The sequence below is a fragment of the Pipistrellus kuhlii genome, unplaced genomic scaffold (genome assembly GCF_014108245.1).
Source record: "Pipistrellus kuhlii isolate mPipKuh1 unplaced genomic scaffold, mPipKuh1.p scaffold_m20_p_5, whole genome shotgun sequence".
Classification (NCBI taxonomy): Eukaryota; Metazoa; Chordata; class Mammalia; order Chiroptera; family Vespertilionidae; genus Pipistrellus; species Pipistrellus kuhlii.
In genome coordinates, this window is record NW_023425551.1 from 18,032,080 (window position 1) to 18,176,258 (window position 144,179).

The 144,179-nt window shown below is 37.5% G+C and overlaps 2 protein-coding genes across 5 annotated transcripts; both read right to left on the minus strand.

The window, feature by feature from the left end:
* Nucleotides 1-19,462: 19,462 nt before the first annotated feature.
* On the minus strand, nt 19,463-38,714 carry ALDH8A1 (aldehyde dehydrogenase 8 family member A1). Its single transcript, XM_036414978.2, has 7 exons — nt 38,383-38,714; nt 33,220-33,367; nt 31,764-31,919; nt 30,110-30,259; nt 28,281-28,537; nt 27,063-27,224; nt 19,463-20,597 (listed from the first exon to the last, which is right to left on the minus strand). Exons 1-7 carry the CDS (start codon nt 38,518-38,520, stop codon nt 20,145-20,147), a joined length of 1,464 nt encoding a protein of 487 aa, XP_036270871.1. The 5' UTR covers nt 38,521-38,714; the 3' UTR covers nt 19,463-20,144.
* A 4,372-nt stretch (nt 38,715-43,086) lies between these two features.
* HBS1L (HBS1 like translational GTPase) lies at nt 43,087-113,852 on the minus strand. Of its 4 annotated transcripts, XM_036413594.2 has the most exons (18): nt 113,621-113,835; nt 109,637-109,702; nt 104,904-105,023; nt 103,398-103,592; nt 71,605-71,713; nt 69,296-69,558; nt 68,667-68,832; nt 65,488-65,605; nt 63,550-63,696; nt 62,569-62,643; nt 61,925-62,042; nt 61,449-61,517; nt 57,441-57,545; nt 54,280-54,370; nt 52,827-52,935; nt 47,260-47,360; nt 44,360-44,504; nt 43,087-43,209 (listed from the first exon to the last, which is right to left on the minus strand). In XM_036413594.2, the coding sequence occupies exons 1-18, from the start codon at nt 113,661-113,663 to the stop codon at nt 43,198-43,200; spliced, it is 2,052 nt and encodes a 683-aa protein (XP_036269487.1). In that variant the 5' UTR covers nt 113,664-113,835; the 3' UTR covers nt 43,087-43,197. The 4 variants fall into 4 exon arrangements, with proteins under 4 accessions (XP_036269487.1, XP_036269489.1, XP_036269492.1 ...); XM_036413596.2 differs by lacking the exon at nt 103,398-103,592 and having other exon boundaries at nt 113,621-113,832; XM_036413599.2 differs by lacking the exons at nt 43,087-43,209; nt 54,280-54,370 and having other exon boundaries at nt 113,621-113,833.
* Between the last annotated feature and the right edge of the window lie 30,327 nt (nt 113,853-144,179).

The following is a 144,179-nucleotide window of genomic DNA, read 5'->3' on the forward strand; positions in this document are numbered from 1 at the left end:
AAAATCAAGCATGTCCTCTAAGAATCAGTACATCTGATCAATGTATTTGATCAATTAGCAGGGTTCTGAGTGGGATATGGGACAGGTAAGTTGTGATTACCTAATTGGCTATCAGTGGCATAAAACATTGCTCCATGGATGGACAGGGTTTGAAGGAAAAATCACAGAAATAATACTCAGGACATTTAGGCTTTGCCTCTAAAATTAGATATATCATGAGAGAGAAAAACAGATAATTCGTGTTTGAGTCAGAGGTGGGAGAGGCTGTACTTCCTGGCTCAGGCATAGCCTCCATGCTCTGCTTCAATTTAGAGGAATAATTCTCATTTTTGACATGAATCTAATAAAACCATGTGTCTGAATTCCCTGGAATTTTCCTAACTCTGAATATGGACTTGTTCTCAAAACCTTCCACATTCCATCTGCCCTCGTGAGTGGGCAGCTTCCATGATGTCAGCAGAGGGAAGAGAGAAGCCTACTCAGCTCTGCCAAATTGTATCTCCACCCTTTCATCTGGGTCAAAATAAGATGAAATGAAAGCTAATAAAATAATTAATTTAGCCAGACAGTGTTCTATATCCTATTTCTAAGAATGCTCTAAGGAACTACCAGATGTCACTGCTAATTAGAGTTGCTGTAAGTTCATTGGGCTTTCTCCCTCCTCCTCCTGCTCCTCCCTACTTCTCCTCCTCTTTTTCTATTCCCTTTCCTTCCTTCCCTTCTGTTTCTTCTTTCCTTTCTTCCTTCTTTTATTCCTTCATCTTCTTCTATCCTTTATTCATTAAAAAAATACTGGTTGAGGACTTAACCACAGGTCAGATGCTGCACAGAAGAATGAGACAAAGATAATTGTACAAGATCCCTTTTCTACACACATACTCTTATTTTGGGACGCAGCAGTTTCTCAGATTGAGCTCAGTTTTAGTTTTCATCACATTACAGTTAATGGCACAGCATTCCTGTTGTTAAGTGGCATGCTAAAGGCCAAGATAGGATGGGACAGTGAAGTGATAGATCTGTGTTTCACTCCTGGCTCTGCCTTTGACTTTGTGAATGACCTTGACTTGGGAGGCATAAGATTCTCACCTGAAGAAAAAAAGGGTGGGCCTAGATGCCTGCTCAGTTCTCAGTCTTAACTGCTGATAAGATCTGAAAGGTCCTCTCAATGTGTGTAAAATATTCAAGTAAAACATTCAACTTGGTTTTCTGGGTCAGCCTTTGCAGGATCAATACCAGTGAGATTTGAGGAAATGGAGTAGATAAGGGAAATTTTCTGTAGTAGGGCAGCGCCACCTGCTGGATCACAGTGGTTTCGCAGGTGGTAAATATAAATCATGACAAATTGTCAGTCTAGGCAGGGCTTCACTGAAGCTGAGCTTTTAAATGTTGGCATGACCATCATTTTGTGGAAAGACTTCTCCACGGGTTGATTTTAGCTATGTTTTAGGTTTAGTTTTGCATCAATCTTCTCATCCAGGCTATCCATCTTTCTTTATAAATCATCCTCAGTAATATCTATCTAAAAGCCTAATATGCAAGTGTTTCTTTGGCATCCAACCAGGAGACCGGGAGTTTGATCACTTGCTCTTACATGTGCTGGCTATTGGGGAGCAGTGCAAAACAAAAAAAGGCTCTGGCTGGCAGCAGGAAGGAAGGCCTTGTCCAATAGCCAGAAGGACCAAATCAGCCCTGATTGCCCACCAGGTCTAAGGACCCTACCCGTGCATAAATTTTGTGTACCAGGCCTCTAGTATACTAATAAAAGCCACTTAATCAAAACTGCTTTGAGTACATAACTAAGTTCAAAGTTCTAAGGTATCCTTAAATCCAGACTCTATTAGAAAACAACAACCCTTTAAATCTCCCATTCCCACTCCAGCTCTAAAATTCAGCCACATGGAGAAAATCATGTGTTTGTTGAGTTCTTCTAAACACAGGCATCTAATATTCTGAGGGATAGAGAGAGAAATGTAAGACACATTCCTGATCATTCATTGTGGAGAATTGGCATGACAACATACAAATGTAAGTAGCAATTATAAAAGCTAAATAATTATGCCAATCAACAAGTAAAATATGTTCCAGGGTGAGTGGACCAGTTTTGATAACTATGGCTTCAGGCAGGGAACACAGAAGATCCTGTGTGTTTGTTTAGGGCAGTGGTCGGCAAACTCATTAGTCCACAGAGCCAAATATCAACAGTACAACAATTGAAATTTCTTTTGAGAGCCAAATTTTTTAAACTTAAACTTCTTCTAACACCACTTTTTCAGAATAGACTTGCCCAGGCCGTGGTATTTTGTGGAAGAGCCACACTCAAGGGGCCAAACTGCCTCATGCGGCTTGAGAGCCCTAGTTTGCCGACCACAGGTTTAGGGCAATGATTATAGCATATGCATGCCCATTTCACCAAAACCTAACAAAGCTAATGAACTTATTTTTAAAAATCTGGAACCCAAGTGGCAGCCAGGTTGTGCTCAGATCAGAAGCCAGGCAGCTCTGGATCACTCTTCACCTCTCTCAAGTTCTTGCCAACTCTTGAAGCACAATCAACTTTCCTGGATGCAGAGAGCCCTTGACACCTCATTTAATTGAAAGACTCCAAAGAGTTCTCAGTGCCTGAGGAGATAGACAAGCCAGAGTTTTGGAGGCATTACTCAGGTGACTTAGTTCTCCATTGAACTAAGAATCAGGTGGCAATAGAATCTTTGTAAGATAAATTTAAATTACAATGAACTCTTTTGTGTAGAGTTAAAGAGGATTCTTGAGAATGTGACAGCCCAGCTTCCTCTGTGCTCAGGATTTCATTGTCATTTATTAGTTAATTTTCTTTCTTCCTACCATCCTTCTCCCCCCCCCTCCCATTTTTTTTTTTTTTTTTTTTTTTTGTCTTTCTGCCTATAACATCCCTATTTGGGGATACCTAAACAGGGTATTGTGGGATTTCAAAAAAGAAACTAAGATAACAGACTCTGTTCCAAAGGTATGCATTTGACATCTATTTATTTTGAAAATAATTTAAAAATTATTTTCTTTCATTTTGAAAGAAAAATCTTTCAATGTTTTGATACCTTTACTTTCTACAACTAATGAAAAGGAGATTCTAAAAGATGAATTATTAAATGGTTAAATTTTTATATAGACAAAAGTAGCAAATGTTATTCTTAAAAATCAATGAATATAAAACTGTATAAAGCAGAATAGAAGAGACATATAAATCACAGAGTAAGAGCATGAGTGTGTCTTCGACATGTTTGTCCATGCGTATACACATTTGCAACATTTATATAACAAAATGCTGCAAGACTCTTCTTGAAATCTTGGCTAAACTCCAAAGCTGAGGCCAATAAAGTCACACTTTGTTAATATAGTGTGGAATTGGTGCCCTGCCTGCCTTCTGCCTTATACAGAATTGGCCAAACTTGTCCTTTATTCTCACCCCACCGCTCCATCCACCCTCCAGAAGTAGGTCAGACTCAGACAAGGACAAAAGGAGTCATCCAGGTCATGAGGTCCAAGCCCAGAGGATGCTTCCTCCAATGTCCCAACCCAATCCATGCAGGGTGGGCACCAAGAGCACCAATCACAGAGCGGGGGGTGTCAACCGGCACCTTACTCAGCCAGGAGATTTCCTAAGGGAGCTTGCTGTGTATCCCTGAGTGCATAGAGACTGGAACCGACTTTTCAGAAGGCAGCCAGGCTGCCTGTGATGGCAGAGCAAGGGGAGGGGGCAGCAGCACAGTGGGGCACACCCACCATTCAGCAGAGCAATGAAGTGTGACCTGAATACCTGGTGACTAGGAAAATATAAATGTAAATATTGAAACACCCTTATCTCATGGGTGGGTCAAAATTTAAAGGACTGATCAAATCATGTGTTGGCAAGATTATGTGGAAAAGGGCATTCTCAGACTTCACATATAGGAATATACATTTGAATATATTTTTTAGAGGAAAACTGGCAGTATCGATCAAAATTTTAGAAACATATGCCTTTATCCCCAAAAATTCTACTTCTAGCAATCTATCTTTAAAAACAAACAACAAAATTATAACCTCCACAGGTAGTTGGGAAACATGGATAGAGCTTTTGGGAGGTTTGAACACATCCAGATATAAACTTAAACTAAGAGAATGGCAGTGAGGAAGAGGAGGAGATGGACTTGAGAGATAACTAATAGGTAGAATTAACAAAACTAGATGCTGTCATGGATTGAATTTTATCCCTCAAAAGATATATTGAAGCTCTATTTCCCAGTACCTATGAACATGACTTTATTTGGAAATAGGTTTTCCGCAGATGTAATCAAGTTAAGACAAGGACGCATTCAGTAAAGGTAAGTCCTAAGTCCAATATGGCTTGTGTCCTAATAAATAAAGAAGAGACACAGAGACACAGTGGAAAATGGCATGTGATGACAGAGACAGAGATTGGAACGTTGCACCTACAAGCCAACAAATGCCAAGTTTACAAGAAACTAAGAAAATGTATGGAACAGATTCTCCCCTCACACCTTCAGAGAGAGCGTGACACTACCGACATTGGACTTGGGATTTCTAGCTTCCAGAACTGTAAGAGAATAAATTTCTTTTAGACTAAGCCACACAGTTTGTGGTACCTTAAAGCAGTGTAGGGAGCTAATACAGAGACCAGCTGCTGTGATTGGTCAGGAAGAGGGAGGAGTCAAAAATGTTTCTGGAGAGAATGGCAGCGTAGGTAAATGCCAGTGCTCACTGCCTCCCACAACCACCTGATTCTTCTGTATTTTAGTTGTAATTCTGATGTGGTTGTAGGGGACTAGAGTGGATATGCCTGAAGGTTCAGCCACATGCCAGCTGCCACCTCCAGAAGCAATCACAGAACAAGGCTCAGCTGCTGCTGGAAGCTGCCAGCTACAGGGCAGGAAGCTTATTCGCCAGAACAGTGGTTCTCAGCCTTTCTAATGCCATGACCCTTTGAGACAGTTCCTCATGTTGTGGTGACTCAGGTTGAAAACCTCTAGCAGGGTTGCCTAAGATTCTGTTGCTAAAAACCAAAGAACTCTTAACATTCATTAAGAGCAAATGAAGGGTACCCCACTTCTACATCCTCCATTCTGGCTATGGACTTGATTTCTTTTCCCCTTAAAGAATGTATGCAATGTTTATTTTTACATTATTTACCTACATAGATTTGCAAGAACAGGATACAGAAAGTAGGGAGTAAGAAGAAGGAAAAACAGAAGTTTGTTGCCAACTATCTGCCCTATAGATGAACTTGAATTTCCATTAAAAACCTGTGGTTTTTTTTTATTCATTCTTATATGTCAATTATGGGCCTATTATATAAGAAATTAATTGTCAGTATCAAGAGGCTTTATAACTCTCTCCAATCTAGTCTTCCCAAATTCCTTGGGGGTCTTTGAGATGGATCTACAGGATGACCCATTTTTTTTAAGTGCTCTTTAATACCAAATCCTAACTGGTATGCTTTTATTTTCACCTACAAAACAAGGTCTTATTTTTCTCCAAATATTCACTTATTCAACAAATAATTATTGCATACCTGAAATACACCAGCCACTGGGCTAGGTTCTGGGGACTCAGCAGCAAACAAGATAGATATGTTCTTAGCCCTTGTAAAGCTTACCTTCTAGTGGGGGAGACCAAAGGTAATTAAATGATCAGGCAAAACTGTGAAACTCTAACTCAGCAAAGTGTTCTGAGCAGCTTTGAGGAAGGCTGTCACCTGGTCAGGGATGCAGAAAAGGTGATTAAAATGAGCCTAGCCAGCAAGATTCAGTGCTTGAGCATCAACCTATGAATCAGGAGGCCATGGTTCAATTCCTAGTCAGGGCATATGACCAGCAGCTCTATCCCAGTATGGGGCATGTAGAAGGCGGTTGATCCATGATTTTCTCTCATCGTTGATGTTGCTGTGTCTCTCTCCCTCTCCCTTCTTCTCTGAAATCAATAAAAGAAAAAAAATTTTAAGTTAAATAGAATAAGTAGGAGTTACCTATGAGGAATTAGTGGGGTCTGAGGAAAGAAGTATTTGGGCAAAAGAATAAGCAAAAGTTTGAACGTGACCTGGCATTTCTGTCTCATAAAATTTCAGAATTTCATTCTTATTTTGCCTAATAATTATTATATGGATTTTTCTTTTGGAAAATGCTTTAATATCTAATGTTGAACTCACAACAGCTCCGTTAGACCAATTATATCAGGTTTTGTCTGGGTCCCAGCATCTGCAACCCATCTCCTTCTTCCCTTCTTCCACACACACAGCATCCACTTGAACTTTACAGGCAAGTTGGGCCCCACATGGCCTGAGAAAGAAGGGACTAAAGGAGTTCTGGGCTCAAGTCAATGTAATGACTAGTTTAACCCTGACCTTGTGTCTCAGTTCTCATAACCATGTCGCTAAAATAAGACTATTTTACCCCACACTTAGTGACTACTCCCTTTCTGGGTAACCTTGGCCCTCCCATTTCTGTGTACCCCTGGGGTGCAGCCTTGCTTTTTACAATCTCTCTGCTGGGAATCAGAGACCCCCCTGAATTTCAGCCAAGTCCTTTGATCTACAACAGCATTCCGTGAGGCCAAGATCTGCTTGCCAGCGATTGGGGACTCTCTTTCTCAGTACATCCCATTGTAAAGTCTGCCCTGGTAGGACAGTCACCCTTCTGCTTCTAGAAGTGTGCAGTGACCGCCCCCTGGTGGTCATTGTTACAATCATGCTCTCACTTCCTAGCTCAGCTCTGCAAGGCATTAGCCCTTTCAGGGTCCTGTGTATTACTAGTCTTCTACAATTAACCAGGTCATACCCCACTCAGACCAGACCCTTGGCTGCACTACAGCTGAGCCTCGTCTTCTGACTTCCTGGTCCAGGGCTCATCATACTCAAAACTAGCTGTTAACTGGGTTTGTGCACTCTGATTTAGATGTAATAAATAATTTGTGATTAGAGAGGGATATCATTACTTAAGGAGCACTGTCATCTTCAGTATGTATTTCTTCGGCTGCTCAAGAAACATTTGTGATGAAGTGATTTTCTGTCAATGAAACTCATACTGTCAACAGACTGACCGAAAGCATGAGCCATATACCAAGCGGCCAGGATCCATGATGATTAGATCAGGACATACAAATAGATCTGACCACTTCCCCTCCCTGAAGTCGGCCAGGATTCCTGTGTGGAGAGTTTACAGTTGCTGCAGTTTCTCTGCTCAGCTCTCAAGGCCCCGCTGTGGCACCCCAGGGCCCTACCTCCCCGGGGCACTCAAGGCACCAGCGCTCCAGTCCTGAGCAGCCCTATGCAAGGAAACACCCAGCTCAAACAGAGCCCGGTTTCCCAGCCCTCTCAGTCATCATACCAGGAGGGTATTTTAGTGCATGTGAGCTCAGGGGCTGAGTCAATGTGAAGGATGACTAGCCAGGCTGGACTTTTTCTTTCCTCTGTTCCTGCTCTTTGACACAATTTGAAGAGCCGATAAGATGTCTCCTCATATGTCCTCATTCCCGGCACCGACCAGAACAAAACCTCTCAGCCATTTCCTTGAAAACTGCGCATTTTGCAGAAAGGCCTAGCTCAAAAAATGAGCCAGGGAATGGGAGTTCTCAGACCACCTCCCAGGAAGGCTCAGAATCTGAACTTAATACCAATCGCACCATCTTAACACTTCATCATACTTAGCTCTACTTGGGTGACAGCAATGGGAGGGCAGGGAGCCCCTGGCACAGCGCTGAGCACAGGCTGTTCTGACAGCATCTGAGAAATACCTAAGAATGGGGAGGGGGAGGAGGGAAAGGAATGTTTGATAGTGCAAACAGAGAATTTTAAAATCTAGACAACAGCACCCTAATAAAATTACTGTGTAAAACATACCTAAAAACAAAAAAGTAATAAGTAAGATGAGAAGAACAAAGAGGAAGAGGAAGGAAAGAAATGCAAAATGGTAGAAAGCAAGAGGCCCCGCTGCTGAATGAGTCGCCCATACAGGCCTCACACACATGGCCACAGTTACTACTGCAAATCCTCTGTCCTGGAGAGAACGTGTACCCATGTTTTCTAAATGATCCACCCTCACCTCCTCAACTTTGGGAAGCAGATGTCCCCAGGATAGGGGGAAAAGACAATGACAAACATGGGAGCTGAGGTCCTGAGCCCCGTGCAGTTGCTGGAAGCAGTTCATTGATGTTATTCCCACTGAGGAGGGTTTGGGGCAGGGATAAGTAGTCCAACTCCAGATTCTCTTTTCCCATTAGCTTAAAGCTGCTTGCCAGGCGTTTGAGCATGGCCCAAACCTCTGTAACCAAACACCCTCAGAGCAAGCCCAGGGCACTCCCAGGCAGCCTGCTGGAATTTTCCATCCACGGTAAGGCAGAGAGAGAGAGCTGAGAGCCAAGTGGCTGTACAATGCCTGGATGAGATCAGAGAGGATTTAGCAGGCATGGAGTGCCCCTACAGCTGGCCAGTTCAGGTGGGTGGAGCATTTCGAAGCTCCAAGAGTGGGTGGTAGGTATGGAAATAGTCGCATTCTAAAATCCTGTGCTGACCACTTGAAGAAAAACCCTGCTAGAGAAATAAATGTAACCATTTGCAAACTTAATCTAGAAAGGTCTTGAGAAATTGTTAAAAGAAAGGAAGCTTTTTCTTACAAAATACATTCACCATGTTTTATATTTTATTTACTTATAGGAGTTGGTGTTACTAATTTTGCTTCTATGCTTCAGCCATCTCTCTTTCTTTTTTCTTTTTTCTTTTTTCTTTTTTTAATATATTTTATTGATATTTTACAGAGAGGAAGAGAGAGGGATAGAGAATTAGAAACGAAACATCGATGAGAGAGAATCATTGATCAGCTGCCTCTTATACACCCCTTACTGGGGATGTGCCCGCAACCAAGGTACATGCCTTTGACCGGAATCAAACCTGGGACCTTTCAGTCTGCAGGCTGAAGCTCTATCCACTGAGCCAAACTGGTTTCGGCAGCCATCTCTCTTTCTCCCTCACTGAAAATGCTGTGATTTGGTAGCCTCAGAATCTGTTTCTTTTGTGCTTCATTGTTATTTCCTATGAAGACAAGGGGTATTCAAAATATGTATCGTTATTGAACGTTGAAAACATAACAGTAAAAATTGTTACATAAAAAGATTTCTTTCAGATACAAAAGTCTTGAAAAAGTGTGAAAAACATCCACTTCCGTTCTGCACTCACGATATGAACTTCCTGTCCACTTTCTCGAGGTTGACTCCTAAAATTTAGTCATGGTATAGTCATTGTGGGTCAGTTCAACTCCTTTTGCATAGACTTTAACATGATGACTACCCACTGGAACTTACTCTCTTCATTTCCATTCTTAGAATAAGCCTGGAATCCTGAAGTGCAGAATTTGTTCTCAGACTTGCATGTTATCCTTGTTCATGCACTGCTCTCTGAGTACACAGGGTCTCAAGGCCCCTCCCAGGGTTTAGAAACCCCAATATTCCCACAGCATCCACATCACAAGCCCTCCAACCTGCCATGCACTTCTTCCAGAATATTCACCCAAGCATAACATCCAAATATGTCTTCACTTAAACTATTGTGGATTGTTTTTTCTTTAAGAAGTGGGAAACATGAAATGAAGGGGACTAGACTATGCCACCACAAAAATATACCACTTTGGCATAAAGATTATTTTGAACTGAAAACAATTGAGAAAAAACAGACACCAGAGAGCTCTTCCCTCCGTTTTTTTTTTTTTTTTAATCTAAAAGTAGGGCATAAATTCCCCTGTGAAGGAATCCCTGCCCTCTCCCATATCAGGAAGAGGATCACCAAACATGGAGACAGCACTTAAATAAGTCTGCATAAACAACCCTTAATACATAACCCCTTAGTCTTAGCTAGTTTGGCTCAGTGGATAGAGCGACAGCCTGTGGACTGAAGGATCCTGGGTTCAATTCTGGTCAAGGACACATGCCCAGGTTATGGGCTCAGTTCCCAGTAGGGGGTGTGCAGGAGACAGTCAATCAATGATTCTCTCTCAACATTGATCTCTCTCTCTCTCTCTCTCTCTCTCTCTCTCTCTCTCTCTCTCTGTCTCTCTCTTCCTTCCTCTCTGAAATAAATAAAAATAAGTAAATAGCCAAAACCGGTTTGGCTCAGCGGAAGAGCATCGGTCTGTGGACTGAAAGGTCCTGGGTTTGATTCCGGTCAAGGGCATTTACATTGGTTGCGAGCACATCCCCGGTGGGGGGTGTGCAAGAGGCAGCTCATTGATGTTTCTCTCTCATCTATGTTTCTAGCTCTCTATCTCTCTCCCTTCCTCTCTGTAAAAAATCAATAAAATATTTTTTTAAAAATAAGTAAATAACCCTTAGCTACCATTAAATTTTTCCATATATTTACCTTAACATAATTTTGTCTAGTCGCTTCTCCAGAATTTATTGCTTTTGTTAAAATGGTATCTAAGTCCTCTGAGCCTAACTGATTCTTTGTTTTCATTTCTTTTCTGTGGAACTCCTGTATAAATAAAATAAAAAATAAAAATTTTGTGTCTTTTCTCTTGTTAATCTGTTTTGTTTTATTTTTTAGTTAAATTTACATGCCCCAGGTCCAGATCCTTTTTCTCCCCTGCAGAAATAAGAAGAAAAATACATTCATCTAATTTTTGTTTCTCAGGCATGGATCAAATTCAGAACTTTTCATTTGCCATGATAACAGAGCTAACACAGGAATAAAGGAAATGAAAGAAGAAACAATGGCTTTGAGGTTTTCAAGAGCTAAAAGTAGAAGCTGTGGAAGACATGTTCATGTTCTGGCTTCAGGGACTTTTCTGATTCAGGATGTCCCTTCCTCATTAAATGGCCGTATCAGAAACTAGAAAGCTTCATTTTATAACATATAAATCCATTGCTTTAGTAAGTTTAATATAAAACATTTGAATCAGTACTTTCCTAATTCTAAAGTCCTACAAAAATGTCAGTTCATGCTCCTAATTTGACTTTTTTCTTATTAGATTGATTTATTGGTACTTTATCTTTCTGAGGTTTTCAACTACAAAGCATCCTTTTCTGCCTTGGAGCCCAGGCGCACAAGTTGAAGAGCATTACAGAAATTCTAATATCCATTCTAAAGCTACAAGGCAGTGGTGATGAAGCCACTGCCTTTCAGTCACATAAGGAAGCCTAGGCCCCTGGAGTCCCATTTCATGGATTCTGAACACAGTATTCTTGACTAACAGCTAAGTCAGGTCACTCCTGCTTGAGTGGTGGTCTGAGGGCCTGGCTTCATTCCCCACCACTTGGGCCATAGCTCCTGACCAAGAAACAAGCACCTGGCATCAGGTTTTCCCTTGTCTGGTAAGCCAGGATACCTGGCTTCTGTATTCTTGCTTCTGGGATAAATGTGCTTACTTAGAAATCAGTAAAAACTGACATCATTATTACCACTTGGTTTTACATGTGTCATTTCTCCAGGTAACAAGACAGTGTATACAGTCATAGAGTGATTTCTGTTTTTATGAAATTCAGTACAGCAAACCTTTGTTCATTCTCTACTCTGTCAATGGCATGGGTCTAGAATCTGTAGGGATAAAGAAAATGCTGACAAGCATCTAACATGGAAAACATTCCCTGACTTTAAGGAGCTTGCACTCTACGGAAAATTCTCAGAGCACTGCATCTGAAGGACAAAGGTGACTCTTACATATGTTTCAAAACAATCATTGAAAAAGAAAAAACAGGACTAGACCACTTTAAGATCCTTCAGAGCTTAAAATTAAATGTTGCTTTCTGTATGGTTGACCTCTAAAGCAATCAGAATAAGACATAGAAAGCTACCGATTGCTGCTAAATTTAAATCATTTTTCCAAAATGGGTTTGCCAAGATAAAAGGAAGTGTTTTCTGCGGTGAAGGGAAGGTGATTGGGAGGGAGCATTGAACTCCCAAGGAATCACATGTGTCTAAGTTTCTGCTTTTATCCGGCCCTCTGCTTCTGAGAGCAAAGCAGCCAAAAGGCAGAAACTGCAGTGCTCACCTCATCTTGCCACGGGATGTTACATTCTTTCAATGAACAATAAGGTGCAAAGGTTCAGGGAGAGTGAGAAGTCTGACCTGAAGCTATTTTTCCACTACTTATCATTTTTGACAGTTACCAGAAATCAGGAGAAGGGATTTTCTTGTCTTATTAATTTCTAATCTTAAAGTTCAGGGGGTTAGTCTTTCTCAAGATTAGGATGCACTAAATACATCCGGAGGAAAGGGTGCAGTGCATTTTCTGAGAACACTGTCCAAATATGAACTCTCTCCTTTTTATTCAGGATATCAGAGGAAGGGGCAGGAGAGGGGAGGAGAGTTCAGTCACCTCAGCTCAGAGCGGATGCTTCAGTAAGCGCTTTATATCGCTTCCACCCGCAACAGGGCAGTAGCCATACTGGTGATGGAACTCAGTCCCAGCGCAGAGCCCACGTCCCAGCCAGCGGCCATGGGACCCCACGCAGCTATAGACAGCCCCCCAGAACTGCCTTGGGTGACTTGTTACTATCAAGTGGGAGCGTGCACTCCTGGAAGATCCCTAAAGTGAATGCAAAAAGGGCTCTAGATGCACGCTTCTGGCTGAACTTTAAATATCAGAGAAATAGTTGCAATGTCTCAGAAGGGATAGATAATCTGATCTTCCCCTTTTAACCTGTCTCATGCTGTGATTTCTCAAGGCGGTTGCATGGAAATCATATTTCTCCTCTTTAGAAATTGGTGGTCTCCTGCTGCTTCTTTTCTCATGGCAGACCTTATGACCTGATATATGGACACCTTGATGAGCCACTGTGGCTAGAGCATTTGATGCCGGCACAGAAATCTGCTCCTCCACAGGCAATAGGCACTGGGGGCAGGGAGGGGCCCCACAGCTCCTGCTGCCACGGAAATCACTCAAGTCAGAGACTGTTCCCACCACCCCACCCCAGCAGCCCAATCACCCCAAACAGGAGCACCTCCAAGTTTATAGTCCTCCAGAAAAGGGGTTTCCACCATTCACTCTCTCTGACCTTGAGACATGAAAATAAAGCACTTCTGTGAGTATGTACTATGTCCAAAAAAGAGGCTTTTGGAAGGAGGGTGACTTATACAAGAAATAGTGCTACTGCAATCCTATATAATAAACAGGTAATATGCAAATTGACCCTCAAGCCCTCACACAATATGGCCGCCCCCATTTGGTCAAAGATAGCCTCCACAAGATGGCCAGCAGGGGAGGGTAGTTGTGGGGATCAGACCAGTGGGAGAAGGCAGTTGGGGGAGACCAGGCTTGGAGGAAAGGGCAATTAGGGGCAACCAGGCAACAGGGGAGGGCAGTTGGGAGCAATCAGGGCCATCAGGGAACAGTTAGACTTTGATTAGACTGGTAGAAGAGTGGTTAGGAGGTGATCAGGCTGGCTGGCAGTCAGGCGAGCAGTTGGGAGCCAACAGTCCCAGATTGTGAGGGGGATGTCCCAGATTAGAGAGGGTGCAGGCTGGGCTGAGGGACACCCCCCCCCCCAGTGCATGAATTTTATGCACCAAGCCTCTAGTAAGAAATAAATAAATAAAGTACTTCTAGGTTTTCATATAAATTCAAACTGTATTTAAGAACCTGTTTCCCCACCCCTCCATCCCCCCAATATCTTGTCCACAGTGGAGACAGAGGCCATAGGCCAGCCACTGGCTATCTGTGGGAGGAAACTCCAGAATTTGCAGTTATTGTTTCTTGTCCTCATATTACCTCTACCTCTTGCTAGATATGCACATTCCCGTATCTCCAAACCCCACCAGAAGCACTATTTGCTGTAAGATCTATGATAAGTCAGTTGACCTCTCTGTGCCTCGTTGGGGAGAGCACTACAGAGGGTGATCTCAAGATCCCTGGCACCTGTGTCTGGTCAGGGTTTAATGATTCTGGCAGTCCTTAATATTTCAAGAAGTGGTTTTTAATGCTTTGTGGAAATGGTTGAGTCACACTGGGATGATAATTTTAAGATGAGGTTGGAGTATACTCATATCTCTTTAATAAGATTGGATTGAGGAATGAGGATCAGGAATGCAATGTGGTGTGGGTGGGAAAGCGAAATCAGAGTGCATATCCTCTGCCCACAGACAAGATTAGGCAAATTCCCAACACTTGATGAATGATCCGCTGCCATAGGAAACATGACTCTTCCCTGAAAAGCTGCCTATCCTCTGTTTGGCAGGAGCCTCAGAGTAGCGACGCCGGTGGTTTGCTCAGTCCCTGGGTGAGTCAACACCGACTGGAGGGTTGACAAGCGTGGGAACAGAGACTGGTGAAGGCCGGGTCTGTTAGGCTGATGATCACCTGGACACATTCCAGAAGGCTTGCTGTAGACACCCATGAACAAAATGTCCTAAAACTAACCTTGAACCCTCACTTGCAAAGCCTGCAGTGAAGGGCCTTGGGACATCCTAGGGGTGGATCCGCCCACCATGGATGGGGTGACAGGCAGCTGCAGGCACCGCCAAAAAAGGGCACAGGAAATTCCCAGGAGATAAACAAGTGCGAAGCAAAGAAGAGCCCAGTCTTTGGAATTTTCTTTCAAAAGTCAGGGCTCAGGGTTTGGGGAGTATCTGATCTGATGAGAACTATCCCAGACAGGCCTCACCCTCCCTGCTCAGTGGGAGAGGGTCCCTGGGTTGCCTCTGAGAAGCTCCGCTGAGCAGGGTGGCAGCTTCCCCAGGTTCTCTCCTATTGGCTGGGTCTCCCAGGCACCAGGTAATCTCAGACCTTATAAAGCAACAGGGTTGGAGGAGCACTCTAGACCTCGAGTCCCCTTCCCAGTTCCCACGCATGTGGAAAACTTCACTGGGAGTTTGTAAGTACAAATACTATTACTTATAAAAGGTTGTTCTAACATATTTAAAACATAAACTCCCCCATCCTTAGTTCTATTTCCCTGAAGATCCATTTTTAAATAGTTCTGATGTAGATCTTCTACATCATAGACCTAATCCATATGTGTGCGCCTGTGTTTCTGGCCTTATCAGCTTCAAATGATAGTTTCCAAGCGTAAAAGTTGTGGGGATTCAGTGCACTGCCCTACCTCTCAGCTATCAGCATGTCACCTTCCTGTCCTTATGAGTTACTGTGACATAGTAAGATTTCTAATTTTAAGATCTCTCATGGTTCCATGTATAATTTTAATATGCACAAATTCTTATCTTCAGCTTCCAACATTATCAACCCGCTTCCCATCCTATAAGATGAGGAAAGCAGCTCACGGCCTATAACCTTGCGCCCCCCACCCCCCACCCCACCCTTTCCTCTTCCCTGCTTGTCTCCTGACTAACATCATCCAGGCTTGTAACCTTTCACACTCTGTTCTGTAATTTTAAATTCGTTTTCTGTATTTTGTCTATAGCTTCACTTTAAACATTGAAAACCAATAAGACACGTTCATAATATATAAATAGTAATTGCAGAATCAAGACCCATAAACATGGAAATGTGATTTTGTTACCATAATATGCATTCAAAAAATGCTTGAAAATGGGTTTCCTTTACTTACACTCCTATTTTTCTAAGTCATGTCACATTTCAATTTGCTTCATCTTATCATGACTTCAGAATAATTTTTTCTTTCCTTTATTGTGATTGATAGAATAGACATGCATGTACCTTTTTACATATCTAAGATGATTCAGATTATTAAACATATTTTTTCAATCAATGTTTTTTTTAATCACCACCTTCTGTCTTCCCTGTTCTAATTTGGGCCAATTGTTTCCTAGCCCTGTTTTACAGCTAACAACTTGAAAACTTTCATCTTATTCCTGAGGCAGTTTTTTCTGTTTATTAGATTACATTTCCTGCATCCCTAAGTCATTCCAAGGAGAGTAAATAGGAGCAGTTTTCTGGGTCATTATATACCTTACTCTGCATTCATTCTTAAGTAATAGGTTGCTGGCTATAAATTTAGATTCAAAATAATTTTTCTGAGAATTTTAAAGTTTTATTCCATTGTATTCTAACACCAATATTATTAATGCAAAGAATGATGACAGCCGAAACCGGTTTGGCTCAGTGGATAGAGCATCAGCCTGTGAACTGAAGGGTCCTGGGTTCAATTCCGGTCAAGGGCGTGTTCCTTGGTTGCAGGCACATCCCCAGTAGGGGGTGTGCAAGAGGCAGCTGATCGATGATTCTCTCTCATCGATGTTTCTATCCCTCTCTCTTCCTCTCTGTAAAAAATCAATAAAAAAATATTTTAAAAAAGTGATGACACTTTTTTTCAGGTATTCTATTAATTCTCTCCACAGGCTTTATACTAGAAAAATTTTCCCCCCAACAGAATAGTTCTTGGCACATGGTGAATATTTTTTTCCTGAAAATATTTTTTTTTTAGTTCAGGTAAATTATCTTTTCTTATTTATTTGATTCTTCATCTCTGTTCTGTCAACTTGGATTAGTTACATAGTAATAGCTTTCTAGATCTATCCTCCATCTCAACTTCTTTCTGATAGCTTTCCTTTCTGTCATTCTCTATGTTCTGAGCTATTTTTTCAATTTTATCTTCTCTATTACTTATTTAGTTTTTAGCCGTATCAATGATTCAAGTCTATTAATTTTTAAAAATCATTTGAGGAACCAATGTTCAATATTTCAAGGGCTCTTTCATGTTCCTCCTTGCTTCCTTTCTTAGTAGCTATTCTTCTGTATAGACACACCATCCCCTCAAATCTCTCTGTGGAGTAATTCAGTGTTTAGTGCCTTCCCTCTTTCTTTTACCTTTTTGTCCCATGGATAGTTGCTTGTTCACACATTTTGGTACTTCTCATTTACCAAATATTTGATGATCCTTCATTAATCATCATTTTAAAATATATTTTATTGATTTCGGAGAGGAAGGAAGAGGCAAAGAGAAGATAGAAGCATCAGTGATGAGAGAGAATTGTTGGTTTGCTGCCTCCTGCACACCCACATTAAGGATCGAGCCCACACCTGGGCATATGCAACCCAGGAATCCAACCGTGACCTCCTGGTTCATAGATCGAGGCTCAACCACTGAGCCCTGCTGGCTGGATGATCACTAATTTTTTAACAAAACAAAAAAACACAAACATATTATGTAAATATTTCCTACTAAAAAAAAAAAATAGTATAGTAAACACCCAAATATCCACCATCCAGCTTAGAAATAAAACTTTATAAATATAATTAAATCTCAGGGGCATAGAAAGGGAGTGGACTGATAATTCTCAGGGGGGAAAAAAGTATGCGGGGGAGGGGTGCAGGAAGAGACTGGACAAAAATCGTACACCTATGGATGAGGACAGTGGCGGGGAGGTAAGGGCAGAGGGTGAGGTGGGAACCGGGTGGAGGGGAGTTATGGGGGGAGGGAGGAGAAACTATTGTAATAATATGAACAATAAAGATTTATTAAATTTAAAAATCTAAAAATAAAACTTGTGATTACCATCACCACCCAAATTTTCTTCATTCAGTTCTGAGCACAGCATTGCAGGGGCCTTGGCAGCCCCACAGCTGGGAGGCACTTCTTTGGGATACTTTGTCCTAGGGTGGGCACAGACCTAAATGGCACCTGGCCATCAAAACAGGACTGATGTGGGGCTTGAAACAGTGGGATGGCCTTGGACAGGTAGTGTCTTGGCATGATACTCACCCAGTTGGATGGTCTCAAAAAAAGGAGGAAAGGCCAAATGGGATGCTAAGACATAATAGCCACTGCTTTTAATGACTGAGAACTGGGATAATGTTGGCATGGGGAGGACAGCATTTAGTCAAATGCGTGTTAATCAGACTGCCTTGTGAACCCAGGAGTAGCTTCTGAATGTCCAAAGAGACACAGAAGCAAGGAACGGTATCCAGAGTGTCTGTCAGGAGAAGCAAGCCCCTTCATAAGGCAGGATCCAGAGCCCAGAGAGAAGTGACAACAGCTGGGCTGGCTCCAAGTCCTCGAGCACATGTGTCAAACACAAGGCCCGCGGGCCAAATCCGTCCCGCCAGGCCTTACAATGTGGCCCGCACCGCGCTGTCATCACTGCACTCCGCTGCGTTTCCATCACAATGACAGTTTATGACTGTTCAGTAAACCATTCGGCCCGCGATTTAGGCTGGATTTTAGATTTTGGCCCCTTCTCTGATTGAGTTCGACACCCCTACGACTAGAGAGAAATACTTGTAGGCAGAAAACAAGTGTGGGAGATGGGCTTCCAGGCATAGGGAGCAAATAGGCTGCTAGAATTTGGAATCAAGATATGCTTAGGTATGAGAAGTAAGGATAAGCTTGGCCAGACCAATGACAAGAATAAAGATGAGCCCTAGCCAGTTTGGCTCAGTGGATAGAGCGTCAGCCTGCTGACCAAAGAGTCCTGGGTTTGATTCCTGGTCAAGGGCACAGACCTTAGTTGCAAGCACCTCCCTGGTCCAGGCCCTGGTTAGGGATCATTCAGGAGGCAACCAGTCAATGTGTTACTCTCACATTGATATTTCTCTCTGTCTTTCCCTCTCTCTTCTGCTCTCCCTAAAAAATAATGAAAAAATATCCTCGAATGAGGATTAACAAGCAAGCAAACAAAAAAATAGAATGAAGATTCTTAGAGTCTAGAGTTGCTAAAATTCCTTGGATACTCAGGATTGGTCTTAGATTTAATTAACCTAAGTCAAGAATTCTCAGCCAGGGAAGGCTGGAGGTGGGGAAAAGAGGGGGAAAGGAAGATAGACCTTAGGAATCAGGTATGATCTGATACCATCACTTGGCTTCAAGGGGATTTATATTTTTTAGCATTTGTGAATGAGCCAACATATCCAAAACACTATGCAAAATTATAAAAACAAAACTATGCAAAATTATAAATATCAATGTGTCTCCATTTCCAACTCCCCTAAATACCATCCAATCAATATCCCAGAGCTCCAAGAAGACCTGGTTCCATTTCCAAAACTTGTTTTGAGCACCTTCTATGTGCCAAGCACTGTGCTGTGAAAGGAGACTTCAGAGGAGATGAACACCTGCTTGGCCATCAGTGATTCCAGTCCTGTCAGGAAGTCGGACTGTTTCAGGCAGTATGGAAAGGGCTGTGCTGGAGGTGAAGAGGGAAGAGGCAAAGCAGGAGGACATAAGGAAGGGAGACACACAGTGATGTCCTATGTACTATAGTACTTGGCTGCTTCTGGAACACAGTTCAAGGCAAGTATTAAGTGGTCAGAGAGCATGGCATTGGAGTCAGAGCCCTGGTGTTCGAGTCAGACCTACCTCTGCCCATACCTTTTGTGTAATCTTGGGTGTGCTATTTTAAGGTCTATAAACCTCAGAGCATAGTGCCTGGCACATAGAAGATGCTCAAAACAAGCTTCTCCTCTGATCACCAGAGGATCTAGAAAAGAAAGCACTAGAAATACTTTATTACTTAGTATAAGTCCATACTCCTAGAGGATGGGGATAAGGAGGAATAAAGGACAATTCAAAAAGTAGATATATGCCATACTGGTTACTAAAATTGCTTAACATTTATTGCTTCCTTTAGGATTAATAAATTGTTACATCTCATTAGGTACACACACTAAGAATTGGAATTGATTAGACAACATAGTAGAAATTGATCAATTTCTTCTTGTCCTAAGTTTCCTCCAAAAGTAATAGTTATGTTATTTTTCTTTGTGCATATGCAGATACATAAATTGGGAGATTCCATATGTTCCTTCTCTGACAAATCCCATGCTGTGTTTATCGTTGACATTCACGGTCCTCTTGAATAATGAAGTACAGTCAATTAATAATTAGCCATGCTACTAACTGATGGATAGGAGACCATCTTGACAATCTCCTTAAAGGTAGGAAATTATGGTGATTTGTATTTCTTTGGCTTTGTAGGTTTCTTTTAACTACTCACTTGCAAATGGGGAAAAAAATTTGATTATCTGTGAATTTCCAAGAAACCAATCAAAATGACTTTTTTAAATCCTATGAACACACAACATAGGAGAACAATTGTTTGGCTTCCTTTTTGTGTCTTCCCAAGCAGAAGTATTACATTGTTTTTCTTCACCTAGATAACCTTCAGCTGAGTCAAGCCCTGGCTGGAATTTCTGTCACTATTTCCATTCACCACACTATACCACTGATTGTCTGTAGCCAGGCATTGACCGTAACAATTTCTCCACTGGCCAAGGTCAGTGTTTAATGGTGATGGTTTTGACTTCAGTGAAGAATTCATAAGAGTCCTTGGCTCCTTCTCTACCTACTCCAGAACTCTTCATCCCCCCAAAAGGAAGGTTCAGCTCCCTGATGAGCCAGCAATTGGTCCAGACCAAGCCTGATTGCAACTTCTTAGCCACCCGATGGACACGCCCCACGTTGCTAGACCACACGGTCGCTGCCAGCCCATATTTGACACTATTGGCTCTTTTAATCACTTCCTCTTCGCTATCAAAGGGGACAACACACGTCACAGGACCAAATATCTCTTCCCTCATGCAGCTGGACTCGTCCTTAATGTCTGTTATCACGGTGGGAAGCATAAAATAGCCTCCCTGATTCCTGAGAGGAAGACTCAACTTGTCCACTCCCTCACCGCACAGAATCTGGGCCCCTTCAGCACGAGCTTTCTTGATGTAACTTCTGACCTGGGGGGGTGAAAACCATAATTAGTAACATCTTACCTTCACACAAAGCAACACAAAATCCGGTATTTTGAAATCATCTAGGAAAGACATATGAGGTCATTGCCAAGAAATCTAAGGTTGATTATCTTATCACTCGGCTGCTGAGCCTGAGGAGCACAAGTGCTCATCACTTGGGCATTCAGTCCTCATATGAAAAGGGAAAGAGTAATTTACTTAATGTTCAAGTAAATGTATGTCTTACATATACTCTCAAAAGTCTGTTGGCAATGTATTGTTATCTTCTACTTGCTGAAGATGTCACTGAGCCTCAGAAAGGGTACATGTTTCATAAAACTAGTAAACTGGAACACTAGAATTCACATTCAGCCATATTCAGTAATTAAATACACAAAAAGAATATTTTATCACTTTTTGAGGGACTATGTAGAAAGTGTGAAGTGGAATGGTGTACAAGACTTTAATTAAAGTCCAGGATATCCTTCAAATATCTGAACTTCCAGAACAAATAATTTCTAGTCTCATTACTGATTATATTCAGAAATATATTTAGGTAACTATAATAGAAAAATAAGTTATGTAATAAGCTAACCCAGTGACTTAGAGATAATGACAGGTATTTATTACTAATGGTTGTAGACTTACAATAATTATATATGTATTTATATATGGAAATGTTTAAGTCATAATGATATATGAGTCTGCCTCTGAGCAGCATTATCAGCATAAGAGAAATATGAAATTAATCTCCAAAATTTAAAGTACAGAACAAGAGTCAAGTAGTACATCAAAGGCAGGGTCAATTTTGAAGGGACATTTTGGATTCCTACTTATCATTTATTATCTGAGGTTTCTGTCCCAGTATTGAAATTAGAACTCCACTGTAGAACTATATTCAAAATAGAGTTATATATTTGCCATATATATAAAAAGGTAGTGTTATCTTATTATTTGTTGCTTCAATTTGGAGCACACTTAGTATGCCATAAGTCAAATACTTTTTAAAAACAGAACATTCGGTTCAATTTATCCTCCCCTCTGCCACACCTCCTCTCCCAGCTGGCATGATGATCTCAAAGCCTTCCCAGAAAACCCCTAGGCCAGTTTGTGGGTAGAAACTAAAATAGGTTTGGACTTCTCCCTCCTCTCTCACTCCTTTTAAAACAACCCACCCACATTAATGAAAAGATGACAAAGGTTGCCTCTGGGGTGAATGAAGGAAGTCCAGGCCAGGGTCTCCAGTGGCACATTCTGGAGGCAGTGCCAGGAAATATGTAACAATACCATGTACGAGGAGTGCTCTGGCTTCACATTGTCATGTCTAAACAGAATTACAGGATTAGATTATCTCTTAGAAATAATTTGGGATAATCAAATATGAAGAGAAGTGTTAGTTTCAAATTGTAGATTTATCAAAATATTTAATGCATAAGGTGACTCATACTAAACTGAATTTATTTTTTAGAGGGATGATAGAATGTTATCTATACTAGCAGCTCAGTAAAATCTGAGGGGGAAACAACCTCGGGACTGGTAATATGCTTTGAAATATAATGAATTATTATTACAAAACTTTTCTTGAGTGGAGAATTGTTAGTACTTACTAGTTTTGCATATAAAATCAGAGCATAGAGAAGAGTGGACTTGGGAGCCCAACTGTGCTCAAATTACTCACTAGCTCAGGAATTTTAAATGCTCTGTGTCTCAGTTTCATGACCTAAAAATAAGATTAACACTGCCATCTATCCATAGGATTAAATAAAATATGTAAAATAGTTAGCATAATGTCTGGGGCACAGTAAGTCTCTTGAATGCCAGCAGCGGCCATTGCTGTTGATGCAGATGACAATGAATGCATGATCTGACACTTACTAGCTAAGAGACTTCAGAGGTGTCCCCCCTCTGTGCGTCAGTTTGCTTAGGTGACAAAGGAGATAGGAAACTTTAAGAGTGGACCTCATAGCCTGGTCCAACTGGGAGGTGCATCTGTGAACATCCTCTGGGCTTCCCCAGCCTCCTTGTAAACACTCGAGAATTCTATCTCACTAGTTACGTGCATATATGGAAAGGCAGGCATACAGCCAGACTCTCCAGACAGACAAGTAGGGGAGAATTATGGAGGGTAAAAATAGAAAGAAAAAGTGGAAATAGGCAAGGGAGACTTTTCTTCATTCCTTGAGGACAGAATCATTGCTATTTACTTTGCATCCCCTGCAGCTACTAGGAACCTGGGATGTGACATTTCTACTTAGGAACTTGTGAGAAACTCTGTCTCTGGGGGTTTCTGAGACATTTGCCATTAAAATACAACCTTTACACATTCTACTTGGATTATTCTGTCACTGCATCACCATTCTATTATGACAATTGCACAGAGGTAGGATGGACACAAAGACCCCAGACTCTGCAGGGCTATTTCTATTTTGAGAGGATATAGACATAATGCAGAAGAGGAGATGAGGTATGCAATGATCACAAATAGACCTTCCTTAGCCCAGCCCCCAGAGCTTTCTAGCAAAAGGCAAGGAAAGTTGTCCCCTTTCTCCTGATCACACATGGTTTGGCAGACTGAACTGAAAAGTCACAATCTGAAAAGGCCACGAGGAAGAAAGGGGGGGAAACCAGGCTTCCCCTTCATATCTTAGCCTGGACTCAGATGAGTACTAGCTCACTTGGTGAAACTCACAGAGATGGACCTGGGGTTGGGTTTACCCAGAGCCTGCAGATGGTGCACTCCTCTCTGTGCACAGGTGCTAAGTGGACACACACATGCTAAAGGAGGCCTCAGCTTCCACCTGCCCTTGATACATTCTCAGTCTGCAGCAGGTAAGTCCTCAGGATCCACCAGGACACCCCATGCGTGGGGATCCCTCTCATTGGACCCCGACCACCAACATACTGAAAAGAAGGCGATTTAAGGTCTTCTCTGTGGAGTCACTCAAATACACAAAGTTTAAGGTGTGTATTTAACTCTAGAAATTTTTTTGAAAATTGTATACTAAAATATTTTGATACTACAACTTGCTAAATTATCTATGTTCATGTTAAAGGTAATTAAAGTTGCTGGGAATCACCAAAAACAAAATGAAACAAAAGTTTGATAATTTGGAGGAATATGTTGTTTTCAACTAAAATATATTATAATTGAAAAGTTGTGGTACCTCTTTATAAGTTGGTTCTTGAGAAAGCAAGAACATTGGGGAAGGGGTTTTGTGGACCTACAGTAAACGGTCCACTTGCCTATTTGTAGTAATTCTTAAAAAAATCCTCTAATGAATTTAGAAAATAAGCTGATCATATTTTTTGAAATTCTTAGTTGGCATGTAAGAAGTTGGATTTGTATAATAATGAGAATTGAACACCAATATTTTTCAAAGATTTTTAAGAAACTAAAATTCAGTTCTAAAGTTGCCTGTGACATAAGCTGAAAAACCAACGGAACGATGAAGAGTTAGAGGGTGAAGCAAAACCTCAAAGCCTTGTATGTGTTTATATGGATTTTTTTATTGTTATTGAGATTTAATGATCAGAGATATGAGATGCTAGTGTTCAAGTGTTCAAGGAAAATGGAATCCTCAAATTTGGGGGTATAACTAGAACACAAGATGCAGTGTTAATTCAAACATTTGTCCAACAATAATATGCACCTATTATGTTCCAGGAATTTTGGGGGGATGTAAGGATCTAGCAGTGAATGAAAGTGATCGTGGAGCTTTCATTCTAGTCAAGTAAAAATAGTCAATAAAGGAATAAATAATGCATATTATATGTCAGGTGGTAGTAAGAGTCACAGAGAAAAATAAAGCTGCAAAGAGACAGAGGAAGTTCTGGTAGGTGTGACTTTATATAGGGTGAGCAGGCAAGCTCTAATTCAGAGGGTAATATTTGATCTAAGGAGAAAGCCAAGTAAATCTCTGAAGGAAGAACATTCATGGGGCAGGGCAGCAAGAGTAAAAGGCAAGAAGGAGTGGCCTGATATTTTCAAGGAAGAATAGGGAGGTTAGCATGCAGCAGCAGAATGAGGGAGGGGAAGGGTGACAGGTAATAGGGACAGTGGTAATGGGTAACAGACTCCCGGGCCACTTTAAAGACTCAGGCTTGACTGTGAACAGGTGAGGTGTGACCATACATAACAAGATACATCATAGCCAGGTATATCAAATATCTATGATAATAAAGCAAGGTTTAAAAGTAACTTGGCTAGCCGAGACTGGTTTGGCTCAATGGATAGAGCGTCAGCTTGGGGACTGAAGGGTCCCAGGTTCGATTCCAGTCAAGAGCATGTACCTTGGTTGCAGGCATATCCCCAGTAGGGGGTGTGCAAGAGGCAGCTGATCGATGACTCTCATCGATGTTTCTAACTCTCTATCTCTCTCCCTTCCTCTCTGTACAAAATCAATAAAATATATTTTAAAAAATAAAAATAAATAAATAAATAAAAGTAACTTGGCTAATGTGAAATATCAGCATGGACACAGGATCCTCTTAAAAGGACAGCGTGTGAGCTCAGCACAACCAGGTTTTAAGTTGCCTCCTCTTGATTCCTATTAGCATCCTGGGACATCTAATGAGCACCCACAGGGTCTGAGGCTGGCTTTGAAGAGGGCCTATTGCCCATGTGGGGACAAGTAACTCACATGGCTGAAGCTATTTGCTATCAGAGAGCCGAGATGCCTACAAGGAGGCCTTGGGTGGAGCTCAGAAGAACCATGAGGCAGCCATAAGAAAAGGCCACTGTGTGCAAGTAGGGTCATGCTGAGCATCAAAAATATCATATTATAACCAGCTAGCGTGATTTAGTGGTTGAGCGTCAACCAATAAACCAGGAGGTCATAGTTTAATTCCCAGTCAAATCATGTGCCTGTGTTTTGGGCTTGATCCCCAGTGGGAGAATGCAGGAGGCAGCTAATCAATGTTTCTCTCTCATCATTGATGTTTCTATCTTCTCCCTTTTCTTTCCCCTCTGAAATAAATAAAAAATATATTTTAAAAATATTATGTTAAAGCCCACAGGTAAATCAAATAATGTTATTTCCTTCACTGATATATATCCCTTTATTGGGTGAATAATGGCCTAAGATAGAAAGAAAAAAAAATAGTCTCCCTATTGATGTCCTAGAGAGCACTTTAAACTTCAGGTGAGTGGTGAATTTCAAAGGGGACTTCAGCCTGCACCAAGCCCCTAGCCTACTGCAAAAATGCTTCTGGAAGTTAACCTTTGCTCCATAGGAAGCATTCAGAACATGCTTCACTTGCTTTGCAACAGTTATTTGCATGGGTGGGCAGGCCTGGAGGCCTGGTGTCCAGAACAGCCGGACAAGAGAGAACAAAGAAGCCTCCTGCACCTGGTGATTCCTCATTCCACAAGGAGGCAACATCCACAACTATGAGTCCCAGGGATGCTCTGAGGACTGCTGCCTAAGCACCTGTAATCTAGCAGGTGAGTTGGATTGGAAGAAAAGAGCCATGCTGGTCAGCCTCACTTTAGTAACGAACTATAGAAATGATCCCTGAAAGTATAGTCTTGGTCAGCCTCACTTTAAATAAGTGACCACAAGTCTCAATGAGCCCTTGGAGTTGCCTGCTGATAACACAATCATTTCAAAGTCCATTCTCTCTCCTGATCTGCAAGACTATTCCATACTTTCTTCTCTCTCCTGAAAACCCCAACACCTTCTCTCCCCATCACCTGCTTCCTATTTCACTGAGAAAAAAAAAGAAGAGACCATCAAGCGACATCACCCTCCCACCTGTGACCTCTGTGCTTCACAATATTGTGAAGGTCAATGTTAAACTGAGTGCTAAGTCTGCCAAATCAGTGCGGTGCCACAGATTTCTACAAACTTAAGTAACGGCTTTGCCCCTTAGTGACTGATGACGGAGGCACATTTTCCGTGGTGGGTCTTAGTTATTGCAGCTGAAGACAAGAGCCTTCTAGTACCAGAATCTATGACTGATTTTGGGAAGAGTCACATCAGGTAATAAATTAAAATGACTTTTAGAAATTGAAATTTCATAAGCCACCCATACACCATCAATGGCTTCTCCCACAGAGGCCACTGCTAGTCACTCCACTAACTAAAGACCACATAATTTGGACTGTGTGTTCTGGAAATTACAAAATGCTATCTGATATAAGCCAGAGGCAGCACCCTCTCCACTGGGAACAGTTACTTATGGAGATTTTGACCTTTAGACTTTGAAAATTGCCTTTCTCAGTCTTCTCGTGGTATCTTCATGCTGACTTCTCAAGCACATTCATCTCACACGGATGCTGTTGTAAATCTGCACTACATTTGTTTATTCACATCCAACATTTTTAGACTCTGTATCCAGAGATAATTTCCCACAGGTCATAACTGCTCAAATATAAGATAGTAATTAATAATATTCCAAAGCATGCCTTGCACTGAGTTTCTCTCCAAACAAGAACTCTTCCTGTGATGTACATGGCAGAGATTTACTTACTTTCTCCAAATGAGCTTTACTTATCAGAGCTCCCATGCTGGCCGATGGGTCGGAGGGAATGCCTACTTTCCACAGTTTGGTAGCTTCTAGAAACCTCTTTAAAAATTCACTATAGATGCTCTTTTGGACAAAGATCCTGCTGGTACAGAGGCAGATTTCACCCTGCCAAGAATGACACATGGGGAAAATGACAAGACTGCAGGACACACTCCTTCATGGACAGATATGCTGCACTTTTTCTAGGAATTTCTGAGAGATAATTAATTACAATTATAGTGATCATGAAAATAATCATTATACAGAATGTTTTTCACAAAAACCCTATTGGAAGGCATAATTATTACAATTGCCATAATTTACTGGAAAAAAAGTGAAGGTTCAAAAGATTATGCAAATTATTCAAGTTAGGTTGAATAAAGATATATCTCATTCCACTCATCTTTCCTTCTATGGAAGTTCTAACTCTTTGGCTTAAGTCTAGGTTTTTTATATTAAAAATGTAGAACACAGCTTTGGAGAAAATCATTCAATATGTATGCTCCATCCTAGGGACTGTCTTGGGTGTTGAGGCTCATATGTTGCACAGAAGCAGGCACTATTACCCTCTCCACGAAGCCTACAGTGTAGGGTATCTGACCTCGTGTTCCTCACCCTCTCGGATGCTATGGCCTTGAAGACCTTGGTGAGAACTATGGATCCCAGGAAAAGACCTGTTTCAGTTTCAGGAGATGCAAAGATGCCCTGAAACTCATCGGTGACTTTAAGGTAAGAAACCAGCTTTAGACGGGTTCTAGTATTTATTTCTAAGGATAAGAATGCATTTGAGAGGCTTCTGGAAGGATAAAAAGGTTTACTGGAAGTAGGGCATCTAGAGAGCAAGAAGTGTCTGGGGAAATCGATGAATACCAATGTGGATAAGCTTGGAGTAGCAAAAATCAATAATTTTGCCCATGACTACCCCCTGATAAAAGTTGTGTAATTCAAGAAAATGAACGTGCTGAACAGAAGCTGTGACTCTACAAGGCTATGGATTGACACTGAAATTGAACAGATGGTCAATGGAATAACACAAAGTAATGATTCTCCTTTCACTGATACAGCACCGGGTTGATCTACTCACTCCTGGCTGTGCATTAAGATGAAACAGATCCTACTTGACGGGGCAGCAGAGTTCAAAACCAACCAACAAAAAAGCAAACCAAAACCCAGAGGACATGCCTGGTTGGCAAAGCTGGACCTGACAGTGGTTGGAATACACTCCTCCAGGTTGGCATCCTCAAAGATGATGGCAGGGTTCTTGCCTCCCAGCTCCAAGGAGAGCCTCTTGCAGTGGGGAGCACTCAGCAGTGTGATCCGCTCGGCTGTGGGCTGGCTCCCAGTGAAGGAGATGAGGGGCACCTCTGGATGGGACACCAGGGCCTCGCCTACCCTGGGCCCTGTGCCAAACACAATATTTACCACACCTGGTGGGACACCTGGATGGGAAACAGTATCCGTTACAGTAAGTATCCTCGGCATGTTGAGAACTTTAGGTTACATAGAGATGCTCCTTGAAAGCCCAGTAGGTGGGATTGAACTCATGGCCACCTCTAGTTTAGTAGTAAAGCAAAAACTACAGTATTACCTCTGCCTAGCATACACTCTAGGCTGAATTTCTCCAGATGTTTTGGCTCAGAAAATGCAGGGTACAGCTGCTCATTGCCTTCACGTGCAGAAAGGGGTGGACAAAGAGTCCAGAAGGCTGGTCAACATGGAGGCTCTGGCAAGGACAGAGAGCCATACACCCATTGTCCGGAGCTGAAGCAACTTCCACTTGTTAGTCTCATGTAAATCCTTGCTGATGGGCTATCATTGAGCTATTTATTGGAATTGCCTGCCAAAGGGCTATGGATGTATCCCAAAACCTGAATAAAAGGGATCAAAGAGCAAAGGGAGTCCTCTCTTGGGCTTCCTCCTAGTTCCCAAATTAGTATTTTCTTGTTTTGTCTCTTTCGATTGTGTACGGTCTCCTCTAGAACCTGAACTCTGAACCACGGACACTGGCAATCCTCCTTGAAGTAAATACACACAACAGAGATCAAGAGAGCCAGAAATTGCCGAAACCAGTTTGGCTCAATGGATAGAGCGTCGGCTTGGGGACTGAAGGATCCCAGGTTCGATTCCGGTCAAGGGCATGTACCTTGGTTGCAGGCATATCCCCAGTAGGGGGTGTGCAAGAGGCAGCTGATCGATGACTCTCTCTCTCATCGATGTTTCTAACTATCTCTCTCCCTTCCTCTCTGTAAAAAATCAATAAAATATATTTTAAAAAAGAGAGAGAGAGAGCCAGAAAGACAGCCCCCTCCCCGCCACCCCCTCATCATTCCTCCCCAGGACATGGAAATATGAACTGAGTGACCTGACAGCGAGCAGCCTTCTTGTGGGGTGCAGTGTCAGGCTGAACACCCCAAAACTAAACCAGAAACACTCCCTGAATGTGGTCATTGCAATATTAGCAAAAAGGGGACACGAAGCCAGGTTATATAAGCACCTGAGTAATGATTCCAAATGCAGGGGAAACAGAAGGATGTATTTAAAATCTCTTGAAAATGGACTGTTTTTAGCAGGTATTCTATAGCTATCCAAACCAGAGAAGTACCAGTAGTATTCTTATTTTCATCAAGATTAACTTGTGGTTCCAACATCAGATTTGGACAGCCCCTGGAGCAGGCTGATATCGGTCTCATTGGGGCTCTTTAAGCCTCTCCTTGTCTCCCTATCATGTGCCCTTTGCTGCCAGCTGAGCCTGCAGGAAGGAACTTTCCTGCTGTGGCTTGTTCTAGGGTTGAATAGAGGAAGCCCTGTGAGCGAGCCCCACGGATGAAGGGGATTTCTCAGAAAAGGAACAGGGAGACAAAAACCAAAGATGTCTGTGGAATCTGTTTTGCTGTTCAGTAGGTTTCTACCCAAAATAACTTTTCAAATGTCAGTGACCCTAAGGGGGCTAAAGCCCTACACAATGTGCAGCCCCAAAGCCAATCCTCCCTCAAACTCTAACACGTATTTACCTGCTTTCTCCAGGAGTTTGCACATCATCCACGCAGTCACTGAAGTCAGCTCACTGGGCTTGGCGATCACGGTGTTGCCCGCAGCAATTGCCGGAGCGATCTTCCAGGTCAGCAAGTAGAGTGGCAAATTCCAGGGACTGATCAGACCAGCTAACCGAGAGCAGAGGCAGTGCCAAAATGACATGCCCCTCAGAGCAGACTGGCCCTACGGGGTTCTCCTTTCGCTGCATGGAACCTAAGCTCCTACAACCCCCAACTTTGCTTATCTGTAGCCAACGTCAGGGAAATCATTCTAAAATGTATTACCAATAACTGTGCCTTGTAATACTATAAATCAATACAGTTCAGTCTTTTCTTGATAGCTTACAATTATATTAATGAGCAACAGTTGTATAAATTTGGGGGCTAAACAGTTCCATACTGTGATGAGTTTTGAGATTTATGGACTCATCTTTACATGTGTCTAAATCTCTCTCTCCTCATCATTAAGCTGTCCAGCTGCCATTTCTTCAGAGTTTATTGGATGGAGACATAAAATTCAAGCTTTTTAGAATTATTTATAAAATAGGAGCAAATAGGTTCTGAGGTTGTGAAATCCATCTTATATCGGCCAAAGGACTTTTGCATTAAAAAAGTTTCTCTAAGTTCTCATCTGTATCCTGATCAGATGGGTTTTTTCTTTAAATAACAGAATCAACAACTAGAGTGTATTTTCATGTGATAGTTTGAAACTGCCCAGCCTCCCAAAGATGAAGCAAGCAAAAATAAAAGCAAAGTCACTTAATTTATAATCTTCCTTCAAGTCTGTGCTATAAAAGTATATAAAAATAGTTTATGATATTACATTTCCCATTGAAAACTCTTTGCTTTAGGATATAATATTTTTGCAACATAATGTATTTGCATACTTCTTAGGAAGATGTCTGAATCTTTCATAATGCCTTGAAAATATCATTTCCAAAGGCTTCAAATAATCAAATTGGTAAGATGTCCCATTTTTTTTTCCTTTTAACATATTCTGTTATCCTGTCATAAAACGTAAGTGGTAAAATATGAACAATGGGGGTTTTCTGAAAGGAAATATTGACATCTAGTGGAAATTTTCAGTCATTGCAGATAATTAGGGGTCTTCAAAAGGCAGGAAGCAAAGAAATGAATGAGAAAATTCAGCCATAGCTTATTTACCATGTACCTGGCACTGTTCTGAATGTTCTACACTTACTAATTTATTTAACTCAAATAAAATACATAAATACAAAATCAAACTATTCTTTCAGTTTTTCAGATAAGAATACCGCAGCACACAAATGTTATGTAACTTGTCCCACACATATCCAGAAGCCATACTCTTAATAAACTTTCTGGAAATAGACTTTTTTGTTGTTATTATTGTTGTTACAAAGGGGGAAAAATCCTCCTTCATGAATTTCCTCTCAGCATCGTTCTTTTACCTGTGATTTCCCAAGAACAATTTTCCGGGAATAAGTAGAGAATTTCACACACAAAAAATAAACCAGAAATGGCCCAAATTGTATTTTAGTCACAGTAGAAGTCTTTCCTCTGCCTTAGTCTGTCCCTTTAGATCAATTCTACAGAACTGACTGAGCTGCTCTCTGTGCAGTCATGGTCCAGGTTTTCCTGGAGCGGCACCTACCGATCCCCACAGGGGCCCGCACGGTGTAGTGCAGACAGCCCATGTGGTCCATCTGGGTGCACTCTGACGTGTGGTGCAGGATGGAGGAGGCAAAGAACCGGAAGTTCTGTACAGACCTGGGAATGTCCATGGTTCTTGCCAGGGTTATGGTTTTCCCTGTGAAAACAGTCAACAACAGAAAGCACCGTCGGTGTATTTAGCCATGGAAAGTGGAGACAGTACCACACACATACCCCACTCCGTTCCTTCTAGCCTGGGACAGACATTCACTGACTGTACAGAGCATAGGTCGTGGTTTAATGAAACCATGAAATAATTAGATATGAGGTTTATAAGGTAAGGTGGGGGAGGTAAATTGAGTCAAATGACCTTTGCTTTGTGGGCTGCACAATTCAGAGCTGTCATCATAAATCTGCCAGATGCTAATACTTCCCCCACAGCAGCTCCTTCAAAATTGCAAGCTTTGTACATGTCACGAAGAGGGAGTTGGAATCGTGGGTGTAAAGATAGCTGCTATTTGCACATCACCAAAAACCACTTTGATAATCACGTGATGTGTATTAAATGTTCCCCCACCCCCAATTCAGGGAGGGGTCATTAAGATGGGCACGTGGCAGACGTAGGCAGGAAACCCCTGGCACTGCAGCTGTGTGGCGCTTGATCACCCATCACGTGTCCCACGCGCATCCTAGCTCCTGGGTGAACAAACCAGAGACCTAAGCTTGCCTGGAGCTCCAGCAGGAATCATTTTCTTCCCAAGGGCTTGGAGGCAGGCCTCTGCCTAACAGCAGGCTGGTTTACAGCACGCACATCATCGTAAGCAATTGCCTTTCCTAACAGATGTTATTGCAAAGACCCACAGGCATTTACTCCATGACCCTGACTTCTGGAAAGCAGGTAAGAAAATTGGGACAATTGTGTGGGAAGAACAGTGGTGTCTCAGATCACTTTGTAAGTAACTTGACTGTGAACTGCTCTTCAAGTGACCTTTGCTTTCTAATTCGCCTCTCAGAATTGGGGGAAGATCATGTGATCAACCCTTCCTCCCTCCCCAGCTCCATGCCCTTTGACACGCATGTTTGCAGTTCCTCCCACCAAACAGAGCGCATTTATTTCCCTGCCCCTTGAACTTGGGTTCAGCAGGGACTCGCTTTGGCCATGAGAATGGGGCGCCTCTGCCCTCAGAGGCCTTGGGTGGTTTTGCTTCCCCCTCTTCCTCCTCCAGGAGAAGCCTGGGTGCCTGCGGCCCTGTGGTCCCAGGTGGAGAAACACGAAGAGAGTGCCCAGTTCCAGCGATTACAGTTGAGGAAGGATGGTTGTCCAGCCTTTGATAATGGGCTGCACTTTCCATAAAAGCATTTAGTAAGGGACAGCTGCAGTCCACCCCGTGCTCTGGTAGAAGGAAGGCCGGCAGAGACAGCCCTGCAGATGCACCTGCTCACTGCTCACCGCTCACCTTGGTCCTTGGATTCGGCCTGAGCCAGCTCCTCCAGGGCCTGTTCCAGCAGGTCCGCCAGGCGGTGCAGCACCTGCGAGCGCTCCTGCGGGCTCCTGGACGACCAGCCGGGGAAGGCAGCCCTGGCGGCCGCCACCGCAGCCTCTACCTGTGAGGAGCAGACGGAAGAGGGTCGTCTTACCTCTTAGGACCGTGGTTGCTCCCAGGGATCGCAGGAATCCAGGATCCATACAGGTCAAGATTATTCCCTGCCTAATTCCGAATAGTCCCAGAGCTGATTTACCCACAAGGGGTTTGCTGATGTGACCAGCAAAGCAGAACCACAAAAACAAAAACAAAAATGCTCCATTTCAAGCCCCATATCCAGAATGCGGCAATCAGATAATTAGAAAGAAGCAATTTGAGTTTTAACAGATGCACATTTTCAGTCATTTCAAAATATAGACTTTTAAAAATATCCTATGAGAGGGGAAACTTAGTTGAGATCCACAGAACCTCTAAACTCTTAATCCAGCTCAGACATATCTGATAATTTTGTTTGAAATCACTGTCATCCCACTTGGAATGACCAGTCATATTGGTCATTTATTGACTAACTAGAGGCCTGGTGCACGAAAATTTGTGCACTGCTTAGGGGGTGGGGGGGTGTCCCTCACTCTGGCCTGCCCCCTCTCACAGTCCAGGAGCCCTCAGGGGATGTCCTACTGATGGCTTAGGCCTGCTCCCCATGGCTGATCAGGGAAAGGCGACGCCCATCAGGCCTCTGCTGCTGCCATTGCCAGCCACACAGCTGCCTGAGGCTCAGCCCTTGCAGCCATGGCAATTTTCCTGAGCCTCGGCCCAACCCTCATTGCCTGAGCCTCGGGCCCTGGGCCTTGGCAGCCACCATCCTCAGCTGGCCTGGACCTCAGGATGCCGCTGCAACTTTATCTGGAAGGACACAGCCTCAAGTCCTCTCCCACCCATATGCACCTGCAGTGCATGCAGCCTCCTGCTGATCTGGTTGTTACAGCATGATGGCGTGATGACCATTAGCATATTAACTCTTTATTATATAGGATTTTTATATATAAAGAAATCTGCTAAGTGCTATTACACAAATCATTTCATTTAACCCCTTTTAAAATTCTGTAACGAGTATTGCTTTGCCCATTTAGATGAAAAACACTAAAGCACAGAGAGATCAAGTAACTTGCCATAAGTCACAAAGTCAATAATTGGCAGTCAGGATTCAAACCCAAATCTTTGTGGCTGCCAAGACCACGAGCTAGCCTGCTATGGCATAACAACCACCCCTGCTCCTTGCTCCCTGCCTATCTCTGCCCAGTGAAAGAGGCCTTTTTTGGAGAGAAAGGTACCTGTAATTAAACAGAGAGCTTGGGGACCCAATTTTAGAGCTAACTCCAAAAGGAAGTAGTGTATGGGAATGTATGTGCAAGGCAGAATACATTTTCAGACCACCTGCTGCCTTTCTCCTCTTTTAGGCGATGTGTAAGATAGAAAATCCATAGAGTATGTTGCCCTCTCCTCTCTCACATGCATGACAAACATTTATAATCATAGTCTTCCCCACCATTGGGCCCACAGGCTCAGCCCCAGAATCCTCTTCACAGGCTTCCCGATGGCACAGCTTATTTCTTGTATCATGTGATCAATTCCACCATCAGCGCTTAGGCCCTCTTACCAAAAGCCTGATCACACATCTCTCCTGTTTTCTTTATGCAAACAAAGTCACTTTCAGATGAGCTGAGGTAAGGTATAAAATGATTCTTGCCTTAATTAGAAATGTCTGGAAAGATGATGGTTTCACCTCAAAAAATGAGTCTCTAATACGGACCTGCAGACAGGATGAAGGAAGACATATGGGCCTTAGTGATCTTCACCACAGATGCAGGCTCGTGGACACCCTGTTGCCAAGGCAACAGAAGAGTTCATTTCTTCAGTAATGTAAAATTCTAATCTTCTGATAGTTGTCAATATAGAACTCTAATCTTTTTGAGAAGCAGGAAACTCAATTTTAGTAATGCCTTCTAAAATGGTTTAATGCCACATGTCCTGTGTCCATTTAATATAGAATGCATATTCATATACTATATACAATATTAGCAAAAGCTAACACTTAGAAAGCTTTGATAGATGCCAGACACTAAGGGTTTTACATAAGTCAGTCTGTTTAATTCTCAGAACACCACTGTGAAGTAGATATGATTTCCCCCAATTCATAGATAAGGAGAAGGAGGCAAAAGGAGGTTCAACTGAAGCTCAAGACCATAGGTACTAAGTGGTATAGCTCATCTTTCAAGCCAGACTGTCTGACTCCAGTCTGTGCTTTTGTCTGCAATGCTGTAAGTCAGAGAGAGAGAAAGAGACAGAGACAGAGAGAGAGAGAGAGAGAGAGAGAGAGAGAGAGAGAGACCACTGTCTGAGCCCAAGCAGCAGAGATGAGAGTTAGCATACTGTGCTCTGTAAAATAAGGATGATGACAGAGTCCAATTTGTAGGTTATGACTTCTATTTGGGACAAGTTAGAATAAGGGGCTGTGGATGCAAAGTACATCTCAGAAACTGAACAAATGGGAACCACTGTAAGCAGCACCAGCTGTACTTTCTGTGAATGACTTTTGGGGAAGTTGGGCATGTAGTTTGCATGGTGACCAAATATTTCAAACATGGTGACCAAATATTTATGGGATCAAATAGAATATTTGCATGGTAGTTTGCTAGAAACTCCAAAATATTTAATCCTCTACTAGTATGTGCAGCCATAATTTGAAAATGCATGAGCATTAGCTGCAAAAAATATTTCAACTGAATTTGTCATATTTTTCATTTTTAACTTCCCTTTGGAAAACACACTAAGATGAGGAAGACTGGAGAAAACAAGGATGAATTTCCCACATCTATCCAAGGTCATTAGAAGCAAACAAAAGTGTGGGTACAGTTTAACCAACATTAGCCAATATTTTCAAACTTTAATCCACAAGACAAGGTTCTTTTTAATGCAATACAGATATAAAATATATTAACAATAGAAAATAATAGTTCCTTCAAAAACCTTGTATATAATACTATACATTAAGGTTACAGTTATCTATACTAATAAAAGGGTAATATGCTAATTAGACTGAGTCAATTGAACATTTTCCTTCTGGACAAAGCCACAGTGGTGGGGACCAAGGCAGAGGCAGTTAAGGGCAATCAGGCCAGCATGGGAGCAAGCAGTTAGGGGCAAGATCAGGCTGGCAGGGGAGAACATTAATGAGGTGATCAGGGAAGGGAAGTTGGGGGAGGGGAGGGTCATCAGGCCAGCAGAGGAGCAGTTAGGTTGCGATTAGGCTCGCAGGGGAGTGGTTAGGGGGTAATCAGGCCGGCAGGCAGAGGCAGTTAATGGAGATCAGGCAGGCAGGCGAGTGGTTAGGAGCCAGTGGTCCCGAATTGTGAGAAGATGTTCCAGATTGGAGAGGGTGCAGGCCAGGCTGAGGGACACCACCCCCATGCCTCTAGTCTTTAAATAATCTAGTTCTCTGTAACTTAAAAAAAATTATGGGGGATAAATGGTGATGGAAATAAATAAAATAAAAAACAAAAATAAATAATTTGGAGTACATTAGGTATTAGATGAGTATACACACATCACCCACATTTATCACCCCAGATATATTTACATTCTCAGTGCAATAACTGATGAAATATACTTCAAATATTTTATAAAATGCATCAAATAAGTGCTCGCTTCGGCAGCACATATACTAAAATGCATCAAATAAAATTAATTCTATATCAGTAAAAATTTTAATGTGTGTAACATGAAGCTCTCAAGTAAGAAAAAGGATGCTATTAAATTTAATTATAAAAAAATGGAAATTTGATTTTTAATTTCCCCATTGAAATGGCCAGTTTTATTTTACTAGATATTTTGAAGAAGTATTAGAGGATAATCCTATATAATAAAAGGCTAATATGCAAATATTCGGGCAAAGTACAAGAACAACCAAACAACCGGTCGCTATGATGTGCACTGACCATCAGAGGGCATGTGAGGAACATGATGAGCTTTGGTTGCTGTGGGATGGTGGAGCAGGTGAGCGGGGGTGTTAGACCATGGTGGGGTGCCAGTCGCTGTCATCGGAACAAGCCTCTAGTGGTTACTGCAAATTCTTTGCTCCTGCGCATCACGGTCCCACCAGGTGCTCACACCTGCGGCAGGTGCCAGAGCTGCCACTTGCACCCACAGCCAGTGCTGGAGCCACTGCTTGTACCCGCTGCTGGTGCCTGGTACCAGTCTCAATCACTCGGCGCCATCAGTGGGTGAAAGTGGCGGCTGCTGGCCCTGATAGCCCCTTAGGGCTTCTCCACCTTCCCTTGCTCATGAGGGTCGATCAGGGAAGCAGCTGCCACTCTCACCCACTGATGGCGCCAGCCCCACTTACACCCACTGCTGACGCAGGCCCCATTTGCTCTGTGCCATCAGTAGGTGTGAGCATGGCTGGCACTGTCAGTGCATGGGAGCTGCGGTGGCGGGAGCAGGGCTGCTGGCTGACAGGGGACCAGGGCAGAGGAGGGAGGGGCTGAGCGGAGAAGCAGAGGATGGGCCAAGACCCACCCCTGTGCCTACTGCAGCCTCTCGGCCCACAGTTCCTTTCAAAGTGCATGAATTCGTGCACTGGGCCCCTTGTCTAAAACAGATACCTGGGTTTTCTAATTTTGTGTTTTAGCAAAGTAACACGTTTTTTAGAAAGCCACGGATATACTGGCAAGTTTAAGTAATACTCGGTAGAGAAAGGGAGCACGTAATACTGACAATTCTTTCAAACAATACTTTTTACTAGACCCCTATTAAGGAATGTCTAAAACTTGTGCCTGTGTCTTAGGTGGCCTAAATTAATGATTTGCTTCTAACATATAATTAACCTGAGATTTGCTCCATGTACCATACATGATCAGTTACAAAGTACATCTTTCTAGAACTAAAAATCTGCCTTCTGCTAAAGTTTAACCTTCTTCCAACCCCCACATCCTCCCCGTTGCTTCTAGAAAATTAGTTAGTTATACATAATTCACTGACATATTAAGACCATTTCAGACTTTTTCTTCTAGAAATGAATTTACACATAATTCACCGACCTATTTAGACCATTTCAGTCTCCTGAGTGAACACACTCACCTCTTCTTTTCCACTGTCTGGTACTCTGCAGTACACCTCGCCTGTAGATGGATCGTAAGAATCTATATAGGAGTTACAAGGTAAAAATTTTCCACCGATGAAGTTTTCCAGCATCAGAAGTGTCTTTGTTCCAGCCATCGTGATAAACTCCTGCCTTTCCCCTTGAGAGTGTTCAGCCAGGTTACCCCACCGCTTTCCCCCACCGCTGAGTTAGTCTCCTCCTGTCCAGCCAGGTCTCCCTCTGCCAATCAGCGAAAGGGGAGGTGGCCTGCCACTCTCAAACAGTATTCCAGTCTCCAGACTGAGTGAATAGAGTTATCAAATACTTCACAGACTTCCAATACATTGTAAGAAGTGGATTAACAGTGTTGAACTAATATCAGCTTATATGTTCAAGGTCCTTTAAAATTCTCAAAAGCCGTCTGTGTGTATCATGGTATTGGACTCACGCTATCAGCTATATACATGGCTCAAACACTGACAGAGTGCCAGGCCATGAAGCAAGTCCTTCACAGGAATTTACTCATTTTTTCCACACAGCAACCTTCTATAAAGTGCATGTCATTACCTCCGTAATGTTGTAGAAGAAACTGAGCCTCAGAGAGGTTAATGTGTCCAAGGCTGAATACAAAGTTGGTAAAGAATGAACTTTAATCTTTTTGTCACTAAACCATGTGCTTGTTTCCTCACTGCTTCTCTGCCCTCAGCCTGCAGAGGTGACTGAGAGCAGGCAGACATCTCTGGTAAGGGTGAGGGTAGAGCAGTAGGGGGTAGGAGACATGGAGGGACTGAGAAAAAAAGGAAAAGAAAAATAAAGGACTCATGGACATGGACAACAGTGAGGTAATTGTGGGGAGGGGGGCATAGAGGGGATAAATGGAGAGAGAGAAATAAAATAAATAATAAACAAAAAAGAATACCTATCCAAAAAAGACAGATTCTCTTTTCCATTGCTCATTGGCTGGCTTCTGTACACTGGACACCTATCCATGGTGTCTGTAACAATTTCTACAAAATGGTAAAAGAAATGAACTTAACAGAAAAAAAATAAGCTCTGGACACACACACAACCTTCAGGATACTTGCTCTGTATCTTTTCTAAGTTTTGTTTAGTTAAATGTTTAGTTAATTTATTTAATATATGTTGATAATATTTAAGGTTATATTTTGATTCCACTTTGTATTATATAACACACATATGTACATATATATTTGTGTAGTTAGTACAATATATATTTGTACATATATATTATATATTTGGTGTCACTAATTCTTTTAGTGGTATCTAATTTGTTTATCTAAATACTAGTACCAGCTTTTCATTTCAATTATATTTTTCATTTTTAAGAGTTATATTTGGTTGACTTTAAACTTCTCTGGTCATTTTATAATCTATTCTTGCTTATTCACATTTCATCTTTTATTTAAATATTAAAGATTAAATTATTTCAGCTATTTTATACTATGTAATCAATAATTCCAGTAATACAGGAAAGGGAACCTAACCTATTTAAAACATTCTAAAGCTGATAGATAATGCCATCTATTGAGTTGCCTTGAAAACATAACTCTCCAAGAGTAGTATTTACCTCATTATCAAATTCTTGAAGAAAACCTGATTTATATCTGCATTTTTTTACTATATGCTCAGTCTTTCTACCTTATTATGTTCCAAGTCCTCTGTGACCTTCTGTTTCCATGATGTATGTATGAGACAGGGCTGTTGAGAATCTCTTGATAATTTTATTTATATCTTTTAATTTTTTTACTTCTAGTAAATTTTCATTATGCATTTTGATTCTATTTTGTACTTTAGTTTCATTTTTGTACCCATGGTTGTGCCTCTTATCGATATGAAATGGATCTCTTTATCACAGGGCTTTTTGTTTGTTTGCTTACTTTAAATTCTTAGTCCAGTACTGTTATTCCTGGTGTCTAGAGACAATGCAGTGTAATGACATGCCTATCAGTCAGGCTTCAATACCAATTCAAATCATGGCTCTGTAATTGATTTGTTTTTATTCAACTTCAGTCTTCTCACCTAAGGATTGAGGTTAATAATGCCTGCCTCATATAATTATAAAAATGTCATATTAACTGAACTACTGTGTGAAAATTGCCTGGCACCTGGTAGACACCCACTGCCATATAGTAACTTTTACTTCTCTGATACATTTGTGCCTCTTTTTCTTGCAATCTCTTATTTTATTTTAGACGTATCTTTGGTAAATAGCATATCATTCGCTTTGCAGTGTGAGTCTATCCTTTTAAGAGAAAATCTAAACATATTGCCTACTCTTCCATACTTTATGTCCCCATGTTTGAGGTATAATTTCATTGACTTATTTCATTACAGTATTTTGTTTCTACATACATTTCAGGGGTTTCAATGTAAGAGAGAGACTAAAAGCTGGCCCCGCACTTGTAGCGAGGCCACGTGCGAGGCCACGTTGTTTTCCGGCTGTACATGGAACAGCTCCCAGATCTCCTGTCAGATACGGAACTTGAAGTGAGAATGACCAAGTCACTGTGCAAACCACAAAAATGACTGGGCAACCCCCTCTGGTGGCTAACCTGTGCAACTGCTGCTTTACCTTGTTCCATTTCTCTGTGCTACAATAGATAAAAATTGATACCCAATTGCAAAATTCTTCCCACTTTCTGACAAGAAACCCTTGTTCACATGAGCCCTCCTCAAAATTACCTAACCACGCGCAAATTCTTTAAGCTCTCCCTGCCCCCAACACCTTCTTACTAAGAAGCACCAAGGTGTGTGGTCTGTTGCTGCAGCAAGCAAGCCTGTGCATTTTGAGTGGTATTCATTTCACATCCAATCCCAAGATTGCCCCAAGGAAGTAATGAATGACATGTTTCTAGGGCTTCTGGAAAAAGACTATATATTAGCCTGCCCTTGCCCTGAATGAGGGTCAAAGGATCTAAATGTAGAATCCCAGGAGGTCTGTTTGGAGTCTGAGTGCAAACCAACCCTAGAGAAAGCAGAGTACAGATGAGTCCTTGCAGACATTGTGAGCTGCTCCATCAAGACTGAGTCAAAGCCGGGGCTAATGGTACTTAAGTCACTTGAAATTAAGTTTCTGTGAGGAGCAGCTATTAAATTCCTGCTAAATATAATAAACAAACACTTTCTTGCCTTAGCAAGTTCACTCTATAAGTAACAGGTACACAAATACTTCTTAATAAAGAAATATATTTATTATATGGGTGTGTTCACCTAGTGATCACTCACTAAGCAGCACATTTATGCTCTGTGCACTTTATCATGAATGATATTTTTCAATTAAGAAGAAAAAATTGCTATTGTTGATGGTAAGCCTGATCACACCGTTCCCCAACTTTAAAAGTTATATGGTCCATCAAATCAGAATTCTAGGCTCAGCTGCGGATGAAATCTACCCAAAAGCAACCTGTACCCAGGAAGCAGCCCAATGACACTTGTTATGTAAATATGCCTTGGAGTTTGTTGTTGACACTTTAAGAAAACCTTGACTCTTGTTGGCTTATGATCAGGACACATGCCTGGGTTGTGGACTCGATCCCAGGTGTGGGGTGTGCAGGAGACAGCCAACCAATGATTCTCTCTCATCATTGATGTTTCTATCTTTCTCTCCCTCGCCCTTTTCCTCTCTAAAATCAATAAAATATATTTAAAATAAAAACATGATTCATACAGGGACTTACAGTTTATAAGGCATGCTAGATAAAGAAAAAATTATCACGTATGTAGTTTTAAAAATGAGAATGAAAAAAAAAAGTTATGGTTAAAAAATGGATGAGACTAAATTTGACCTGCTAGTAAGATAAAAAGCAAGAATTCATGAGAAAGAATTGGGAAACTCATAAGTGAAAAAGACCCCAAAAACCCTGGTCATTGTGGCTCAGTTAGTTGAGCACTGTCCTATGTACTAAAGGGTTGCTAGTTCGATACCCAGTCAGGCCACATGACCAGGTTGCAGGCTAGACCCAGGGTAGGGTGCTTGCATGAGGTAGCAGATCGATGTTCTCCTCTCACATTGATTTTTTTTCTCTCTCTCCCCCTCTGCCTTGCTCGCTCTCTTTCTAAAATCAATAAAGACATTTTTTTTTTAAAAAGGAAAAGAAAAAAATATCCCATTAAACCCCAAAGTCAGTAGTAAAGAATCTCATATACATTTAAGAAACAAAACACATTTTGCTATTATGCTCAAACTAAGATATTTTATTAGTTGGCTTTACACCTTAAATAATAGTTTGGATAACAAAGGAAGAGTTTCCACTAATTCCAACCTAATCTTTCAAAAGTTTACTTGTTGGAGAAAGAACATTCTTATGCTCAACACAAAATACCTTTATGATTATAACCTTCAATAAATCTTTCCTTAAGAGTTAACAAAAAAAATTTGCACTGGTCAAATATTAACTATCTCAACCACCCAATTTAATTATTTTTCCAAAATGTATGCAGTAGAGTTGAAAACCAAAAGAAAACTGTAAACATTCCGTAGTTTGGCTGGAAGTTGAGTTCATTTCATGATGATTCAATTCTTCTAATACATATTTCAGATAGTTTCCTTTCCATAAATCTTAGCAAAGTTAATCCATTTACTAACATTTCAAGTGGAAAGATGGTTTGGCAACTTGAAATTTTTCCAGGAGTGATAATCAATACTTCTTTGCTGCTAATTATAGCTTTAATTTTCTCTCTCATTAAAAATAATACCAATTGCACATTGTTCCTTTAGTTGAACAGCTGGATTCTTTAAAAACATAGCTTAGTTATATCCTTGCATTTGGAAACACTGGAGAAGTTCTGACCCATCATTCTTTTATCTGTAAAGGAGAAAAACATATTTGCTAAAATTCAATCAATCATATTAAAAGGCCAACAACAGGCAAATGGCAGTGAAATCATTTTATTAAGATGATTTTTTTTTCCTTTTTCTTGTCACTGTTCCCTTCCCTAGTCATATATTTCTGAGATTAACTATAATCACTCCATTATTTCCCACAAGGGACTGCATCTTATTTTTAGAATGTGCTTTTATAAAGAGTGCTTTGGCAGATTAGATGTGATGTTAATGACAATGATATGAGACAGCATTTATGGAATGGTTTATGTGTGTCAATTACTGTGCCAAGTCTTTCCACTAATCATTTCATTTCACAACCACAGCTCCTGGAGGCAGAGCTCATTACCCATCTTTAGAGAAGAATAAATCAAGGGAGAAGTGTTGTGCTTATGCTGCTAGGAATCAGCAGAGCAGTAACATATACTTGGGCAGTTTAACTCCAGAGTCTTTATATGACACACATGTAACTGGATTGTGCTACAACCTAAAGCCCTCTGTTCAAAGTATACATACAGTTAAGTGACGAATACAATTCATGCAGAAAATAATTATATGAGTAAATCCCCCTTAAAATATAATATTCATCAAACTTATTTTGATCATGATAGTGTAGAAGAAAATTTAAATTACTGAAGTTTTTTTGGTTCATTTCTGGCTAGTTTCTCCATAATTCAGGTGCACCTCACATTACATAACAGGTCTGCTTCAGAAACATTACTAATATATTAACTGAACTTTTTGAATGAATCATTTCAAATGTCCTGAAAGCCAGTCATATAAAGAACAAATGTTAATGTGGGCTCTTCTATTAAATGAAATTACTGCCCAACTTATTTGACTTTCAAAGTCTGTATTCTCATAATTTGGATTGCACACTTACAGACTTTTCAATAGATTTCCTTTAATTTTGAGCCATGTTACTGATGGAGAACATGGTTTTGAAGTCTCATTGTGGGAAATTCTAAGACCAAACATTTCTTCCCATTTTTAAAATGTTTTTTATATAAATTTAAACATTTTATAATACCATAATTGTGTTTTCCTTAAGCCATAAAAATCTCATTAGTCAACCTTAAAAAGTAGAAAAAGACATCATAACCATGGACACACAATGAGTTACTTTACAATACCTCAGTGACTACCCCAGCAGCTACTGTAGAACCGCTGTAGCGTAGCATGAACCTTCCCAGTTCCTTAAAGTCTTTGTATAACTCAAGAGCCACTGGTCTTTGTGTCTGTAGCTCTACCAACGCATTCTGACCTTTAGTCAACAACCTAACAAGAAAAGAAAGGAAAAAATGAATATTCAATAGAGGTAAGTAAATGTAATAAACAATCTGAAAAATAAATATTTCAAACTCAATCAACAAATCAACTTAGTCTTTCAAAAACTTAAAATAATAAATTTTTCTTAAAATGAAAATGTGTTCTTTAAATTTTTCTAGGTTGAAAAAAAATCAGAAATTCTAGATTAGTTCATATATATATATATATATATATATATATATATATAATATTTTTATTGATTTCAGAGAGGAAGTGAGAGGGAGAGAGCAAGAGTAGCATCAATGATGAGAGAGAACCATTGATGGGCTGCCTTCTGTAAGTCCCACACTGGGGATGAAGCCTGCAACCCAGGCATGTGCCCTGACAGGGAATTGAACCGTGACCTCCTACCCTGTTTCCCAGAAAATAAGACAGTGTCTTGTATTAATTTTTTCTCCCAAAGTTGCACTAGGTCTTATTTTCAGGGGATGTCTTATCTTTCCATGCGCTAGGTCTTATTTTCGGAGGATGTCTTATTTTCGGGGAAACACGGTAGTTCATAGGTCGACACTCAATCACTGAGCCATGCCGGCTAGACTATACATATATTTTAAGAAATATTAGTTCATCTTTCTGTCTCTCTAATATATTTATTTTACCAATCTTTTAAATGTAAAGCTATCCCTGAGAGGATGTTATAACGTAAAGTATGCTCAAACCTCCTCTGTCAAAGCCTTCCCTGTCATTCCCTCAATGAAACAGTTTCAATTATCTAATCAAGAAATGGAGGCACTTGTACTTTACAAGAGGAATGCAATGCCCTATGTTTTCCCTAGTAAAATTCTAATTAATAAATTATGTGTTGAAGTTATCTTTTTAGAGAGAGTCATCTCCTAGTGTGAACACAGAAATCAGTTCTTTATCAAAGGTTCAGGACATAATCACATAAGATTTTCCCACAATATGATATTTGTAGGAAATGAAGGGGCATGGGCAGGTTCACACAGATAAGCCAACCAACAAAAGTCAAAAAAATGCACCGACACAACACCCTTATTTACTATAAGAAGCAGAACCCAACAGGGGGCATTTTGACATTGTTCTCTAATTTAATTTTTATCTGCTCTAGAAAGACAGAGAACAACAATCACAGACTCATCTTCTGAAAAATTAGTTCAGAGACAGACTGACAGAATAAGCTACTAGTATTACAAAATTTCCAAATATTGTTTTTAGACCGTTTCAGGCCAAAGTCTCATTCCTTAGGAAGGAGAAGATCCAATACTTTATGATTTGCACTTAGTTTCTAGAAAGTTCAATTCCATTCCATATAAAGCAAAGTGTCTTTAGTGGAAAAAAAGAAAAAGGCCAAAAGGCATTGGTGCAAAATAGGAGGAAAGGACTAAATTATAAACAAGGTGACAGGGAAAGCTAACATGAGAATATATTAAGACCTAATATCACTGAGCTAGGACTTATAGCAGGAGGGGGAATTCAGGAGTAGATTTGATGGGACAATTTCAGATTGAGAATTCTCTGTATCACTTGTCTGAGTCAAACAACCTGGCTCCAGTCAAAAAGAATGTGACTTACGTGAACCGTGTTAAAATGCTAGCTCTGCTATTTGCTAGTTCTGTGATCTTCAACATGTGATACAACCTCTCTAACCTTCAGTTTCCTCATCCAAAAAATGGGGAAAATAATAGTACCTACTTCATATGGTTCCTGAGCATATAAACATGTGAAAGCATTCATGATGGAGCCTATGAAACAACAGTCCTCCAGAAATGTTAGTCCTTAGCACATTTCTCAGCACATTACAGCAGACACTCATGCTAGGAACTGAAGGCTGAGGTTAAAAATAAACAAGGATCTTTACGAGACAAGAAGCCCTTTATAACTAATGGAGGAACAGGCATGGTTTAGGGCAGTGTGAAGATTCTCTCTTCCACTTGCAGCCAACCCATTAACCCACTAACCACCTTTGGCCTCTTACACAGGTGCAGATGAGGAGGAATAGCCAAGGACAGAAAAAAGGGGATTTTGGGTGGGATTCCCCATAGAGAAGAAGGGAGGAAAACCCCAAGGCTGAAGCAGCCAAGCCAAACTGTGGTTAGCCTTGATTTAGGGTAAGAACTTAAGTTCTTTCCTTTGAAAGTGCTAGCCTTGTCCCAGCCAAAGAGGAATGGTCCCCACCTCGGCCTAGCTATTAACAGTAAGCAGAGAGGACCAACGTGATGTGATGAGCTCAGCTATGGTTCCAGGTGGACACTGAGCAGAGGGAAAATACTTTCCAGGTGGAGAAACTGGGAGCTACAGTGTGTGTAGTGCGCTTTCTCCCTGGTGTTCTTAGCATAGGGAATGACTCTCTGTAAGGAGAAGACAAGGAAGTTAAGAACGCGCAGCTGGAATTTGGAACCAGTGGCTAGGCATAATCCAAGTTTATCTTTTAAAATGTAGGATTGTTTTTTTTTTAAATGCCTTTATTTTTACATTGCTAGATACATATATTTCCATTTTATTTACAATCACACCCCACCATTACCACAATGCAGAACAGAAATTATATTTAGCATTCATACCTAAATAGGAGCTTAAATACTTATTTTTGTGTTTGTTTTAATTTAGTTCTTAAAAAATGATTTCTGGAAGAAGTAAAAAGAGAGTTTACTTACCACCCCTAAAAATATTACACAAAATAATTAAACTATAAGAAATTTGCTTAAATTGCTTGTGTTTATTACTTATTCATTAAAACACTTACTTAGGCTTCTTCTTGGTGACCTCACCCGTGCTTTTGTTCAAGACGCTAATCAATCGTTTAATAACAGCAGGCTCACTGACAGTCTGGTAGTGTAACAGCACCTAAAACAAAGCATTGTAACCCTGAATAATTGCTTACCACAGCATCTCTGGCCTAGTACTTGCTCACATTTAATTATATTAAATGCAGCACTACTGCCTAAGGTTGTTAGGATTCCCAGTTGCCTCCTCGTTGTCTCACCATTCTAATTAGCTCATTCTCCAATTTACGAGGGGGAAAAGGTCATGGGAGGCAGTTCAAACATCACCACCATTCACTGTGTATACTTTAGTGAATTGCATAACCTTCCTTACAGGGTGAGATGAGAATTAAAAAGGATCAAAGACAGTGACTGGTACAAAAGGTGTTCAACAAAAATCATAAAAATTAGGGGAGGGGAATCATGTGACATTAAAGCAAGAATTAATATATTCACTGTTGGATAATGAGAATAAAATATTACAAGGGAGTTCAGAATGGCTTTGAAGTCAGACAGATCCAAGTTCAAATCTTAACTCCACATTTTCCAGCTGTACAATCTGTCACAAGTCCTTTAACCCCTCTTTATCCCCAACAGCCCAGCTTCAGGATCCTTATCACTAAAATGAGGAAAATCAGATGTTAAAGTAGTGCCTAGCCACTTTAAAATGGTAAACTTCAGTTAATTGATGGCCAAACATTACATATTATTGTTCATGTTTTATATATAAGAAAATTTAATATCAAAAAGGCTAAGTAACCTAATGTGGTTATGGTGACGTGTGTCAGAGACAAATTTTTGCTGAGGTCAACTGGAATCAGAGTTAGGCTGTCCTCCATTCAAATAGTAAGGACTGAGTGTATACTATGTCTACAGCCTAGGTTAGTGGAAAAATCAAATACCCAGAAAGTGGCCAAGTTACCAAACGTTTAAGTGGTTTATAAGTGCCATATTATGCTATTTTCCTGAAGAAACACTGACACTTCTATTCTGAAATTTCCTGACTAAAATAGTTTGCATATTCTGAATACAGAAGCCTGAAGAGTTTTAGATAAGGTTTAAGATTCTGTACTTCATATGGGTTGAAATAATTAAATTGTCTAGTGTTTTATAAACTATAATGAGCTACATAATCTGTTAAGTAGCATAATAAGTCAATGAGAAAAGGAAATTTCTTAAAGAAAAATTTAAGGGTTATTTCCCAAAGAAGGAGGTAGGAGTTCAGGGCACCATCAATAACTGAATAAATAAACAAAATGTGGCATTTACATAAAATGGAATATTATTCAGCCTTAAACATGACTGAAATTTTGATGCATGCTATAACATGGATGAACCTTGAAAACATCCTATGAAGTAAAATAAGCAAGGTGCAAAAGGGTAAATAGTATTTGATTCTATTTATATAAGGTACCTAGAATAGTCAAATTCAGAGACAGAAAGTGGAATAGTGATTACCAGGGGACAGGGCAGGAAAGGGGAGTTAATGTTTAATGGGTAGGGAGTTTTAGTTTGGGATAAGGAAAAGGGTCTTGAAATGGATGGTGTTGGTGAATATATAACAATGTGAATGTACTTTATGTCACTAAACTAAACACTTAAGAATGGCTGATACAATAAAAAACTGTGTTTCATATACTCACAACTGTAAACTACTTTTGCATCACCCTGTATTTATATAGCAATAATAAATAACTCCCTAAATAGTAAAATTTTAATTACATAGGAAGGCTTTTCTTGGTTAAAAATTACACTTGGAAAGGTTTCTTCCCCCAGGAAGTGGACAATAACAAAATGTGACTGCTTTTCTGAAACACGTTTCATCCTGCATTCGTGAATCAATACACGTGAGAGCGATCTCATTAAGAAACACTGAAAAACTTTCAATTCAAACTTATTTTTAAGAAACTACAGTAGACAGGAAAACAGTATTACTATTCAAAGTAACTACTGACTTCTTGACCTCTGTACCTCTCCATTGGCAAAAATTATTGCTGCATGAGTAAAAACATGCAGAAATCAACCTCTCCAGCTTCTCCTGTACATACTGCTTTCTAAGAATTAGCGCCATTTGTTCATAGCAATTAAGTTGTAGTTCTTAGCCTATCAATACATGCATTTTGAATATTTAAAAATTAAATATTTTCATCTATAACAGGGTTGTTGTTTTTTTGGAGAGAAGCTTCTACTCCCTTTTTTAGCTTATGGGAGAAATGGGATATAATTATAAAACTAAAATACTTAAACAGTATCTTATAAACATTTTATATGATCTAATTTACATAGGATTACAAAAATTATCAGCAAAGCACATGATTCAAATAAAAGGGTATAAATATAAAATGAATTTAAATTAGCTGAATAAATGTATGTTTAACCCTTTAAGTACTATCACTAACTTAAAGTTTAAAGATCCATTACTATTACTGTCTTACTTTTATTGCAAAGATGCACTGAATGGTGAACTGTTTATATTTTCAAAGGGAAGCCATTTAATTCCACTGAGGAATATATATATATATATATTTTTTTTTTACTGTCATGCAGAATCTGTACTATATAAGCTGATCAAGGAAAAAAAAAAAAAGTCTGATGGGAAAAAAATGCTTGTTTAAGTGACAAAAACAAGTTATCAACCTATAAACAGAGTATGGCCTGAATATCTGAAAAAAATTACACATAAGACAAGGAATTCATGCTATGCACAAGTAGCAGTACCTTTTCTGGATAAGTAACATTATAGCATAAAATCATCCTCTTCCCATAAATGTGTATGTTTCAAATGAAGCTGGTCCATGAAACCAGCAAACCAACCTCACAGCATGCAGTCTCAAGGTGTTGCTTCAGCACAATTAAGTTTACCCTTTGGCTTAGGTTTAGGCTTAACTAGGTTTAGGATTAGGTTTAGGCTTAACTAGGTTTAGGCTTAGGCTTAACTAGGCTTAGGCTTAACTAGGCTTAGGCTTAGGCTTAACTAGGTTTAGGCTTAACTAGGCTTAGGCTTAGGATTAGGTTTAGGCTTAACTAGGCTTAGGGTTAGGTTTAACTAGCTTAGGCTTAGGCTTATCAGGGCTTAGGCTAGGTTTAGGCTTAACTAGGCTTAGGCTTAACAGGGCTTAGGCTTAGGTTTAACTAGGCTTAGGCTTAACTAAGCTTAGGTTTAACTAGGTTTAGGCTTAACTAGTCTTAGTCTTAACTAGGTTTAGGCTTAACTAGTCTTAGTCTTAACTAGGTTTAGGCTTAATCTTAACTAGGCTTAAGCTTAGGCTTAACTAGGCTTAGGTTTAACTAGGTTTAGGCTTAACTAGGCTTAGGCTTAACTAGGCTTAGGCTTAGGCTTAACTAGGCTTAAGCTTAGGCTTAACTAGGCTTAGGTTTAACTAGGTTTAGGCTTAACTAGTCTTAGTCTTAACTAGGTTTAGGCTTAGGCTTAACTAGGCTTAGGTTTAACTAGGATTAGGCTTAAGTAGTCTTAGGCTTAACTAGGCTTAGGTTTAACTAGGCTTAGGTTTAACTAGGCTTAGGCTTAACTAGCCTTAGTCTTAACTAGGTTTAGGCTTAGGCTTAACTAGGTTTAGGCTTAGGCTTAACTAGGCTTAGGCTTAACTAGGCTTAGGCTTAACTAGGCTTAGGCTTAGGCTTAACTAGGCTTAAGCTTAGGCTTAACTAGTCTTAGTCTTAACTAAGTTTAGGCTTAGGCTTAACTAGGCTTAGGCTTAAGCTTCACTAGGCTTAGGTTTAGGCTTAGGCTTAACTAGGCTTAGGCTTAAGATTCACTAGGCTTAGGCTTAACAGGGCTTAGGTTTAACTAGGCTTAGGCTTAGGCTTAACTAGGCTTAGGCTTAACTAGGCTTAGGTTTAACTAGGCTTAGGTTTAACTAGGCTTAGGCTTAACTAGTCTTAGTCTTAACTAGGTTTAGGCTTAAGCTTAACTAGATTTAGGCTTAGGATTAGGTTTAGGCTTAGCTAGGCTTAGGTTTAACTAGGCTTAGGCTTAACTAGTCTTAGTCTTAACTAGGTTTAGGCTTAGGATTAGGTTTAGGCTTAACTAGGCTTAGGTTTAACTAGGCTTAGGCTTAACTAGTCTTAGTCTTAACTAGGTTTAGGCTTAAGCTTAACTAGACAGGCTTAGGATTAGGTTTAGGCTTAACTAGGCTTAGGTTTAACTAGGCTTAGGCTTAACTAGTCTTAGTCTTAACTAGGTTTAGGCTTAGGCTTAACTAGGCTTAAGCTTAGGCTTAACTAGGCTTAAGCTTAACTAGGCTTAGGCTTAACTAGGCTTAGGCTTATGTTTAACTAGCTTAGGCTTAGGCTTAATAGGGCTTAGGCTTAGGATTAACTAGGCTTAGGCTTAGGTTTAACTAGTCTTAGTCTTAACTAGGTTTAGGCTTAACTAGTCTTAGTCTTAACTAGATTTAGGCTTAGTCTTCACTAGGTTTAGGCTTAGGCTTAACTAGGCTAAGGTTTAACTAGGATTAGGCTTAAGTAGTCTTAGTCTTAACTAGTTTTAGGCTTAAGCTTCACTAGGCTCAGGCTTAGGCTTAACAGGGCTTAGGCTTAGGTTTAACTAGGCTTAGGTTTAGGCTTAGGCTTAACTAGGCTTATGCTTAGCTAGGCTTAGGCTTAGGTTTAACTAGGCTTAGGCTTCACTAGGCTTAGGCTTAGGTTTAGGCTTAATTAGGCTTAGGCTTAGGCTTAACTAGGCTTAGGCTTAGGCTTAACTAAGCTTAGGTTTAGGCTTAGGCTTAACTAGGCTTAACTAGGCTTAGGCTTAGGTTTAACTAGGCTTAGGCTTAACTAGGCTTAGGCTTAACTAGGCTTAAGCTTAGGTTTAACTAGGAAAATAAATAAATAAATAAATAAATAAATAAATAAATAAATAAATAAATAAAATTGGCCAAATTAGTGGCTGCTCACTGCCCCCCCCCCCCCAAAAAAAAGTTTACCCTATGGCAAGCATAGTTGAATATATCCATAAATACCAATAGGTAGACAGCACGTACACAGAAAAACATACCGAAATGTGAAGAGTATATATTCATGGATTATGCAATTATAGAACAATCTTACTAAGTTTATTTTTGTGTTTTTCAAGGTTTTCTCTAACAATGTATCAATTTTATAAAAAGAAAAACTACAAATAAGCATATTAAAACAAACAAACAAAAAAAAACAGAAAAAAAACAATTTACAATTAGGTAACCTTTAGAACAGTGAAAAAGGATCTACCAATTTCCCTAGATGAGATATATTATTAACATCAATTTGTATCCTATTGATTATGAGATATCTATTCAATGTCTCTTTGAAAAATATTCAGGCTCTAGGATCAAAACAAAAAGTAAAAATAAAAATGATTTTCAAATTCTAATTTCATATTTTTCTGGATTAGAGTAATAAGATGTTAGCTGAAAATAACCACAGCACTATCAATTGTAATATATATATATATATATATATATATATATATATATATATATATTATTTTTTAGGATAAAGTGACTTTGAATTTGTAAAAACAGTACACACTGAACATTTTGAAACTTACAGGAAATCCTTTAGTGATAGGAATTTCAATATTAAAGATGAGAATTCGGGCTCTGAACCGAGTGCAAGCTTTAATGGGTTCTTTGGGACCACAAAATATGCAGCCAACACTGTAAGAAAAAAAAAGAAGAGAAGGTAGTTGAAGGACAAATAAATATACATCTAATAGGATTACCCCTACAATCATTTACTAAGTAAAACAAGCAAGCAAATTAGGGTCTTTTTCTAAATATTCCCTTCTGGGTCGAAGTCTGGCTTTATACCTTACTAGAGGCCTGGTGCATGAAATTCATGCACAGGGGTTGGAAGTGTTCCTCAGCTGAGCCTGTACCCTCTCCAATCTGGGACCCCTTGAGGGATGTCCGCCTGCCCTTTTATGCGTAATCCGGTTGGAATCAGGCATAAATGGGTAGGCGGACATCCCTCTCACAATACAGGAGTACTGGCTCCCAACCACTCACTTGCCTGCCTGCCTGATCACCCTCTAACCTAGGGGTGTCGAACTCAATCAGAGAAGGGGCCAAAATCTAAAATCCAGCCTAAATCGCGGGCAGAATGGTTTACTGAACAGTCATAAACTGTCATTGTGATGGAAACGCAGTGGAGTGCAGTGATGACAGTGCGGTGCGGGCCACATTGCAAGGCCTGGCGGGACGGATTTGGCCCGCGGGCCTTGTGTTTGACACATGTGCTAACCACTCCCCTGCCAGCCTGATAGATGCCTAACTGTTCTGCTGCTGGCCCAATTGCCCCTAACTGCCCTCCCCTGCAGGCCTCATCACCCAGAAGTGCCCTCCCCTGGTGGCCTGGTAACCCCTAACTGTCCTCCCTTATCAGCCTGGTTGCCCCCAACTGCCCTCCCCTGCAGGCCTGGTCACCCCTAACTGCCCTCTTTTGCAGGTCTGGTCCCCCAAACTGCCCTCCCCTGCTGGCCTGGTCACCCAAACTGCCCTCTTTTGCAGGCCTGGTCCTCCCCAACTGCCCTTTCCTGCAGGCCTGATAACCTCTAATTGCCCTACCCTGCTGGTCTGATTGCCCACAACTGCTCTACCCCTAGACCATCTTGTGGCGGCCACCTTGTGTCCACATGGGGCAGCCATCTTGTGTCCACAAGAGGCGGCCATCTTTGACCATATGGGGGCAGCCATCTTTGACCACATGGGGGCAGCCATCTTGTGTCTTGGAGTGACGGTCAATTTGCATATTACTCTTTTATTAAATAGGCTATCATTTTCATACACAACACCTTTCACTTAAAGTATGTGAGCTGACATGCATTGATTTTAATTTTAAGTAGGTTTGCTTATTATTCTTATACTTCCACAGTGCCTGATTTTGGCCAAAATAAAATTCAGAATTAATACTTATTATTTCATTTGAACTGGTCAAATGCAAAATGTATATGTTTTGAGGTCCTATGTCTAAAACAATGGTTAAGTTCATTTTTCACTCACTTAATTTTGATGATATCCATCCCAACCAACGTAAGACTAACATGATCGCCTGCTGCTGCCCAATCAACAGGTTCATCATGCAGAGTGATTCCTGGAAATGAGTAAGAACCAAAGAATACAATGAAACACCTCAATATCGAACCATAACAACCAAGAGAGTTTGGCTGATTTGTGCCTCATCAGTCACTACTCATCATTTTCAATATGAATGGATCGAGAGTGAGAAGAGTAACTGTGAATGCTAAGGAAGACGCACTTCCTCTACAATTGACTCCTCTGGCAAACCACCTTAAACATAAAGTGACTTATATTTGTCCATAAAAGGCTGATTTCTGTTTTTTCAATCAAGAATTTTAAACTCATTTACACAACTGAGTATATTAACTAAACAGGCCCCATTCAAATATTTTGTTATATTAGTAGATGTAGGTATAACAATACAGCTCCAATTACTTTTAATAACATAAAAAATGGGACTGGGGAAGCTGTCTAGTCTTCTGTTTTACGTAGAATTAGACAACCACCTAAACCAACGCCAGTGTTCATCAAGGAGCCACGGGCATCACTGCTCAGTCAGATGTGCTCTTGGCAGACCCTTTCACTAATTCTTGTCTCAAAAGAATGGCTGCCCAGAGACAGAGAGATGCACAGTGATAACTGGTTATATAAAAAGAGATTAATAGTGTAAAATTTTAATTTAAAAATAATCCCAGGTGCTGCCACATACCTTTATTACCTAGGGATTAGCCTGGAGAATAACTGGAAGGGCAATGCTCCACTGCCTTATTCAAAGACTTAAACGTAATATCTTATTTTATGATTCCATGGGTTGAGTATATGGGGTAAGCTCCTTTCCACTGGGAGTTTAGTCTTGTGATGAAAACAGTAATGAAAGGCAACAACTGTGGAATAGTTCTTAAATGACATGTTTTTAGTAAATTATAATTTACCCACATATTTCTGAAAATACTTATTTTTCCGAGGTAGAATACACTTATGCGAGTTTCTTTAAGACTTTTTGAAAATTCAAGAACTTTAAGGGCTCTAAAACAACCTATGCTTTTATTCAAAATTTCAATTATATGCACATCTGAATTACTCTGAGAAGAGAGCCATAATTTTCATCAAGGTATCAAAGAGGTCCTTGACTCTAAAACTGTTAACAATTCAGATATTACGGAATATTTGCTAAATTTTCAACTAATTACATTTAGTTTTTAAATGTAGATTTTAAATGGCCATGATTTTTCTATGAAATGTGGCATTGAAGGAGCTAGCTACTTAACATATACTAGAGATTGCTTTAATTTAAGATGGAAAGGCATTCATACCAGAAGTTCAATTAACCATATAAAAAATCTACAGATAATATATAATCTAATTTTCTGCCCCCAGACATGTTATACTGTCCTATATATGATATCTATCTTCTTGAAGACCTTCTTCACTAGACAGACATTACACACACAAAAAGTTCGTTTTCAACACTCCATACACTTGATAATGTTAATAAGGCAAAAACATAATTAAGAATTTCCACTTGTTGGTTGCAGATTTAGTCACTTCTCTCTTTTAGGACACAGCTGGTTAATGAGCCACAGTAGCACCTAAAGTGTTCAGATAGAAGTATGCATTAAACAACCAAATAAATGAAGCAAAGCACAGAATTAGAAATTGAGAACGGAGAGCCTCCATGCTGAGGTAGAAGCACAGCTCTCAGGAGAGGGTGCTATACTCTCCAGGGGCTTCTCATACAGTGTCTCTTTAAGACCAGTGAATTAAAGACAAGTGGGTAGCGTTTTTCTGGAAGGGAAGTGACAGGAAGGAGTAAGGCACAGAATGTGGGACTTTCAGAAGTGACCAAGTTGTCACAAAGTAGTCAATCTGTAAGGTCCATGGATAATTTTAAAAACATGGTTTTAATTCATGTCTACTGGTTATTAAAAAAAACACTTCCTATTCTCAAAAAAGCTTGCTAACATAAACCAGTATTTCAAAACTATTGTAGCTCTTGATCATTTTGAAAAATAAGATATCTGAACCTGCAACTTTTTAAAAAAATGTATATGTATTATTGTTTATCTAAACAGAATTTTCATGATCCCTAAGCAAGTCAAAAGAAAAAAGTAAAATGGAAATAATTTTATCTTTCATCCCCTATTCATCTTTAAATGTAGGTTAAACACTATTATCTAGACACATATTCATTAATTTCTTCTAATCATTAGAAAATTAGCTTTTAAAGTAATAAGCAAATTAATTTTTTAATGTACATTCAAATTTATAAACAACTCTGGATATAAATTATAAACAAGATTAACAGAAGAAGAACTGAAATTTCAAAAAATTTTTAACATTCCCAGTAGATTACACTTTAGTTTAAAATTGTTACAAATACTATTACTTTATAGTATAAACAGATCTTCATTTTTAAGTTGAAGTCCGAGACTTAGTTGAAAAATTTAATCTTAAGGTAAGTATAACATTATAAACTTTTAAGCAGAATTTAGAAAATAATAATATGTATACATGTAAGATCAAATGATTAGAAGATGAGAACAGTCATCAGCCATCATGAAAGGTCATATATTAGATTATGTACAAAAGCAATAATTGGTGTACTTTAAACTAGCTCACAATTTCTCTTTTCAACATCAGGATTCTCTACATTTACATCTTATTTTCTTAGGTCTCCCTATAATTTTTGGGGGGGTATAAACATGATCAAAACTGTTACCATATAGTGATTTTGAAATATACATTTCAAAACAACAGATTGCAGGAGTCTGCTTTACCACTGACTGTTTAGTGCCCAGTTAGGTTGGACTTAATTTCTGCTACCGAATACTATTTTAAATGTATCTGTCAGGTGTCTCTACATCTGGCTAAATCCTAAACAGACTTCTCACATCAGTGTCCAAAAAAAAAAATGCTACCACAGTTAGAATGCTATAGGTACATATATATACACACACAGTCACAACAGAAAAAAATCGTTTAATGTTTTCACATTTTTATCTTCAACAGTTAGTATCATTTTGACAGTCAGTTACAATTTCAGTAAGAGATTATTTACTCTAGAGTAAATAATTGCACTACTTTTTAAAATCTGCTGTCTCAACGTAAGGGTTATTTAGCAGAAGAATTTTGCAGAGGAATACCTTTTGCTGTACAGGTTTCATTAGGAGGCATTGCTAGTAGTCGGTCACCAGTTTGGATATAACCAGCTTCAATTTTCCCAGTTACACAAAATCCAGATCCTTGATCTGTAAAACATACCCAAAGCTTATAATGATTCACATAGCAATGCAATCTGATGATTAATGCTATTAGCTCTATTTAGTTCCCTAGCAGTTATATATAAAACTGTAGTTCAATGAACATCAATGTTAATCTCAGAATTTTTAACATCTACTAATATGGCATATCACATTCTACTTTTGATTTTCTTACAAATAAAAATATTCACATTTTTAAAAATTGGAAATTCATTTCTTCTCCAAATATATATTGAATGTTTACTAAGTACCAGGCACTCTGGGGATAAAGAGATAAAAATATAATCACCTACCCATAAGGAGTTTACACCAGTGAAGAGGAAGACAAAAACAATTACATAGTCCAGAGACAAATGTTACTTATAATGAACACTTAGAAACAGAAAATGGTACATAGAAGAATCCATGTTGAGGGGGAACAAGTACAGTTTAGCTGGGCACTTGGAAGGAGAAGGAACAGGAGATCACCAGGTAACTTGTGTGTATGGGTAGGGGAAGCAGGAAAACACTGCTGACCCAGAAAACCTCATATGCAAAGGTGTAGAGTTATAACCACATGTGGGATGTGCTAAGACCTAGTGTCATTTATATTGAATTTCCAGGGAACACATGAAATAATGAAGTGTCTACAAGACATACGTGTGGAGAAGATGCATTCCAGGGGGTACCAATCACACCAAATTCCATAAGAATGGGGCCATGGGAGCACATTCCCTATGAGGATGTCCAGGAGCAGGTAGTACATTTATCTAGAGAATGTGAACAGATGGGTTGGAGATACAGATCTGGGAAGCATCAAGACACTAGAGGCAGATGAACTCATGCATGTCTGTACAAAAGGAGCATATAGAGTAAGAGGACTGAAACAACAGAACACTAGTTAACAGACAAGAAGAAGAGGAGCACAGAGAAGATATAGAGAGGTCAAAGACATAGAAAGGAGAGCAGGAGAAAGTGGGTCACAGAAACCAAGGGAGAAAAGTTTTAAGGCAGATGTGACTAGTGTTCTCAGAAGTAACACCAAATTCAAGTAAGGTGGAAGTAAGATAGAACTGAAAAATGTTATTGACTTGGGCAACCAAGTGATCACTTGGTAACATCAGTGAGAACATATTGAGGAGAGCAGTGTAGTCAGAAGCCAGGAAGTAGCCAGAAGACAGAATAGGAGATGAAAAAATAGTCAGCAAACATTGCTAATCAAAAAAGAAATTTAAGCACCTCTTGTATTTTAAATAGATAACAGTAATTTGGAAAACATTACCATATATACTCTTCTACTACCAGAATGCTAGAAGCTAATAACAATAATAAATTTAGGCTTTTTAACCAGTTAACTGCCACAATATTTTGAATTAAAAAAGATTCGCTGCTTGCACCGATACTTGTGGTGAACAGTTAAAATGATTTTTGTGAGACACCTTCATTCATTCATTCATTCATTCATTCATTCATTCATTATTAAACATTTATTCAGCATTAGGAGCCTGGTCCTGCAGATGCAGAGAGAGAACAGATGGTTCTTGCCCTCAGGGAGTTTGCAATCTAAGTGAAATTGACAGCTCTCAGACACTTATACTGCTGCATGAGAAATGCAATGACAGAGGATACAGAGAACACAGAGAAACACCTCAGAGGATGTGATTGGTGAACTCGCCAGTCATCAATTTACTGCTTCTCAGTTCCAAATCCACTCTTTACTGCCTGCTCTGTGAATAATGGAGATATGAGGGACAAGTGACATTTTTACTGTATTAACTTTTAAAATATATAAATGTTACATTCTTCTGTTTATAAGATTGTTTTTTCCATTTCCTTGTTATATATTTCTATACTAGAGGCCTGGTGCATGAAATTTGTGCATTCGGTGGGGGGGGGGGGTCCTCAGCCCAGCCTGTGCCCTCCCCCAGTCTGGGAGCCCTTGGGGGGATGCCGCCAGCTATGAGCCCAACTTCTGGCTGAGTGGCGCTCCCCCGCATGAGAGGATAGTGACCATCAGGAGGCAGCTCCTGGTTTGAGCATCTGCCCCTTGGTGGTCAATGCACATCATAGTAATTGGTCATTCTGCTGTTGGACCGATACCAGCTCTCTGACATCCGCCAAAGGTTCCGGATATCGAGAGGGTGCAGGTCAGGCCAAGGGACCCCACTGGTGCATGATCAGCGCCAGGGAGAAATGTAGGAGGTTGGCAAGCCAGGGAGGGACCATGAGAGGGCTCCATTGTGTATCCAGCCTGTCTCATTCAGTCCTGATCGGCCAGACCCTAGCAGCAAGCTAACCTACCAGTCGGACCATCTGCCCCCGGTGGTCAGTGCACATCATAGTGACTGGTCGACAGGTCAAGTGTCTGCTCGCTGGTGGTCAGTACATTTTATAGCGAGCGGTTGAGCATTCTTAGCATATCATTAGCTTATTACACTTTGATTGGCTGAATGGCCAACCGGACGACCGACACTTAGTATATTAGGTTTTTATTATATTGGATAGGGTCTTACACTCATTGAGTGAGGTATATTCTTAGGTATTTAATATACCACCTCCTCCAGCAATGTCTGTACCCTTCTGTGTTTGGGTACTTTCTTTCAGTCATAGGGTACCACATAGTTTCCTTATCTACACTAATAAAAGAGAAAGTTGCAAATTAACTATCACTTTGTGATGCTTACCAGCCAATTAGGAGTTAGTATGCAAATTAATACAACAAAGATGGTGGGTTACTTTGCATATGCAGGTGCCAAGCAGCCAGAGGCAGGGCAGCTGCTTGTGTGCATGCCGGCACCAAGTGGCCTGGGTCCCAAAGACAGGTGTCCTCAGGACTCAGGCCATCTGAGCCTGTAGGTCTGCACACTAGGCCTGTAGGCCCGGGGCCTACACAAGCAGGGCGTCCTCGGGAGACAGGCCACTCTGAGCCTCTAGGCCCACATGTAAGCCTGGAGCAGCCGGGGTCCTGGAATGCCCCTGGCCACTCTGAGCCTATGCTCGTAGGCACCGAGCAGCTGGAGGCAGCTGGGGACATCCCCGGGACCCAGGCACTCCAAGCCAACGTGCAGACAAGCGGCCAGGGGCAGGGTGGGAATGCCCCCTACAGCGAACGAGCAGACAGCAGACTGTGGGGGAGCAGACAGCTGGGCCCAGCTTGCCCCTGGCCTTGGCAACAAGGGGCAAGCAGGCCCTGCAGTGAGCAAGTAGACAGCAGTTCCCCCACAGAGAGCAGATACCAGGGCCTGCAGTGGCATCAAGCAGGCAAGACCGCAGAGAGCAGAGAATCATGGGGAACAGGCCTAAACCATCTGCAAGACATCCCCTGAAGGATCCCAGATTGAAGAGGGTGCAGGTCGGGCTGAGGGACCCCATCCCCCATGCACAAATTTTGTGCACTGGGCCCCTAGTATCTTATATCACTCTTTTATCACATTAAAAATTCTTTATATTGAACTTCCCATTTTACCTAGATATATCCTGACTGAATCCAGACTCCTACAGATAGATAGGAAATGAATAAAGAGAAAGAACAAACCATGGGTAGGCACTGTGGCAATAGGGACCCTCCAATGTGGTTAAGAAATAGTGAACAATCCAGTTTGGTTGAAGAATACAGAAACTAAGGGGATCTACTGTGAGAAAAAATTATGAGGCTAGAAAGATAAAGGATAAAGTATTTTCATACCTGAAAAATAAATGAGACGGGGAAATAGTGAGTAAACTGAAGATTTTTCTGGGAAGGGGAGTTAAGAAACTAGTACTGTGCCCCTTAAATTTGGCAGTGATCCTCACATTGGCATAAAGAAGGGAGAATCTGAAAGACAATATAATAATTTTGTCCAAGAAAAGAGGTCAGGCGATAACAGAAAGGCAGGGATCATACTGCAACAGTACTGCAGAGGTAGCACTTACCTTTGAAAACATCAGATACACATAATCTAAAAGGCTTATCGATAGATCGTTGAGGAGGCTTGAAGGAATCTAAAAAAATGGCAAAAAAGCTGGTTTAATTTAAAAGTAATTTTTGACTCATCTCCCATTAAAGCCCCATCTCTCTTAGAAAATAATAATTTTTTATAAATATAAAAATAGCAAATTGACAGTCATTCATATAATACTTTGTAGTTTATAAAATGTTTTCATGGATATTAAATCATTTAATGTCAACAACAGTCTGTGAGGTGGGTAGGGTAGATATTAGCCTCATTAATTCAATAAGGAAAAGTATTAGTTTAAATATTGCATTTTATTTCAAATCTGGTAACATAGCTCCTCTAATTACAAATCCTATGCTTTTGCACACACAACACTGTCTACCATAAAGAACTCTAAACAATAATTAATAGCAAATTTATAATGCTTCAAAATTAGCAAGGCAATATTCTTACCAATTTGTTCTAGTAAACAAAGTCCTTTATACCATTTTGTAAGTTCACTCGACTGGGATCTAGTGATTAGATTTTCACCACTGAGACCACTTGTAGGGATAAAAGCAACATCACTTTCCTATTAAAAAAGATTGGATATATGAAACTTAATACAACATCGTTTCTAAAAAGTTAAAAGCAACAATGATGTACTTTTTTAAAAGTAATAGAAATCATAGTACTACAATCCTGATCTCAATCCAATATTTTCAACTTTTTTGATTTTGTGGGAAATTTACAAATACGTTCCAAAACATGCCAAGCATTTTACTTAGCAACATAGGCATATTTGACATTTTTGCTACAGAAATTCCTCTCTATTGTTTTCCACTTTTCTTTGTGATTGCCCTAAACCATACATCTAATTGAATAGGTGGAAAAAAAGTATTTTACTTGTATTAAGTCCAAGCCAATTTACAATTTGCAATTTAAGGTGACATAATCCAAAGAACTAAGATATAATATATACATGATACCAGGGTAATCAAAAACAAAAAGAATTTATGATATTTAACAAGAACACCAACATATTTGTTTTTTCTCTCATAATAATAAAATGAGACTTAAGGAAAGTAACTACATAAATAAATTTAAAATTACCTTACCTTAAAACCTGCTTGCTTAAGAAAGTGCCCAAGTTTTCCAGTAATCTCTTGAAATCTTTCTTGTTGCCAATTAACCTGATAAAGATCCAATTTAAGTTTAAAACTATGATTCAGACAGGCTGAATTTAATATAAAATTTAAATTTATACAATAAGATGTAAATAATCAAGACTATAAAATAAATATAAAATCTATTAAATATAAAATCCTTTAACCAGTTAACTGCCATAAGCATCTATACTTAGATGCTTTTTTAACTAAATTCAAAATATTGTGGCAGTTAACTGGTTAAAATTAAAATTCAGAATATAAGATCTCACTATTAATATGATCTAAAAGTAATTTTTACAACAGAAAGCCTAGAAACAAACTAATACACACAGACATTTTTGTATATGTTAAAAGTGATTTCAAATTTGGGGAGAAAAATGGATAATTTATTACATTGTGTTTGGACCAACTGATGAAAATAATACAAAGCCAAAGAGACTAAAAATATATATGCAATATGAACTCTAGATAGCAAAATGCATACTGTATTATTTAGAGGTAAGGGTAGCAATATCTGTAACTTACTTGGAAATTCATATAAAAATGAAATGCATTAAGATAGATACAGGGAAAGATAGATAAAAATGTGATCAAGCAAGTAAAATAAAAAATTAATATCTTTAATAAGTAATGCTTACAAATTGATAAGAAAAAAAAATTAAAAATGAGCAAATTTATAAATAATTCCAAAAGAAAAAATATAAATGGTCAATAAATATATAAACTATAATATATTTACATATTATGGTAAATACTAAAAAGCAAGTTAGGAAAAGAAATACCATGTTTTATTTATCAAATTGGAAAACAATTTCTTTTTCAGATACAGCAAATGGACTTTTAAAATACACTAGTCACATCTAAGGTCCCCAATATGGAAGAATAACATCTTAATTAGCATCTAAAATCCCTCCTAAACCCTTTACATACCTGATCCATTTTATTGACTGCAACTGCAAGCTGTGTTACTCCAAGAGAACGAACCAAGAGGCCATGTTCTCGCGTTTGTCCCCCAGTCTCAAATCCAGCTTCAAACTCTCCCCTGCTGGCATCTACAACTAAAACAGCTACATCTGCCTAAGGAAGAAAAAACAATCAAAACTGGAAATTAATCTCACAGAATTTTAATTCAAAGGGCAGATTTTTCAGCTAATTGTGTATTGGTCAGATCTGAAAGGCAGATTCTAAGCTGACACCAAACAACAAAGCAAATATAACAAAAGAATTACATAGATGGTTTACAATTTTTCAGTTAAGAGAGTACCAGCATGCATAATAAAGAATAAAAAAATTCTCATATTTGATTATATTACTAGAGGCCCAGTGCACAAAAATTTGTGCACTGGGGAGGAGGGTCTCTCACACGGCCTACACCCTCTCACATTCTGGGAGTTCTTAGGGGATGTCCCTATGGGAGCAAGCCTAAGCCACAGTCTGGCCTCTCTCTGCGGGAGGCCACCGGGCGATCAGGGGGAATGCCCTGCCCCCATCAACCCGTTGCTGCTGCTGCTGCTGCTGCTGCTGCTGCTGCCACTGGCAGCCATTGAGGCTGCAGACTCTCAGCCCTTTCTTCTTAGCACTGGCCCTGCCCCCTGCCCACTGGTGGGGTGGGTAATCAGGGGCCAGGCCAGTTGGGGGAGGAGCTGTGCGAGGTTGAGGCATCGCAGTCGCACACCATACAGCCTCTGCGGAGGCTCTGGGACCGTGGTGCTGCCACCTCTCCCAGCTGAAGGAGGGGCTGTGGCACAGGTGGGACCGGACCGGACCAGGCCCACCATGCCCACCATGCCATTGCCTCTCCTGCGCCACGGCTGTCCGCGGCCTTTCACATGCCTTTTGCAGCTGTGATGGCTGACCTTGGCCTTTCGCAGCCGCAGGCAGCCACTTCAGCTTTGTCCAGAAGGACGTCTAGAAGATATCCAGTCCAATTAACAATATTGCCCTTTTATTAGTATAGATTAGAATATCAGGAGGGAAAATGTAAACAAAATTAAAATAGATGTCACACTTTTGTCAGGTGACATGGGCAAATTTTTGAACTCTCCATATTTTCCAATAATCATGTTATTAAAAAAATTAATGTCCTATATGTAGTGTTACATGTAAGTTTACAAACTAATTACTTTTTAATCCTATAAAGAACAGAAATAAACCATAGGGGGAAAACTTCCAACCTTCATTATTTATGTATAAATTTACCCTGAATATACAGAACTTGAGTATATAGGACTTGCAAAAAGGCAGATGTTGAAATCATCACTCCAATTTAACAAATGAAATGTATATCTCATCAAGCATTTTTATCATTATCCTCTACCAAATAAAAGAGTAAGATGCTAATTGGCCATACCTTCGTGACAACTGTACCTTCATGACACCGACCAGCCAATCAGGAATGGGTATGCAAATTAAACCAACAAAGATGGTCTGTTAATTTGCATACACAGGCGCTGAGCAGCCAGGGGCAGGGCGGGACATTTGTGTCATCACCATGAGGACAACACAGGCATTCCCCACCACCCCAGCCACTCCGGGCCTCTGGACAGTGTGGGAAGGTGGAAAGGCGACTCTGGCCAGAGCGAAGGCAGTGCCAGCAGCAAGGGGAAGGAAGGCCCCATTCTTGCACTAATCTTCATGCATCACTCCTCTAGTTTTTACTATAAAGAAATTCATAGCTTTTACATGTTTGTTTCTTTGTAATGAATTAGAAAACGTTTTATGAAGTACTGATAAAGAGATCATGAAAAATATTTCTCTTTTTTCTAACTTTTTAAAAGTTAAAATTTTAAAAGTTATAACCTAGAATTACAATATCAGCATCAGGAAATTTTATATACATGTAGTGCACTATAAGGAAATATCTGGTACCTGGGCCGCTCCAGTAATCATATTTGGAATGAAATCCTTATGGCCTGGAGCATCCATTAATGTTATAACTTTGGTTGTAGTCTCAAACTTTGTCATACCAACATCCATTGTTACTCCCCTTAAAGGAAACAAAATGGTTAGAATGCACTATATAAATAATCAGTGGAATGGATTAAATTATTTCACAATATAAGTTAAATGACAGTCTATATTTTTAAGTAATAATGGGGATTTGATTATATAGCCTATTACTTTGAGAAATTAATCTATCAATTTGGGCTAAAATTTCTTCTGTGACCAAATTACACCCATAGAACTTTAAAATAAAAGTGTGAATGCAGCCGAAACCGGTAGAGCTCAGTGGTAGAGCGTCGGTCTGAGGCACATGTGTCAAACACAAGGCCCGCGGGCCAAATCCGTCCCACCAGGCCTTGCAATGTGGCCCGCACCGCGCTGTCATCACTGCACTCCACTGCGTTTCCATCACAATGACAGTTTATGACTGTTCAGTAGACCATTTGGTCCGCGATTTAGGCTGGATTTTAGATTTTGGCCCCTTCTCTGATTGAGTTCCACACCCCTAGCTGAGGACTGAAAGGTCCCAGGTTCGATTCCGGTCAAGGGCATGTACAATAGTTGCCGGCACATCCCCGGTGGGGGGTGGGCAAGGGGCAGGTGGTCGATGTTTCTCTCTCATCGACATTTCTAGCTCTCTATCTCCCTCTCCTCCTCTCTGTAAAAAATCAATAAAATATATATTTTTTAAAAAGTGTGAATGCAGCAAAGATTTTTTTTTCTTCTGTAAGCAATGTAGACTGGAAACAAAGGAGGATCTGTGGAGACATCTCCAAAAAAGAGAACAGTAAAATGAAGAAAAGGTAAAATGAAGAATGACCACTCTCAGGGGGTAGTTTTCCTCACCTTCTTATGTTTATGCTTCACTAATTATAGAAACAAACTTAGGAAACTTTCATCTGTAAGACCAGTCAGTATGTTACACATTAGAAAACAGGAGATACTAAAGGAGAGGCCCCATTTTTTTAAAAAACTAAGGAAGATGGAGTAGTTTGTTTCACATCCCATTTCATCCTTCTTAAAGACCAAATACAGTGCCTCTTGACAGCCACACAAATGCAGATTCGGGTTATAAGAAAGCCCAGGGACAGTCTGCAAAGGTACTAAGTCATTCTAGACTTCAGGAATTTAGAAATCAGTTGGGCAATGAAATAGGTAATTGCCCATCTGTTCTGCCCAGAATAATCCAGAGTAATGAATGAGCACCCCCTTTTACTACCTAGTATCCCAACAGCTATAATGATAAATTACATGGTTACCCTAACAGTAAGGTAACTGTGGTCTCCTTACTCAACCCATTATAGTTTAATATGAACCCATGGGCCATTTGAACTTCTGAAATTACGCTTCATTCTCTTTAATAATCCCCAAATAATTGCTTTTAGATTAGTGATGATCAGATATTTATTCCAAAATTCTCCCTAGACTTCTTTGACCACTATATAATCTTCACTCAGCTCTGGTCTAGATTTATAAGCCTAAAGATGTCATTCATTTTATTAATTTTTGTTCCAAACATAATTAGAATGGAGGATTCACAAATATTTAACATACTGGGATAAACAACACATTATATTTTTGAAATGTTATTAAGGAGCATAAAAGAGCAAGTTAAAACTCCCATTCTATATCTGGAAGCTTCTCCTAGCTACAGAATAAAGGAATATTCTAAAAATTGCATCATGCTGAATAATAGAGAACTAGCAGCAGCAGAAATATGACAGATAATTAGCAGATCTATTTTTTTAAAAACCACTAAAAATATTGACTACTCTAGGAATGAGATTATTATGTCTCTTCCCAGTTCAACTCACTTAAGAAAATTCATACAAGTCATTCTAACTTATAGCATCCTCAATTTGTTTATATACTTAATAGATGACACAAGCATATATATATACATATATATATACACATATATATACACATATATACACACACACACATATATATATACACTTTAATAATCTGCACAGTAAACTGGTAAATAAAAATTTGTTTAGTCTTCTGATATCATACATAAATTTCACTGTTTTCCAATATAAGTTTTTTAAAAATTTGCAGCTGTCCCACTAACATTTCTTACTAGGTTAGAAAACAAGCATCTGATACTATATATAGAATAAGAGAAAAAAAACACTGTAACATAAATTCCTATTTATCAAAACAGCTAAGGAATATTAATATCCCCTTTACTGAGAATTACCTTATATATTATAATATAGACTATCCAAGAGTCCAAGAAAAAAATACAATTTTTAAAAAACATGAAAACCCAAATATATTCTCTATTCACATTCAGAATGAAGACACGGGCACAGAGAATAACCATTGTTGATTCAGGACTTTCAGAGGACTTTAGGTCTTAAAAGTAATTATTTTGAGACAGCTGACACATCTGCCATTTCACTTAATTATTAAGGTTCTCTTTCTTTCCTCACAAAGGTGCCACTGCCTCCTCCATCCCTACAATTCTAACAGGATATATATCACCATTTTAAAAAGGCTTCAAAAGAAATATTATGAGTATTCCTAGCTGCATTCTCCTGCTAGAATATCCCCAATATTAGCACTGAAAACAGTAAGAGATACATAAGAAGTAACTGACTTAATACTCTATGGTAGGAGATAGGTTTAGTCACTTGTTGACTTTTGTCTCATGAAAGATAGTATAAAAAGTATAAAAGTAAATTAAGTCTGGTCATTTGCATTTGCTAGACATTTTACTACAAGAAGTTACCTTTTCTTTATAATCTGACATAAAATTAAAAGTCTTACTCATAATTTTAATTCAAAATCAAGGCAATTTGACATATACTTAGGATAGTAACAACAGAAATGCCACTCAGTGAATTATTAGCTAAGCATTTTTACTTTAAAAGAACGTTTTAAACTATTCTCAGAGAAATTGGAAGAGTAAAAACATATAGATTCATTATGTATGTAGTAATGAAAAATACAGTAAAAATATTTCCCAAATAATAGAAATCTTTTTTCTAAAAATAGTCTAAAATATTTCATGGTGTTTCACATATATTCAACACATTTTTCATACTTAATTAAAATATAATTTCAAACTGAAAATTTTGAAATATAGTGACTACCTTTCCCTTTCTTCTCCAGTCTCATCCAAGACCCATGCATATGCAAACGAAGCTTTGCCAGCCTTTTTAGACTCTTGTTCATACTTATGCATAGTTCTTTTGTTTACATTACCCAGAAGATAAAGCATATGGCCCATCAGAGTACTTTTCCCAGCATCAACATGACCTAAGGAAAATTGATTCAGGATTAATACTAGGTACATTTTCCAGATGTTGTTCACATTGAGGCATTGCATGAACATGGAACTCAATAGTTCACAGCAGTGTTTAGAGTAATAAATACCAATTTTTAATACATGATATTTAAAACAATTAAGTGGAGGGAAAAGAGCATGTCTTTTTAGAGAGGAGGAGAATTTTCCTGATATTTGTAAATTAAAATTGTCAACAAGACATGCCATTTTCAAAATGGTCACAAATGAAAAGGTCACAGTGAAGTCTAAGGACCTTGGTAAGTTGGCATTATTTCACCCTGGGTGACTTGAAAGCATTATGATGCAATGCCTCCTTGCTTCATGTCCATTAACCCATAGAGAGACGCAGAGTGGAACAAGTTCCCATGCTGCAGCTAGGAAGCTGTGAGACTGAAGCAGAGTTGACTGACAGTCCAGTGGGGCAAAGGACATTACCAATGACCACTAAGTTGAGGAGTTGCTTTCCTCCTTGCCGCTTCTCCAGCTCTGCTTTGACATCTATCTGCTGCTTCAGCTTGCCAGACTTTCTCCCTGGTGTTTGTGTTGAACTCTGCTCCTCTGATGCTTGAATGGTGTGGGGTGGAACAGCTGATTTAGAAATGGAATCGAGAGCATCAGAAGAAGCCAAGCTGGTATCGTCACTAGGGTGTCCTTTTTGAGGTGTGTGGAAAACATGACCATTTTCTTCAGCTGTTACTCTAAAGAAAGCAGAGATAGGAAAAGAGTGTTAAAAACCAACTCAACAGATGTCCTTTAATGTCAGAAGGGCAGAGAAGTCCTCTCTTCATCTTCCTTATACTTGCAAACTAAAAATGACCTCTGCTAAGTGGTTAGAGTCTGTTAAGGTAGAAATGATAAGTAGCTAGACACAAACCACACAAATACAGACTTGGAAGATCTCAGAAGAAAAACAGTCTACCAAAACTATGATAAGAAGAAAATATCCTGTAAAATAACTGAAATTCAAAGTCTAATTAATCCCATAGTCTTAGCCATATAATCCTATCAAAACAGATGGTATAAAGGGGGCATTTTTAAAAGATTGACACAAAATGTGTTCCTGGAGATAAATTAGTAGTAAAGAAAAATTAGTTTTACCCCTAACTTATTCTAACGAGAGGACTTACAATCTCTTTTGCTTAAACTATCTTTAAGGGAGCTATCTCTAAATGTCTACATATTCTTAATACTTTTGGCAAAGAAGTCTCAATTAAAAAATACTTGATTGATTTACTAAAAACTACAACACATACTAGGCAGTGATGTTGAAAAGATGATATAGAAATGAGCAAGTTATCTAGTACTCTCAGAAGCTTAGAATCTTGCAAGGGGCTCAGACACATAAAGTAGAAACAAGACCATTCTAGCTTAACTTATTCTCTCCTTGACAATGAAGATGCCTCTTTGACTGTTCTACATAGAAACTGTAGCAGTGCTATCCTGTGGATAGCTATAAAGAATGTGACTTAACCCTCCAGACTGTGATATGCCCTACATTTCCATCATTGACTATAGATAAATAGAATTAGGACAAAGAATAGATTAAACTGCAAGTCACGTTTCCCTCTCAGGGCATTTTTATATGCTCCACACTTAATTCTATACTTCAGGAAAGAGTCAGATTGTTTTATCTATAACTTTGTTAAAAACCTCATATCCATTCCCATTTAATTTGCTTTGCAAATCTGCAATAGCCAATTTTGATGTTCATTTTTTAAATAATGCTTAGTTTTATCTTGAACTACAGGGGAAAAAATTTACTAATGTAAAAAATGCTCCCATCCTTTAAAAAATTCCAACAGGCTAAATTAAGTGAGATCAAATTTAGACTATAATTTGCAAACATTTACCTGAATGCCCAAAGCTAGCTCTAAAACCAGTTATGAGTATGTGAAATAGAGTTTATCCTTATATCATTCTTATTTATTAACTAGAGGCCCAGTGCACGAATTCATGCACCAGTGGGTTTCCTTAGCCAGACCTGCAGGATGGGGCCAAAACCAACTCTCCAACAATCCCGAGGGGTCCTGGATTGCAAGAGGGAACAGGCCAGGCCAAGGGACCCTACCAGTGCATCATCAGGGCCAGGGAGGGACATGGGAGATGGGCCAGCCAAGGAGGGAGCACAGGAGGGTTCCGGGAAGTGCCTGGCCCATCTCACTCAGTTCCGATTGGCTGGACCCCAGCAGCAAGCTAACCTACCAGTCAGAGCATATCATAGCGACTGGTCAACCCATCAACTGTCTGCCCTCTGGTCAGTGCAGGTCATAGAAAGTGGTTGAGTAGCCTTAGCATATCATTAGCATATTATACTTTGATTGGTTGAATGGACGACCAGACACTTAGCATATTATACTTTTATTATATAGGATTATTGCATTATTTATTTGTATTGCAATTGTAAACCTACTTTTGCCCATCCCATGCAAGTAATTCCTAAATGCTACTTACTATGCCATCTAGTGGCACAAGGAGTCCCTTTCTCAACAGTGTTAGATTTCACAAAATCATGTTTTTAAAGTAGCTATAAATAATTTAATTTAAATAAATATGGAAATTGATAATGAGACAGATTGTTATATACATGGGTAAATCTAGAATTAAGTCTAATTTCTTATCCTCTTCTTTTGTACTATGATATATTGAAGACTGTGGGTAGTTCAATGTTAATAATATATTTTCTGATAGTCTAACAGGACACAAACTAATTTCAGAAAAGTGGGGGGAAAGGTTATAAATCTTACCCAGGCACTTCAAATCCCATGGTTGGTTTTTTTCCAGATACAGTCATTTTAGCAACTTTTGGCACAATATCACATTCGCTTCGAGATGACTGGGAATCTATTGATTTTCCTAATTAAAGAGTAAAATACAAAAGTTTAATTAAAGTTCATTTCTAGAAACATATATATTAAATATATAATAATTATATTTCATAGAATTCATGTCTTTATAAATACATATTCTTTTCTTTGAAACATTTTAGTGAAATATTCAAAAGCTGAAAAAAAATTCTTCAGATACCCTATTCTGGAAAATCCCCTATATCAGGCCTTTGCTGGGCTTAACCTCCACCAAATCTCTTCCTAATTTTGAATTGACTCTTAAGTTTCAGTATTAAGGTCACGAGGTGGTTTCTGCACTGCACCTTGTACAGACAATACACACAGACCCTCTATCTCCCTCTCCCACCACACCCTTTCACAATACTAAAACTGTTTGGTCAGTTAGCAGATGGCTAAACTATTTTTAATCCTGTGATACCTATAATCTGATGAGAAAGCTGAGAGTTTGCTGAATTGTGCTGAAAACTGCATTTATTTTACTTGCACACAATAATAAACTTAGTAAGACATCTCCTATCTATAAATATGGGGGAAAAGTCATTGTAGAAAAAGTGAATTAAGAACATGGAGGAGGAGAAATTATGAGCTACATCCAAGTAAGACTTAATGCATATTTAATCCTTTAAATGCACACACACACACACACACACACACACACACGGAATTCATAGAATTGCTCAGAATGTAACTTTATAATTTTCAACAAGAAATAGCAAGCAGCCAGTTGCCTGCTGAGACTGAGGGTAAATGAGGAAAGTAAAAAGCCTGGTGAAGCAAATAAAGTTTTCAACAATAGTTGCACAAAGGAGAATGATTTGAATATTTAAAAATTAGGAGGACTATTGGATAATATTGAGAGCCCACTTAAGACTTGTAATAATGAATTTACAATGGAATCAATCTGCCTTTCTCTGTGACTTTCTCTAGCAATGTTCAGCTCAGGACCAGGCACAGAGAGGACATTATTAAATGCTTCATTCAGGGTTAAGTTTCTACCCAACAGGTGCAAGAAGAGCAGAAAAAGAAGGTAGTTGAAGGTGCCTGAAGGAGGAGGGGGCATTAGTGTATTGCTGATGAGAGGTGAAGGTCACTAGAAGTGAGGCAGTCAAGGAACTGAAAGCCCAAGGTGTCAGACGTGATTTTTCCACAGTGATGCACAGGCAAGCAATAGTTGTGAAGAGTTTAGAGTAAGAAGGAAACTGTAAACCTGCTGCCAAAGTCTTCAATGGATTAGAAAAAGTGGCCAGTAGATGAGGGCATGAGGACTAATGTAAGGTTGCTACAGGCAAAAAGACAGGAATTTTAAGGGAACAAAGATTTAAAAAAAAAATAAAGTAAAAAAGATTAAGGAATAGCAATGTTGGGAAAGGCAGCAAAAAGAACAAAGCTGTTTTTCCAGACCCTGAAGTTTGAAAAGATGTCAATGAAGTAAGGCAAGGAAGTAGAAAAATACTAGAAAAACATTGAGGTATTTGCTTCTCATAAAAAACACAGTTCCTTGGATTATAGCAAATGTAGAAAGTCGTGAAAGGTGAGTGAAGGTTAGGAAAGAGGAAACTGAAAGCATTATCCTGATGTTTTGTGTATGAGGGCTGGGGGAGGACACCTTAATTGACTATGGCAAGAAAAAGGCACTGTGGATTTTGGCCTCAGTTAAAAGAATAGGGGGAAAGAACCAGAAAAGCACAAAAATGTCTCAATCTAGGTGATACGTTCCCACTTCCCATTAAGATTAATTTTAATACCTTCCAATCATTTTGCATGAGGAAAATTTCTTGACCCACTTAAACATTTAGTACATTGAAATAGTGTAACTTTGACTTAAAAAAAAAAAAGTAGGTTTGTCATGAAATAACATAAAATGTCACTAAGCATAGAGAAAAATAATGTGATCCTATAGTATTTCTCAGGATGCAGTATATTATTTTTGATTCTTGTGATTCTTATTTATAGGACATCAAACACAAGATGTAGTATTTCAAATATGTGGTTATGTAAGTGCAAGACTTTTCTTAGAGGAAAAATGCCTAGTATTCTTCAAACAAAACTAAAAAAATATATATATATCTTCATTCTATGGAATTATCATTGTTTATATAATATTCTTGCCAGAAAACTCTTAAATCATCATAAATTTGTGGTCAGTACATGTTTACTGTAATTATTTTTAATTTGACTGAATAGTGCTGTACCCATTAACTTCTCCTTTTAAAATGATTATAGATGACAGGGCCAACAACTGCTATTGTAGATGTACCTAGCCATTGACAGTAACACAAAAAGTGTGCCATACCTCAGCTTGAACCCAGTTGTGTTTTGTTTTTTGATTTATTTAAGTGTCATACAAGAAAGTTTAAGGAGTACATAACAACACACGCACACTCACACACACAAAAAAGATCCAAAAGTGCAAAATCCAATCAATGGGACTATTGGGGGAACACTAACCAAGTTGATGCTGAAGTTCATCTGGAAGAGTAAATGTGACAGGATGGCCAATAAAATTTTAAATTAAAAACCATGATAGAGGCACTGCCAGATATCAAGACCTGCTATAGCTCTAACCAGTTTGACTCAAAGAGAATCGCTTGTGGACCAAAGGGTCCTGGGTCGATTCCAGTCAAGAGCATGTACCTTAGTTGCAGGCTCCTCCCTGGCCCATACATAACCTATGTATGTTATTGGACAATATGGTATCTTGTGGATGTGCTATGTATGTTATGGTCAGGGCTCATGTAGAAGACCCATATGGTCAGGACTCATGTAGAAGACAACCAATCAATGTGTTTGTCTCACATCAATGTTTCTCTCTCTCTCTCTTTCCCTCTCTCTTCCACTCTCCCTAAAAATCAATGGAAAAATATCCTCAAGTGAGGATTAACAAAAAGACCTCCTATAAAACTGAAGGAAATTAACATGGTAATAGCACAAGAGTAGCTTGATGAATCTGAATGAAGTACAAATGGACCCATTAATAGGAATATATTTTTATTTGTTATATATCGCAATAATACTTGCATATAAGGAAAAACATACAGGGATACATAGGAATGTGTTATATACATTTATAAATAGAAATTCAGTATATGCAAAGATATTTCAAATCAGTGGAAAAGGATGGGTTATCCAATATTGTATTGGGAATATTGGCTATTCATTTGGGGAAAAGGCTATGGTATATCATATAAATTCTTGATTAAAAATATGAACTTAAAGAGTTATTGTAAAAATATATTTATAAATTCAGGTAAGACTGATGAGTCTTATATAAAAATTTTTAAATTTCTCCATGATTAAGGATATCAAAAGTGAACATAAAGTATGTGGGGAAATATAATAAAAGAGCTCCAACAAAGCAATAATAATTTTTAAAAAATCCTTAGAAAAAGTGAGCAATCAATAGACCAGGTCAAACTATACAACAAAGAAAGATGGGGCAGCGAAAAGGGAAGACAGGAATGGGGGGGAGTGGAGAGGTGAGGACCAGCAAGAGGACTGAAAAGAGAAAGTAGTGGAAGAGGGGGCATGGAGGGCAAGAGAAGGAGGGAAGAATAGTAAAAGTATTTCTCCTTTTGAAAAAAATATGTATTTTTATTCATGTCAGACAGGAAGGGAGGAGAGACAGAAACATCAATTATAGAATCATTGATCGCCTGCTTCCTGCATACCTCTACCAGGGATCAAGCCGGCAACCCGGGCATGTGCCATGACCACTGAGTCACATTGGTCAGGCTATTTCTACTTTTCTATTAGCATCTAGTGCTGCCAAAGCAAGGGGTTGGAGAAGTACGCTATCTGACACTGTTGGCTAGAGTTCAGCCTAGAACACCATTGGTAGGGAAAAATGAGATAAAATTTAAAAAGTATTATTATATACTTCTAGGAATGTGTTCTCTCTCGATTTTTTCTTAGAATAAAGTAAAAACCTACTTAGCAATAGCACTCAGAATTAGTGTACCACAACCCAACACTTCCCATCAATGATCCTGACTACAACATAATACTGAAAACATCCCCTAGAAATTTCATGTTTTATTTTCTAATCCTCACATGAGACTATGTTATTGAGATACATGCTTTAGAGAGAGAAAGAGCGAGGAAGAGAGAAACGTTGATGTGAGAGAGAAATATTGATAGGCTGCCTCCTTTACGCACCCAGGCCTGGAATTGAACCTGCAACCTTTTTTAATTTTTATTTTATTTATGTATGTATGTATGTATTTATTTATTTATTTATTTATTATTTTTGGTGTACAGGAGGCAAAGTTCCAACCAACTGTGTCAACCGGCTAAGCTGGAAAGTTCATGTTTTGAAACAGAGTTCCAAGTTCATCCAATCAATCATTCAATGACAACTTTATATTCAGAATGCTCTAGTAAGACTGAAAGTAATGCTCTAACAACGATTTTCAACCTTTTTCATCCCATGGCACACATAAATTATTAAAATTCTGTGACACACCAAAAAAGGTATAATTTTTTATTCATTCACACTGGACAGCTATTGAGTTGGAAGGTGTCATTTTTTACTTGACAATCTAAAGGAAATGAAGGTGACCCTGACTAGTCAGGTAATGCATGTTCTAAAAATTCTTGCAGCACACAGGTTGAACAATTTTGTATTTTGTGTTAAGTAATCAATCCCCTTGTTTAGACTCCCAGGCTCCTTGATAGAAGGGACTGCATCCTTTGGATTTCTCTATTTCCACAACCCAAATAGTTAATGTGTACAAACTAAATCATTTCCTGATAGCTCTGTCAATGTTCTGATAAATTCCTAAAAAAAAATTAAGGTGAAAAATTAAAAGGGAATTATATATGTGACCTCTTTGAACATGTATTTTTACTAGGTTAAAAAAAAAAATCATGGTAAAGTCTATCTTGCCCTTCTTGTATTCTTTGGGTAAGATTTCTCAACCTGATATTTTGGGCAGGATATTTCTGTTGTCCGGAGTAGTCCTCTGCATTGCAACATGTTTAGCAGCATCCCAAAAATGTTTCTGGATTAGCCAAATGTCTCTTTGTGGGGCAAAATCACCTTCATTTGAGAGCTACTGCTCTGAAGAGTTATTAGCAAAAGAATTAAATATATAATACAAACCCTACATACCCTCACCATATCAAATGCATACATCATCCAAATTTACCTTCTTGTCAACCAAAGACATTCTGAAGTCTTTTCCCATCCAGCCACACTTAAAACCTGCCACTGATTTCTGATTCCCTTTTCTCTTGAAATCTCTACATCCAATTAACACTAATTATATTGACTTTTTCCCTCATAAATATTTCTCAAATTTTTCCTTTCCCATCTACTTAAGTCAGGCCTTTAGGCCCTTAGTGTTAGATATGGCATCTCTCTGCTTTCTGTCTCTTATCAAACAATGTCCTACCATTATCATTATTTTCATGAGAATTATTAATACGAGGAAGCCAGGCTTCTTGGTAATGCATGAATCAAAGAGGCCAACTTCAGCACTACATGATGAAAAGTTCTTAGATTCATTCCACAAAGATTTACCAAGCCTAGGAGGCAAAAACACTAAATAAAACAGATGTAAATTTGCTTGTATACTTTTATGGAACCACAGGAGAGACCTAAAAACCACTACATGTCAAAACTGCCAGTTCACCAGTTACTCTGGTAAAGTAGGTAAGATATGTATTCTGCAGCCAGACAGCCTGAGTTGAATCCAGGCTCTGCCACTTACTACCGTGTTTCCCCGAAAATAAGACATCCTCCGAAAACAAGACCTAGTGCATGGAAAGATAAGACATCCCCTGAAAATAAGACCTAGCGCAACTTTGGGAGAAAAATTAATATAAGACACTGTCTCATTTTCGGGGAAACAGGGTAGTTATGTGACTTCAAGGAAATAATTTAACTTCCCTCTGTGCCCAGTTTTCTCATGCATAAAATAACAATACTAAAACCTACTTATTATAATAGTAAAAGAATTAAATGAGTTAATATATGTAAAGTGTTTATAGCAATGCCTGGTATATTTTAATTTTCGGGTCTCTGATATCACCAAAATGCCAACTTTCTTTTCCTCATTTGACACCAGGGAATGTACATACACAAAGTACTCTCTGGCAAACACATATTAATTCATGATGGAAAGAAGGGAATACAAGCAATGTGACACTGCTAGGTAATGGGATAAACGGATCAAAGAAGATGTGATTATTATCCTCAAGCATAACCTAGAAGAGATACCACACAAGCATATTTTTATCATGTGAACTGCTATAATGCAGACACGAGCCCATACTAAAAAATCAGGCCAGGTTTTCTTCAAAAGATTCTTAATGAACTTAGAGGGGGAAAAATAAGGAAAATAAGATCAGGGGACACAACATAATGCTTGCTACTGCCAGTGGGTCAGCATGGCTGAGACATAGGGTGAGAGATGAAATGGTGAGACATAAAGATAGTTTTCAAGCCATGGACAACATTTAAGCACTTGATTTTGAAATGTAAGAGCCATAAAAAGAATTTAAGCATTGGAATACTGTGCTTTTAAAACTTACTCTAACCATAGAATAGAAAATGGATTGTGGCAGCAAGAATGAGGGCAGAGCAGTCAGCAAACTGTTATAGTAATATGTGTAAGAAATGTTATGGACTGATTAAAGAACAATGGAGAAAGGGATATCTAAGAAATTACTAGGTAACTTGGTGACTTAATATATAAAGGGAGGTGAGAAAAAGGACAGTTCCCAGATTTCTCTAGCAAGGATATGATTATATTATCACCAAGTGGAAAATAAATTCTGGAGAACTAAGAGAAGTCTGTTGGTCAGGGTGTTTCTCCTCTTGGATGGTCCTTTTATGTAATGTGAAATTATAGAGGTCCACAGAGGAAATGCTTTCTCCTAAATAATTGGTAATTTCCACCAAAGATTAAAACAAACAAACAAACAAACAAACAAAACAAAACAAAAAAAAAACAAAAAAAAAAACAGTGCCCAAAGCCCTACATGGTTTTGTCCGGTGGATAGAGCATGGGTCTGCAGACTGAAGAGTCCCAGGTTCAATTCCCATCAAGGACACATGCCCTGGTTGCACGCTCAATCTCCAGTTAGGGAGTGTGCAGAAGGCAGCAGATCAATGATTCTCTCTCATCACTGATGTTTCTACCTCACTCTCCCTCTCCCTTCCTCCCTGAAATATTTTTTTTTTTAAAGTGCCTAGATATTATTAAAGGTCTTTCCACTTTTCAAGATAAATTGTAACATGTTCTTGGCATTGGAGACACAAAGATGAATAATTGTCTCTATTTTCAAGTAACTGGATGTAACAGACAAGATTTAAAGAAAACACAAAGAAAAGATAAATTTGCAGACCACAAATGCTATGACTGCAGCTGAGCAAGTACAAGAGCACAGAAAATGAATAAGAGGGTACAGGCATGAGAGACATATATTAAGAGATAATGACAATGAATTAAATATTAGGGAGGGGGGGGGAAAACCCCACAAAAAATAGATGAAATCTAAATCCTGAGGACTCTAAATTAGATATCTACATATTAGGTTTGAGATTCTTTCAAAGACAAACAGAAATTGGATAGAAACCTTGATAATCAAGTTTACAAAGAAGAAATGAGAGCATCATTAAATATGTAAAGCAACTTAAGGCTTGGGAATGGATGAGATAGCCTACTGGAAAGGAAGGGTGAGAAGGCAGCCAATGAAGGAACTCTGACTAAGAGGAAGGCAGAAAAGTATTCACATTCCTTGTAAAGTCCTTACAGGAACTGAGATTCATATAATCATGCAGTTTTGCAGGCTATTTTTCTAAGAGGTTATTTGGTTCAACCCATTATCTTAGAGATGAAAATTAAGTATATGTCTAAAGGTCATATGTCTAATCAGGAAATTTTTCTCTTGTCTTCTTCAGGCTACTTCCAAGACACCACCCTCCCCTTCCCACTGTGTCTGGTTATACCTCCTCAGAGCTTCATGGAAGAGATTTTCCCAATAAGAATGAACCAGGTTTATTTTGAAGCTAAATGTATATAAAAACCGCTTAATCAAGTATTTCTATAAAATGTCAATGCTTGCTCTAGTCAGTTTGGCTCAGTGAATAGAGCACATGTGTCAACCACAAGGCCCGCAGGCCAAATCCGTCCCGCCAGGCCTTGCAATGTGGCCCGCACCGCGCTGTCATCACTGCACTCCGCTGCGTTTCCATCACAATGACAGTTTATGACTGTTCAGTAAACCATTCAGCCCGCGATTTAGGCTGGATTTTAGATTTTGGCCCCTTCTCTGATTGAGTTCGACACCCCTAGAATAGAGCATCAGCCTATGCACTGAAGTGGCCCAGGTTTGAGTCCAGTCAAGGGTACATATATTGATTGCAGGCTCAAGGGTACATATATTGGCTGCAGACCCTTACCAGACCTGCAACCAATCAATATGTCTCTCTCACATTGATGTTTCTCTCTGTGTGTCTCTTCTACTTCCTTCCACTTTCTAAAAATCAATGGAAATATATCCTCAGTGAGGATTAACAAAAAAATAAAAATAAAAATAAATTTCCTATTAAAAAAAAATGTCAATGCTTTGTCTACTCCTACTCTACATCATGATTTTGTGATTTTGATAAGGCTAATCATGATTTCAGATACTTCTGATAATAGTAAATAACATCATCAGTTCTGATTTGGTTTTAATATTTGCATTTTAAAAATCTCCTAAGAATATACATAGTTAGTGCCTAGCAGTTAAAACATTCTCTGCTTAATAAAGAAAAAATTGCTACTATAATTTAATTTCTGATGGGAAGTCAGAAAGCTAAGCTGATGTTCCTAATAACATCTGAATATTATCTTTTTACCTTTTGCTTATGCTGATTTTAGGTGGGGAATGGGATACTTAGGTTATAAAGCATGCATCTACCATAATTATAACAATTTTAGTTCATAATCTCAAATCCTTAAAAATGAAAGCTCCAGTCCAAAATGTTATGACTTGAGATTAAAAGGCCTTTATTGTATATCCTCATATAGCAAGTTATTTCCATTTATATTATAAAACACCCATATAAAGAATATGCCTTACCTCTCCAACTAACCTATGAGCACCAGAAGGGAACTTTTGATATTTTCCAGAATATCCAATCCAGTACCTGGTACATACTAGTCACTCAAATATTTGATAACATTACGTATGAAAAAAAGTAATATATTATCTAAGATAGTGATTCTCAGCTTGGCAGATGTTGGATCAAAATAACAAAAAATAACAAAACAAAAAAAAAAGATATATTTGCCTCTTCCCCTTTGAAAATCATTGCCACTGGCAGATAATGATGCTGACAAGAAAGTGTCAAATTTATCAGAGGTCCTGGGACAGAAAAAAAAATGATTAAAAATGACTTACAGTGTATAAAACTAATTATTATAGATGAAGTGAGATTCTTATAAGAAACAACTTGTCTAATCCAGTTTAACATACTTTGCAAATTATAACTATTTGCCACTTGTTGACTGGTTTTAAGTTAATAACTAAAAAAGATGCTTGAAAATCTGCCACAAATCAGGAATCTAGTTCAGATGACGTCTTAAGATTCCTGGCCTCATAATCCTATTTTAAAAAATAACTACTTAGCCTATTCAGTAAGAATCTCTCTCCTATACACATATGTATCAGTAATCACTAATGATATCAACTAAAATTTTTTTGACTGTTTAATACCATCATCCACATCAAATAGGGTATTAGTAAATAAAAACTGTTTTTAAAGAAATATATTATTAAATCCAATAAAAAACAACCAAGGTTTGGGGTTTTTAAATATAAAATCCATAACTAAACATGATAAATATTACTAAGGACATTTTTTTAAAGTGAGCTTTTTTACCTGGTGGCATTTAAGTAATTTCAGATTTTAAAAGTACCAATAAAAATGTGAACACTATTTTTTGTGGTAAATAAAAAATCCCTTCTATAATTTCTTAATCAATGTTTAAAAGTATACTGTGAATCAAATTGGGATCTAAAAAATGATTTCACATTTAAAAATGTGTGTGCAGATTGGCAGATAGATGAATAGACAAAGATGTAAACTAAAAAGAGGAAAAATATAGGATACAAAATGGTATGTATAATAATTGCACGTAAAAAACTTAATAACACAAAGAATAAAAATGCATTGGAAAGAAATATTACAAAACCCAAGACTGTTGTCCTTGAATGAGAAAATCATGAGTAACTTTTTCCCCTTTATCTACATTAAGAATATATTACCTTGATATTGAGAAAAGAAGTTAACAAGTGACTTGAAATATTTCAAAAGGAGGAAGTAATTTTTTATATATTCAAGATTAAGAGAAATATTAAAAATAAATTCACAATAGACTTAATATAAAACAGATTCACAATATAAAGTCATTCAGATCAAAGCACCTTGGGCTAAAAACATTTCAGGTTATTTAGAAAAAGAAAAAAAATTTTCTAACTAAGTTCACTCTTTGCTATCAGTCATATTATTCCTATAAAATTTTCAATATGCTAGTACATACTGATACATGCAAAGAAAAGATTCTCAAAAATTCAAAGAAATCATTGTTAAATTTTCAGTGAAAAACGACTTCAAATATGAAATCATTTCAATGAATCTGACTACACATTTAAGTTCTAGTTACAAGATGTATATTCAGAAAGTACATCAACAGGCTATAATGAGTAAACCACTTCCTTAGAAATTACAGCTGCACTTTGATTTATTCAGTAAGAATTATTTTTTCAATGTAAAACATCCTTTGTTGCATAACTTGCCTCATCAAATCCATCATGCGGCATCCATAGCCTACAGAAGAAAAAAACTTTATACCCCAAAGATTCACTGGGATCAGAGTTTAATATTCTATAACTATAACTGAGCTAGCAATTTTTAAAAATTAATAAACTTGGGATGAACAAACCTCAACCTGTATATTAGACTGGATTATATACCTTGAGGTAGTATATATACAATTTATAATCTAATGTAGGAAATAATTTTTAGTTATGATAATATGACCATTCTATATTAATAGGAATTCAAGAGTTTAGGAATAAAGGCAATACTGTGCCACTAATAATTTTTCTTAAAAAAAAAAAAGAGAGAGAGAGAGAGAGAGAGAAACCATTTACATATTATTTGTAAATATTTAGTGCTGAGATAAAATTTTTGTTAGACCAGAAAGAGGGCAGCCTACAAAATCAAACCTTTTTATTTTACTGAAACTGTATGTAACCAAACCCTTTAAAAAATACTACACAAATATATCCATGTTGCTCACCATTCTTCCTTAGGCCTCCTGTTTCACTTACTATACACTCTTCCTAACAGATCTCATCTAAAGCCCTATCCCTGCAATTACCTACCCTTGAGCATCTCCCTCACAAAATATGTTAATCTGTCAAATCTTAAATTAGGCATGATGTTATTAGGGGCAAAACTAAGAACGTATATTTCAGAAATATCTCAACAATACAAAATAACCTAAATTTAATGAGCTACTAGGGGGTCAAAAAAATGCTAAAATGGCTTAATATATACTTCATTTAATATCACAACTACCCTAGAAAATAAGAACTCTTATTATCCTAATTTTGCAAATGAGGAAACTGGGATACAGGGTGTTAAGTAAAGTGCTAAGTGGTTCAGCTGGAATATAAACCCTAGCAGTCTACACAGTACATGTGCGCTTCCAAATTCCAGTGGATACTAACAGTGAGACTCAGCAACTTCTAGTTATAAAATCAGAAAAACACTGAATTGAACAGAGGAAAAGGTACAGGGGAAAAATATAAGTCTCAGTATGCACATGAGCTAAAATAAGAAAAGTTTATAAGAAAGTTGAAAATTTTAGGATGGGATCCAACTAGCAACAAATGATACATAAAAATTAAACTGTATTAACAAAATCTAAAAAGGTATTAAATTTCACTAATAGTTTCATTATTTAGGTGTCATTTTCACTGTTATTTTAGTGACTATAAAATACTTACACATGGATACACACAAAGACCTACACAGATTCAACCTAATCCTACCTCAATCTAGTTCTGAATTCCTTTCCTAAATTCTGCCTTGAGCATTTCTCAAAGAACATTTCTCAAAGACCTTAAGGACAGGAAGAGACTATGTACCTGAATAATCGTAAACATATTTGAATAAGTCATATACTATATCTCTAGACATCATGTTGAATTTATATATGTGGGACCAAGAGTCATTTATGGTTAAAGACTTGGTAATACCCAATATTATTTAATATCCAGAAATATTTAATTATTTAATAATTTAAAATTACTTTTAAAGCAATTAGTAAAATGAAGGGAAACTAACATTGTATTAAGATACTATTATATGGTAAATGCTGGGTTAAAGGATAAGTTATCGTAAAACTTTGAAATAAAAAAAATAACTTTGAAGTAGACATTACTGCCATTTTGAAGAAGAAACCAAGTCTCAGCAATTTTACTGATATCATTCAGATAGTAAATGATAGAGCCAGATGCAAATATTGATCTATTTGAAAGCTACCATCCTCTTCCACACTACCTGCCACAACATACAAACTGGTGCATCTTTAAAATTCTAATGAAAATCTGAAAAAGTTTGACACTTCTCTAAACAAAAATAAATTTTGAAGAATTAAGTATTAAGTGTAAAAATGAATATAATAATTTTCCCCCAAAGTAGGTATAACCTAGAGGTTGAGGTTTGTTATTATTTATTTCATCTGTTAAGTTATAAATGAGAGTGATATAAAGTTTTTAAATTTTTCTTTATAAAAAGGTCTAAGCAAAGAAAACAAAAAGACTTGGAAAAATTATTTACAATGCATCCTATATAATAAAAGGCTATATGCGAATTGTCCCCTCAGGAGTTCGATTGACTGGAAGTTCAGCAGCTCATTATGACGTGCACTAACCACCAGAAGGCAGCACGGAACGAAGGAAGGCCCTGGTCAGCAGCCAGAAGGCTCCAATTGGCTCTATCGCCAGCCAGGTCTAGGGATCCTACCTGTGCATGAATTTCGTGCACTGGACCTCTCGTATAACTAGGTTAACATCTATAACATAGAAAAATCTACATCAGGTTGTTAAAAATGGGATATATGCACTGGAAACAGCCCAAGAGTTCATCAGCAGATGCATTAAAAACTGTGGTACATTTATTTACACAATGGAATACTATGCAGCTGTAAGAAAGAAAGGATCTCTTACTCTTTGAGACAGCATGGAGAATCCTGAAGAATATTATGCTAAGTGAAATAAGCCAGTCAGAGAAAGACAACTATCACATGATCTCATTTATATGTGGAATCTAATGGACAATATAAACTGACAAAAAAGATTGAGAGACAATGAAGCATGCAACAGACTGACATATTCTAGAGGAAAGCTGGGGGTAGAAAGAGATTAGCCAATTAATTTATATGTGTGGCCCATGAATAGACAATAGTGTGGTGAAGGTATGGAGGGGGGATAGGATTAGGGTGGAGAGGATTAAAGGGGAGGAGGGGACATCAGTAATACTTTCAGCAAATTATTTATATGAGCCTCAGTTTCTTCAATCATCCTCATAGTCTCATAATGATCAAATAAAACATATACAAATAAAACATCAACAATAAATATAAAATTTATTTTTTAAATGGCTAAGAGCAAAGAACGAGTATAGATAATCCCCAAGGGTATTATTATTTTTTATAAAATCGTGATTTTTTTTTTTAAAGCCCAAAACAGTCAGTCAGTAGAAGTCATTTACTATTAAGTACCTCAATTGATTAGAGTTTAATATAATCACTTTTTAATAGCACTTGTTCCTTGGGTGGTAATAAAAGGATAGTTATTGAATTAAGTTCAGTTATCACTTGTTGATAATTTTCTATGTGCCACACACTGTGCTAACTGCATCACATGGGTTATTTTGCTGAACCCAGAATCTTCTAAGTTAGGTATGATTTGCTCATTAATGGTATTCTAGACAATGCCAACCTATAACAACATACATCATGCACCATGGGTACAATTTCCAGGGACACATAGATGACTGTCATCACAAGTCCCCCCCACTCCCAAAAACTGCATAAAGCATCTTTGACTGCTATCCATTCTATTAATGAAAATTTCAGTAGGAATATAAAGTCCTGCAGTGGAATATAATACCTTTTATAAGATTATCAATATTATTATAATTAACAATAAATTTTAAGTAAATTACTACAATCTTTCTGAAGGGTAACTTCACAATGTGTACTAAAACCCTTAAAAATACTCATGCTTTTTTCTAGCAATGATATTGTAAAATATCTTTTATAAAATAATTTTTAAAATGCACAAATGTAAAAAATGTCTACTGGAGTTTTTTAAAATAATAAATTGAAAAACTAAAGTTCCTATAATAGGTGTTGGGTTCAATGAAATAATGGACTACAGTACTATGAAACCTAAAATTATCCTATATAATATGCAAATCGACCAAACGGTGGAACAACCAGTCACTCTGACACACACTGACCATCAGGGGCAGACGTTCAATGCAGGAGTTGCCCCCTGGTGGTCAGTGAGCTCCCAGAAGCCAGGCTCATGGCTGGCAAATGCAGTGGAAGTGACAGGAGCCTCTCCCACCTCTGCAGCAGCACTAAGGATGTCTGACTGCCAGCTTAAGCCCATTCCCCATTCCGAATATTTTGGTGGGTTTGGGCAGGGAGCAGGCCGAAGCTGTCAGTTAGACACCCCCCGAGGGCTCCCAGACTGTGTGAAGATGCAGGCCAGGATGAGGGATGCGCCCCCCCCCCCACCGCCCGAGTGCATGAATTTCATGCAACATGCCTCTAGTTGGTAATATATTATATATATAAAGGTCTATGGGTGGTTGCTAGGGGCTGGCAAAGGGGAAAATGAAGAGTTGCTGAATGAATATAGAGTTTCAGTTTTGCAAGATGAAAAAGTCCAAGATGAAAAGGTATGGGCATTTTTAGGTGTTTTAGTATATATTGTTAAGTTACCCTTCAGTACTTTTATATCTTGCACAAGGTGAATATACACAAGATTGCTAAACTGTATGCTTAAAAACAGTTAACATGGTACAATATATATGTGTATCTTACCACAATTAAAAATAAAATTTTACCAAGTTTTCTTTTAAAAATTGTAAGTAGGTCTATAGCTTATGATTACATTAAAAGGGATTTAAAAAGTGAAGTGTTCACATTTTTTTTTTAAATACATTGTCTATGTGAAAAACACAAAGTATTAAAGAGAGGAGGGCTCTGCTTTAGAAGCATTTTATTCTGAATGTTAGTTCCATTGGCTAGTTTTTTATCCTTTGGCAAAATGTTTAGCCATTTTTGAGCATCAGAGTCTCCAACTGTAAAACTAAGATAAAAATAATCCTTACTCTAAATTATATTTTGAATATTAAATGAGGTAACAGATATAAAAGTTAAGTACAATATTTTGTGTGAAGTGTTCATTAATAGGATCTACTATTATTTCTTAAATGCATCAAAATGCTAGTAGTTAATTCTGCCTAATGAAATTAGTTATATGTTTTCCTTCCACTGGTTTATTTGAATTTTCTGCTTTTACTCAACATAAACTCAATAAATGTAAATATATTAATTATTGAATCTTGTGTTTAAAATAGCACTATGCAAGCAACTATAAAAAATTACTCAGGATTTTAAATCAAACAGAACTGTTGTTTAAGTAAGGAATCAAGACTACAAACTGAATAAAAGTAAGTAACCTAAAAAAGGACTTCAATTCTTAGGACTATTAATGTGTAAGTATTTAGAAAATGATACTCATTCTCTAAGAATGTCAATCTCTCTCTCTTTTTTTTTAAATATATATTTTATTGATATTTTGCAGAGAGGAAGAGAGAGGGATAGAGAGTGAGAAACATCGATGAGAGAGAATCATCAATCAGCTGTCTTGCACACTCCCTACTAGGGATGTGCCCGCAACCAACGTACATGCTCCTGACTGGAATAGAACCTGGGACCCTTCAGTCCGCAGGCCAACGCTCTATCCACTGAGCCAAACCGGTTTCAGCAGAATGTCAGTCTCTTAATACTAGCAGAAAAAATACTTCAAATTAGCTTTTACATATGTCACTAATAAAAAAGCTGGTTTCCCTAACAAACCAGCGTTTATGCTTAAGATACTTAACAAAAAACAAACAAGGTCAAATCATTTTAACATAAAACTTTGTTACAAGTAATATATAATGAAAAGGACATTGGAGTGCAAAAGAACTCAGTTTGAGTTACAATTTGCCTCATGTCATATGGAATTAAGGCAAATTATTTATATGAACCTCAGTTTCTTCAATCTTCCTTATAGTCTCATAATGACCAAATAAAAAATATACAAAGTCTGACACATTGTTTACATTCAACATTATTAATTCACTTCCCTTGAGATAGAAACTCCTGGCACAAATTATAAACATAGCCAACAAAAAGAAACAGGTAACACGTTCAGTGAGAAAACGCCTGGCTGTATCGGGTGCTGTTCTTAAATCAGACCTAATCCCTGAAGGACTACTATAAAGCCCTAGGGGAAAGTCTGTGACTTAAATCTATGTTCTCAATGGCTACCACAAATTTTCTGATAAAAAGTAAACATGCAATAAATCCTGACTAAACTGAATTTTGTCTTTTCCTTCCTTTCTATCCCTTACTAAAATACCAAGCACTCAAAAAATATTTTAAAAGATTTATAATTGCCTTGGAATGAAAATAGTACAGCCTAGCCGGTATGGCTCAGTGGTTGAGTGTCAACCTATGAACCAGGAGATCCTGGGCTTGTCCCCAGTGGGGGGCATACAGGAGGCAGCCAATCAATGATTCTCTCTCATCATTGATGTTTCTATATCTCTCCTCCTCTCTGCAATCAATAAAAATACATTAAAAAAAAAAGCAAGTAATTAAAACAGATGTAATCTGATTATAATTTATATGGTCAAAAAAACATAATTGAGATTAAGAAAACTCTGCACTTAACATTCATGAAATTCAAATATGGTCTGGCTGTTATGAAGATAAGGTGTTTTGAGTTTGTAGCAAATTATTTTTAAATTAAGCAATTAGTGTTTCAGTTTTTCCAGTGTAGGTGTATATTCAAAGAGAATCTTAAGAGATATCTGAGAACATTCTGAACTAGTTTTTTTCACTCAAATAAACCACTTCCTTTCAAAAGCCCACATAATTTTAAAGCAGAAAGTCAAATGATTCTTATTTTCTGTATATATAAAATTATTTACATAATTGCTTGCACAAAATTAGTGATTAATTTTTTTTTTACCAATTTAGCTATGAAAAATACATTTAAAACACCTAAGAAATTGCAGTTAAATATGCCTACAAAAGAGGGTTCATTTGTAAAATGAAATGTATATTATTAAAAAGTTCATTTGGATTTATAAGTATTCATAATATCTCATACAATTTACTCATATTATAGACTTTGCAAATTAAAAGATTTATTTCCAGAATAAGGATAAGGAGAAGTTAGATCTCCTCCTAAAAATCTTACTCTCTCTTCCATTTAGTCACTCATGTAACATCAAAGAAAGAGACACAGAACAATAAGCAAGTAGAAAAAAATAATCTTGTTGGAAGTGTTTACAGCTCTGCTGGATCTTTTTAATTTCTTGTACCTTCTCCAGGGAACAACCTGCCATCAGGACTCAAAATTTGAGAAACAACTTTGAGTATTAGATATAAATAATATTTTACAGATATTAAAATAGCAGTGAACAGATATACTATGTGAAGTTAAATAAACTGCTGACACTGTAAAACTAGCAAAATAATGCTACCAAATAACTATATCCTCATTTTGTAAAATTAAACTTTATTTTCTGAATGAAAGCTTAAATGGAAAACCAGATAAAATTCAAAGAAAAAGGAAAACGAGGCACAATAGTTTTCTAAACAGTATGAGCAAACGAGTATTGTAAAGGCAAACTTTTTCAAAAATAGATCAATTGTGCAGTACAGTACTGAGTATAATTACCAAAACCTCCAACACAAAAATAAACAACCAATTCTCTTAATGGTCTGATTAATATAAAAATGTATTGGCTACATTTATTGTGAGGCAATGAAAATATCAATTTTAAGAACTGTATAAAATGTTAAATTTAAATTACATTATTCCTTTGCCATATCTGTAACTATTTTTTCTTAATTCTTACTCATTTTAAATCAACTACTTTTCCAAAATAATCAAAATAAACCCAATTTCAGAAAAAGGCTCAACAGCAATCAAGAGTTCAACCTCACTTCTCACAATAATGTTCATTTTATCTAAACTATTTCTCTTTCAACTAATGTTGACTATAAAATTTTAAACCATAAGTAGTATTTTTCTACAAAGAATGTTTCTTTCAAACAATACTATACATATATTTCAAGCTGTTTTTTTTTGTTTGTTTGTTTTTTTGTTTTTTGTTTTGTTTTGTTTGTGTGTGTGTGTGTGTGTGTGTGTGTGTGTGTGTGAAATAAATAAGACTCTGTTACTTAGTTTTATAGTTTTGGGAGTGTTTTCCCTTTGGTTGGTTTAAGATGGCAAAGAAATGACCATCAGAAAAGGCCAAGTTTTCCCCACGATTTTACTCCCTAAATATTCACTTGTTTAGCAGTCCATTCACATAAATGTATCACAAAAGTATACGTCAACCCATTCTAAGCTTACTTGTACTTAATACTGGTAACTTTCAATATTATATGTGTTAATGAATGAACCAAAATACAATCTAAGTTAAGAAGACATAATGGCAGGGGAGGGGAATTGACAGCAACCAAATGACTTATACGCATGCATATTATAATACCTTAACCAATGGTCACAGACACTGGGGCAGTGGGGGCTTTCCAGAGTAGAAATGGCTTGAGAGATGGGGGTGGGGGGCACGGGGTGGGCAATTGGGGAAAAAGGAGACTTATGTAAAACTTTAGACAATTAAAAAAAAATTTTAAATCAACTTTAAAAACTTATTATACTCTTAACTTTTTTCCAGCAAAATCATAACACACTATTTAGAATAAATGTAACTTAAATAAATGTATTCACATATTGATTCAATAAATATTTCTTGAAGAAAAAAAAACAAGACGAAGACATACCAACAGCCCAGCTGATGTGGCTCAGTGGTTAAGGGTTAAGTGTGAACCAGGAGGTCACAGTTCAATTGCTGGTCAGGGCACATGTCCAGGTTGCAGACTCAATCCCCAGTAGGGGATGTGCAGGAGGCAGCCCATCAATGATTTGCATCATTGATGTTTCTATCTCTCCTTCTCCCTTTCTCTCTCTCAAATCAATAAAAACATATTTTTTAAAAAAAGATACCAACATTTAATATATTTCAGAAATTAGAGTTCCAACTTACTACATGATAAAAAGCTAATATATATATATAAAGTTCTCATTCTAAAATATAAAAATTTTGAAAATTTCTCTAAATGAGTAATAAAAGAAATTTCCTTCCATAATCTTCAGTAGATTGTCATGATAAAGTCTGGTTGATATGGATAGTGGAATCATTATACCTAAGCATATAAACCTTTGGGACAAAGTTTGCCCTATCACATATGTAGAGAGAAATAGCAAGGCTTTCAAATCAATCTATTGAAATAGTTTCATAAGTAAAAAGAAGGATTTAATCTTATCGAGTATCCTACAGGTAAAAATACCCAGTTAAAGAGACAGCAAAGATGCTTCTATCCAATTCTATGTTTCTATCTTATTTTTCTCCCAAAGAAAGAAACAGAGAGAGATAAACGAAAAGGTGATATAAGATAAAAGCAACAGCAAGTTCAAAAGTATGCCAGAGAGCTCATGAGAAATATGGAGAGGAGGGAACTTCTACAGAAGTAAAAGCCACACTAGAAACAGCACAGGACTAGGAGCAATGCAATAATAATAAATGGTACAGCAATGTCTGCACCAGAAGGAAAGAAAAACCAAAGACTATGATCTGTTTATGACATGCAAATATAGGTCACAGAATCATTTTCATATATTTAACAACTTGAGGAGTATTTCAAATATTTATATCTTAGGGGAGGAGAAGGTGAAGATTGAACAGATGTCAAACAAGAGACAAACAGAAGCCTAATCATGAGAATCAATCAATTTTAAAGTAACTATAGTTGGCTTAAAACTAAAGAAATTTTGAATATAGAATAAAATGAAAATGCTATAATCTTGGCAATAAATAACATGACAAAATATCAGGAGAAAAAGGGAGAGAAGAGGTCAAGTATGAGAAAGTATAACTCTGATGAGCTCAACTTTTAAAGCCAGGACTCATTAAATAGCTGTTTAAAGTTAATAATTCAGTTAATCGACGTTTAAATATAGTATAAAAGTTATAAAGGCAAATACCTTATCTAATAAGTGAAAATATTAACAAAATTATGAGAAATAAAGGAGTAGCAAAGTATGAGACTATGGTTTTCCAAGAAAATTAAAATTTTCAAAATTGACCATAGAATATTGAGGATAAATCCTATAATGAGATAATTTCAATGTCCTTTAAGTTATATAAGGACAAAGAAAAACGTTCTAAATGTTCTATTTTAAAAAATCACAAATAACACACATAACTATAATTAATTTTATAAATAGATAAAATAATCTTAAGTAAAATATTAGCAATGACAAAAACGAAATTCTGAGATGTTCTAAATTAAAATTATAGCAGAATGAGAGGACACTTCTTCCTTGTGGACTTTGCTGGTGTTTTCCCAGAATTAGCACTGTTTTACTCTCTTCCATCCTCCTCACCTATAGCTAATGTAAATCCTTTCAGAACTACTTATTTGTCCCCTGCCCCACTTGATGTTTAAAAATGCTGCAAAATACTGGGATGATGGACATGTCTTTCCTATCTAGCCACACTGCTGGTGGTATACACTCCATGACCCAAGACAGGTCTCCTTATTTGCTAGCAGTGGCTTAAATCCTTTAAAAAAAAAAAAAACTTTTAGACATGTAAGTTAATTTTTTGTTTGTTTGTTTAGCAACATATAAGTTTCATCAAATTAAAAGAATAACCCATTATGAGCAATTAGGATTGTTCCAAAATTACAAGACTAAATCAATACTAGAAAATCCATTTAACAAGGTAATGTCTAAAGCCTTTTGCATCTATGAAGACAGTATATTTGTCTCCAAAAATATTTTTATAACATTAAATATCTCAATAAAAATTACAATTGGATTTTTTCAGTAGCTCAACAAGCTGTTTCTAAAGCTCATATGTGAAGAGCCATGTGCAATAACTTGAGAAATTTATATAAATAAATAAATAAATAAATAAATAAATAAATAAATAAATAAAGCTCTAGCAGGTTTGGCTCAGTAGACAGAGCTTCAGCCTGCAGACTGAAAGGATCCTAGGTTCAATTGTGGTCATGGGCACATACCTTGGTTGCAGGCTCAATCCCAGCCAGCCATGAACAGCCAGTGCAGGAGGCAATCATGATTTGTCTCTCTCACATAGATGTTTCTTTCTCTTGGTCTCTCTCCCTCCCTTCCACTTTAAAATATCCAGTGCAACTCTTCTATCTGTTCTCACTGTACAATTATTTTATGACACCATAAATATGCCTTTGGATGTATGTCGTGTCATAACAGTAAATAGATGCGTTTTTTTAAAAAACAGCATGTGCCTTTTAATGTTATTGACCTCCTAATTTTGATTTAGTAAAATGACTATAAAATAAGTGGTCAATAAAAGTTATCTGATTCTATAATTGTCTAGTTTAAGGTAAACCTCTAATCCATTATTGTAAAAGTGGTATGCTTGAAAAATGTAAATAAACACAGCTATTTAACTGTGCTCTAAACTATATAAAAAAATCAAGGAAAAAATATCATGGGTGAGAATTAACAAAAAAACAAACAAAAAATAAAGAGAGAAAAAAAAGATAGCTTATCAGATATTAAAAACCTAATAATAATAAAAAGCTACAGTAATTAAAAATGTGGTATTAGGATAGAACAAAACAAAAACAATAAATCACCAAATAGAGAAACAGGGAGGAACTTAGTATATGTCAAAGATGGCATTTTAAATCATCAGGTTAAAAAAGAAAAAGAATGTGTAATTCAATAACAGGTACAGTGAAAAATACATCTATTGGAAAGAGGAATAATGCCAGTAGAGAAAGTGAATTCCTAACTTTCCCCCTAATAACAGCTGGGTCAAAGACTCAAATATTTTAAAAACCAAAAATGAACTTGTCAAACACATTAGAAGAAACAAATAATTTTTTAAAAATTATATTATAGTACAGTGGAACTTTGAAACAAAATCCCATGAAAGATTTGATAAATTCCAATTTAAAATTAACAATTTATCTTCTAATGACCTTGAAAAATGGCAATCAGAAAATGTATTTTCCATGTATATCACAAAAGATGTATTTACTTATTATTTAAATACATAAATTAAATATAAATATATAAAATACATACAAACATTCCTAAAAGTCATGAAATATAACTAGCAGAAAAATGGGCAAAGATTAGGAATAGACAGTTCCAAGTAAAAGAAATACAAGTAATTTAAGTATATGATAAAGCAGTCAGCCTCACTCATTAAATATAAATTAATTTTTTTCTAATGATCAGAGTGCCAAAAAATTACATACATACATTCACATATATAAAATATGCACGTCAAGTTTCTAGAAGAATAAAGAAACAATTTGCTTACAGACGTGTGTATAGCTCCGCATGGGAAACAATATGAAACTGTACAGGGATGAGACTCACTTTTTTCTTTAAATCCTTTCCTGCATTTGTGAACATATTCTAAGCTGGGAATACAGCAGAGAAAACATAAAATCTTTGCAGTGATGATACATAATAAACAAAAACAACTATACACACACACAATGGCAGATGATGTTATTTATGTGAGGAACAATAAAGCAGGGTTACAAAGGAAAGGGACTACTTAAATGCGGGAACTACAATATAAAAGGAATAGAGTGAAATACAGGTACATATGAAGGTTTCCTTATCACAAGATTGGGAGTAAAGTGATATGTAAACTACAATCTAAAGAGCAATTAGTCAGGGGGAGGGAAATAATTGGTGGAAGAGAGAAGATGAAAAGCAGAGAAAACTCAGATATTCTTGGGTGGATTTGGGTAGTGTATACAAACAGAAACCAGTTCGGAAAAGGTCATATAAAATAATTTAAAGTGTTTATACAAGGGAATAGAAAATTAAAGCTATATTTTGGGAAGTACACTAAGTGTTTTGGTGGAAATAAACTGAAAAGAAACCAGTTAAATGTCTCAGTAACTTTGTCCAAAGCTAAGGGGCTTTATGAGAAGACGCAGCAATAGGATAGAGAGTAGCGAGTCCAAATATGTACAGTAAATCCTCATTATTCACAGATACCAAATTTGCTAATTCACCTATCCGCTAAAACTTATTTGTAACCCTAAGGTCACCTGCGGCACTTTCACAGCTACTCAGAGAAACAAGTGCAAAGGAACACAATATTTGACCATCTCAGCTGAGGTCGCACAAGGTAACACTGCCTTGTTTCAGTTCTCATACTGTATACAAGTGTCCTTTTCATGACTTGATTGTGCCACATTTTTTCACACTGTGATTTTAGCTTATAATTTTGCTGTTTAAAATGGCCTCCAACAATAGTGCTAAAGCACTATTTAGTGTTCCCAAGAACAAGGCAGCTATGATGGGCCTGATGAGTACAAGATGTATTAAGATAATCTTCAGGCAAGAGTTATAGTGCTATTGCCTATGAGTTCAAAGTTAATGAACCAATAATATATAAACAATATATATTAAAGTATCTTTAAACAGATAGATAAAATAAGGTTATATATTAAATTGTTTGACAAAAATGTTGTGACCAATCACAGGAACCTAACCCTGTAGGAGCAATTGTTCAGTATTCATACATTTCATTCAGTGTTCATTAATTTATGCTTTACAAAATATAACTACACAAATGACAATCAACTGTATATGTACATACATATACTTGCTTATTTGTAAAGCAGAAAGAATAGGATTGGTAATCAGTTATAAGAAGTAAATGAAGGAGAAAAATCAAGGATTATTTTAGCTAGATTTCTGGCCTAAACAACTAGAAGATGGTAATCTTATATAATAAAGGCCTAATATGCTAAGTGTCCAGTCATCTGGTCAGCCATTCAACCAATCAAAACATAATATGCTAATGATATCCTAAGGCAGCTCAACTGCTCCCTATGACATGCACTGACCACCAGGGGGTGGGCAGTCCAACCGATAGGTTAGCCTACTGCTGGGGTGATGAGATGAGCTGGATACACCCTGGAGCACTCCGTAGTCCTCTCTGGCTGGCTAACCTCTCACATTTCTCCCTGGCCCTGATCATGCACCATTGGGGTTCCTCAGACTAGCCTGTGCCCTCTCAAAGTCCAGGCTGAGGAATACGCCCTGCCCCTCCCGCTCCCAAGTGCACAAATTTCGTGCACTGGGCCTCTGGTACTACTAATAAAGATAGGAAACAGGAGGTGGTGGCAGCTTGGACCAGGAAGGCAAAGATGTCAGCTTTGAACAGTGTAATGTATGTCATGCCACAGTATAATAAATATAATTGTGTGTTTAGGACTCAAATCCCCCACCTTTTGAGAGTTCAGAATCATCTTTGTTCACATCTCCTACAACTAAATGCTTTCCTTTAGTCATATAAACTAGGCATGTCAACATCAGAAATGTATACTATGTCAATTCTTTTACTTTCTACTGTCATCTTTGTCAAGTACATTACTCATATTCACCATAACCTATAACAGTGTTTCTATGTGAGTCCTAAAAAGTAAAAATGTATATAATTTTATCTTTATGAAAGCAAGAAGTCTAAATAACGAATATCTTACAATCAGGCTGTTTGTTTCCTAAAATGTTTACAGATACATAAATTATTAATATACAATTCTAAAATATTAACCTTATATAAAAAATTCTAATGAATAAATTATGGCATGTTTTCATACTTGATTTAAGAAAACCTCAAATTTATCATTGTTTCTATGTAATTTTTATAAAAATGTACACATAACCTCAAAAAGTGACATCTTTTTTATTACCTAAAAACTAAAAATTATAATATACATCTATATACACTGAGCCTTACATAAATATAAGAGAAACCTAATAAAGATACTCATCTATCTCTGTCCACACAACATTACCTTTATTTATCTTTTTAAAAAATATATTTTATTGATTTTTTACAGAGAGGAAGGGAGAATTAGAGAGATAGTCAGAAACATCCATGAAAGAGAAACATCAATCAGCTGCCTCCTGCACACCCTCCACTGGGGATGTGCCCACAACCAAGGTACATGCCCTTGACCGGAATCGAACCTGGGACCTTTCAGTCCGCAGGTCGACGTTCTATCCACTGAGCCAAACCAGTTTCAGCCCTTTCTTTATCTTTGTAACAGAAGACAATTTCTAAGCTACCACAAAACTGATTTTATAACCAAATATATATTTGTATGAAACAGAAAACTGATACATAGTCCTTCCTGAATATACAATTGTGTACTTGTTTACTTTCAATTGTCCACACAGAGATTCAGGGTCAATTTAAAAGGTAAATAATCAGAATGTACTGTATTAATTTTATCTTTGGTGTGACAATTGGGTGCATGACCTCCCACTGAATACTAAAAATTAAATACTGAGAGAATAGTTATTACTACTTATATGATAAAAAAAAAAAAAAAAAAAAAAAAGTGAAGGAAAGTTCAAGAAAGAAGGGTTCTAAGCCATAGAGAGAAAAAGAGGTTAAGATGCCAGTTTAGTTAATAGGGAATAAAGAGAAAGGTAAAACAAAATAGAAAGTTCAGCAAAATGTTCTGTATGGAAATGAGACACCAGTTCTTAGCAATCAATGGTAAGAACCATAACCAAAAAAAAGCCAACCAAAGACTTTAGAATGCACTAGGACAAAACATCTACTTGACACAAAGAAATTAAGAAATTAAAAGACACAAGAAATTAAGAGTAAAATGGTCATTTTAAATGTCTTTTGTATTTTATATGATTTAGAATGTAATTATAACATTTCTATTCCTAAAGTAAAATATTAATGTACCTGATCATAATGCAAATAAAAATGATATGCACCTCAAAACTGATATTTGAACTGGAAAGTAAATCAAAAACAATTAATATACCTGAGCTACCAAGACAGTAGTCAGTACATAATATGCATTTAGTGGGAGCAATCATTATCACTAGCAGCGTCTCCATGAGCAAGCAGGCCCTTGTTTCTTTTCCAAGGGCTAGTGCCCAAGAGGGGAAGGGGCAGGGGTCTTCTTAGTTCCAACCTCTGAATCTCAAGACAATGATATTTCACTAGTCAACAGGGCAAATACATTCCATGGACACTCCTGACAGACTAGTAGTCAAGACAAGTAAAAAAAAAAAAAAAAAAAAAGCCAGGGAGACATTAAAGAACTTGAGGCCTGGTGCACAAAATTTGTGCACAGGAGAGCAGGGAGGAGGTCCCCTCAGCCCAGCTTGCACCCTCTCCAAACTAGGACCCCTCAAGGGATGTCTGACTGTCAGGTTAGGCCTGAGGACATCCCACTCACAACCCTGGATCGCTGGCTCCTACTCACTCACCCATCTGCCAACCTGGTCACCCCCAACTGTACCCCTCCTGGCCTGGCCAATCCCAACTGCCCACCTGCCAGCCTGGTTGCCCCATGCAGCCTGCTTATTCAGTCATTTGGTCATCCCTCACTAACCTCCCTGCTAGCCTGGTCATAGGCAGTCATCTTGTGAGGACATGAGGCTTAATTTGCATATTACCTCTTTATTAAATAGGATAGTTGCCTTCTCTATCACCCTGTAATATAGAATTTTCCCCCTAAAATAATCTTATAAATGGTAGTTATAATCCTAACAAGCCAACAAAGGGACATTTCGTTCACACTGCAAGATCTATGTGACTTAAAATGTATTGTATTTCCTACCTGAAAATTGGTCTGTTTAAAAGAGGGTATAACACAATTCAACTCAATATGAGTTAAATAAGTATTTGTAGATTCATGTGCAAAGTGGACCACATATGTAGCACTAACTCTATCAGGAATTATTGTCAGTTCCAAACAAACTCTTAGAACACAACTGACTTCTAAATTGGAGACTGCTTATACATAAATCCAGTTGAGAGTCATATACTAAAAGTTCAAAACTGTAAAAATTTTTGATTAAGGTCCAAGACTACAAAATCAGTAATTCAAACTTTAAAATTAATCATAAAATATGATTTATATGACCTCCTAAAAAGCATGTTGTGCACTGTGTGTGTGTGTGTGTGTGTGTGTGTGTGTGTGTGTGTATATATATATATATATATATATATATATATATATATATGTAAAAATAAAACCTTAAGATATCACAAGGAAGACAATTTTGGCTTAAGTGTTCCCACCAAAACAGTGAATATAAGTACATAGCTAAAAAGACTGGAATGTCATTCTGCAAATAAATAGAAACTAAAAATACAAAAAAAAAAATTATTAAAAGCAGCTGCCAGAGAAAAACATATTTTTCCTGATAAAAGATCAGCTACTTCACTTTCATTAAGACATAATATTTTAAATACTATTTTTTCTTCAGGAAATATTAATAATATAATACCAGCATCTTCTTAGTATAATAGTATGTAAAAGAACATAATTTCTACTCAGACATTTTCCTTGGTATTCCTGATTACCAGAAAATATGAATTATGAATTCCAGTTGGTAAGATGTTATTCTAAGCATTAGTAGTAGTTCCTTTCATTCTACTTATTTCTTTCTCTAAGGCATTAGTTCCTCAGCAGAAATAACATATCAGAATCACATAGGACTATTTTGAAAATATACATTTCCAAATGCCATGACTCAGGGAGCGGCTGATCACATCTCAAGTGAAGCCACAATGTCTGTTCTGAAAAAATTCCCCCAGTGAGATTCTGATTGCTAGGTGAAAAACTGTTTTAAGGGAAAAATTACATACTTGTACTACTGTTCAAAGAGCTCTTATTTGGTCTGGCATTGCTGAAACTTATATAGCATGCAAAGCTATCAGTAGCAAAGAGGAAAACTCCACATTTCAATACTTATAGTAAAAAAGTTAGAGATCAGATAAAACTATTCAAAGAACATACAAATATACTTAAAAATTTTCTATATATTTATTTTGAAGTATGCATTTAGGACAAATGGTCTTGAAAATATATAAAAATACTTTGTTTTAATTCAACTTCAATATTTACACAATCCCTTGAAGAATTTTTATTTTCATCAAAAAAATGTATTTCAACAACCTCCACAGTATTCTGAAAAGTCAGGAATTTAAAGATTTTTCTGATAGAAAAACTTTAGTTTCACCTCCAGAAAAAAAATGAAACTTGGAATGATACCAGTAATATTTTAAAATGTAATTCTGTCTCAGCTATGCTATACCACATATAAGAAAAATATTCATCACTAAACTATAATAATCCTAAATGGTAGCATTTTATTTAAAAACAAAGCACAAAAATATTTTATAAAAGAAAATGTCTCATTGTAAAAAAGTTCAATGCTTCAAACAAAAATATTGTATCTGAGATTTGATTTCACAATATCAAGTTTTCATATGCAATTTGTAAACATACACCCAGTATAAGCTATCAACTTAAATAAAGCCAGTTATCATTAAAAAAGAGTAAAAATGAAATTTCAGTGCAAAAATTCATATCAACTAAACTTATCAACTTAAGACAATTTTAATATGAAAATCACAACTTAAATTCATAATATAAAGTCATCCTATAAAGACTTTAAGTCACTTTAAAATAAAACGCTCTACAACAGTTATCAAGTTTTCCTTTTTGTGACTATTCTCTAGTAAAAACTTTCTTTTGATTAGCTTTTACAATGTCATCAGGAGATGCTGATTTGAAGTCAAATGGTGTTATTGCTATAAGAGGACTTATTTCTTTGTCCTTTATGTCTTGAACTTGTCTATTATAAAGAAAAGTCTTATAAAGGTCAAGGGTGCGTCGCTTGCAGCTTTTCAATGGGTAACGAAGACACAGGGTTGAAGCAAAAGCTGAAGGTCTAGCAGCAAGGGCCTTGGTCCAAGACAGAGAATAAGGTGGTTTCCTACTCAGAGAGCCTTTATTGTTTTTCTTATTATCCTTAGCAGAAATGGAATGTTTCCCTAGCTTTGAACTCAGAACTTTAGTTCCTGGTGTTGGAGCAACTGATTGGTCTACTACAGGTTTTGGAACAAAATCTGAAGTTTTTATAAGAACACTAAGGTCAATATTTGAATCTATTTCAGGTGACCTCATTTCAGATAAACTGAGCTTAACAGAATCTTTTTTATTCTGAGCGCTGTCTGTATCAATGGTTTCTGCAATCAAATCAGAAAGTGACAAATTCTCAAAGTCTCTTGTAGGAGTAGTTTTATGAAATGCCAAAGATGACAGAGATCCTGTTAATTCTGATACTCCGGTTGAAGACATACACCGATTTGCTAGTTGTGATAGGGGAAAGGATCCCAAACTGGCAGATGACTGGTTACAAAGATCAGATAAAGTACAGCATTGGGTTGGATTGTTTTCTTTGTGGTCCTGAAACAGTTCAGCTAGGGATGGACTTCCACATTGGAAAAACTGCAAATTGTCATTTTTTAAAATATAATTCTTCGGACTTTGTTCAACTGAAGAAATGTTTCCAACTTCAGTCACTTTATGAGCGTTTGAATTATCAAGAGCCGTATTTTCCAATGAGCTAGTCAGGAGCAAAGGATTATTTAAACTTTCTAAACTGCTTCGCACTGGAATGTTTTGCAAATCAGGTAGTGAATTATTTTGAATAAATAAAGAGTTATTCAGTGTAGTGTTCTTAATCATTAAGGATTTTAAATCTGGAATTCCTTTGAAAGCAGAATCATCTTTGGGGACACATTCAGATGCATGAGATCCTAACAAATTGGCATCTAGACTCTTTGAAACTAGACTTTCCAGACTATCTGTAGATGGTAATCTGACAGATGGCTGACTTTTAAAAGAATCTCTTGGCATATCATCAATTAGTTCAGCTAGTGATAACTCTTTTAACTTACATGATTCTAGTTTCTTTTCACTTCTAGGCCTGTCAAGTTTCTTTTTTTTATGGAGTAAAAAGTGACTTGGTACAAATGAGGAATTATGATATAATCCACATTTTGCTACTGGACCAGAAAAATCAAATGATTTGCTACTGCAATCCAAATGGTTTTCAGACTGAGGACAAGAGCTTTGAACATTATCAGCTGAAACTTCAGAGTAAGATAATAAGACTCCTTACCTTACAAGAGCCATTAATTTTCAGATGAATAGGTTCACATATGCAGAAGACAGTCACAGCAACCAAAAGGAAACATGAAATGAGGCATTAATTACTAAATGTTTCTTTGATTATGACTTTTATAAGTGATAAATGATCATTATTTAATAAAAAGTGAACACTCTAAAAATCAATAAGAGAATTTTACCTTCCTTTAACTATCCAAAGTGACCTTCCTACTTTGTCCACTGACATATACAAATAAGTACCAAGTTAATAAATGTTCTAATTTCCATAAATTTTATAATGTGAGGCTCTAACACTTAAGTTATAGGAATGTCTCAAATTCAAAATGTCTTAAAAGTCAATGGAAAGAAGTTAGCTCATTTTCTGTATTTTTAATGTATTAAAAATAAATTAAAAGCAAACATCATTCTATTAATTTAAGTTCTACAATGATCTGGAATAAACTATTGATATAAATGACATATTACAGAACCATTCTCATATTTGGTTAAAAGTACTTACCACAAAATTAAAAAACAATTTTTAAAGAAAATAAAAATCACCCTTACTGAATGGTAGCAGACTACATATAAATTTGTTGTGGCAAAGTCTAGTCCTCAGCTTACAGTAATTATCAATCCATTAGCAAATCATCATGTTCCTATTGATAGATCTCATACCAGTTACTATAAAAGTATCTCAGTTCCCTTCTTATGTCAACTAGATCCCAAATTTAACCACAAACTCTACAAACTTAAAATTAAACATCTGGCTATAAATGCAAAAGTAATATAATTGATATTTATTATATTTAACCATCTGTATGCCATAAGCATCTATAGACACAAGCAGCAGACCTTTTTAAATTAAAGTAAAAGTATCATGGCAGTTAAGTTATTAAATAAAACTAAATTGCTTTTGTAAATACTATAAGCATAAAGGGAATTTTTTTACATTGTCGGGTTATTAATTTCCAGCTCCTGAACTATTAGAGTTAAAAAAAAACAAACAAGAGTAATTTAAAAGCTCTCTAAGCTACTATCAAAAGGCTGAAGTGTCTTGTCTTGTTTTTAATAGGACTTAATTTCCCTTATATCCTGTTAGTTATAAAAGCAAGCAGAGGAGCAAAAAGGCTTTGACAGAGGGAACAGAGCACTAAGCTTAAAATTTCACAAACTAGAAAACCAAATGAGTTACTGTAACATGCAAAATTTTCTACCCATTTTCCTTAACAGCTCAAGCAAATCACAGTCTCTTTTAAAACATTAACTAAAAGAGAACAAGTAAAAGCATACCTTTTGCTGTCTTTCCCGTGGATATTGCTCCTTCATTCTTGACCTTCAATTTCTGCATTTTATCTTGTTCCAGAACCACTGACAAAGCCTTCTGCACATCAAACTTGTTCTTCAGAACTGCTTCAATCAATATGTCATCTGGCACAGCATCTCCAAATACCTCTCTCATATGATCAAGGCATGAATAAAGACGAGCTAGAACAGACAGCAATAATTAAAAGCTATGCTAAATGCTATCATGAAAGAACCCTCAATCTTCAAACCTGAAAGAATTTGAAACCATAGTAGGATGTTCAACTCTCCTTTTCTCTCTACAACTTATTTATAACTAGAGATCCAGTGCACAAAATTCGTGCACAGAGTGAGGGGGTCCCCTCAGCCCAGCCTGAACCTTCTCCAAACCAGGACATCTTCAGGGATGTCCAAATGCCGGTTTCAAAACTGGCAGTTGGGCATCCCTCTCACAATCCAGGACTGCTGGCTCCTAACTGCTCATCTGCCTGCCTGTCTGATCGCCTCTAACTGCCCCCCACCCTGCCAGCCCTGATCACCCTTAACTGCCCCCCCCATCAACCTAGTTACCCCCAACTGCTCCCCCCACTGGCCTGGTTGCCCCCAACTGCCCCCTCTGCCAACCTGGTAACCCCCAACTGAACCCCCAACTGCCGGCCTGATTGCCCAGCACAGCCTACTGTTCAGTCATTTGGGTCCCTTGCTAACCCCCCGCTGACCTGGGCTGATCAGTTGTTTGGTCGTCCCTCACTAACACCCCTGCCAGCCTGGTCACTCCATGCAGCTTGCTGTTCAGTTGTTACTGTGAGGGCACTGTTACTAATTTGCATATTACTCTTTTATTAGTATAGATGATTTATATTTTTATCCAAACATACCCATCTTCTCTATCAAAGGAAAAATTTCATTAATTAAGAAATCACTGTAATAACTGTCTCCTAAATAACAATGACTAATGCTTAAAAAAAATTTTAATTGTATACATTAATATCTACTATATAATAGAGGAAAATCTAAATACAAATATCTTTGTTAAATGTGTAAGATAATTATAAAGATGCAAATTCAGAACCAATGTCATTACCATTTATGAGTTCTATCTTGACACTTAATGTACATAGATATGACCCATCAGGACACTTGCACAGTGTTACTTTGAACTTAAAATTTAAAAAATAAACAAATAAAAACAGCTGGCAGGGGAGCAGTTAGACATCAATCAGGCTGGCATGGGATTGGTTAGGGGGTGATCAGGCTGGCAGGCAGAAGCCATTAGGGGCAATCAGGAAGGCAGGTAGGTTAGCAGTTGGGAGCCAGCAGTCCTGGATTGTGAGAGGGATATCCGACTGCCCGTTTAAACAGGCGATCAGACATCCCTCTGAGGAGTCCCAGATTGGAGAGGGTGCAGGCTGGGCTGAGGGACACTCCCTACCCCATACCCTCATGCATGGATCTCGTTTTCAGATAAAAAACTCAAGACTATTTTTACTATACCTTGATCAAATTCACTTAGCTGATGGTTCAAAAGAGAATTGGAGGATTCTTTCAGATCTTCATAATCATATTCTTCAGGCTCAGCAGGTTTGTCACGTCGTGAGTAAATAAATTGAGCAGCTAGAATATAAAATGATTGAAGAATACTTTTATATAGTCATTTCTCATTAACTTTATTTTTACAAAAGTTAAAGCAAAAATTAAGGATTCTGATCTATTGTATATATAGCCATTAATCTATATTCTATAATATTGGATAAAAACAAAGACAAAACATACCCCCAAACCTTCTCAAATGTCCTTACTAACTACTCATTAGCTTCTTATAATCATCTTCCTTATTTCCTCCTATTTTCAAAACCATTACCCTGAGTTTACTTTCTCTACTTTTCAAAAACTACCTTTCCTAATATCTCATCCTTGTCTACTACTTTATCTTCCTTAAAAATTTCTCTTCTTTGGTATAAATATTCCAAACCTCATATCAAACTTGCTTATTTGTATAATTATGAAAATATTAAACAGACTAGGTCTTCAATTTCCAAAAATTGCTAATTTGCCTAAACCCAGGAGTTGACCAAAATCATAGATCTTAACTTTTGAACAACTCATTCTTTCAATCACACACTGATAACTGTACACTAATATCATATTCCTAACTTTGACTTTCAGACCTCAGTCTCTGCTACTCTGTAGTACTGGCACAGTTTCAGTATGTAAGTGGGTATTATATATTTCATTAAAAGGAGGAAAGACAAAACATCAAAGTGCCAATATATGCATGAATATCACATACAAAATAGAAGTGAGCAAAGAAGAAAATATCATGCATGCCCAAAGTGTTGACTTGACTAGATGACTTGACTTGAGTTCAATTCTTAGAGACTGTGTTCAATTGTGAAGGTATAAAATTAAAGAATAGGGAAGAAGGATAGAAATATCAACATAATATTCTAAAGGCAAGGCATTATTAGAGATTTTATATCCTTTGGCTTTCTGGAAGAGCATGTGACATGGAAGTCTATTGCTTAGCATTCCCACATCTGACTTTTGTGCATGTTTTCAGAAAGTTATTACCTATGAAAATAAGGAAAACTAACTACATTTGACTTTTGTGCATGTTTTCAGAAAGTTGTTAGCTATGAAAGTAAGGAAATGTCTTCAGAAAGTTATTGCCCATGAAAGTTTTCAGAAAGTTATTACCTATATGCCAAGTAGGGCCTTCAATCCAGGCCTTCAATCCAGTATCTCGTACAAGAGATTTTTTTTTTAATCTCCTATCTAATTATCCTGCTATATCATCTACCCAGGTCAAAGGTGATAATGAATTGTAGGAGCCCAAAAGTATTATCCTTATGGTCTTTTGAAACCCCAATGAGCTTTAAAGAAATGCAGATTAAGCCACCCCTCAGCTTCTAACCAGACTTCTTTCTATACTCTATTTCCTGATGCCAAGGTTAAGTCTACACATATTTTCTTCTTGGACAGCTGGCTCTCTTTTAGGAAGACTGGAAGGCTGGAGGAGGAAAACATGTGCTTCTTTCCTTTTTGCTTCTTATCCAGTCAGTCACCTGAGCAACAATTCACCTTAAAGAAGCAGTTTGTTCCAGTAACATCAATTAATATCAGCTTCTTTAAGGTGAATTCCCAGAAACAGCATCAACACGCCCCCAACCTACATCTTCTGACACTACAATCAGCCAGCTGGCTAGAACTGTCTCTTCAAAGACTGATTCCAGCTTCACAGGCATCCTTCCAACAGGGGAACACGTGCCAGCTATGCAGTGTTCACCTCCTCAGAGGTCTGAGACCCAGCTCCACAGTATCTTCTCTTAACTTCAAAGGCAAAGTAATAAAGCAAAACCTGGGTTGCAGGTTCGATCCCCAGCCCCAGTTAGTTGGGGCATGTTTAGGAAGCATGCAACAGAAGTATCTCTCTCACATTTATCTTTTTTTTTTTTTTCTCTCTCACCCATCCCCCATTCCTCTCAAAAAAAAAAAAAAAAAAAAATATAAAAATATATATATATATATATATATATATATATATATATATATATATTTTTTTTTTTTTTTTTTTTTTTTTTTTTAAGAGCTAGACCTATTTCAGAGTAACAGGAAAGACAACCACAGGAAGAATGGAAGTGCTAAGACAACTTTTAGAAGACATATCTAATAAAGAGAGAATATGCAAATTGACTGTCATGCCATAATGATCAAGATGGCTGCACTCACAGAGGAGGCAGGGACTCCATAACACAAGATGGCTGCACCCACAGAGGCCGAGTTCCTGTAACAAGCCTTAACGAGCAATCAGTAGGGACCTGAGGCTGCGCCCTCCACCTAATGGGGCTTGACTAGGGTGGGGCCAGCCAGGTCTGGATTTCGCCCAATGGGGGTGAGGCCGGCTGAGTCTGGGTCTAGCATGATTTTGAGGTGGCGCGGGTGTGTGGGGGCTTGACTCTGGGTAACACAGCGTGTCCCAGACTCTGACAGGAGGAAGATCTTCATATACATTTTACTAATTTTCTTTCATCTCTGACACTTCTATTATAGAGAAAGGGAAAATAGCAATATTAAAGTATTTCCTCTAATTAATCCCCTTTTAATGTGCATGAATTTCGTGCACCAGACCACTAGTGGTTTTATAAATAAATCAAGACTTCCAAAAAGTTAGAAGAGACATATTTGGTCTATAAGTGGCACAGGTTTAAATAGGGGTGGAGAGAGGCAGGAAAGGGTAAAGGAAAAATAAATGATGATGAAAAGAGACATGACCTCCTAGCTGATTTGGCTCAGTGGATAGAGCATCTGCCACTGAAAGGTTCCGGGTTCAGCTGAAACCGGTTTGGCTCAGTGGTAGAGCGTCGGTCTGCGGACTGAAAGGTTCCAGGTTCGATTCTGGTCAAGGGCATGTACCTGGGTTGCGGGCACATCCCCAGTGTGGGGTGTGCAGGAGGCAGCTGGTCGATGTTTCTCTCTCATCGACGTTTCTAGCTCTCTCTCTCCCTTCCTCTCTGTGAAAAATCAATAAAATATATTTTAAAAAAAAAAGGTTCCAGGTTCAATCCCAGTCAAGGGCACATGCCCAGGTTGCAGGCTTGATCCCCAGCATGGACTAGTTGAAGGCAGCCAACCAATGATTCACTTTATTATTGATATTTTTCCCTCTCTCTTCCTCTCTGAAATTAATATAAATATATTTTAAAAAAAGAAAATGTCAGAGTTCATTGCACACATTAAAAAAAAAGACATGTCTTTGAGTGGTGAACACACTATAGATTAGGGGTGTCGAACTCAATCAGAGAAGGGGCCAAAATCTAAAATCCAGCCTAAATCGCGGGCCGAATGGTTTACTGAACAGTCATAAACTGTCATTGTGATGGAAACGCAGCGGAGTGCAGTGATGACAGTGCGGTGCGGGCCACATTGCAAGGCCTGGCGGGACGGATTTGGCCCGCGGGCCTTGTGTTTGACACATGTGCTACAGATGATGTATTATGGAATTGTACACCTTAAACCTACATAATTTTATCAATGTAACCACAATAAATTCAATTTATGAATGAATGGATGAATGAATGAATGAATGATGTGGTACAAGTTTACAGGACAGGTCAGGTTTAAGGAAAGTAATGGGTCTATAGGACAGCTTAGCAGACCACAGTATTAAAAAAAAAGGCAGAGTGATAAAAATGTTAATCACATTAAATCTTTTAAACTTGTGGAAAATGAATTTTATGAATTATACCAGTATTTATGCTGAACCTATGTTTAATTACACTCCCTTTTATAGCATAGTAAAATTAGCGGGATATTTTTAACTTACTGTTTACAGAGTAGAATGAAATTTGAAGACAGCCCTAGCTCACTTGGCTCAGTGGACAGAGCATCAGCCTGAGGATTGAAGGGTCCCGGGTTTGATTAGGGTCAAAGGCACATGGCCGGGTTGCAGGGTCCATCCCCAATAGGTAGTTTGCAAGAGGCAGCCGATCAATAATTCTTTCTCATCACTGATGTTTCTATCTCTCTCCCTACTCCCTTCTTCTCTTAAATCAATAAAAATATATTTTAAAAAAAGGAATTTAAAGACAAATGTATTACTGAGAAATTAGTGAGAGGAGAGTCTGGATTAAAGGTTCAGTTTTACTGCAAAGAACACATGAATGTTTTCTTTATACAGTGGCAAAAAAGCAAACTTTCAGCAGATTAGACAGAAGATGCAGCTCTCATGTGGAATCTGAACTCCAAATCAATCTATGGCTCCATCAGAAGTTGGAACTACATTTATCTGGCTTATTTACCAAATTAACAGTGGATAAGATAAAATACTATAAAGGAAATTCTATGCATAACACATCAATGTTTCTAATATTCAAAATATTCCTGAGAATATATAATAAACTGCTGTCTGCCTTCATAAGTTTTAGTTTTAGATAAGATTATCTTTTCAATACAATTTAGTTTAATTGCATTTCAAAGAATATTGGAAAAGCTAGTTTTCAGAGTTTTCTTCTAATTGATTAAAGCCAAGTGATGCAATCAAAATTTTAAATTCTACTTACAGCTAAAGAAATTATTTTTTCACCTTTAAAAGTTAATATATAATTACTTTTTAAAATATTACTTAATATTAGTCTTATGGAATTACTCTAGTGATAAAATGACACTAATACTTACTTAACATTTTTAAACACCCAAATAATGAAAATCAAATTATTTTTAAAATTCACCTGTTGACGGAGAAATACAATAATCATCTTCTACAGACTGGCCATAGAGATCATCATCTTCAAAATCTAAAATAAAAACACAAGAGATAAATTCATTTACAAGTTCTTTATATATTCTTAGATATTAACAAGAAAGCATCTGGATTCTTTCCAAAAGAAATTAAATTGTTCATCAAAATTAAAAGAACTTGGATTGTCTACTTTCTCTAAAAATTTTACCTAAAAGAGAGATATTTACTGAATTTCTTCACTTATACACCAAATTCGTGCAAGAGTAGGCCTTTCTTCCACCGGCTGCTGGCACTTTCCTCCCTCTGCCACCAGGGACCCAGGCTTCCCTCTGGCCCTGGCTTCATCTGGAAGGATGTCCTGAATGACATTCAGTCTAATTAGCATATTATGCTTTTATTATTAGATTATTATAGATAGAAACATACATGGTTCTTCAGTTTTTAAGATAATTTGGTCCAATTTTTCACCTCAGGTGATCAAAAAGTAATCCCACAGACCACATACTTAAATTGTCTTTCTGGAGTTGACAAATATCCAAATAAAATCCATCAATTTTTTTCACCAGTGCTCTCTAAAAACAAAGCATTTATTTTTCATATAACTTTATGCATGGCCCATAACTGTCCACTGCATAGAGATGTTGTGCTTGTCCTAAACTAATTTTAATTTTACTATCAGTCTCCAAAGCACAGGTTGTAAAATCAGACCAAGAAAGCAATTTGTCTTCATGTAGATTCTAGAACTTAGGGATTTTAAAAAATTAAATAAAATAATTTTTTTCAAACTCGTCTATAATTTGTATGATGCTTAGCATGGTCCATAATTATCCACATAATTAGGACAAGATGGTGTGCTTGTCCTAAACTAATTTTAACTTTTTAAAAAAAAACTCCTAGAGAACATTCAAATACAAAATCAGACCAAGAGAGCAATTGTCTTCATGTAGACTTTCATAGAACAAGGTAATCTATGAAAACCAGCTTATCCTAAACTCCCTCAAAATCACTCTGCTCAGGCTTATTGGCCTTTTTTCTACTGACTAGAATATGTTTTTTAACCAAATTTCTTAAGGCTGTTTCCTCCTCTTGGCTAAGTTCCCATTGAAATGCCACCTAATTGCATATGTCCTCCCTGACCCCTCTGGGTATAAGCAGCAACCCCTCCTCTCTTCCCTCCCCACCCCCATCCCCCCACCCCCATTATTTTTTACTGTCTAGCACACTCCTCGAATTCAAAGTCTTCAAAGCACTTTAAGCACTTTGCCTGTGTCACTCCACAAGATTATAAGCTTCTTCAGGGCAAGACTCTGTCTAGCCAACTACCTGGCACATGTTTGGTACTAAATTTAAACTTGTTTTATTATAAATGAATCAAGCAATTTAAAATAAAAACCCACAAAGAATATAAATGTTTGCAAAAGTATTTCATTCATTCAACAAATATTAGCACTATGTCAGGGACCATTAGAGACATTTGGGGTACAAGAGTGAGTAATAGGCACATTCCCAAGATCTTCACAAACCTGAAATGAACCAGAGAAGACAAAAAATGGGCAATTACAAAACACATATAGCAAGTGTTTGACATGTATTGGGAGTGAGGTGGCTGGGGAAAAATCCCAGGAATATAATACTTAAACCAGTTCCAAAGGATAGTTAGCTAGTTTCTGAGGGTATTCATGAAGCAGGACTCTTATTCTAAGACCAACTGTTTATGGCAAAGAAAAAAATAAACAAATGTTACCATTGGATTAACATGTGTATTTCAATAAATTAGATCACAATTCTGAGTTAATAACTTATTAGCAAATAAATGAGCCATTCACAAAAAATATTTTTAGATATAAAAACAGAATCTTTTCCATTGTTTTTCAATGCTGACATTGACCCTAAAAGTACCACAATATAGAAAGATAAAGAGAATTCATTCCTCGTATCTTTGTAAAGTGGATCTTTTTCTCAACAAAATTTTGGGAGTATTTACTTCATGTAAGCAATGTGGTGGCTATTGGAGTAAATATCAAATATATGGACTTTGTCTTTCTGGCACTTATAATTAATAGCTAAGTGCTAGCCAAATTACAGAGAACAAAGTTGAGAGTTAAATAGAGGAACCAATAGGTTTTGGAGCATAAACTCTCTCTAATGAAGGTATATTAGTTTTGAGAATTTTAAAATTATTCTGAGAGTACAAAGGAAAGCTTAACTGGGAAAGAGAGAGAGAGAGATACTGGACCCTTAAAATGAGTAGAACTTTGTAAGGAAAAGGGGGTGAACCTCCTATTCTATAGGAATAGCTTGGTTATGATGTCATCAATTGTTCCAAAAAAACCTGACAACCTGACCAGGAGTTTATCACTCCCTCCCTCAGGCCAAGCACTTCCCAGGGAAGCTTTCCTTCACATGGAATTCATACTCTACTCCTCCAACTCACTCTGAATGAGGTGCTCTTACTTTACATAGCTTACTTTCTGTAGCATCTCATACTGTAATCCTCTGTAACTTGCTCACCTCCCCCTTTAGGCTCCCTCAAACATTTTACTATCAGTCCCCAAAGCTTAGAACAGTACACCAAGCATTCAATTAAAGAAGAATAAACAATTATTCTTGTTTGAGGAAGTAAAACTTATTAAAGAAATAAATTATTAAATTAATTACTTTATTAAAGAAATTAGGCCTATTCGTGTGTTTTGTAGCATATCTGCAAAAATACATCCCAGGCTGAAATCATGTCTAGGTAACTATGGTCGACATGCAATACTTATATTCACTGCAATACTTAACAACCGCCTCCATTCTAAGGTGAACACTAGGAACCTAACATTAACATATACATATACATATACATATACATATACATATACATATACATATACATACACATACACATACACATATACATACACATACACATATACATATGCCAGGCTGAGGCTTCCAAAAGCGGTTCAGAATGTTAGCCTCCAGTATGGTGAGAGCATATGGATGCTATGGATAGCTCTACAATAATCTAGTGGGAGCGTGGGAGTGCCAATAATAACCACCAACACATCAAGCATACTACATTCTCTGCATTCTACAAAACAATGGGTCTTCATTCCTCTTCTGCACTCAGTCAAACTTGTCTATAATTTGTATGATGCTTAGCGTAGCCCATAATTATCCACTGCCTAGAGATGTTGTGCTTGTCCTAAACTAATTCTTTTTTTAAAACTCCTAGACAACATTCAAATACAATTTTTTTAAATCCCTAAGTCCTTTTCGAAGCCTTCTTTCTTCTACTACTGCTTCCCCCACCCCCACATCCCCAAATGCATTTACATTGAGAACTTTCAAGCAAGAACTAAGTATACACCTAAGATCACCTAATCGACTTATTCTTTGGGTCTTTTTCATAGGTATCTTTTCCACCGTCCCCTACATTTCCAAGTTAATTTGAAACTCATAGAAAATAAATTACAGTGAGCTCAAGCCAGATTCTGCTATAATATGTATGAAAACACAAAAAGATTTGCCATATAACACTAACACAGTTAAAAAACATTTGGATGTAACCATCAAGTCGGTCAATCCGTGTGTTACAAACAAGCAAGGTTTCATGGGCATGTTTGGATGGGGGTCGGGGGGTCGGGAAAGGGAGCCAGAAGCAGGCAGGGCAGAGCTGGAGGAAACAATGCGAGGGAGACGTGACGACGCTTTATGCGCACAAACACCCCGCGTCGCAGCCCCGCCGGAACCGGACGCGGTACTGCACCTCCCCTCCCCTCAATAAGCTCAACCCCAAAGGCAGACATCACGACGTAAAACAGTGCCATTCTCTCCGGCACGCGGACACCCTGTTATTTTCCCCAGCCTCCTCTGAATGCCAGGCATGCACCACGGACGAGGAATCAACAGATCCTAGGGATGTCAATACGCTGGGATTCCACCTGAGACGGAGAACAGGACATCGCGGCACAAGTTCGCCCCCTACCTTCATCGTAGTTATAGCCTCGAACATTCCGATGCCGGGCCATGGCGGCGAAGAGGGCGTCCGCCACAGCCTCTTCCAAAACACCCGCTTCAGAAACTGACCAGGCGCCAACTGCGGCCAGGACAACACCGACGCGCCATCTTGGCTTCCGGCAGGCCTCTGCGCCGTGCGCCTGCGCACGCCGGACGTCCTGTCTGCGCACTGCGCGCGACGGCGGCCTCTCAGGGTCACGCGCCTCCAGAGGAACGCATGCGCATTCGCGCAGCTGGGAGGTGCCTTTCTGGCGTGGCCCCGCCTACAGGCGGGGTTGACTGACAGGCGTTCCAAAGAGGCGGAATTCCGCTGCTCACAATGTGTTGACTTGGACCAACAGTTACTATGGTAGAAAGTATCCTAGACCTACACCTGAGTTCCAGATTATTTTCCAGATTTGGTTTCTGATAAGCTACGGAAAAAGCTGACTGCATGCCAGCACTCTGTCTTTGAGGCCTAGTGTTAGGCCCATAATAAGCACTAACAAACTTGTGCGTATATTTTTAAGAATTAGCCCAAGCTTTAGAGAGAGTGGAAATGCTCTTTTTTAAATTGAAAATCTGATTACAGTAAGTCACCAGGCTTTCATGTAATACATGGTTTCATGTATATGACTCTTGCATTAGTACCTCCAGTAAACAATTATCTGGCCACATAAAAGATTAGCTCCATGATTCTCTGAGCATTCATTAACAAACAATCCTGTGTAACATGCTTAAGAGTATTAAGTATAGCTTTTTAGACATAACACATCTAGGGCCACTTATGGTAATGTTGAATGTTGTTGAGATATTTCAGTAACTTTGTGGTGACCATTTTGTAATACATACAAGTATCAAATCATTATGTTGTCCACCTAAAACTAATACAGTATCATATGTCAATTATATCTCAATAAAATATTAGGAACTTCTATTCATCAAAAGACAACATTAAAAAATTATGAAGGCAAGTTTCAGCTCAGAAGAAGATATATCCAGCACATACTATATCTCACAAAGAACTCGTATGTAAAACACACAAACGAGCTTATGTTCCCCCTCAAATTTTTACCAAATAAAAAATATCCTATCTACAATAATAAAGAGGGAATATGCTAATTGATCCTCATGTAGTCGCAAAGATGGTGGCATCCACAGCCTATAAGGAGGGAATATGCTAATTGGCCATCACGCACTCAAAGATGACAGCACCCACAGCCACAAGATGGTGCCCAATCCCCTCAGTCCCACCAGGGCCAGCCCAAGGCACTGCCAAGCCTCCCAGGAGCGGCTCCAGGCTCACGCTGTTGGCAGCAGCATAGGTGTGATGAGGCGTCGCCTTCCCCTGATAGCGGGGTTGCCTCCCACCCCTGAGGGATCCCAGACTATGAGAGGGGGCAGCCCGGGCTGAGAGCTCCAGTGCATGAATTTTCATGCATCGGGCCTCTAATTTTTAAATAAGTATAAGTCCCATATAGATACATCACAAAAGAGAATATACATATGGGCATTTAGCATTTGTAAAGGGCCTAAACATCCACTAATCATAAAAAAAAAAATGCAGATAAAATAAATATGGTTTGCCCCACCAGAATGACTAAAATGAAAATGATTGACAATAGTGAGTAGTGGCAAGGAATACTGTGTAAATAGTGGAAGTCTCAAACATGGCTAGAGCATGTGCACATGGGAACAACCACTTTGAAAAACTTCGGCCAGTTGATCAAATACCAAATGTATGTGTGCCCTGTGACCCAAAAGTGCCATTCCTAAATGCATGCCCAACAAAAATTAGTGCTTATGTACACTAATGTTAGAAATGTTATTCACAGTAGCCCTCAGATTTAAACAAGCCAAATGATTACCAATAATAAACCAATAAATCATGACATCTGCATTTAATAGGAATCCACATAGCATTGAAAAATCACTAGGGAGGTTTTATATATGTGTAAATGTTTACTGTTTTGTATTTTTAAGACTTCTGCAACTTGTAGTATATGTTATACCACAGTAAAAAAAAAAGGGAAAAATATTCAATTAAATTTTCAAAGTATCTTTGATATAATATTTCAAGTGCTTCCTTTATACCTTTGTAGTATCCTGTTTTTAAAATATGAATACCAACTAAAAACTTTTCTATATCTGGATTAGAATTCATTCAGCAATACATCAATATTTCCCAGAGTAAAGTCTGTTCCTTATTTTCTATTTTAAACTGAGCAATTACTGATCCATTTGGATTTAAATTTAAATTTTTCTGTTGTTTCTCTTGGTAACTACTTAAAAACTCATAAGAATTTTAATAAATTATGGGAACTTCTGACCTTAATCATTAGGAAAGAAAAAGTGGGAGGGAGGGAAGATTAATAATTGTGACATTAAACACCTCATTAAGGAAGTCTTAAGAGTTTTCTAATTAAATATCCAGGAAAGTAAAGCGTATACTGCAAACTATAAAATGATTTAGGTGTATAGAAATGTCCTTTTGGGGTCCTTTGCAATTCTGTGATTGTGGTTATACATTAATAACAAATATTTTTGTCCTGATTATTATTGCCAAATATCTATAAAATCTGTAAACAGATGACTTAATTTTCTTGTTGATCTTTTTAAATTAGTTCTATAACTCTCTGCCTGATGTAATAATATTCTTACCCTCCTCTATGGAATTTCCCCTGACTTTCTTTACATATTATTCATTTTATCCCTTTCTTCTTCTTCTTTCTTTTTTTTAAATTTAAGGCAGAAATTTAGTTGAGTGAAAATTGGCAAGAAACAGTGAACAGGTCCTTTATCAAGACAAAGCTTTGCTCTCAAGGGGCTTGAGGCTGTCCAGGATTCCATGCTTGACAGAAGCAATGACAGCATAACTAAACAAACAAGGATGTGTTCAGGGAAGCTGAAACCGGATCTTCAAAGATTCAGTGGGTGATTTTTAATTTCTGTGTAGCATTATAGAGCTTAATGCAGAACATATCAAAAACTTGGAAAGGCACTGGTAAAGTCATGAACTTCATAAAACAGAAAGATTCTTGAGAAAAAAAAAATAGAAGAGTTTTATATTTGGACTAGAGGCCTGGTGCATGAAATTCATGCATAAAGGGGGAAGGGTGTTCCTCAGCCCGGCCTGCACCCTCTCCAATCTGGGACCCCTCGGGGGATGTCCGATTGCCAGTTTGAATGTCTAAACTGGCATTCAGACATCCCTCTCACAATCTGGGACCACTGGCTCCTAACTGCTTACCTGCCTGCCTGTCTGATTGCCCCTAACCCACATGTGTCAAACACAAGGCCCGCGGGCCAAATCCGTCCCGCCAGGCCTTGCAATGTGGCCCGCACCGCGCTGTCATCACTGCACTCCGCTGCGTTTCCATCACAATGACAGTTTATGACTGTTCAGTAAACCATTCGGCCCGCGATTTAGGCTGGATTTTAGATTTTGGCCCCTTCTCTGATTGAGTTCGACACCCCTACAACCCCTCTGCCTGCCTGCCTGATCACCCCACCTTGCCCTCTGTGGCCTGATCACCCCTACCTTGCCCCACTGCTAGACTGATCATCCCTATCTGCCTCTGCCTTAGCCCCCTCTGTGGGAGGCAACCTGGCAGATCAGGGAAAGACACCGCCCCCATTACCCCACTGCTGCTGCCACTGCTGACCTGAGCCTCAGCCCTTCAAAGCCACGCCTGAGCCTTGACTCTTGCAGCTGCGGGAGTTGTGGCTTTATATGGAAGGACTCTGGAACATGTCCACTCTAATTAGCATATTATCCTTTTATTAGTATAGATTTGGGGACCATTACACCCACGCAGAACTACCTCCTAAAATGTTGAAAACAAAACAAACCAATGCTTTTAAAATATGGCAGGTGTTAAATAAATGTTAGCCATCTTTATTCTACTGATCATGAAAACAAATAATTCTATCACATAAAAAACATATTATAATGGGAATATTCTCCAGCATATTCTTCATTCATGAAGGGGGAAGGGTGTTTCATTTATTTTATATTTTCATGTGTCCCTTCAAATTTGGGTAAAGTGAGTAACCCTAACATATAGTTACTATTAGTAACCTGGACAAGACCAGAACTCATAACATTACAGTCAGTGATTCTTTCCCTTCAACCAAGTTGCTCCTTAAAAGGAAGCAAAAAGGGGACATCTATAATACTTCCAACAATAAAGATAAGTTTTTTTTTAAAAAAAATCTTCTTGAGAAAAAGACATGCATTTCTTCTTGACAAAGTTTTCTCTAGTCATTGCTTATACTGATAAATGAAATACTGTATTTAGTTTCCCTAAATACTGGACATTTTCTTTGACATTAAGGACTCCAGAATTCAGTCTACCATGGCTCACAATGATCTAGATTCTTTCTAAATTCCCCATTTATCACCTACTGGAATGTTCCCTCCCTAAGCATCAGTTCATTCTCTAAAGGTTCTTTTTCAGAAAGAGCCAGACAAAAGGCAACATCTCTATATAAAGAGTTCAGAGCAAGAAGAAGAAAGAGGGCTAATATAAAGCCCAGCAAAAAGAGAGAAAGAGAGAGAGAGAGGATAAAGAGAGAGATAGATAATTCAGTCTATATTTGGCTCTTCCTGTTGAGCTTGTTGGCCAAATTGTGACTTTTTAAAATTGATAATTTCCAATATTATTTGCCTCTTAAATTTTTATTGTTTTCTCTCCTTTTAAAATAACTGTCAACAGTTATCACTTACTTACAGTTAACTGTACATACATTAAAACAGATGTGTGTATTCTAATATGTTCTGAATGTGGGGATAACATTGCCTCACATTTTGCCTGCTCTAAAATACCAGAGGGAAAGAAGAAAAATCGAAAGTCAACGTGATGCCATATTAATGATTGTTAAGACCTACCCAGTGCTGAAGGTAGGTCGGACATCCAGTGACTTTGATATTACAGCAATTTAGGTGGGGAAAACCAAAATGTGAGCTAAATCCTTGACCATACATTTTTGCATAATATATGCCAATGAGATATGTGGTGTGGTAGTAGGAGGAGGAAGGTGAGAATTTAGGAGAAGGAAAGGTATCTGTGAGGATTTTGTGTGAAGTTAAGGGAGAGAACTTTCCAAAAGGCCTGCATACTTTGCACATGGTTTTTTTTTTTTTGTTTGTTTGTTTTGTTTTGTTTTGCTATTGTTTTATAATATTATTTCTCCATCAAGCAAAAGGAAGTACTTTTCGGGAAAATAAATAAAATCTGAACCCTTCAGACATTTGTATTTATTAAGGATTACACAGTATGCAAGAGCAAGGTGTGCTAATATCCTCACATCCTGGTCAAATTTCAACTCTAAAAATTTTATTCTCCCTGCCTAAATCCTCTGCTGTTTAAGGAAAGCCATACTTCACTCCACGTCCTTTTTTTTTTTAAATCCTCACATAAGGATTTTTCTATTAATTTTTAGAGGAAATGGAAGGGAGAGGGAAAGACAGAGAGAAACATTGATCTGAGAGAAACACATCATTTGGTTGCCTCCTGAACGCACCCTGACCAACACGTGGGCCAAAAGGAGCCTCAACTGAGGAATGTGCCCTTGACCAGAATCGAACCGAGAACCCTTTGGTCTGCAGGCTGATGCTCTATCCACTGAGCAAAACCAGGTAGGCTCAACTTCCTTAAAAGCTAATAAAATATGTCTGGAGTTGTTCACACTATGAGATATCAAGTAATTGTTAGATTTTTAAAAGTCTATAAACTATCCCTCAACAAATACTAGTAATATTTAAGTTGTTAGCATTTTCCCCAGTAATAACATTTCAAGTGACCAAAAATTTTTATTTGACTAAATTTTATTTCATGCATAAGCATGACAGTCTTTTTTTTTTTTCAAGTGACCAAAAATTTTTATTTGACTAAATTCTATTTCAAGTAATAACATTTCAGATCTTTGTTTTGTTAGTGATATATGTTTATGGAGCATCATGATTAGGGAATACACTTCAACAGTATATTTAATGCTATCTTGTATTTTACTTGGTCCTCTTCAGAATGCTTCTTAGGCTCACCATAGAAATTCGAGAAAACGTCAACTTCTGCTTGCTTCTTTACTTCACCTCTCAGTTGTCAGTTTTTCTGAATTCTCCATTATATTAAGGCAAGACTTAACTTGGCTTGGTTGTAGGAAAATCCAGGCATCTTAGGAGGGTAGAAACTTGGCCCTAATCCAGTTAACTTTCATGATAACACCCTTTCAGCTTCATTTGGCTGGTTTTATCTGATAACCAGAAAGAAAGGAACTACTTAAAAACATGTCAGCGTACTATCTGGTTTGGTTCACATGTCTAAAGTGTAAAATTCTATCATCCATTGCTAGGATAAATGTCACATTTTGCAAAGACTAATCTTGTTCAACGGATGCACTTTTAAAATGCAAATCTACTTGAAAACCAATCTGATAATAAAGACGTGCCTGCAGAAGGATGATTCAGTTGTATCAATGTACTTGTCACTCAGACCTCAACCCCAAAAAAATAATGTGATGGGTATGGGTGGGTGTGAAAAAACATGCAATGTCTTGATAATAGGAAAGCATTAGCCACAAGATGAAAAGAAGAAACATTTTTTTAAAACACCCAGGCAAAAGATCATCTTTTTTTTTTTTTTTAAAGACTTTATTACATGAGTACAAAGAGACAAACTATCAATTTTCCAGAGAAATTAGTAAAACTTAGGCAAGGTTTTGTTTACTTTGGACTTTATCATTATTTTAAAATTGAGGTTATACGTATTGTCCTGATTCATTCTCAAATCCCATGTTTGAAATTAAAAATATAACTCTTCTTTGCTTCAAACATTGTAGTCAGTTTTGTATACTCATGGGGAGGAAAGGCTTTCTCTTAACTATATTTATAGACAATGTATTCCATCTCCCCAACATTATTTCCTAGTTCCTTTTATTTTTTTTTAATTTTAATTTTTTGCTTCAGAATCTTTATTTAGTTATGGTTGAATATATTATAATATAATTTTACCTGTAAAAACTATTGGCCAAGTCCAATCACCTATAACTGAAAGTGAAGATTAGTTTCTATATATTCTTTAATAGGACACTTTAATTTAACTATGTTCAATTTTACATAAGAAACCGTTCCTCTGAAAGCTAAACTATTCTAAGATAAGAACATATTTGAAAGTTTGCAGTCTAGCCTCCCAAAGTCACACTTTCCTAATTTACTCCCTACCTCAGAAACAAGATCAACAATAAAGTAAGAGTATTATTATTTGACTAGAGGCTCAATGCATGAAAATTGTGCAAGAGTAGGCCTTCCTTCCTCCAGCTGCCAGCACTGGCTTCCCTCTGGCACCCAGGACCAGGAATTCCCTTGCAGAGGAAGGCCCCACCCACCCACAGCAGCCTTCTGGTTGATGGCCTGGGCCTCCCTCTTTGGGGCCATCGTGGAGCCCATGGCCTCCCTGCTGATTGATCTCCCCATCAGCCAGTGGCCTGGCCCTCCCTCTGCAGGGTGATCATAAGGCAACAGCTGGGACCCCGACCAATCACATTGAACCTGCCTTGGCTGGCCTGGCACCAGTGGGTGTCATAGTGTGCTCCCGGGTGGCCATCTAGATTGCCGTTCTGCTGTTTGGTTGTTCGGTTGGTTTGCATATTATGCTTTCGTTATATAGGATATATTGGTCAGGGTAGTCTATTATTCCTAGAGACTTAATATTTTTAAATTATAGTACATTTAGCTCTCTATCCTTACTTTGTAAATGTATAATTAATTGTTCTTTACTTTTCTTGACTTGATTTTATTATACTAGGTGACAGAAAGAGAAGTTATCCTTCCTTCCTTCCTTTCTTCCTTCCCTTTTTCCTTCCTTCCTTCTTTCCTTTTTATCTTCCTTCTTTTTTTTGTTACTTACTCTAGTTAAGTAGTTAGAAATTTAACTAAAGGAGTTGTTTTGGTTGGTTGGTTATTGTGCTTGTGCTTATTTGTTTAATCTAGATAAAAATTAGATTATATAGACCTGAGAAAGAGGTCATATGTTATTTTTATTATTATGTTCATAGAATAACATTTCACCAATTAGCTTTTTAAGAATCTTGTTAGAAAAATTAACATATAGACTAATAAGTAGCTTTCCATTCCTATACCCATTTAAAATGGAAACAAATAAATATTAGCTGCAAAGTTTTCTAATTCCATTTCAGAAGAGTGAGCAAATAATACTGATATTTTATATTTGAAAGTTTTAGGTAAAGTTAAATATGACATCTGATTTTTCTTTGAAGTCCTAAACCTCTAGTGTCTCAGACAATTCTCAAATGCTAGTAATGTTTCACATTTTTTAAATTATTGACTGAATATGACTCAATGTATTATTTTTTTTTTGGGGGGGGGGGTGTCTTTGGATTTTAACCTGGGCTTCCTAAAACCTAAATATATGAGTGCCTAATAGTTGGATTCTTGGTCACCAGGAAAATCAGTGAGGTTCAATATTTTGGAAAAAGGGAAAACATTCACTCATGTATTTTTCATTCCTTTGTTGAAAATCTCCTAGATGGCAAGCCTCTCTTTAGAAGCTGGAGATACAAACTGAAAAATGAAAAATAATATAAAACTGTGAGGAGATTGCAGTCTAGAGAAAACAATATTGTCATTGAATAGAAACTGTTCGGTACCTGGAACATTCTTTTCCACTACCCGTTAAACTCACACTGCCCCACTTCCTCCTGCACTCTCCCATTTCACTTCCCATCACCTGTTCAACTCCTATTCCTCCTTCAGGTTTCAACTTAAACCTCACCGTCAAAAAGGCCTCCAACTCCATAAACTTGATTAAATACATCAGCTATAAACTCACAATTTTCCTTATAATTAAACCCAACAATTTTAGTGCCTATTTTTAGAAGTCAAAAGCAGAAAACATCTTGGTTTTTTTTGTTTTTTGTTTTGTTTTTTTTCAGTGATATCCCTAATACCTTACACATTTACAGGCCCATGAAAAATGCTCAATAAATACTTTGTGTGTGTGGTTAATTCTCATCCAAGGATTTTTTCCCATTGATTTTTAGGGAAAGTGGAAGAGAGAAGGAAAGATAGAGAGCAACATCGATTTGAGAGAGACATATCGATTAGTTGCCTCCTGCAGGAGCCCGACCAGGGCCTGGACTTGGGAGGAGCCTGCAACCGAGGTACATGCCCTTAACCATAACCTGGACCTTTTGGTCCACAGGCTGACCTTCTACCCACTGAGCCAAACCAGCTACGGCTCAATAAGTACTTTTTGAATTAAAAAATGAATAGATGAAATCCAACATTTATGAAGAATAAAGTTTATTTATTTAATAAATAGGTTGATTGAAATAGTAAAATAATTTTTAAAGCATTAGCTCTTGGATAAGATTCAGAAGCCTTTGTAGGTTCCCATTGCTAATACACATCCCTGGTATGAAATTTTGATTCAGTCAAAATATATGATAATCAAATTAGACATTACTAATTATGGGAAACTAAAGACACAAATATTGAAGCTAATTTAATATCATGCTTGCAATTACAATAATCTTTATTTGGGGGGAAGCCATTCTCCCACTTAGTCTCATACATAAGGAACTGCAAAAGCCAGCAGCTTCTATGCATTAAGCATGTGTTTTACTATAAACAGTGCTGTGCAAACATTTCTGAAAAGAAACATGAAAGCTGTTCCATCAAATTCTAAACATGAGTTTCCCTTAAAACCTTTTAAACTTAAATTAGATGGAATAAGCCTTTATGGATGCTCTTCATAGTTAGTGTCTTCAGAATTTTTATTAATCTAAACAACATTAAAGTCTAATCATGCTTTGGGGTATACACAAAAAGACATCAAATGCAACAGCACACTTAAAAACATTCTGAAACATTGCCACTCCATATGCCAGAGGGCATATTGCAGTATAATAGGGAATTGTTGGGTGCATGGTTTCCCTGTAAGATTTTTTTTATACTGTACTAATAATGATATTTAAATAGGCAATCTGTTCAAGACTTCTGCCTGCTCAATTATTACACTCTAGTCTAATGTAAGCGTAACATACTTATTTCTGTGAACAGCAAGTGTTTTTCTGTAGAAAGAAGGTGTTTGTAAGCATTGCCACATGGTCCTTGATGTGCGAACGCAGTAAGACAGTCATTTTTTTTTTAATTATTGTAGAAAACAAAGGCAATGAATGCATAGGCTAGAGAGAAGGAGCATCAAGTTTTGTTATATAAAAATGTTTGGGAGATTTTTACATTGATTTTTAACTTAAGACACAGAAGGTGCATGATATGGTATAAAAGTAATCCTCTTTATATAATAAAAACTCTCTGCCTTAGAGTTGAAAGTATGCCTCTCCACACTCATATACATATATGTGTACATGCACACAGAACCCTTCAGCAAAGGGAAGAAATTTACTAATTGAGACATTTTAAGAAAATCTGTGATCAATTGCTTGCTGTGACCAAAAGTTAACTGAGCAGGGACATTAGGAGCCACACACAACAAAATAAATAGACTTCATAGAATGAGATTGGGAAGTCTAAATACACAAACAGAAGTAACAACAACAATAAACCCTTGGGTTTCAAGATTCCCACAGTTGTCCCATTATATTATTTCAAATGTCCAATTTTCAACATAAAAAATTACAAGACACAAAATAGAAATGTATGGCTTACTTATAGGACAAAAATAGTCAATAAAAACTATACCTGAGGAAACACAGACATTGAATTGCCTATACAGGCTTTAAATATTATGAATTTGCTTATAGAACTAAAGAAACCATGTTAAAGAATTAAAGGAAAGTATGCGAATGATGTGTCATCAAGTAACAAATATCAATTAAGTAAGTAGAAATTATGAAAAATGAACCAAGGAGAACTTCTGGAGTTGAAAAGTGCAATAACTGAAATGAAAATTTCACAATGTATTTGATATCAAATTTGAACTAACAGAATAAAAACAAGTAGTGGACTTTAAAAGAAATTACTTGAGATTATCCAGCCTAAAGAACAGAGAGGAATAAAGAATGAAGAAAAATAAAAAGAACTTAGAGATCTGTGGGAAAACATTAATTGTACAAAGATAGATATAATAATGGAAGTTCCAGAAGGAAAAAAGACAGAGAAAATAGCAGAAGGAATATTTGAATAAATAATTGTTTAAAACTTTCCAATCTGATGAAAAACCATCTGCACATTCAAGAAGCTCAATACAAGTAGAATAAACTCAAAGAGTTTCTGACCTAGATAAATCATTATCAAACTGTCAAAATCCAAAGATAAGAAAATAATTTTGAAAGCACAAGATAAAAGTAACAACATGTACAAGGTATCCTCAGTAACAGCATTTGAATTCATGAAAGCCAGAGACATTGTAATAACATATTCAAGGTATAGAAAGAGAAAGATTGTCAACCAAGAATTATTTACCCTGCAAAACTATTCTTTAAAAAATGAAGACATTAAGACATTATAAAATGAACAAAATATAAAAAAATACCAACAATAGGCTTTCAATCTGAAAAGAAAGAACACTAGACAATAATTATAACCCATAGGAAGCTAAAAAAAAAAGCACCAGCAAAGGAAATTATAAAAACGGGTGAATATAAAAGGACAGCATATGTACAATTTTTGTAATTCATTTTTTCTCGTATTTGATTTAAAATACAGCTGTATAAAAAACAATCATGTGACTGCATTGAGGGACTTATAATCTATAAAGATGTAATTTCTAAAACAATGACAGCACAATGGAAGTGGAGGGATCAGAGCTATATTAAAGCAAAATTTTTGTATACCATTGAATGTAAATCACTGTTACATTTGTGTTTCATGTACCCACAACTGTAAGCTTACTTTTGCCTTACCCCAGTGGTTGGCAAACCTAGGCTCGAGAGCCACATGCTGCTCTTTGGCCCATTGAGTGTGGCTCTTCCACAAAATACCACGTGCGGGTGAGCACTTACAGCACAGAAGTCGGTTTTCAGGCTGGGCGAGTCTATTTTGAAGAAGTGGCATTAGAACACTCAAGGGCCAAAGAGCCGCATGTGACTCGAGAGCCGCGATTTGCCAACCACTGCCCTAACCAGTATAAACAAGGGAAATAAAATGTTACATGAGAATATAGCAATTTAACATAAAATCAAGTAATTATTATTAAATTTCATTAAACTTTTTTGCTTAATGTAGTGAAATTAAAACACTACTATTAGGTAAGAAGACCATATATTTTATCATCAAAATCAAAGTAGTTTTGAGAGTGACAGAGAGAATTATTAATAATTATGACAAGTGGTATATATTGGAACTCTTTCTGACTAACAAAGAATGTAAAATTACCCTATTTTTTAAGAGAAATGTTTAGGTATATGAATACTAAACACTGTATCAAACAGTGTTTGGTATTCATATTTGACTCCTAACTCCTAGGGCAAATTAGGCATTATGTTTTAACATTCTGATACAATCTGATTATGAGAAATTACTTTTAATTATTCAAATATGTCCACTACTTGTGGGGGCCTGATGCAGCGGGGACCAAGCATGGCAGGGATCTCCCTTTTCCGTGTTCCGCATGGAAAGAGAGAAGAACGAACTGGTTCTAAGTGGAGGCATCCAGGGATTGAGAAATAATAGAAATAAAGAGAGAAGACACAGAGATAGATTTTAAGCTGGGAGCTGGGTGGGCCGCCATCCTGTCAGCTGGAGAGGCAGGAAGACCACGACAACACATTTATTTTATACCCCCAATACCAGGAAGTAACACCAACTTATTTGCATTCTTCAGTAGGCCCTAGCATGCCTGAATTTACATATCTAGTCCCGTCCCTGCCAATATGAAGGCCAAACTGACAACATGTCCTCCATCTTGGGAAAACATTTCCTAAGGCATGGGTCTGCCTACACCTTGAGTTCAGCTAAAGATAATTAAAGAAAATTGCCCATGTGCCTTCCCAGGTGGCCTTCTACAACTGCTATTAAGTAAATAGTGTGTTTGAGATTGTATTGGATTTATAGATCAATTTGAGAACTATTTTGTAATTTCCATTATATAGTTCTTCCATATATATAGCTAAACTTACCCCTAAGTGTTTCATGCTTTTCAAGCTATTGTTATTTGTATGTTTTCAACTTGTTTATTGCTAATGTAAAGATATACAACTGATTTTTTTATATGGATTCTTTATATTCTGCAACCTTGATAAATTCCCTTATTAGTTCTAGTAGTTTTTTACAGATCTCATTGTATTCTGTCAGATAAGGTTAAGATTTAAAAGTACTAAAGCTTACTACTGGTGATGATGCAGAGAAATTGTATTTGGAAATGTGATTTCTATATATTCTTTAATAGGATACTTTAATAGGACATATTAAAACATGTTTTTGGAAAACATTTTTATAGCTTCTATTAAAATTAAAATGTACATACATTTTTAATTCAACAGTCTCAGAACTGGGAATCTATTTCATAGCCAGTATAAGGATATATGAACAAAGATGTTGATTGCAGCTCTCACTTGTAATGGCATAAAATGACATGGATATAACAATAGGTGAGTGGTGAATTTGTGGTACATCTGCGCTTTGTTTAAGCTAGCTTGATTGGGTTTCTCAGATCTATAGGAAAAACCTATTTCAGGAAAGGAATATATAGTGCATAAATAATATTTCACTTCTAGATTTCATAATATATTTTCTGAAAACTAAAAAATTTTAAAGACCTATTACTATACAGTAAAAACACCTTTACTCTTTCTGAAGCTTTGTCTTTCATTTGTCCTAAAGCTGTGACAAGTGGTATCCAAGTATCTGTCTTTTTTGAATTTTCATAATGAACGTACAACTATGGTTACTCAGTTTGTTATTCAATTACCAGAAAACTTTTCATGACTTATTCAATAAGATTTACTCAAATACAACAATGTATTTATTTTAGCTGTTACTAATATTCTTTAAAACTTTGGTGTCGACATCTCCTCCATTATTACTTTCTTAAAAAGAAAAACAAAAACAAAGAAAACTATTCCGACAGGTGATGAGATGACCATAGTTTCCATGTATCTCCTTGTATCACATTCTTTCATACATGCTTTTAGTGTTGCATGCAATCTGAAATTATTCATTATATCACTTTAAAAGTCTACTTTTGTTGCTCTATAGACTTCATTGTCCTTTGAAGAAATATTGAAATATTTTTCTAATAAAAGTAAAAAGGTATTATGGTCAGATTGTTTGCGGGGCCATCAACAGCATTCTAAAGTTATCTTCCTAAGGCTTGACACATAAGAAGATTGATTTATAGAAGGTTCTTAGAACAACTACTATCTGGAAGACCTAGCAGAGAGAAAAAAAAATACAGAGACATAAGAAATTAAAAAAAAATAAGCCACTTTTGCATAGTCATTAACTGCAAAGAATATGGTTTATGCTCTTATAAATAAGTGATTTGAAGCATCCAATGAAAAGGGAAGGCCAGAAGCAATGACACCTGTCTCAAAAGAGGGCTTAGAGAAGGACACAGCATAGACTGTGGAAACAAGCTAATTATTTATTTTTTATGTTTTAAATTCTTATAATTATAATGAAACTCCTTTTTTTTTCTTTATCTAACACCCTTTGCCTGAAATGTCCTTATTCTGCTCTAGTATCTAGTTCTCATAACTACTCTATTTCCTCATCTTTTGCTATAACCCAAAGAGTTTATATAAGAATATGCTTAAAATTAATGCTAAGTACATTCTTAGAGATAATTTCTACTTCAGCAATCCCAGACTGCAAGGTGTTCTTATAAATATTCAGAATTCCTAGGACCATTATTGAGGTAACCTTTCAGTCTAATCACTGAAGATACTAGCTTGATTCCTCTGTGAAAGATATATACAATCATAAATTTTTTAGTCTTTTCATACATTTGATCAGTAAATATGATGGCTTAAAAATCTGAAGAATACTTTCTTCAGTATTTTGTAGGTTTCATTTACAGCTGTTGAATCCTTAATCTATTCAGATGAAAAAATAAATATTTATTTAAATCAATATATTTTATGGATAATGTAATATTCATGAAAATAACCTAAGTACAAGTAGTGTTTCTAATAGTAAAATAAAGAAAAGCATAATTTGTTAAAAAAATAAATGAATGAAGGAATGAATAAATAACAGTTTCTGAAATTCAATCTTTACACCACCCAACCTATTGGGAATGGAATGTACACTGCAAATTTAAAGCATGGTCTCCCAGAAAATAACAAAATTAATGAAAAATCTTGTAAACTTGGTGGAGATGCTGTTATCAGGCAAAAAAAAAAAAAAATCACTTTAACTCAAAGGTATTTTTTATTACAAATTTCACCAAGAAAGAACAACAATCTAGGTTATTGTCTTTGGGTTGTCAAAGCAAAGGTTATCCAGGATAAACTAGGGGTGGAGGAGGAGGATTACTTTTTAAAACAGCAACACTAGTATATGTCTTTGAGCCAAACTTGGACCTCCCTCCTCCGCACAAACAAATAAGCCAGGCTTTCAGATTACTTCCAATTAAGCTCTTAGTTTAGGCCTGAAGGTCCCTGGCCAATTTCAGATCTGCCTTATCCTTCCAGGGGCCCACAGGGAGCCCCTCAGCAGGGGAGTCTGGGATGGCACATGCTGACTTGACATCTTTGGCACACTTCTTTCCCGTATTACCCCTGGTGACAGGCACAGAGGGGTGTGCTGCCATTGACTTGACTCTAAGAATCACCTTATCAAGATCACCTAATTCAGAATTATGCTTTAATGTATTTCTGCATATGCAAGCATGCCACAGACAGACAAATTCAACTGATTTCATTTTGCTTTCCCACAAGATAGTTCTCTTAATGCATTTTCTCTTTCTGTTTACGTAATAACTGGAGATCCAATGCACAAAATCCGTGCAAGAGTAGGCTTTTCTTTCCTCTGGCCGCTGCCCAGCACCAGGAACCCAGGCTTCTCTGGCAACCCTGGCTTTGTCCGGAAGGTCGTCCTGAAGAATGTCTGGCCTAATTAGCATATTACACTTTTATTATTATAGATTTCCTCCAGGTTGACTGGGATCTGAGTTTATTATGAATTTTATAAAGTCTCTCAATTTTGTGTTTCTGTATTACACACCTTGTGTCTGTTTTTACTGTTGTGCTTCTACACTCTGGATTTTAAAGCCTCAAAGGTAATCATGTTAAGTTCCTGCTTGGCACAGATGACTTTCACTTAAACATGCCAGGCACTCATAAACCCTTAAATATCTGTATATTTAAATGATGTGTTCAAAAAAACAATGACATTTTTACTTAACTTCAGCCACATTTGGAAAAGGAAAAGGAAATTTATTCTCAACCCATCATTTGAATATTATTAGTAAGCTTTATTTCTTTAAGCAAAATATTCTGACATCCCACATATAATTACATACAAACCTTAAGTTCCACTACTTTAATAATGATCGTGTGGTGGTTGTTGATTTTTCCTTGAGAGAACTTTACCTCTGAAAACCACATGGCAAAGGGACAAGACAGAACAAGAGTCACAGGACACATGGGAACAAACAGCCAGACATAAAGACAGACAAGCGTCACAACTCCAGAGCCTGGCAGTTTCTGGGCTTCTAAAGTAGAATTTTTTTTAAACTAGGCAAACCACAGCTACTTGTGTGGTTGGTGTGTAGCTAAAGGCCATGTCTCTCCTATCACATGATCTCACACAGAGCTGGAGGACTTCCAGTGAGCAGGTGCTAACGGACCCGGAAAACAGTTTTTGAAAGAGACAATAGAGAAGCCAAAAAGACACCTCTAGTTCTTATCCCAGAATGAGATGCTTTTGAAATTGAAAGAAACCCAGGTTTCCCAGAAAATTACTATCAAGGTTGAAGAGAGATTCCAGTACATGAGCAAGACACCATTTAGCCACCATTTATCTTAATTGGGCATCTATTGTGTGCCAGGTACTGTGTACCTCCCCAGTTTTACCTATTTAAATCCTGCTGTTTCTTTAAATCTCACGTAATCATCACTTAGGAAGGCCTTTCCTTCCTTTCTGGGCCAGGTCCCCTAATCCTGTCATGCATGCGCATAACTATTTATATCTCTTTCACGGCTCTTACCACACTGGATTTTACATTTAGGTATGTTCTTCATTGAATAATATCAGCCTCCACTACCAAGTTGTAAGCACCGTGAGAACAGGTACTGTACTTGACTTTGGTTATCACTGTACCCACAGTGTGTAGCAGGCATTCCATATATATATTTATTAACTACTGCAGGTCTTTATGTTGCCTACAATCTTACAGGTGATAGCTCAGCCTACTGGGTTTGGGGTCAGCTGAGATGAAGTGAGTAAATATTAATTGGGGAATAGTGCATATTTATTCCTTTGAGGTATAGAAATTACCCATGCCGGTGGTGAGCTGGTGAACCAGCTTTCCAAAAGCTTGCACTTTAATCCTTTATTAGCCAGTAGAAATAGGCTCAGTGGTACTGGAAGGGGAATTGGAAATTTGCATAAACAGGTTATTTTATTTATTTATTTATTTATTTATTTATTTATTTATTTATTTATTTTCTCACAATCTAACAGGCGACTTCTCTTTAGATTTTTGCAATGCCTAACAGTATTTTACTTTTCAGTCATGTATTTATGCTCACATTTATTGAATAATCTTATTTATTGAGAAAATCTATAGGAGCTAGAGATTTAGCTCTAAAACATGGTTTGTTTAATCACTTGCAACTCTCACACTAATAGGACTAAGAATTAATATTGGTTTTTGGGTGTTTTTTTTTTTTTTTTTTTTTTTTGCTAAAAAGTGCACCAGAAGCCAATTAACTAAATGACTATTGTTTTCTTAAAAGCATTGGGAGGCTCTATATGTATTAGAATATTTCTAACATTTACTAGGGTCTTTGGAGCTTTCAATATCTTCATGTTAGCCAACCTTTGAGTTTGAAATTGGAATAGGATTGATTACTAGGTACAACCAATAGCACATGGAACCAAATCTAGACTATCACTGGAGCAAGTGTTAACCTGGTGAAAACTACTGGGAGCAAATGAGACCCAGCTCTCAGTAACAGGATATACACCTCCTGGATACACTCAGGTTTAATGCCATACACTGACATATATGGAAGCCTCTAGCACACGTATGTACTCAAAAAGCCTTTATTTATTAACTGTAAACAAATATATAAAGCAAGACCTGTGTAAAAGATCTTAAGGTTGAGAACATATTTTATAATAGGCTGAGGCAGTAAATGGGGGCAGATATGACAATAGAGTCTTTGATGTCGATAGAAAGTCAAACTGGAAAATAGTCATCCTTCTGAAGCTAAAATCCACCCACACTGGAAATTGTCAGTAACGTACTTCTGCCCAGGAATAACACGTACTCTGACTTGTAAAGCTTGTCTGATTCCTTTAGTCTCACAACAGTAAGAGGTCATGGGGCCAAGAGAGGGCAATTTACAGTTCTAATAAAGGCAGGATAAAATAGGTAAGAATTTAACTGGGCAAAAAATACTGAACAAATGCAGACACCAAAACAGTGAGAAGTTATGCAGCCCAGATTTTAAATAGTCTAGAAAATCATTATCCTTCTGCTATTCTAAATCTCTATCAGGATAGCCTCTTGGCTTTGAAATACTTTATGTCCATTCTAAGGGATTAGGCACTTTCTCCTTTATTTAGTTGCACTGCTTGGCTTGTAATAAAATCTGCAAATATCTCAGTAACCAAATAAAATCTAGTTGCATCTGCTTTGTGATAACCTATTTTTTGGGGTTCCATAAAGTATTGGTGGTTGTTTTGCAAGAAAATATGGAACTGTGGTCATTTCTCAAAAGATGAATATTTGCTTTACAGAACATGGTAAAACAGAATAATGGCCTCCATAGACATCCAAATCCTAATCCCCTGAACCCATGAATATGATTAGCTGAGATGGAAAAAAGAGACTTTACAGATATGAAGATCCTATCTAATAAAAGAGTAATATGCAAATTGACTGTCACTCCAACACACAAGATGGCACCCCCATGTGGTCAGAGATGGCAGCCCCCATCAGGGGAGGGTAGTTGGGAGTGAGAAGGCCTGTAGGGGAGGACAGTTAGAGGTGACCAGGCCAGCAGGGGAGGGCAGTTAGGGGCAATCAGGCTAGCAGGGGAGCAGTTAGGCATAGATCATGCTGCCAGGGGAGTGGTTAGGGGGTGACCAGGCTGGCAGGCAGAAGTGATTAGGGGCAAACAGGCAGGAAGGCAGGTAAGTGGTTGGGAGCCAGCAGTCCTGGATTGTGAGAGGGATCCCAGATTAGAGAAGATGCAGGCTGGGCTGATGGACATCCCCACCTCCTATACACAAATTTCACATACTGGACTTCTAGTTAAGGTATAAAAATGTAAAGATCACCCTAGCCAGCTTGGCTCAGTGAATAGAGCACCAGCCTTCGGACTTAAGGATCCCAGGTTCAATTCAGGCCAAGGATACATGCCTGGGTTTTGGGCTCAATCCCCAGTAAGGGGCAAGCAGGAGGCAGCTGATCAATGATTCTCTATCATCATGTTTCTATCTCTCTCTTCTTCTTCCTTCCTCTCTGAAATCAATAAAGAAATATATTTTTTAAAAATGTAAAGATCAAGGTTTCTAGTAAAGTACTTAATATGGATAGATTATCCCAAATCAACTAGGTAGACCCAACCTAGTCACACAAGTCCTTAAAAGCAGAGAACATCCTCCAGATGAGGTCAGAGTGAGAAGGAAATGTGAATATAGAAGAAAGGTTAGGAAATGTGCTTTGAGAAGTCAATCCACTGTTGCTGGCGTTGAAGATGGAGGAAGAGACCTGTGCTCCAAAGGAATGTGAGTGGCCCTAGAAGCTGGGGACATATTTTCTCCTGGCGGCTCTAGAAAGAAAGGCAGGCCTACTGACGTCTTCATGTTAGCCTGGTGAAATCTGTGTCAGACTTCTGATCTACATATAATAATAAAAGCACAGTATGTTAATTAGACTGGACATCCTTCCAGACGACCGTCTGGATGTAGCTGGGGCTGTGAGGGAAGCCTGGGTGCCAGAGGGAAGCCAGTGCTGGCAGCAGGAGAAAGGAAAGCCTCTACTAGTATATTTAAAAGACATCATATGTGACAAGTAAGCACATGTAGTGTCAACAATGCATGTAATTAAATTGAATTAATCATAATGCAAACAACTATGACAAGTTCATGCATGCTCAAGCAGTAGTAGGTACATTACAATTGTCACCTCATTGACAGTGACTATAGAATTGTAAGAGGCACCCTAATTTCAGTGACTATAGGATTGCATTGGGCCTCTAATCTCTATATATAAAATCCTAAGTGACTGGAAAACCGGATGACCGTCCGGTAGCTATGCTGCACACTTACCACTAGAGGGCAGACACTCAACATAGGAGCTATCCCCTGATGGAATGTGTATTCCCACACTGGGAACTCTTCTCAGCTGACAGAAAGGAACTCAGCTAACAACTGGGGAATGCAGCTGCAGCAGTGCGAGCCTCTCCTACAGACATCCCCTGTGCACCGCAGTGGCAACAGTGGCAGATGCAGCAGGGCCATGCTAGGGATCCTCCCCTCCTGCCTACTGCTTTGCACACTACTTCATGCTGTATGGGATTTACCTGGACAGCAGGCTGGAGCTCGACCAGCTGGCAGGTAAGGCTGGTGCACTGATACCGACAGGCCAAGCCAAAGGACCCCACCAGTGCACAAATCCATGCACCAGGCCTCTAGTAGAACCATAAGATAATACATTTGTCTTGTTTTAAGCCACAAAGTTTCTTTAAATTTGTTATAAAAGCAACAGAACATGAATACAGCCATTATCAAATGTATGTCCCAGTGCTTTGCTTGCCTGCCTTTTTTGTACACAGTTTCAAGGCTAAATAATATTATACTCTTTTAAAAGACATTATATGTGACAATTAAGCTCAGTACATGTAGTGTTAACAATGCATGTAATTAAATTGAATCAATCATAACACAAACAGCTCTGACAAGTTCGTGCATGCCCAGGCAATGGCAGCTACATTACAACTGCTCACTGACAGCGACTATAGGATTGTAAGATGCACCCCAATTTCAGGAATATTAAAATGCAAACAAATAGAATCTGTGAAATATGGACAATAAGATCCGTGCTTCCCCATTTTTCACAACCTCCACCATTCCCTACCACTAACTTCCTGTGTCCACTGCATTACTGGCCTGGCCTCTTGGTCCCAGGTTTAACCTCTCAGTTTCCTATTTCATACATAGAAAAAATGATCAATACTCCATAGGTTCATAATAAAGTTGAAGACTGAATTAACATCATGAATATGGAGACCAGTGAATACTACAAATTATGATGCAAATGACCAAGATGCCCTGAGGCTGCTAGTTAGCAGACTGGAATCTTAGCACCTTTTTTCCCTTTTCCCTCTCCTCCTCAACCCCTGTCCAATTGGGCCTTAGATCTTTCCATCTATCCTTTCTTTTCCCACTGCCCATTCACATGCCAATGCTTAATTATCTTAATAGCCCTCCTAATGATTCTAACTCTAGCTTTTCTGCCAGTTTTACAAAAACAAAGTCTTTGTCTGTGTCTGTCTTTCTTGACAAGCAACTCCAAACTTTTAATGGTATACATTTTGACTGAAAAAGCACAATACCCTTAGCCAGGAATCTGCAAGATACTGAAAAATACAATATATGTACGTGTCTTTTAAAAGACCTATAGCAATGCTGTTCCCTAAAAACACAACATAAACTTTGAGTGCCTTTACTGACAGCATTCTTCCTTTGTTCTTCTATGCATATTTAAGTTCTAGGAATTTGTTAGAATTGAACTGAAATCAGCTCATTCATGAAGCCTTTATCAACCAACTCGGGCCTTGATTGCCCTCTTTGACCCCTCGTATCACATGCCAAATGCCTCTGAATTTTTAACTTATCTAGTACTATGCCCTAAACCATCTAATATGCCAGTTGTTAATGATCATGAATATATTCCCAGGTGTTTTATTGTCCCTTAACTCAGTTCTGTTCACTCCTGCATTGGCAGTTAGTTCATTGATGCATTTCATTTTACCTGAAACACCTTTCCCTTACATGTGCACTATTTAAACCCTACTCACCAATCAAGGGTCAGTTCAGGTTTTCCACCTCTTCTAAGATTTAATCACTCTAGCTCAGGCCATAGATATTCACTCTTTGGATCATTAATTTGGACACGAGTTTGTTCTGTGCTATATAACTCTGTTAATATAGTTGATTTGTGGAATTCATGGTTTTTCCTCCAATAAACTTTCAAGTACTTTAAGACAGGAACCTCTATTATACTTTTTGAATATTAGAATTCCACCCCTGCCATATACTTGCTGTGTGGCCTTGAGAAAGTCGTTCAGTTTCTAAGAGGTCGATTTTTTTTAAATTTGCAAATGAAGAAATTGTATGACAATAGACTTATCGAAGTGCCTGGCCCATAGTAAGTCCTCATTAAATGTTTATTGTTTGTGTAATATTAGTTTATAAGTTTCTGCCCCATCCAATTCCCACCATTCTGTCCTCATTTATATAAAGGCTACTTGTTGGACTAATTATTTCATCCCTAAACTGATTAGTTCTAATCTCTAGAATGGTTTGTTGCTCAACACAATAGCCACAACTAATGATATGCTATCCAGAGACAGACATTTGCAGAGGTTAGGACTTTGTAGTGAGATATTGAAGGAAAACACTGTCATCTTTTCATCCTGAACCTTATATTTTTCCTCCTGTAATAACACTAGCCTCCTTCATAAGAGTTTTGTGAGGTTGAAATGAGGTAAATTATGAGAAAGTGCTTAATAAATTTTATAACTGTTAACACGTTATTATTTTAATGTCCTTATTCATAATTTTGTTTTTAACTAAGTTGATTTCTCAGTTACAGTAAAAGAGGCTATGAACTATTCTCAAAGATTATTCACTTATTCATTCATTCTATTTGTCAACAAATACGTCCTGACGTCCTGTTATGGGCAGAGTAGTTGTTATCGCAAGGGGATAGGTACAAAGTTGTAACACATCTACCTTCAAAAAAACTTCATATGATTCCCTTTACCTTCTCACTTTTCACCTTAAACCATCCTGTTTATCAACTGAACATTTTATGTTTCTGCACGTAAGACAGGACGAGGTGGAGAAAGGAGCTGTATAGGTGACATGGAAGGGGACTCATCTGTATGATCAACTTGTGAACCACAAGAACTGTATTTATAGTATAGTGAATCTTCTAGAGATGAAAAGTCTCAGCCCCAGAACACAGTGCCAAACTATGAAAACTCCAAAATCAGAAGAAAACCACCAAAAGGTACTCTAAAAAAAAAAAAAAAAGTATACCTACTGAAGACTCAGACCACATATCATTATGACTCATAGTAAAATGGTCCTTGGTGATTCACTGCAACTTATTTTTGAAGCATGATAATTATCTTTACTGCTTAAATTAAGCTTTTTTTTAATTTCCAAAAACAATTTTTTTAAACCCTTAAGGCTTTGTTGGATTTTTATTCCATTGTTTAATGTAAATAAGATTAAACACTCTGAGTCTTTCAAGTCTAATGTGAGTCTTGGTTACACTTTTGTAATACAAAAAGTATTTTGAATTTCCATTCTTGATCAGTTTTGGAAAAAATAAAAATATTTTTTAAATAGCAGGTTAGCTATGAAGTAAAATTTTAAAGATATATTATAAAAATGCTATTTTAATGTATTTCAAACATTAAAATCTTAAATATAAACAAAGGAAGAGAGAGAGAAAAAATTCTATGAAATATTTTCTCTGCCTTTACTTAAACAAGTATTAACCTATTTCAAAACCAATATCAGTTTCATAGTAAATGAGTTTTGACATGTGCATGATTATGGTTAAATTTTGTGAAAATGACCTGGCCTGAGGCTGACAATCTTCTGAGATACTAACCACTTCAGATATTCTCACTACTGCATAATGAGTGAATTCATCTGATAGGAGATTGGATGCAACTGAACTCTCCACTAAGTAATTGAGTTTATTTTTTTAATGAGTGATTATTTCTAAATAAGAAAATAACCTGAAATAATATAAGGAAAATATGTCTTCCAAAGACCAGATTTTCTCCTGAGTGTGGGCCTCATTCCCCTTAACTACCAAGGTACTTGGCACATCAGAGTTTGTTGTTACATGTGGTCTTTTTAAATTGCAATGAAATCATAGAAAAATAATCCAAACTGAGAGAAAATATGTGCATTTCTTCATATGTATTTTAACAATGTTATCTGAGTATTAATTACTTCACAGTATAGGTGACATGGCAGGGGACTCATCTGTATGATCAACTCGTAAGTCTTCTAGAGATGAAAAGTCTCAGCCCCAAAAACAATGCCAATTGCTACGAATTTACACCATGTGCTTCACCATCACTATTTATCTGTTTCTTCATGTTTGTTTAATAATTCTTTTCTTATTTATGAAATAGGGCTTTTTTCCCCTGATTTTATAAATACATGGTTTAATGAAAAAGTGTTTCAAATGTCTGGACCATTTAACCTAATCAATAAACCAATGAGTTTGGTAACATTACCACTCCTATTTTTCAGACACTGGTCAAGCAGAGGGCCAGGTAATAAAAAGGCATAAATTACTTCATTGTATACACAGAACCCTGCCTCAAGAGAAATGTGAATGTGGCCAGAAGGAATTACACATGTATACACTTCAAAGAAGTGCAGCACTTCACTGAACACTATCAACATTACATAATTAGCCACTAGACTGGAGATATATATATATATATTTATTTATTTATTTATATGTTATTGAAAAAATACATATTAGCACTTTAATAAGTGCCAAATAGTATTCTAAGTATATTACATCTAACTATTTCAATTCTTCTAACAAGTTTTGAGAGAGATATTATTATTTATCTCATCTTACAGATAAAGAAGCTGCAATACACGAAGTAAAAGCCCAAGGTATACACAGCTCATATGTGAAGGACCTGGAGTTGAAAGGCAACACTCTAGATTTTAAGCCTCTACAGAGCAAGGATCCTTTTCAACAATCAGATACTCCTGCCATAATTATCGTAGTACTTTGTATTTAGAGGCATTTGTTAAGTGTTTGCTGAATAGAACTATAATAGCGGTGAAAGTTTTTGCATCATTATAATGTGGTGAGCCTTTCTTTGTAAGCCACTGCCACTAAAGTAAAATTACTGGCTTTAACTGATGTTTATTGGGGGCAATCAGGACTTTTGTGAATGAAACAAAAGAGAAATACAATCATACCTTTCTCTGCAACTTAGAAGTCAGCAAGCTCTCTGAACTTCAGTTTCTTCATCAGTAAAATAGGGATACTTAATACCCTGAGAAAGAAGTTGTGAAGATTAGAGATAATACAGTAAGCACGGCAGAAAGTAACATATTATAATCAAACTAGTGGCTCGGTGCATGAAATTTGTGTGTGTGTGTGTGTGTGTGTGTGTGTGTGTGTATGTAGAGGGGTGGGGGGCAGGTAGCGGAGGGAGTTTCCCTCAGCTCAGCCTGCACCCTCTTCAATCAGGAACCCTTTAGGAGATGTCTGACTGCAGGTTTAGGCCAGATCCCTGGCTGCCTAACTGCCCTCCCCTGCTGGCCTGCTCTTGCCCCCAACTGCCCTCCTCTGCTAGCCTGATCACCCCTAACTGCCCTCCCCTGATCTCACCCCCAATAGCCTCCCTTGTAGGCCTGATCTTGCCGACTTGGTTGCCCCCAACTGCCCTCTCCTGCCGGCCTGATCACCCCTAAATGCCTCTGCCTCCACCCCGACCACCATAGGCTTTCGAAGGAAATCAGACATCCAGAAGATGGCCAGTTGACCTGGTCAAATTAGCATATTACACTTTTATTAGTATAGATAGATTATATAGGATAGGATTGCTTACATGGGGGAAAAGCCTTTTTCAGCAGGAGATGCTCTTAGCAGACAAAAATACATAATCCCTATATCTGGACTGATAGCTAGCCATATGCACTATACTGACAAACCAGTCATTAAAAAATTGAACCACTTTCTTACACCTTACACCAAACAGCTGTTGCCCTTAAAACCCCACCTCAGCCCCCACTTTAGGTTCTGCCTTCACAGTTCACCCAAATTAGGTTCTGATTGGTCAGTTTCTATGCCAGTTAGCATCAAAAGCTCCTCCTTTTAGACAGCCATTAGCTCCTCTCCATTCACCCAGATTTGGTTCTGATTGATTGGTTTCTATGCCAGTCAGCTCTCTGGGCCTATCTCCAGGCCTGATCAGAGAGGCGGGGCTGATCAGCAGCTGTCCCAGGCTGCTTGGCAAGCTTGCTGAACTGCTGACCTCCTGGAGAGAGAGAGAGAAAGAGAAAGAGAGAGAGAGAGAGAGAGAGAGAGAGAGAGAGAGAGAGAGAGAGAGAGAGAGAGAGAGACTCTGGCAAAGCCCAGAGAAAGAGAAAGAGGCAAGGGCTGATCAGCAGCTGCCACAGTGGCTGCGGATCAGACCCTGCTTCTCTCTCCGGGCCTCGCCAACAGCCCCACCTCTCTCTCTCAAAGAGGTAGCAGTTCAGTGCACTCTCCAGTCCCCACCCAACCAAGCCTGCTGTGCGTGCAGCCTGGAGATCAGTCATCCCTTGAGTCATTTTTGACGTTATGAACCCTGTCTCTTTATATAGAGAGATGGTTAATGATAATAATGCCTGTCGTTATTATTTATTTATTTATTTATTTTAATATATTTTTGTTCATTTCAAAGAGAGGAAGATAGAGAGAGATCCCACATACCCCTTACTGGGGATTGAGCTCTCAAACCCAGCATGTGCCCTCGGTGGGAATCAAACCCGGTACTCTTCAATCCACAGGCTGATGCTCTATCCACTGAGCCAAACCAGCTAGGGCAAAGCCTACAATTATTATTATTATTCTCATTAGCTTTCAAGCATACTTATAAGTTGATGGAACAAATGGAAGTACAATTTAGGTCTTCAGATTTCTAATCCAGCCTGTGCAGACTCTCATTGCTATTCTCCTCTATGCTATTAGGAGAAAGTTAATTATCCTTTAACCTATTTAATACCAGCATCATACTTTCAATGCACCCCACTTTCAGTTCTGTTTTTAAGCCTGATTGTGAAAATAGTTTTGTGTTGTTTCAGAGAACAAAGCAATTTGGTCTTTCTGATTAAGAAACTCTCCTGACACTACATCAGGATTAAATTTACTCTGGAAAGCAGATGTTATTCTATCAAAACCACAAAATGTTATCAGGGTGGTTCCTTCAGAAGACACTTACTGGCACAAACTTACACCACTTACTATCAAACATTTACCATTTTTCTCTTTATAAGAGTTTATGGTAGGAATTTTAGAAAGTACAAAGAAAAAAGAATAAAATAAAAATCTCCAGAAATACCATCACTGAGAAAAGCACAGGCCTGTGAGGGGGAGAGGGGAATGGAAATGTTTAAAGTACATGCAATATTTCTAAGTTGCCCTCTTAGCGCAGTAGGCAGCGTGTCAGTCTTATAAAGTACATGCAATATTTCTAATTTGCATTTTATTTTTACAATAGACTTTTTATGTCATTAAATATCCTTGTACAAATCACTTTAAAAGGCTGTTTGAAATTCTATTATATGGATACACAGTAATTTAGTTAACTGAACATATGGTTGTTCACAATTTTTTCTCTTACAGGCAATTTTGCTATGAAGATTCCTATGCACAGATATAGTCAAATTCTTGGGATAAAATTATGGAAGTGAATTATTTGGACAAAGGTTTTAAATATTTTTAATGCCAAAGTTTTTCCAACAATGAATGAACCTTGTCAACAATAATTGTTATCACTAAAAATCTGTCTTTTCCCGTTTATTGTTTTTTAAAATGATACCTTTCTAGGTTTTTAAAGCCCTGTATTTTTTGGTTACTAATGATACTCAAAATTTAAAACTTATTTATCTCCCATTTTATAATCTTTTTTTTGTGTGAAATAACTATTAAATACCTCATTACTTTTACATTTATCACTATTTCTGTGCCCTCTCTAGGTAGTACTTCTTTGTTATATTTGCAGCAATATTTTCATTAGTCTCTTTTCTTTGACTTTTAATTTTTGATATTTTTACCAAAAAATGTCAAGGTTTTCATTCATTTTTATGTAATTTAATCTGTTAATTTTGGCAGTAAAAAAAATTCTCACCCTACCCAAAGATTGTAAAAATATTAACACTTGTTCTCTGGCACTTAAAGATTTTAGGTGTTTTTATTTTTTACTTTATTTTTATTTACACTATTACAGATGTCCCCATTTTCCCCCACTTTGCTCACTTCCACATCCACCTCTCCTTCCTACTGGCCATCACCACCCCATTGTATGTGTGTATGGGTGTGCAGATATGATCTTTGGCTAATCCCAAACTTAAAAACAAAATATCTCTGGGACCTTTTTTTTTGGACATTACTTGAGGTAGGAATAAACACAGAGATTTCTACACAAAAGGAGTACATCATATATATCTTATGTCTTTTCCCTCAATAATTAGTCTGGTTATAAGACCCTTTACTGGATAACTATCAATCTCCCAATGGATTTGAAATGCCAATTTATTTACATATTACATACTTACTTTCAGTTGTCTTTATGTGTTTTTTATATCATTGCTGTTTGCTCATTCTTATACTAATTCCACATTATTTTAATTATGGTGGCTTTATATTACTTTAAAAATCTCATGGGACAATCTCTCCCACTTCTTTTTATTTTATAAAATTTCATAGCAAGTGTCATTCAGATTTTCTTCCAAATGAATTTAAAAGCCATTTTGACATACTTTTAAAGCTAAGGATTTTAAATATATGGTAATGGAAGGAGACTAGACTTTGGGTGATGAGCACATAATGCAATATACAGATTATGTATTATAAAATTGTACACTTGAAACATACATAATGTTATTAACCAATATCACCCCAATAAATTAGATAAATAAATAATCCTAAGGATCTACCATATTTTATTAGAAGTCTGATAAAATATTTTTGTTCCATAAAGTACTTAAAAATTGGAATACTTTTGATTGATTGAAGAAAATAAGATTGTAGATTATAGAACATGCTAGTAGAAAAAGCTGTGAATTATTTTCTCTATGCCTTTAATTCCAAGATAATAATTTAGTAAAAACAAGATGTTAGACTCATTTCTATTCAATCATTAAATTTTGCTGATATTTTCCCCACAATATTTCTGAAAGTCTGACCTATGTGATATAGGCCCAGAATCATGGTATGTTTGAAATAGTGCAATTTATGAGCCAAGAATAATATTTTTAACTTAAAAATCATGAAACAGATATATAAGTTCTATGTCTTCTTGAAGATCCAGATCACATTCTGTTTCCTACAGGAAGTTTTCACTATTCTCTCCAGACCTTGGTGTCCTCTCTTCCACAGAGAACTAAAATCACACTATCTCTTGTTATATTGTTATATCACCCTTTACTGTGGGAGGAGGTGTGTGTGTGTGTGTGTGTGTGTGTGTGTGTGTGTGTGTATGTTGTATATATCTAGTCTCTCTGTCAGATTGCAGACACTCTACCAGCTCTGTTTCCCAGAAACAGTGCATAGTCAAAATGTATCTTTCAAATCTTTCAAGGATCATTTCCAATCCTGTGATTCCAGGTTTTTGTTTTTATTTTCCCAAGATTATGCTGCCTATTTAACTGCTGTCATGATTCCAATACAGTCTGGCACTGGTATTTAAGTACTATAATACTTATTTGATTTAAATTATCACTGTTCTTATAATTAATCAATACTGCCTGGCATTGTGTTGAGGTAGATCACATAGGAATATTTACTGTAGAGATTTTTTTTTCCTTTCATTTCTGGAGAATTGTGAAAAAAGTAAGAAAAGATAATAAACTTCTACTATAAAATTAGAAAAGGCATGAATAGAAGGAAAAAATTTGATGGGCACAATATGGCATTGTATAGCTTCTAATTCTTTCCCAGACATAACCAATAAGGAGTAAAAAAGATGAACTAAAAATTCCATAGAGTAGGGTGAAGGTGCCTATAGGTAGATATAGGAGAAGTTAAGAGAAATTCCTCAAGAGTAGAAGCACCTAAAATTAACAGAAGCTTAGCCAACCAGAAGGCTTACCATCTTACAGGGTGGTCAGACAAAGCCCATAGATGGGATATACAATACTTCTGGCTAACTGGAGTGGGCCTTAGAATAGGACATTTAACACCCTAAAAAGACTCTGCAGAATAAGATTTTCCAGCAAGGACAGCACCAGCCGAGCTTAAGCTCACTCTCTCTCTTCCCTCAAATCTTTGTTGTTATGTTAAAGAAAAAGTGAACTGAAAAAAATAAAAATACCCTCTAACAGCCCAGAGGGGAAAGAATAAATAAGGAGAATACACCCATACTGTATTATAGAAGACAGAGTAAACTAAGCTGTCTAA

Excerpts from the sequence above, each read along its gene's own strand:
- ALDH8A1 (XM_036414978.2), bottom strand. The coding sequence starts at position 38,520 with ATGGCTGGAACAAAGACACTTCTGATGCTGGAAAACTTCATCGGTGGA. Across the intron at positions 30,260-31,763 it reads GCGGGCCCCTGTGGGGATCG|CTGGTCTGATCAGTCCCTGG; the intron begins GTAGGTGCCGCT and ends GCTCTCGGTTAG. Across the intron at positions 20,598-27,062 it reads GTAAAGCTCATTTGGAGAAA|GTCAGAAGTTACATCAAGAA; the intron begins GTAAGTAAATCT and ends TCACCCCCCCAG.
- HBS1L (XM_036413594.2), bottom strand. The coding sequence starts at position 113,663 with ATGGCCCGGCATCGGAATGTTCGAGGCTATAACTACGATGAAG. Across the intron at positions 69,559-71,604 it reads ATGGGATTTGAAGTGCCTGG|AGTAACAGCTGAAGAAAATG; the intron begins GTAAGATTTATA and ends TGCTTTCTTTAG. Across the intron at positions 61,518-61,924 it reads TTGTTTACTAGAACAAATTG|ATTCCTTCAAGCCTCCTCAA; the intron begins GTAAGAATATTG and ends CCATTTTTTTAG.